This window comes from Vigna unguiculata, chromosome 4, assembly GCF_037176805.1.
Source record: "Vigna unguiculata cultivar grain cowpea cultivar isolate G323 ecotype 2 chromosome 4, ASM3717680v1, whole genome shotgun sequence".
In the NCBI taxonomy this organism is placed as follows: Eukaryota; Viridiplantae; Streptophyta; class Magnoliopsida; order Fabales; family Fabaceae; genus Vigna; species Vigna unguiculata.
The window spans coordinates 31,278,655-31,405,506 of record NC_140795.1 but is presented as its reverse complement, the minus strand read 5'-3'; the positions used below and the strand labels follow the sequence as shown (position 1 = coordinate 31,405,506).

Below are 126,852 nucleotides of genomic sequence, written 5' to 3'. Positions count from 1 at the left end.
TTTCCGAGGACTGCCGAGTACCGGGCAAAGGAACAACTCATATTAATTAACACAGACATTTGTGGACTAATTACCTCTGAATCTTTCAGTGGAAAAAGGTATTTCATTTCTTTCATAGATGATTTTTCAAGAAAAACATGGGTGTATTTTTTGAAGGAGAAATGCGAGGTGTTCCAAGTGTTTAAAAGGTTCAAAGCAATGGTTGAAAAGGAGACCGTCATGCCTATCAAATCTGTTAGGTCTGACTGAGGAGGCCAATTCATCTCATCCGAGCTCATGAAGTATTGTGAGGAGTAAGGAATAAGGGGATTTCTGACAACACCATACTCACCCCAACAGAATGGAGTAGCTGAGAGGAAAAATTGAACCATACTTGACATGGGTCGTACAATGTTGAAAAGCAAGAACGTGCCTAAGGAGTTCTGGGCGGAAGTAGTGCAATGTGCCATCTATGTGCAAAATAGATGTCCACATGCTAAGCTGAACAACAAAACACTGCAAGAAGTCTGGAGTGGAAGAACGCCGAGTGTGTCTCACCTCAAAGTGTTTGGCAGCATTGCTTATGGTCATGTTCCAGCTCAACAAAAGACCAAACTTGAAGATCAGATCAAGAAGTACGTGTTTATTGGGTACGATGAAAAAACCAAGCGTATAAGTTGTTCAACCCAATAATAAAGAAGGTGATTATGATCCGAGATGTTCAAGTTGATGAAGAAAGCGAGTGGATGTAGAACAACTCGGAGAAGGAGTCTAGAAGCTTGGAAGTAGATACACCACCAACTGTGAGAGATCATGAGACTTCTGATGAAGAAGATGAACCTCTACAGCCTAGAGCGCGAAGCTTGCAAGACATATACAACTCGACTGACGAAGTACATGTTGTATGTTTCTTGGCAGATTCGGAAGACTTGAGCTTTGAAGAGGCCGTGCAGGAGGAAAAGTGGCAAATGGCAATGAATGAAGAGATTGGCCCAAAGGAGCTCGGCCTATTGGCGTAAAGTGGGTGTTCAAGAAGAAAACAAATGCTGAAGGAGAAGTTGAGCAATATAAAGCTCGACTCGTAGTGAAGTGGTACAAGCAGAAGGAAGGAATAAACTATGATGAAGTATTCATTCCATTGACGAGGATGGAAACAATCAGGTTGCTGATATCCTTAGCAACTCAACATAGATGGACAATCTTGCAGATGGATGTGAAGTGAAAATTTTTGAATGGAGTCTTGGAGGAGGAAGTATTTGTTGAACAACCACTTGGATACATGCGAAGAGGCGAAGAGAAAAAAGTCCTGAGATTGAAAAAGGCACTTTATGGCCTAAAGCAAGCTCCACAAGCATGGAATTAAAGAATCGACACTTACTTCAAGAAGAATGGGTGTGAGTAGTGCCCTGATGAACATGCTCTTTACATAAAGAAGAAAGGAGAATATGTGATGTTCATTTCCCTCTATGTCGATGATCTTATCTTCACGGGGAATAATGCTGAGCTATTTGAAGCATTTAAAGAAGTGATGAAGAAGGAGTTCGAGATGACCGACTTAGGGCTTATGAAGTATTTCCTTGGTTTGGAAATCATTCAAGGGAAGGACGGTATTTTTGTGTTGCAGGAAAGGTATGCTGAGGATGTCTTAAAGAAGTTCAAGATGATGAGTTGCAACCTGGTTTCCACCCCTATGGAACCAGGCACAAAACTTTCTAAGTAAGCAAATACCGAAGTCTGATTGGAAGTCTCAGGTATCTTACAAATACCAGACCAGATTTAATGCTGAGTGTTGGAATATCAAGTCGGTATATGGAGGAACCAGGGTATACTCATTGGAAGGCCCTAAAGAGAATTTTAAGGTATGTGAGAGGAATTGTGTCACTTGGTCTGATGTATACTAGGACGAATGATTACCGACTAGTCGGCTACTCTAACAGTGATTAATGTGGAGATGTTGATGACCGAAAAAGCACGTCTGGATATGTATTCTTCATGGGGAGCACGACGTTCACCTGGCTTTCAAAGAAACAGCCCATTGTAACACTGTCAACATGTGAAACAGAGTACGTTGCAGCATCCTGGAGTGTTTACCATGCAGTTTGGCTCAGAAACCTTATAAGCAAACTGGAATTGAAGCAAGAAAAGGGGACTGTGATTCGAGTTGATAACAAGTCGGCCATTGAATTGGCAAAGAACCCAGTCAATCATGAGAGAAGCAAGCACATTGATGTTCAATTTCACTTCATCCGAGAACAAGTGAAAGAAGGAAATGTAGAGTTGGAGCACGTTGAAAGTCGAGCACAAGCTGCAAATATGTTTACAAAGTCGCTGCCATCCTCTCTGTTCGAGAACAATAAGATGATACTCGGAATGAAGGACAAGAAGAGCATTTAAGTTTACGGGGGGATTTTGTTAGGTAAACTTAAATGTGGGTAGTTGGAAGTTGCTATATTAATTGTCTAGGAGATTGCAAAAGGTTGAGAGTGGGTCTAGCTATGATTAAGCATGCAATAGAGTTCATTAATTGTGAGTTAGGTAGTAGTTATATTTAATGAATGTAGTTGAAGGGTCATGTCCAAAGGCCTATAAAAGGACCATGTAGTGCTTCATTTCAACACACAACAAATTTGAATACAAAGAGTGTTTATCCAGAGAGACTTGTTTGTCAACACTCTCTACATGTGGTCGTTGGCAGGAATGGCGGTCTCTAGTCTTTTATTTGCCATTCATATGCTTTTAGGTTGAGGGTATAATGATGAAGGATTATCTTGTTCCTTTTTAAGATTATTGAATATGGTGTGAGTTGATTAAGAAAGCTAAGCGAAATCCCCACTGGACATTAAGATAGCAAGCTATCTAGATGTGAAGGTTCCTTTCACAAAGCTCAAGAGAAGAAGATGATGGATTGATTCAAAATAAAAAGGAAATGGAAAGCACATAAACCATAGAAAACCAAGAACAATTAAAGGAAGAAGAAAACATAAAATGGAAAGGAAAGAAATGGTAAAAATGTGAGAAGCACGCCACTACAAGGCTAGGCTAGAAGCCATGGCAACCTTGAGGATGAGTGGATGTGTGCCGCCACTTGCTATGCAAGATAAGGCTTAAAAGTATTCACTCCCAAGGGAGGAAACTCTCACAAATGGTTGAGACACAAGAGTGTTTTTACTTCAAAATGTTCAACCCTTTTACATGTCTAGGAGCACCCCTTATATAGAAGAGTTTAGGGGCCTCTAAGAAAATAAAAGATACCTAAGGATGTCTCTACACAAACCTAACCCTAGCTTCTAGAAACTAGGTCAAATAAGGTTACAAAAATGAGAGACAAAAGAGCCAACTATGGTGTGTGCAAGGCTAATTTCGTTCTAGCACAAAAGGAGACAAAGAATGTGTCTCATATGTCTCCAAAAAGTGGCCAAAGTGTGCTAAAAACAAAGGTACATAGGTACACTTGTTTTATGCCTTTTACTTTATGCTTTATGCCTTTGCTTTACTCTCTCATCCATATCCTTTATGCTCCCCAATCACCATGCGCCACCTAGCATTGCTTTCTTACTCATAATTAACCTACAAAGCAAATAAACATAGATTAGCATGTTGGCTTAAGTCAAGTCAACTATAGTCAACAAGTCAAACCCTGTCAAAGGTCAACAAGTCAACTAAAGTTGATTCAACTAAAGTTGATTCAACTAAGTCAACTTAGGGAATAAAAAATAGCAAACACAAATGAAAGGGATGAAGGATTAGTGAACTTCCTTTCTAAACATGCTAAGTCTTCTTAAGCATTTGCCTTCATCCTTGGTTGGGGTCAATCCTTCATCATTAGGTAAAGGCTCGAAAAAAAGAAAAGGGGAAGCATTATCACATAGAGAACACAATTCTCCTTCACTATGGAATTTCTCTACCATAATTATCATCACACTCAACCCCAATCTTCATTTTCCCTCCATCTTCTCCAACGGACTACACAAGTTCATTCATGTTTTTCCTTTCTTTTTAGAATCACCACACCAACAACTCAACTTTCACCTTCATACCAATCTCTATTCTTAGCCCAAGTACCATCTTATCCACGACCTCACTAAACCAGCCAACATCACAAGGCCAATCGTGCTCCACCCATTATCCACTCATAACCACCATAACCGTCTTCTTCTTCTTCTTCTTCTTCCTCATTCCAACTTATTCATGATTACCTCCATCTCCATTTGCTTTCATCATATTCACAATCCAAGCCTCATTCTTCACCTTCACAACCCTTCAACAAACTACATTCCCCATCTCCGTTCCATAATACTAGCCTCTATTATAAACCGACCATCTTTCAATCCATCACCATCTTCGTTCTTCGATTTTTTTTCCATACTAGGCAATTCAATCTCGTTAATTAAAGAAGTGGACAAGTTTTTTTAAAATTATGGATATAAGCAAATCGTTCTGCCTCCACACGATTTCTCAAGAAGAAAACGTTCATCCCTTGCACGATTTCCTTTGAAATTGAAGTCTTATGGGCCCATGACGATTTCTAAAGAGAAATCGTGCGCATCCAACACGATTCCAACATGTAATTGATTACATAAAGAGTGTAATTGATTACATTCAAAGAATTTGTCGTTTTGGGTTTGTGTAATCGATTACAATTATGTTATAATCGATTACAAATTGCCAACTAGAGTTTCTATGATGACCCTCAGTACGACAATAAGAACAATTTTTTGGTTTGTCTGGAATTGGTTGATCCATTTCGTTATGGATCCTTGTAGTTGTTGGTCGTTCGGAAGCCTTGTTGTAAGACACGTGGAATTTAATTAATTAAATAATTAATAAATGCGGGTAGTGGAGCCTTTATAGCATTAAATATTGATTGATGTGACGTGAAAATATACTAGCATAAATGGTTGAGAGTACTTGGTTGTGTGAGAGGACTTGGGTTCAAGTGATAATATAATCATATAATTAAATTAATTATGACGAAACATGAGTTGGTTGAATGGTTGTGCATTTATTTGATATTGAGATGGTTATGGGTTCAAACCTTGGTGAGAACAAAATTAAACTTTCTCTTTGCCAAAATTTTAGTTGGCATGAATGTGAAAGGATAGAGAAAACCCTAGCTGAATCAGCAGCCAAAGAAGGTTGGAAAAACAGCCATGATGACCAATGAATAACAATTAATTTTTATGTTTAAGCATGAACTCTGTAATGTATAGCAAGAAATGTATGAATATTTTCTCTATCTATTGAGTTTTCGAGTTTCTGGAAATTTTCCAGAAATCGCCAGACAGATGATGAACTATCGTCAGGTGACTCATCCCTGTGTTGCGTGTTTTTTGGGTTCCTGGAGAGGAACTGCCTGGCGGCACATCTTTGGCAGTTATGAACACCCGCTAGGCAACGTGAGTCAATTTGACTCGACTTTTGGTGTTTTGGGGTTCTGTGATGTTTTTGAGTGGGGGAAACTGAAGTTCTAATTGTTAGAGAGTGATTAGGCTTCATATCTCGTAGGACTATATGTAATTAGAGGCTAAATTGGATGAGAATTTGTATGAACATCTTTTAGGGTTGGAATCTTTAGAATTGAATGTTACGAGATTAATTGGTGTGGAATTGCTTGGAAAATGATAATGGTTGTGTTGAGGCTGAGTATTATTATAATTATAAGCGAGGTCGTGTGAGAATTAATGGAAATTCTACAAGGGAGAGAAAACTATTAAATGTTGGATTACGGGTGCTGGAGAAAAATCTGGAAAAAGTTCCAGGTTGCATGCACCACCTGGCGGCACGAGGCCTGCCGACAGGCACCATCATAGAGAAGGAAAAAATTGCGTGGCTGTGAGGAGAATTGTTGGGTTTGGGATTTGTGGAAATCAGATAAATTGTGTATATGAGGTTGAGGAATTAACTAAACAAATGTTTATAGGAATTATATGTACATAATCTGCCGGTGTAAGTGGTGGAAAATTAACAGTGTCATAAGGAGCTTTATTAAACCAAAGCATGGCTAGAATTGGAAGTTTTAAACCATTAAGAACTAGAAGTGTTAAATGAATATGCACTAGAGGGAGATGAGATATGGGTTTATTGTAGGATAAGGAATCTTACGTGAGAATAACTTCTAGTGAAAATGGGCAATTTGTGTGGACCATACTAAGACAATTTAATGGTAGACATGAATATGGACCTTATGGTTTAAGGAAATACTTGATTTGGAGCACGGGTAGATAGCAAAATAATGTGGATCTATGGATTAACTACGAAATAATGAAGGTGGTGATGAGTCATTATTTTCCTTCACTCCACTAGCCTTTGTGTACCCATTTGACAGTTGTTCAGTGCTTAATTGTTCATCTTTAGTGTGTTTTCATCTGTTGGGCTTTATTGTGTCATTGTTCATAATTTGGGTTAATTTCACATTATTTGGCCTAATTTTCGTTTTTAATTACTTTTAGGTATTTGGGTGAAGCAATTTTGGAGCTTGGACATTAATATTTAGTTGAGGAGACTTGCCACATCATTGCCACATCATTTCCACATCATTTCCACGTCATTTCCACGTCATCTGAGTGGATGGGCCAACACTTCAAGCCTAGTAGTGGCATTTTTGTAATTCTGAGTGGCAGAATGACATTTTTGTAAATAATGCTGGCAGAGTTGATTTGACCACGAAATTAGGTCTCTTCGCACGCAACCAACCGCACTCTCTTCTTCTACACTCTTCTCCAACCTCCATTCTAGTTCTCCAAGCTTTGGTGGGTGTCTATGGAGGTGCTCGACTCGTTTTTGATGTTTTTGCACTAGTTTTTGCCATTTCTATGCACATTTGATAGCTCCCAATGAGGGTTTTACATTTTGAATTCATTTTCTAGCTTGGGCATCTTATTTCATAGAATGTATTGACTTGGAACAACACCCATTGATGGGGGTTTTCTGCTTTTATACCATAGCAATGTTTTTCATTCAATTACAACTCTAATATCCGTCTTTTGATTTCTAATGTTCTATTTCAGATTTGAAGTGCTTGATTGTTCCATTTTGATGTCTAGCTAAGCTTTTTGCAATGATCCCTTGACGAAATTGAAATGAAACCATGAGATTGTTGGTCGTTTTTGGGTTGTATTCGGAATTACATCTATTTCAGGTTAGGCTTTGATGATAAATACATTTTTGATGCATGCTTAATCTCAAATTCGTGTGTGCACATTAATGGCTCGTATTCATGCTTAATATTTATGAGTTTTGTCACAACTTGCTTTAATCTGTGGGTGTTAACTGCCTAAAATTTGTTGTGCTTAATGACAATGAATCCATGGTAATTTTCGCTTAGTTGATTACTTAGGATTCATGAGAGCAAATTTGAATAGAACAATTAATTTGGTAATCTGTGATTGGTGGACTTTCAACTATATTAAGGAATCATTGTGTTTTCATATAATTGTTAAATTTATTCACATTGTGAATTTAAGCTTGTTGTGAATCTGCCTGCAAAACCCCCCTGTGTTATTGTGTTGTGTTTGAATTTGGAAATTGAGGCTTTGGACGAAAATATTGGTCGTTGGTAGACGACTTTGTTCAACTGTCACATACTGCATTTTAAGTGTTTTAATTTAATGGGGTACGACCTCTATCAAATTTGGCGCCGTTGCTGGGACCAATAGTTTGTTCAAAGTAAAATTTTCAGTGTGTTTGTGTGTTGGTGTTTTGGTGTGTGTAGTTCAAGTGTGGTTGAGTTGGTATATGTTCATTGTGATAGTGTTTTTGTGTGTTTTTGTGTAGTGTGCGTGTTGTCTGTGTAGTAGAGTGAATAGTGTCGTGCCGCGCATGAATAGTGTCAATTCTAGTGTAATGAATAGTGTTGAATAGTGTCTGATTCCGGCATTTAACTTGTGGATTTTTGTTAAGGTAGCTACAATGCTTGTTTTGACTTGAAATTTTTTCTCCCCACTTATAAGACATTGAACTTGATGGGAAAAATGGCTGGAGCAGTTGGTATGGTCTGATTTGAAAGATTCAAAAAAAATTTGGACTGATTTTTAGTTAAACATTAGAGGATCATAACTTTTGCTCTGGTTATCAAAATCAACATCATTTTATATGAATTTGGGGTGGAATTTAATTTACTACGTTTTCTTGTACCTGCTTTGCTAGTTATCAAACTTAGATTCTCCAGAAAATGCCATTTTCTATATTTCAGCAATCTTTTTTGTGATTTTTCTTCATTTTTTGCACTTTTGAAAAACCTTTAGAAATACTTCCACTTTGAGTTTTGAGCTGATTTTTTATGTGGTATTGTTTGGGCACTCAAAGGACAATCCTACCAATTTTCAAGTCATTTGGAGTTCATTTGCGTATACTTGTAGTTATACCCTATGTTATGCCATTACCACTAGAATTAATGTATTTTGGTGCATGACTAGGGGAAGCCCAAGTGAAGTACGACCATTTGACCCTGAGATTGAAAGGATCTTCCACGGAGGACGTAGGCATCTTAGAAATCAATCTTTGCATGTTGATTATACTGTGACTTTTCATACTCCTAACACTTCTCATTTTGTGCATTCTTTGCATTCTAAGCATACTGTTTATTGTGATCGTTCTGATTTTCAAACTGATAATATGGCTCAATGATGGAGCTTGGTGGAGACATAAAGCTCCAAGTGCAGCGGAAATGATGGAGGAAGCATGGAAGAGTGGAAGGCAAGTTTGTAGGCTCTTTTTCTTTGTTCACTCAAGAGCAAGTCCAAATTGTCCTTAAAATCTTTTTCTAGTCTAGAAACTTAGCAAGATTTTGGATAAAAGCATCCCCTCTGTCAATGAAGTTTTCTATCCTAGCTTGTTGCTTTTTAGTGATCCTAAATGAAGGGGGAATGAAATGTTTCCACATGCATGCTTTTAATTTAGAAAATGTGTTAATGCATGATTTTCTCCCCTTTTTCACTCTATATTGCTTCTCTTGCTACCACTCGGACGCACATCCTATAAACCTAGAAGTAACATGCCTAAGAATGTCAAATTGACTATATCTACTAAACAATGGTTGCACCAATTTTTCTGTATCCCACATCCAATCTCTAAACGATATTGCTCCTATATCCTCCCCAAAGAATGGAATGTGACTATGAAATGTATGATGCAACTCTTGACTACAATGCTTATGCAATCTAGGACTATATATAGAATATGTACTAATGGTGATTGAATGAACTTATGCAACTTGAAAAAGTGTGGTAGAGGAAATCAATCACAAGTGGACCTCCAGGTTAGGCGAGGTGAGTCTTTAAGACTTCTTAAATACCAAGGCCAATCCTTGCGAAGATACACTTGTGAGAGGTTTCAAAAATCACACAATTGTCTAAGTGCTAAGTAAATAGAATCACTTAAGTCACTGAGCACAAAACAAGCAAACAAGACTCAAAGAAATTTAACACTAAAAATGGACCCCTAAATGGCAAAAGATTAGAGACTTTGGTCTCACACTTAAGCCTCTATGCAATGTCAAAACATGAATATAGCTATGCTGCCTAAAGTAAGGTGAGAAAGCACTTAGAACTTTCAACACACTTACTACTAAAATGCTCACTATATAGTATCATCAAAAGGTTCTACTTAGGAGATGGGATTGAACACCTTGTGGTTCCCCAAGACACCTAAGTAGGCCAAGCTTACAAGTTTAGAATGCAATAAAGTTGGTGCACTAAGAATGGCAAAGAAAGAGCAATCCCGAGAACACAAAAAATTTAGTGAACTTTAGGAGGAAAATTAGGTAACTTAGGATGCTCCAAAAATGCCAAAATAAGTGACCAAATTGAAGAGAAAGATGAAAGCTATTAGGATGCAATAATTACAAGTCACAATGGCCAATCAAAAGTCTTCAAAATGATGGTTCAATGAGCACCTTTGACCACTAGTGAAGAAAGCCTTAGTTGATGGCTTATGTGCACACACCAATTTGAACACCCTTGGACACTTTGTGGATAAGAAAATTGCAGCACCAAATAGCCAAACAGCAACAAGAAACTGCACAAAACAGCAAACACAAACAAAGAAAACTTTGCCAAATCCAAATGGTTAACATTAAACACTCTTGAAGAAAATTGGCTCAAATCTTGGATATATGTGTAGGGTGAGAAGTAATTTGCAAATGAAAGCACAACCTTTAGAGATTTACTCCTCAACCACCCCCTAAGATGCTACCTATGATAGCAACCAAATCACAATCAAACACTTAATTCATATCCATAAGCATTGGAACCAACATTACTTGCCAAATGAAAGAAGAAACACAAGAAAAGCGAATTAGAAAATGCTAAACCAAATGGAATTATAGTGACAAGACAAAATTGAAATGCCAAGAATAGACAAGCAAAAAATTAAAGGCACACAAGGAGGGAAGCACAACAAAGAGAATCCTAGAAGGGAACTAGAATGGATCTACAAAAACAAAACAGAAACTGTAGTGCTTGTAAGAAGGCCTATAGTCCATTATGCATTGATGCCAATGGGAGAGTGTACACCACTCCAAATTGAAGGCATTTGATAGTAATAAAGGAGACACACTTAGGCTAAGACATTGATGGACAAAAAGCACTGAAATTAGAGCTGAAAACACACCAAAACGCACAAACAAAGAAAGTTGGAAAAAATACTGCACCAGTAAAAACGCTGACAGCTGCCTCAACTTTGAGGATTTATCATATTTTTTTATTGCACATTTTTTGTCAAAATTTTTTGTTAAATTTTCGTCCAGATGTTCTTTAAGTCAGCAAAAATTAGCAAGTGAATTGGTGTAGTGGATCGTTCATGTTAAATCAAACAAAAACAATGTGCGTCTGGAAAACAGAGAGAAAAAAAGGCACAGCATGCCTGAAAACGTTGATGTCCTATCTTTTAGGCACAACAAACAACTAAAATTAACAGGCACTGTATCATTCAAGAGAATTAACAAACAGTAGGTGTGTGCGGAGTGAAAACTGGAAAAACATACTAGAGCAAAATTGCTCACGGAAATTGTAAGATGTTCTATGAAAATTCAAGATAAATGAACTTGATTATGATCTAAAATCAAGTATGAATCATAGAAGAACATCTTAAACACTCAAAAGCACAATCCAATCGGTGAAATGGACGAAAAACAGTGAGACCATTGCCTTACACGTCCACAAGCATCACTTGAAGTTCATAGCTCATTTTGTGTGATGTAGGACTTGGTTCTCATCAAGCAAGTGCAGAATTCAGCCATATGAACGAAAATTAAGATGTATGAAAGTGCTAAAACATGACTTGAGACAAAACACAACACAAGGAACTAAAAATTAAAAGATGCACCGATTAAAATGAAGAAAACCAGCAACGAAGAAAAGAACAAGTGTTGGAAAACGAAAATGGAACCTAAAACAGATTTGCACCAATGAAGCAAGGAGTACTACAAGATGAATCAATGGAGATTCATGTAGCTTCAATGTCAAATGGTGGAGAGCATCAAGAACATGAAAAAATAGCAAAAAAATTGAAGAAAACAGTGGAGAAGAAGAGACAAAACGAAAATTGAAGCAAGACACAAGTATGGACCAAGAACCTTACCCAAACCAGGAGGATGGATGCACCAAAGGCTTGGATGGCTCTAGATACCTCTATGATGGCGCTTGGTGGACACATGAAGCTCCAAGTGCAGCGGAAATGATGGAGGAAGCATGGAAGAGTGGAAGGCAAGTTTATAGGCTCTTGCTTGCAATGGATAGGTGAAAGGATGAATGATTTAGAGGTGGTTCTAGCCTAGGAAGGGGGCTAGAGGTAAAGAGAGTAAGCTCTCTAAAAGATGACTCTCAAGTGGCAATAGTGAGAAGTGTTCTCAACTCAAAGTCTCTATTGCACAAAAATTCAATAGTTAGTATAATACTGAAAAATTAAGGCTTTTATACTCAAGCCATTACACATGAGGAATCTTGACCCTTGGATGAGAAGGAGAAAGCATTTTGGCCTTTGATGCTAGCTTGGAGAAGAAGGCTTGATCTTGGCCATTGGATGATGCCTTGGAAAAGGAGGAAGCATTCCTAACCCTTGGATGCTTTGGATCCATGAGGTGTAGGAAGAAGTGTTGACTTCTACTTAGTCCACCTTGGCTCTTTAGATAGCTCATGGCCAAATCTCCTATTGGACTTAGTCAAGCCCAATTTTATCAATTGAACTACTCATTGTTTGACTTATTATTCTAGAAAGCAAAGCCTAAACAATGGGCCAATATTATTGTTATTCTATTGCTCTTTAAGACACCTCTTTAAATCTTCACATCTTCTTTGGCCCATGTGAAGAGTATGAGAAGCCCAATTGGATCTTTTTGAGCATGCTCCTTGTTATTGGGCCTCTTGATGGGCCTGGGCTTGAAGGTGCATGTGGGCCATGTATTGGGCCTTGAGCATGATTTGGGCCTAGGCGTTGACCCAAGCTATAAGCCTTGTTGGGATCACATCACTCAACCTCTTCCACCTCATGAGAGGACTATGAGTGAGCTCACTACAACAGAGTTCACTTATGACAGTCTATGCATTCAATATACTGAGGAGGATGTTCCGTATATGTTAAAAACTGGAATACACTTGTTGCCAAAGTTTCATGGTCTTGCAGGTGAGGACCCATGCAAACACTTGAAGCAGTTTCATGTCGTGTGTTCCACCATGAAGCCTATAGATGTCCAGGAAGACCATGTCTACTTGAAGGCCTTTCCTCATTCCTTGGAGGGCAATGCAAAATATTGGTTGTACTACCTTGCACCCAGGTCCATCACAAGTTGGGATGACCTGAAGAGATTATTCCTTGCCAAATTCTTCCCAACTACAAGGACAACAGTCATAAGAAAGGAAATTTCCGGCATCAAGCAACAATCTAGGGAGACCCTCTATGAGTACTGGGAGAGGTTCAAGAATTTTTGTTCAAGTTGCCCCCACCATCAAATCTCTGAACATATGCTTCTACAGTATTTTTATGAAGGTCTGCACCACATGGGTAGAAATAGGATTGATGCCGCAAGTGGTGGTGCGCTTGGTAACATGACCCTTGCTGCATCTAGGCAACTGATTGAGAACATGGCTTCCAATTCTCAACAATTTGGCACAAGGAGTGATGCCATAGTTGTTAGAGGAGTTCATGATGTAGGGGCAGCCAAATACACCATGAAGTTGGAGAGTAAGATTGATGCACTTCTATTGTTCACAGCTGTTGTATCTTTCCCCAGTATATCTTGTACTTCTGCTGCACCTTCCATACCTCTTCCCTTCCCTCTGAGAGTTATTCCAAGCAAGAAGATGGAAGAGGTTGATAGGGAGATCTTAGAAACATTCAGGAAGGTTGAGGTGAGCATACCTCTTTTGGATGCCATTAAACAGATTCCCAAATATGCAAAGTTCTTGAAGGAGCTATGCACACACAAGAGGAGGCTAAAGTGAAACGAGAAGATCAGCATGGGGAGAAATGTGTCAGCATTGATAGGTAAATTTGTTTCTCAAATTCCTGAGAGGTGCAAGGACCCAGGTACATTTTGTGTACCTTGCATCATAGGTAACAATAAATTTGAAAATGCAATGCTTGATCTTGGTGCTTCAATAAATGTAATGCCTCTGTCTATTTTTAAACCTCTTTCTCTTGGACCTCTACAACCTACGAGTGTGGTGATTCAGTTGACAAATAGAAGTGTTGCCCACCTCGCAGGTTTGGTTGATGATGTTTTGGTTCGTGTTGGTGAATTGATTTTCCCTGCTAATTTTTACATTCTTGATATGGAAGAGGGATTTTCACATGGTTCTACACCAATCATTTTAGGCAGACCATTTTTGAAAACTGCACGAACCAAGATTGATGTTCATGCATGTACTTTGTCCATGGAGTTTGATGATATTATTGTGTGTTTTAATATTCTGGATGCCATGAAACATCCTTCTGAGGATCACTTTATTTTTCACGTTGATATCATTGATCATGCTGTTGATGGACTTATTTCTTATGTCCACTCTTTGCATGCATTAAAATATTCATTTGTGTCTGAGTTATCTGAGTTTGCAGGCATTAATGTTCTTGATTCTGATTCTAATTCTGATGCTGAATATGATGTGGATAATGTTGAATTTGCTAAGTTTGACTCTCTGGGTGTTGTACCTATTGATTTTGATGTTATACAATCAGATTGCACTAACCATGTTACATGAAGTACATTTGCATTTGATTATTATATTGAGGTATAGGTTGTGGAACCCATTTCTCCCTCCCCTCTGGTTCCTGATATTCAGCCATCATCCAACACTCCATAATTGAAACCCTTGCCAAACAACCTCAAGTATGTATACTTGGAGGACGAGGACAAACTGCCTGTCATCATTTTCACCTCCCTCACTGTTGAACAAGAGCAGAGGTTATTACATGTTCTTAAAAAGCACAAGAAGGCAATTAGATGGACATTGGCTGACGTTCCTGGTATTAGCCCATCAACATACATGCATATGATATTGTTAGAAGCTGGAGCAAAGCCACTGAGATAGCCACAAAGGCAACTCAAACCTGTCATCTCAGATGTTGTCAAGAAGGAGGTGACAAACTTCTACAAGCTGGAATCATCTACCCCATTTCAGACAGTCAGTGGGTCAACCCCATCCATGTTGTTCCAAAAAAGGCAGGCCTCATTGTAGTCAAGATTGAGAAAAAGGAGTTGATTCCAACAAGCGTGCAAAATAGTTAGAGGGTTTGCATCGACTACAGAAGGCTAAATTAAGAAACCAGGAAAGCCCACTTCCCCTTGCCTTTTATTGATTAGATGCTTGAGCGTTTGACATGTATGTCTCAATATTGCTTTCTTGATGGGTTTTCTGGTTACTTTCAAATTCATATTGCACCTGAGGACCAAGAGAAAACCATATTCACCTGCCCCTTTGGCACTTGTGCCTATAGGAAGATGTTGTTTGACCTATGCAATGCCCCCAGCACATTCCAGCGGTGCATGCTTAGCATTTTCAGTGATTTTCTTGAAAAATGCATAGAGGTGTTTATGGAATATTTTACTGTGTATGGGTCCTCTTTTGATGAATGTTTAGATAGTTTGGACAAAGTTTTGAATAGGTGCATCCAATCTAACCTTGTTCTCAATTTTGAAAAATGTCATTTCATGGTAGAACAAGGTATAGTATTGGGGCACATAATTTCGAGTAAGGGAATTGAAGTTGACCTTGCCAAGATTTCAATTATTTCACAATTGCCTTACCCCTCTTCTGTGCGAGAGGTTCGTTCTTTTCTTGGCCATGCAGGGTTTTACACACACTTCATTCAGGATTTCAGTAAAAAGGCCCTTCCGCTGTCCAACTTACTGCAAAAGGATGTTGACTTCATCTTTGATGAAGGATGCAAAAAGGCTTTTGATTGCCTCAAGAAGGCCCTAACCACCACTCCAATCATTCAGGCGCCCAATTGGACAACCCCGTTCAAGCTGATGTGTGATGCATCCAATTGTGCATTGGGGGCTTTTCTAGCTCAAAGGATTGATAAGCAGCAGAGGGTAATCAACTACGCCTCTAGGACATTAGATGTTGCCCAAGCAAAGTACACCACAATAGAAAAGAAGCTTCTTGCGGTTGTTTTTGCACTTGAACAGTTTAGATCTTATTTGTTTGGTGCTCTTGTTGTGTTTACTGACCATGCAGCTTTTAAGTACTTGTTGAAGAAGGCAAAATCCAAGCCTGGCTGATAAGATGGATGCTCTGGCACCAAGAATTTGATTTGGAGATCCGTGATAGGAGCGAAGCATAAAACTTGGTTGCATACCACCTGAGTAGGATTGAGAGGTCTGCTGATGATGCTTGACCGATTTGGGATGACTTTCCCGATAAAAGTTTGTTGACACTCTCTGCTTCTCCCTCACCTTGGTCTGCTAACATCGTGAATTATCTTGCTGCTTTTGTTTTTCCTCCCCTAGCATCCAGAGCTCAATGTGATAAACTCAAGAGTGATGCTAGGTATTACATTTGGAATGACCCATATCTGTGGAAAATGTGTAGTGATCAAGTTACTAGAAGATGCATTCTGGACCATGAGATTGACTCGGTCCTCAAATTTTGTCATTCATCTACACCTAGTGGTCATCTTGGCACACAGAAGACAGCTCGCAAGGTGCTAGATTGCAGATTTTATTGGCACATCATCCTCAAGGATGCGTGGAGGATTTGTAGCACGTGTGAGGAATGCCAATGAGCAGGAGGAGCCATTTGTTGGAGAGAACAGATGCCTCAACAACCCATGTTGTTCTGTGAAGTCTTTGATGTCTTAGGTATATATTTCATGGGCCTTTTCCCTATTTCTTTTGGTTTCACTTACATCTTGTTGGCTGTTGATTATGTTTCAAGATGGGTGGAAGCTAAAGCCACCAGGACTAACGATGCTCGAGTTATATAGACTTTGTCAGGTCTCATATATTTTGTAGGTTTGGAATTCCTAGAGCTATTGTTAGTGACCAGGGAACCCATTTCTGCAATAGGTCCATGGGGGCTTTCCTTCAAAAGTATGAGGTTGTGCATAAGATTTCCACACCATATCACCCCTAAACTAACGGGCAAGTCGAGATCTCAAATAGGGATATTAAACGGATCTTGGAGAAGATTGTGCAGCCCAATAGGAAGGATTGGAGCAACAGATTTGAGGACGCTCCTTGGGCTCATAGGACTACTTACAAGGGACCTATAGGGATGTCTCCTTATAGGGTTGTCTTTGGTAAGCCATGCCACCTTCCAATGAAGATAGAGCACCGAGCCTATTGGGCTGTCAAGTCATGCAACTTATCGCTTGATAACGCTGGGGAGGAAAGGAAGCTGCAGTTGAGCGAGTTAGATAAGCTTCGTCTAGAGGCATATCAGAACTCTATGTTCTACAAAGAGAAGACCAAGAGATTCCATGATAGCTGCATAGCTAGAAAGGAGTTTGTTGTTGGTCAAAAAGTGTTACTGTATAACTCCAGACTTGGACTCATGGGGGATGTTGCGGTCAAAGTGGATTGGTCCTTTTGTTGTCACTAATGTTTATCCTTATGGTGTAGTTGAAATCAAAAGCCAGTCCACCGATAAGAGCTTCAAAGTGAATGGGCATCGTTTGAAGCCATTCCTCAGCAATCTTGCCTTATTGTAGAGGAGACTTCCCTGCTTGACCCCACTTGTGTTTCACCATGGTTCAGGGAGTGTTCTTTCTCCTTCCTTACTTTTATTGCACTTGTCTAGGTCTGTCTGCTGTTGTTTCCTTTTGTTTGTTTCCTTTTTGTTAATTTGTGTTAACTTATGTCATGTTTTTGTTTTCTATTTGGGACACTTACTTCACTTTTGGAGGATGAGTTGTTGGTTATTCTATGGACTGCTATCTTTGCTTTCTCCTTGCATGTCAAGTTGCTTTTGAATTGTTTTACCCTGTGTGAGAATTTGAGCCACTCTCTATTTTTTGTTGTGTGATATAAGCCTCTTGAATGCTTGCACAATGGACTTGGCTTGACTCTTTCTGATGCTTTTCTGATTCACATGCATGTTTGGATATGATTTAGGCAATTTTGTTTTGTGAGCCTACAGCCAGATGAGCCTATCTTGAACTGTTTTCGTTGATACCCTTTTTTGAGCCTGCATACTCTTTCATTGTTCTACAGCTCATTACAAGCCCTTAGCCTAAAAAACCATGATTATTCCTACCTTAAGAAATTTTGGAGCTTTGGAATTATTTTGGGAATGGGTGCTCAATTAAGTGTGGTCGCGCATAACAAGTGTGGTTATGCGTGCACTTGTTATTGGTTCTTGGAATTGCTCATTTGTATACCCAGGTGGGATTTCAGAATTGTTGTTTCTGTGCATGTTCTTTGTATAGAAATAAATAAAAGAAGAGAAAAAACAAAAGGAAAAGAAAAGAAAACAAAGAAAAGAAATAAAAGGAGTTTGGATTTGAGCATTGTGTGAGAACCGAATTTGGAAATGTTGGTGTTTGGGATTACTTTCATGCTTGATTGAGACTTATTCCCCATTACTCCTCTATTTCCTTTGTTGCTTAGCTACTTATCCATATGTTTCACACCTTGTCCTCAACCCCATTACAACCTTGAGAAGCCCTTCTGATATTGATTTGCATGTGTTTTGGTTTGGTTGTAGGTTCTAGAGGATTGCTAAGTCTGATTGATGTTTGTTTTTTAGGGGTGCTTTGAGAGTAAATAATAGTCTACAGATTTGAGTGATAAAATTTTGTGAGGTTATGTTGCTTTCAATTCTCTCTTCGAGCTGAACTGAGTACTTGACATGTTTTGAATTGCTTGGATGATGTTCATGGATACCTAGCAGCTTTGAATCCTTTTGTGTCGGATGTGTCTCCATTTTTCTGTTTTGAGTTTGTTTGTCTTATGTCTCTTTTTGTCTCTCTTGTTATGTCTATGATGTCTTTGCTTTGCTTTACTCTTTAATTTTGCCCAATAGTGCAAAAGGGTAAGTGTGGTCGATTTTGATGAGTCATTATTTTCCTTCATTCCACTAGCCTTTGTGTACCCATTTCACAGTTGTTCAGTGCTTAATTGTTCATCTTTACTGTGTTTTCATCTGTTGAGCTTATTGGGCCATTGTTCCGAATTTGGGCTAATTTCACATTATTTGGCCTAATTTTCATTTTTAATTATTTTTAGGTATTTGGGTGAAGCAATTTTTGAGATTGGACATTAATATTTAGTTGAAGAGACTTGCCACATCATTGCCACATCATTTCCACGTCATTTTCACGTCATCTGAGTGAATGGGCCAACACTAGAGGCCTAGTAGAGGCATTTTTGTAATTCTGAGTGACATAATGACATTTTTGTAAATAATGCTGGCAGAGTTGATTTGACCACGAAATTAGGTCTCTTGGCATGCAACCAACCGCACTTTCTTCTTCTCCACTCTTCTCCAACCTCCATTTTAGTTCTCCAAGCTTTGGTCGGTGTCCATGGAGGTGTTCCACTCGTTTTTGATGTTTTTGCACGAGTTTTTTTTCCATTTCTATGCACATTTGACAACTCCCAATGAGGGTTTTATGTTTTGAATTCGTTTTCTAGCTTGGACATCTCATTTCATGGAATATATTGACTTGGAACAACACCCATTGATGGGGGTTTTTTGTTTTTATACCATAACAACGTTTTTCATTCAATTACAGCTCTAATATTCGTCTTTTGATATTGAAATCGCATTGGGAGAATTCATAACTTAGGGTTTTTGATTTTTAATGTTCTGTTTCAGATTTGAAGTACTTGATTGTTCCATTTTGATGTCTAGCTAAGCTTTTTGCAATGATCCCTTAACGAAATTGAAATGAAACCATGAGATTATTGGTCGTTTTTGGGTTGTATTCGGAATTGCATCTATTTTAGGTTGGGCTTTGATGATAAATACGTTTTTGACGCATGCTTAATCTCAAATTCGTGTGTGCACATTAATGGCTCGTATTCATGCTTAATATTTATGAGTTTTGTCACAACTTGCTTCAATTTGTGGGTGTTAACTGCCTAAAATTTGTTGTGCTTAATGACAATGAATCCATGGTAATTTTCGCTTAGTTGATTACTTAGGATTCATGAGAGCAAATTTGAATAGAACAATTAATTTGGTAATCTGTGATTGGTGGACTTTTAATTGAATCCAGGAATCATTGTGTTTTCATATAACTGTTAAATTTATCTGCATTGCGAATTTAAGCTTGTTATGAATCTGCCTACCAAACCCCCATGTGTTATTGTGTTGTGTTTGAATATGGAAATTGAGGCTTTGGACGAAAATATTGGAAGTTGGGAGATGACTTGGTTTAACTATCACATACTACATTTTAAGTGTTTTAATTTGGTGGGGTACGACCTCTATCAGTGGCTATTTTGGAGATGAAGTATGATTGCCATAAGGGTCTACAATGCTTGAGAAAAACTAGTACTATGCAACTATTGGTATGTCGCCTAGCGGTGAGCTATGCTCTGCTAGGTGATAACGTCAGAACGGAGAGGACTGGGAACTCGTGGCGCTTGGCAGTTGGGATAGTTCCACCAGGCGATAGATGCAAAGTCAGATTGTGTAGAGGCACTTGGCGCCTGGTAGTATGCGTCCACCGCCAGGCGGCTTAGAAGCCTGTTGCGCCTGGCGTAAGTCACGAGGCGCCAGGCGATGTTGTTGCAACAACTTTGTGTTGTTTTGCTTTGGAGTGTGATGAGTTCAAATTTTTGCCTTCATTTAATGTTTAAATTTGGGATTTTAATAGAATTTTTGTGCTTAAGGATTGATTTAATTAGGATTTGTAATTATTGGATTTATTGAGCACGTATGGTAAAATTAGCGTAAAAATTGATTTTAGTTGCATAAAATATTATAGGATATTCTAACGTTTGTTAATGCAGTTGAAGTTTAATTTAGGTCATTAAAAGTGTGGATTTGAATATTTCAGCAAATTCTGGAAAGAAATAGTCAGGAGCTAAATGCACCCCTAGTTTTTTTTTTTTTGCACACTTCTCCTACAAGTGGACCACAAAAACTTGTTCTGCACCCCATCTTTTACTAAGTTGCACCCCTCCTACCACTTAAACTCCACTTAACCAGATTTTACCATGTGGCAATCCTCATCTTCTAAATTTGTCCAACCACATGATGACACGTGTCATAATCCTCCACTCACCAAATTGACCAATTATATATTACGTCATCATCTACCCCATCTCACACATGAAACCCTAACCCTAATTTTCTCCTCTCCCACCATCACCATGCCGACAGCCACCACTCTCGCCGTCAACGCAACAACATCGTTCGTTCTCGTGCCATCCCGCACCTGTCCGGCAGCAACGCATCCAACCATCACCACCGCGCCTGGAGCAACCACATCATAGGAGAAGAAGAAGCACCGACAACAACACTTTGCAGACACCATCACTACAGCGAACCTCCGCACACCAGATCGAAGGAGATGACCGCTGGCAGCCACGCACCTGCAACACAACCATTCGTTGCGCCTTCCATCTTCGCACATCCACCATCTCCGCGAATCCACTATCTTCGTGCACCACCACGAACAGCGAACCATCACGCTTGGATCAGGAATTTAGTCTATCACTATAGCCGCAACACTTAGCGTCATCGTGAGCCGCCATCACCACCTTCATTCGAACCAGCGTTCAACCACGAAACACTTCTCATAGAGTCTTTCAGCCACTACTGCAGCAGCCAAAGCGAACCAGATTTGAACCATTCATAGACTTGCGAGCTTCCACCGTGCCTGCACCTGCGAGACCCATCCACTACAGCAAGCCTTCACCACCGCGCCTTCGCTAGAGAAGAAAATGCAGCCACCACCACGAGCCTGAACCAGCCACAGCCGCGTAGCCAAAGAGGTCCAAGAAACCCTAACACAGCAAACCCTACTTTGTCGAGAGAAAGTGCACTCTGCCACGTGTCAGCCTGCTATTGCACAGTCAAATTGGTCAACAGGTCAACTAGTCAAATGGTCAAAGCCAACAGTCAACTCTGGTCACAATCTAGTCAAAACTGCAAAAAAGGTCAAACAAGAGGGGCAGAATTGGAAATTGGATAGAAATTAAGTTGCTAATTATTTAAATAAAGATAAAATATTTTAGCAACCGAATAGATAAAGTTCAAGTGCGATTGAAGCCTATATAAAGAGGCCTACGGGAGCAGAAGAGAGACACTTAGCAATTCTCTAGTTTTGGCAAATATCGTCATCCACCACATCTCTCATTCTTCCTTTTCATTTTATTTTCTTTCCTTCATCATATTATCATGTATTCCATCAAAGCCATGGAGGGCTAAGCTTTTAGGGTTGATTCCGCTGTAATTTCTTAACTGGATTTTGAGGTTAGATGAATTTATGTATTTGTTATTTTGATTATTGTTGTGGTTTTTGTTTATCTATGTCCTTTGCTTCTTAATTGAATAGAAAATAATGATTTTAAATCTACATGCATGCTAATCATATGAGTGAAAAGGTTTTTAAATTCAATTGAGACTTTACTTTGATTTTATTTAGAAACTTTCATTTGATTAAATAAGTTTTTGCGAATAATTGAAACTGTACTTTGATTAGAGGTAATTACTTTAACTAAAATTAGTCAACACTTTACTTTGATTAATTAAGTTTTCTATTTGGTGAGGAAACAAAGGAATAGACATGATTAGACATAGTAAAATTTAATTGAGACAATACTTTGGTTGAATTTACTATGGATAATCTAAAAATTCTCACTTTTAATTGAGACTGTACTTTGATTAAAAGTAAGAATGCCAACAAATGAATTGAGACTATACATTGATTGATTTGTAAATCAATAACAATAATTAATTTAACAATAATCTCTAGATAACTGATGAAGAATCCTATTTTGAAAAAATAGTGGAATTGACCTATTTACTATTACTGTGTTTATAATCTTTTATTTGTGTATCATTCATTCTTTGCATATCAAAACCCCATATTTTTATAGTTACTTGTTTTAATTGCATTTTTTATAAGAATCAAATATTTGAGATCAATTTCGTATTCGTTGTGAGACGACTAAGGGTTATCTTAACCCTAACTAGTTTGTTCACTACTAACTTGACAATACTAAAGTTGCTAAACCAAACTAGTTTGTTCAATTTTTACGCCATTTTTACCTTATGTGCTCAATAAATCCAATAATCACAAATCCTAATTAAATAAATCCTTAAGCACAAAAATTCTATTAAAACCCCAAATTTAAATATTAAATGAGGGTAAAAATTTGAACTCATCACACACCCACACTTATCCTTTTGCACTCATGAAAAAAATTGAACAATTTCAAAACGTAATTCTGAGGTATTTTATTCCATATCTTCACTGGATTAAAGGAATGAATACAAATGGAATTAAATCAATCTTCCAGAAATCAAGTTGTCATGCGCATACAAACGGAAAGATTCTATTTTTCACACATGAGTTAATCTTTTGAGTTTACAAGATAATCAAATATGAAAGAGAAACACTCAAGTTAAAATGTATATTTTCTTACCGAAATTCACTCAAGTGTTTTGGCTGGTGTTTCCACTCAAAATACCCATGCAAAGTGTAAACACTCTCAATTCTTAGCAAGGCTCTAATACTCACAGCTTTTAGAAAACATGCATTTAAAAAATCAAGAGGACTTTTCACAGGTTATAACGGGCCAAGGCAAAGGTAGGAAATTTTTTTAGGATTTTGGTGTTTTTGAAATAGTAAGTAGAAAGAATTATGGAGCATAGTTTTTCATAAAGAAATCATTTTTCATTTCAATACTCTGTCATCAACAATTCTTTTCCTTTTGCCATTTTATAATTTTGTGGAGGAAATACTCACCCCCACACTTTATTTTCCAACCAATCTTAACATAATCCACTAGCTCTTTCTTTCTCCCTAAGGTAAGGAAAAACATGGTCTTTTTGTTTTTAAGGTTTAGCTATATGCTCGAAACAAGAAAAAGAGGTTTAATGCTCAAAGGGTCTACCAATGGATCAATGTCATGGTTAGCTTATTTGGCCAAGTAGCTAAAAACAAGAAATGCCTCAATCATATCAAATCATGCATATTCACCTAGGATTCTCTTTGTTGTGTCTCCCTCCTTGTGTGCCTTTAATTTTTTGCTTGTCCATTCTTGGCATCTCAATCCTATCTTGTCACTATATTTCCATTTGGTTTCACATTTCCTAATTCGCTTTTCTTGTGTTTTTTCTTTCATTTGGCAAGTAATGTTGGTTCCAATGCTTATGGATATGAATTAAGTGTTTGATTTTGATTTTGTTGCTAGCATAGGTAGCATCTTAGGGGGTGGTTGAGGAGTAAATCTCTAAAGGTTGTGCTCATCTTTTTTTTACCCCTCCTTTCACCAAATTTGGATAGTTTGAGCCTTAATTTTCTTGGCATGAGTGTTGAGTACTAACACTTGCCTTGGCATAGTTTTTGTGTCTTGTTTTGTTGTATTTTTTTGCATCTATATTGTGGTCATTTGGTGCCAATTCAAAGCCATTTCAAGAGGTGTTTGCTGCCTCACAAAGTCCCCAATTGGTGCTTACCTTTGGCCATCAACTAAGGCCTCCAAATTCACAAAAATTGGAGCTCTCGGTTGCTCTCTTAGAAGCAACAATTGGAGTGCTTTGGATGCACATTATTGCATGCAAATTGTTACAACTTTGTAGTTTATTCTTTGCTTTGTAATTTGGACTACTTAGGTGTCTTGGGGAACCACAAGGTGTTCAATCCCATCTCCTAAGTAGAACCTTCATCCTCCATTAGTGAATCGTTTTTAGTTATAAGTGTGTTGAAAGTTCTAAGTGCTTTCTCACCTTACATTAGGTCGCATAGCTATATTCATGTTTTCACGTTGCATAGAGGCTTAAGTGTGAGACCAAAGTCTTTAATCATTTACCATTTAGGGGTCCATTTTTAGTGTTAAATTTCTTTGAGTCTTGTTTGCTTGTTTTGTGCTTAGTGACTCAAGTGATTTACTTAGCACTTAGACAATTATGTGATCTTTGAAACCTCTTACAAGTTTATGTTGGCAAGGATTGGCATTGGTATTTAACAAGTCTTAAAGACTCACCTCACCTAACCTGAAGGTCCACTTGTGATTGGTTTCCTCTACCACACTTTGTTCAAGTTGCATAAGTTCATTCAATCACCATGAGTACATATTCTACATATAGTCCTAGATTGAATAAGCATGGTAGTCATGAATTGCATCATACATTTCATAGTGACATTCCATTCTTTGGGGAGGATATAGGACCAATATCATTTAGAGATTGGATGTGGGATATAGAAAAATTGGTGCAACCATTGTTTAGTAAATATAGTCAATTTGACATTCTTAGGCATGTTACTTCTAGGTTTATAGGACATGCATCCGAGTGTTGGCAAAAGAGACAATCTAAAGTGCAAAATGGGAGAGAATCATGCATTAATACATTTTATTAATTAAAAACATGCATGTGAAAACATTTCATTCCCCCTTCATTTAGGATCACTAAAGAGCAACATGCTAGGATAGAAAACTTTATTGACATAGGTGATGCATGCATCCAAAATCTTGCTAAGTTTTCTAAATTGGAAAAAAAATTTCAGAACAATTTGGACTTGCTCTTGAGTGAACAAAGAAAGAGAGAGAAACATAAGAAAGAGCAAGCAAAAGTTAAAAAGCTTCGAGAGTATGAAAAGAAGAGAGAAAAAGAAGAGCTTGAGAAGCTTCGTGCTAAAAGAGAACAAGAGGAAAAAGAAAGAAAAAGTATGAGCAAAAAGAGAGAGTAAGACAAGAGGAAGAGTTAAAAAGAAAAGAGGACGGTATTAAGAGGAAAGAAGCAAAGGAACTATTGTCTAGGGCAGTAATGATACAACATCCTTGCATAAACCTCAAGATCAAGATTCAAAGGGAGTGATTTCATCTTTACACTCTACCTTATCTTCCATTAATTCTTTTGTCTTGGTTCTTTCTAAAAATGTTTTCCCACCTTCGTTCATTATTTCAAACTCCTCAAAAGATTTTTCAAAACCAAACTTTGACTTAGAGTTACCGTTTAGGTTTCAATTAAGTCAAAGTGAACATCACAATTTTTGTGAAATGGGCCGAATCTCACATTTTTCCAAACTTAGTCCCTATGGTGATGGTCCATTCAAAATAATCAAAACGATAAATGATAATGCTTATCAATTAGATCTTCCTGTCGAATATGGTGTGCATCTAACTTTTAACATTACTGACTTAGTTCCTTTTACAGGTACTATGGATGATGAGGATGACCACCAAGATTTGAGGGCAAATCCTCTTCAAATGGGAGGGGATGATGTGACCCTACCAAGCCCAATTGCGCCTTCAAGCCCAAGCTCATTAAAAGGCCGAATAACAAGAAGTATGATGAAGAAGATTCAAATGGGCCTCCCAATAGATGGACACAAATCTAATGGGCTTGTCACATTATTTTCATGGACCAAAGAAATCAACAAGACTTGAAGAAGTGCATCAAAGCCTAGTAGAATAGATGGTGTAAGACATAAAAATAGGTGTTACATGTACAAATGGGCTTAGCCCACTAAGAGTCTCCCTTAGGCCATGACTTCCTCATGGATCATGCATCCCATGGAGCGAAGTCCACACTCCACCCATGCGCCTCCTTCATCCAAGGTCCAAGAGAGTGTCTTCTTTTCCAAGTCTTCAGCCAAAGGCTAGGAAGATGCCTCCTTCTCCAAGCCACCATCCAAGGGTGATGATTAAAGCTTCTCCTCCAAGCTTGATCTAAGGGCCAAGAATTAGTCTAGCTTTTAGGCTCACATATAAAAGCCAAAAGTAGACCATTTGTATATTTTTCTCTTGAATTTTTTGTGCAATACACACTTTGAGTTGAGAACACTCCTCACTATTGCCACTTGAGAGACATCTTTTAAAGAGCTTACTCTCTTTACCTCTAGCCCCCTTCCTAGGCTAGAACCACCTCTAAATCATTCATCCTTTCACCTATCCATTGCAAGCAAGAGCCTACAAACTTGCCTTCCAGTCTTCCATGTTTCCTCCATCATTTGTGTTGCACTTGGAGCTTCATGTCTCCACCAAGCTCCATCATAGTGGTATCTAGAGCCATCTAAATCGTGGAGTAGTTCTTTGTCTTGGTTTGGTAAGGGTTCTATCCATAGCTTGTTTAGTTTTCCTTGTTTCCTTGTTGTTTCATCTCTTCTCTTCTTCTTCTTTCATTGTTCTTCATCTTTCACGGTTCATTTGTTGTGTTTATGTGTTCTATTGTGTTTATCCATTGAGTCCATGCAACTATGAGACTACAAGAGTGTTTTACACTCTATTTGTAGATTTCCATGCTTGCCATGGTTCACATCATTTACTAGCTTTCCTTTAAAGTTCAGCACCATTTACTTCATTCTATTGAGTTTCTTGCATTTTAATCGATGAATCTTGCTTGTTTTTCATTTTTCTACCGTTTAAGTTTTGTCTATTGTCTTCTTCTTCACTTTTGTTTCATTTCCACCGTTTCTTTCCTTCATTTTGTTGTTTTCCTAGCTTGAAACAATGCCACCATTTCACAACTACGCAAATGATGTTTACATTATGCGTGTGGATGGTTGGAAAGTTTTCTTGCCAAGTTTAAACCATTTTCACTGTTGGTTGTGGTACCTTAGGGTCTTGAGATGTTCATCTTTTATTCATGTATGATTTTAGTTCATAATCATGTTCCAATCCACTGGATTTTCGTTTGAACATCTCCAAAAAGTTTCAGAGAGCAATATGCTCTAGTTTCTCTGTTTTCCAGAGCGCACACCTTCTGTTTGTTAATTCTCTTGAGTGATACAATGTCTGTTAATTTTAGTTGTTTGTTGTGAATAAAAGATAAGACATTAACGAAATTTTTGCAACAAGAATCAGTCAAAACCATTGAGATATGCATTCACATTAATTCATCAAAGTCTGGCTAGCAATCAGCGTTTCAGGCTTGTTGTGCCTTTTTTCACTCTGTTTTCCAGACGCACACTGTTTTTGTTTGATTTAACTAGAACGATCCACTGCACCAATTCACTTGCTATTTTTTTAAGATTTAAAGAACATCTGGGCGAAAATTTAAAAACATATTGTGACAAAAAATATACAATACAAAAAATATGATAAATCCTCAAAGTTGAGGCAGCTGTCAGCGTTTTTACTGGTGCAGTATTTTTCCAGCTTTCTCTGTTTGTGCGTTTTGCTGTGTTTTAAGCTCTAATTTCAGTGCTTTTTGTCCATGAATGTCTTGGCATAAGTGTGTCTCCTTTATTGCTATCAAATGCCTTCAATTTGGAGTGTTGTACACCCTCCCATTGGCATCAATGCATAACGGACTATAGGCCTTCTTACAAGCACTGCAGTTTCTGTTTTGTTTTTGTAGATCCATTCTAGTTCCCTTCTAGGATTCTCTTTATTGTGCTTCCCTCCTTGTGTGCCTTTAATTTTTTGCTTGTCCATTCTTGGCATTTCAATTCTGTCTTGTCACTATATTTCCATTTGGTTTAGGATTTCCTAATTCGCTTTTCTTGTGTTTTTTCTTTCATTTGGCAAGTAATGTTCTTTCCAATGCTTATGGATATGAATTAAGTGTTTGATTTTGATTTGGTTGCTAGCATAGGTAGCATCTTAGGGGGTGGTTGAGGAGTAAATCTTTAAAGGTTGTGCTCATCTTTGTTTTTGTAACGTCCCATTTAATTAATAAACGTAATTAAAGAAACGCCGCAGACGAATGATACTATATAGCAGTCTTGGGGTCCTTAACCCAACCCCTACAAACTAGGCACACCACGATGCCAAAAGAATACAGTTGAAGAGTCTAATCCATACTGGTAGAGAAAATAAAGCATAACGTGATACATGGGACAAAGCCCTAAAGGAAAAACCAAGATCCAGCCCATGCAGATCATGCAGCGGAACCATCACCTCCCTATTGTCCACAGTTGTTCCTCGCATATGCTCACACCAACAAGTTGATGATCATCGCAAGAGAGAGTACCACACAGCATAACACACAACAACAAAAGTAGGGTAAGCTAAAGCACAAAAGATTTCATCCATCAAGTCCGATATAATTTCACAGTATCATACACTCACTTCAACCAAGCATGTTATGACTCATCAGGCAATACACTACGACTCGACTCGACTCATCCGGATACATATAACTTGGTCGGATTCAGCGGATGCTTGCACTTGTGGTGGATACCTTTGCTCACCCCCGAGCTGCTCACCCCCGAGCTATGTGTTACAATGTTACAATAAATCAATTTCCCTCACCACAAGGTTAGCCCTTAGAAGATTTCAGGCCTCCTACTACTCTCACCACAAGAGCCAGTCCGCTCTAGGTGAGACTAACTGACTCCTTAGAGTGTCAGGATGCAACCTTACCTTGAATCCTTACCTAGTTATACAGATGGGGCACTACCATGGACACCTACTAACAGGGGCCACGGAATTACGTCCCGACCACTGAAGCACAACCCCGGAGGTCTCACCTAGAGACCCCAAGGAATTACACGCTGACACAGACCAACAATCATAAATCAGTAGTATGAGAACATTAAATCATGTTTACAATTTCATACCAACCCCTGGAATTAATTCCTCATACGTATCACATTTTGAATCCACACCACTGGTCATCACCACCCCATGAGTCTAGGGCCTCATCTCATATCAATACCATGTTACTTTAATTCCAATCCACTCATTCATTTCACATGCCAAGTTCCCACAATATCCATCATTCACCATTCATGAATCATGTCACGCATACATAGCAATCCATTTGGCATATATACATACATATGTACACGTATCTCATCATAACAATCATACCCAAACAATTCTAATCATCCAAGAGTAATCACGCAACCAAACATAGCACTATCTCACCCAACCCCTCACTCAGGCTGAAGGGTCTCACTTAGGCGAGTCCCCTTCGCCTAGGCGAGTGCTCGAAAAAGCATCAAGAGAGCAACGCGGGATCTCGCTTAGGCGAGACCCCTCTCGCTTGGGCGAGATGCTCGCTCGCTCAAAATAATGAGCGGGTCGCCTGGGCGACCTCTCGCGTAATAAGGTTTGGGCGAGCCCCTGTTCATCTCGCCTAGGCAAGACTGGCTCGCTTGGGCGAGATTTGCAAGTCTCGCCACTATTTTCCTGCAACCGTGACACCTACCATTCCAAACAATAGATTTAAGTGTTCCAAACCAACATAGCATCATACCAACCACACAAAACTGAAACAACAGCCAAACAGCATGGAAAAATAGAATATATGAGAAGGGCCTTAGCTTCCCTACCTGGAAAAGGCCAACAGTTGGGTTCTTGGTGCGAAAGGAAACACAGTAGCTCCCAAGGCAGCTTAGTGAACTGGAAAACACAAGGACAGAGTGGCACGAAGTACTTAGTACGACTCTAGATAGAACTCGAAGCAAATGAGCTAAGAACAAGAAGGTGTGGGATGGGATGCAACTTACATGGAACGAACTAGCTCGAACAAACGTGACGGAGCTTCAAGGCTGAACCCTAGCGAAGTGACGACTGCGACTCTAAGCACCAAGGGAGTGGGTTCTGAAAGTGCACAATGAAACAGTTAGGGCAGACTTAGGGTGAGTTTATCCTTTGGGCCAGCCCCCCTAGGCCCAACAGCTTAAAGAAAGCCCTTATAACTTTAGGGCAGAAAATTGGGCTTTACAGTTTTACCCCTCCTTTCACCAAATTTGGAGAGTTTGAGCCTTAATTTTCTTGGCATGAGTGTTGAGTACTAACATTTTCCTTGGCATAGTTTTTGTGCACTGTTTTGTTGTATTTTTTTTGCAGCTATATTGTGGTCATTTGGTGCCAATTCAAAGCCATTTCAAGAGGTGTTTGCTGCCTCACAAAGTCCCCAATTGGTGCTTACCTTTGGCCATCAACTAAGGCCTCCAAATTCACAAAAATTGGAGCTCTCGGTTGCTCTCTTAGAAGCAACAATTGGAGTGCTTTGGATGCACATTATTGCATGCAAATTGTTACAACTTTGTAGTTTATTCTTTGCTTTGTAATTTGGACTACTTAGCTTAGGTGTCTTGGGGAACCACAAGGTGTTCAATCCCATCTCCTAAGTAGAACCTTCATCCTCCATTAGTGAATCATTTTTAGTTATAAGTGTGTTGAAAGTTCTAAGTGCTTTCTCACCTTACATTAGGCCGCATAGCTATATTCATGTTTTCACGTTGCATATAGGCTTAAGTGTGAGACCAAAGTCTCTAATCTTTTACGATTTAAGGGTCCATTTTTAGTGTTAAATTTCTTTGAGTCTTGTTTGCTTGTTTTGTGCTTAATGACTCAAGTGATTTACTTAGCACTTAGACAATTATGTGATCTTTGTCTTACAAGTGTATGTTGGCAAGGATTGGCCTTGGTATTTAACAAGTCTTGAAGACTCACCTCACCTAACCTGGAGGTCCACTTGTGATTGGTTTCCTCTACCACACTTTGTTCAAGTTGCATAAGTTAATTCAATCACCATGAGTACATATTCTACATATAGTCCTAGATTGAATAAGCATGGTAGTCATGAGTTGCATCATACATTTCATAGTGACATTCCATTCTTTGGGGAGGATATAGGACCAATATCATTTAGAGATTGGATGTGGGATACAAAAAAATTGGTGCAACCATTGTTTAGTAAATATAGTCAATTTGACATTCTTAGGCATGTTACTTCTAGGTTTATAGGACATGCATCCGAGTGGTGGCAAGAGAGACAATCTAAAGTGCAAAAAGGGAGAGAATCATGCATTAATACATTTTATGAATTAAAAACATGCATGTGAAAACATTTCATTCCCCCTTCATTTAGGATCACTAAAGAGCAACATGCTAGGATAGAAAACTTTATTGACATAGGTGATGCATTCATCCAAAATCTTGCTAAGTTTTCTAGATTGGAAAAATATTTTCAGAACAATTTGGACTTGCTCTTGAGTGAAAAAAGAAAGAGAGAGAAACATAAGAAAGAGCAAGCAAAAGTTAAAAAGCTTCGGGATTATGAAAAGAAGAGAGAAAAAGAAGAGCTTGAGAAGCTTCGTGCTAAAAAAGAACAAGAGGAAAAAGAAAGAAAGAGTGTGAGCAAAAAGAGAGAGTAAGACAAGAGGAAGAGTTAAAAAGAAAAGAGGACGATATTAAGAGGAAAGAAGCAAAGGAACTATTGTATAGGGCAGTAATGATACAACATCCTTGCATAAACCTCATGATCAAGATTCCAAAGGGAGTGATTCCATCTTTACACTCTACCTTATCTTCCATTAATTCTTTTGTCTTGGTTCTTTCCAAAAATGTTTTTCCACCTTCGTTCATTATTTCAAACTCCTCAAAAGATTTTTCAAAACCAAACTTTGACTTAGAGTTACCGTTTAGGTTTCAATTAAGTCAAAGTGAAAATCACATTTTTTGTGAAATGGGCCGAATCTCACATTTTTCCAAACTTAGTCCCCATGGTGATGGTCCATTCAAAATAATCAAAAAGATCAATGATAATACTTATCAATTAGATCTTCCTGTCGAATATGGTGTGCATCTAACTTTTAACATTACCGACTTAGTTCCTTTTACAGGTACTATGGATGATGAGGATGACCACCAGGATTTGAGGGTGAATCCTCTTCAAAGGGGAGGGGATGATGTGACCCCACCAAGCCCAATTGCGCCTTCAAGCCCAAGCCCAAGCCCATTAAAAGGCCCAATAACAAGAAGTATGATGAAGAAGATTCAAATGGGCCTCCCAATAGATGGACACAAATCTAATGGGCTTGTCACATTATTTTCATGGACCAAAGAAATCAATAAGACTTGAAGAAGTGCATCAAAGCCTAGTAGAATAGATGGTGTAAGACATAAAAATAGGTGTTACATGTACAAATGGGTTAGCCCACTAAGAGTCTCCATTAGGCCATGACTTCCTCATGGATCAGGCATCCCATGGAGCCAAGTCCACACTCGACCCATGCGCCTCCTTCATCCAACGGCTAAGAGAGTGTCTTCTTTTCCAAGTCTTCATCAAAAGGCTAGGAAGATGCCTCCTTCTCCGAGCCACCATCCAAGGGTGATGATTAAAGCTTCTCCTCCAAGCTTGATCTAAGGGCCAAGAATTAGTCTTGCTTTTAGGCTCACATATAAAAGCCAAAAGTATACCATTTGTACATTTCTACTCTTGAATTTTTTGTGCAATAGACACTGAGTTCAGAACACTCCTCACTATTGCCACTTGAGAGTCATCGTTTAGAGAGCTTACTCTCTTTACCTCTAGCCCCCTTCCTAGGCTAGAACCACCTCTAAATTATTCATTCTTTCACCTATCCATTGCAAGCAAGAGCCTACAAACTTGCCTTCCACTCTTCCATGCTTCCTCCATCATTTGCGCTGCACTTGGAGCTTCATGTATCCACCAAGCTCCATCAATTGTCCTCAATGTATTCAATATATAATTTAAAGAAAAAGTATGAAGTGTACTTACCTCCTCAAGGCAGAAGGTATGTAGGAAAAGTCAAGTTCATCCCATCCATCGTCTTATTCAGCATATCTTGATTTTCATTAAATATCCGTAGACGATGCCAATTAAATTTAAAAGTTCTTTTTGAGGATTCTTCCTTGATCTCCACTGCTCCATAAGGGAAGACTTCTGTAACAATGAATGGTCATTCCCAAGTGGAACGCAACTTACCACTCATGTGACCAAGCTTGGATTTGTATAGTAATACCTTCTGGCCTACCTTGAAATCCTTTCTAGCCACAAGCTTTTGGTCATGGAACTTCTTAGTTTTCTCTTTGTAGAACTTTGAGTTTTCATAGGCTACAAGCCAAATCTCCTCTAGTTCTTGCAACTGAAGTTTTTGCTTTTTCCCTGTTTCTTATAAATCCATGTTGCAGACTTTCACGACCCAATAGGCCCGATGTTCAATCTCCACAAGTAGATAACAAGCCTTTCCAAAAACCACCCTAAAAGGTGACATACCTATAGATGCTTTATAGGCTGTCCTGTGTGCCCAAAGTGCATCATCCAATCTTGTGGCCCAATCCTTTTGACTAGGCTTCACTACTTTCTCTAATATCTTTTTAATATCCCTCTGAGAGATATCTACTTGCCCATTAGTTTAGGGGTGATATGGTGTAGCAATGCGATGTGGCACCCCATATTTCTTCAACATGTTCTCAAGCACCTTATTACAAAAATGAGTCCCCTGGTCACTGATGATGGCTCGTAGTATCCCAAACGTACAGAAAATGTTAGACCTGATAAAAGTCATGACAACTCGAGAATCATTAGTCTTTGTAGCTATAGCTTCCATCCATTTGGAGACAAAGTCTACAACAAGGAAAATATAAGTAAACCCAAAAGAAGGAGGAAAAGGATCCATAAAATCAATATCCCAAATATCAAATACTTCATAATATAGCATGGGTTGCTAAGGCATTTCATCCCTTCTTGTAATGGATCTTGCTACCCTTTGACACTGCTCACAATTTTCATACATCCTCTGTGCATCTTTAAATATAGTAGGCCAATATAATCCACAATTCAACACTTTCCTACCTATTCTTTGTCTGCCATAATGTCCACCAAAAGGAGACGAATGACAAAACTTAAGCACATAAGGTATCTCGATATCTGGAACATACCTTCTTATGACTTGGTCACTACCAATGCGCCATAAGATTAGGTCTTCCCAGATATAGTACTTTGCCTCACTTTTTAGCTTGGTTCTTTCATACTTGGGAATGTTATCTTTTCCATTTTTAATCCTACTAAAATGGTTAGCTACTAAGTTATGTGCCCCACTTCTGTCTCAAATCTCAATGTCAAACTCTTGGAGCAATAGCATCCATCTAATCAACCTTCGCTTCAAATATCCTTTCTTCAGAAGGAATTTTAATACTGCATGATCAGTGTAAACAATTACCTTGGAACCTAGTATATACGGTCTGAATTTGTCCAAGGCAAACACAACAGCCAATAATTCCTTCTCAGTTGTGGTGTAGTTAGCCTACGCTATGTCCAATGTTCTGGAAGCATAATATATCACATGTGGTAGCTTCCCATCTCTTTGTGCAAGCATCGCTCCTACTGCAAAGTTAGATGCATCACACATCAACTTGAATGGTAATGTCCAGTCAGGTGGCTGGATGATAGGAGTGGTGGTGAGCGCCTTTTTCAAAGAATCAAAATCATCTTTGCACCTCTCTCCAAAGTCAAATGGTACACCCTTTTGCAGCAAGTTGGAGAGAGGGTTGGCTATCTTGCTGAAGTCCTTATAAACCTCCTGTAAAATCCTGCATGTCCAAGAAAAGATCGAACCTCTTTCACAAAAGAGGGGTAAGGCAATTGTGAAATAATATCAATTTTAGCAGGATCTATAGATATACTATTCTTGGAAAGAACGTGACCTAAAACTACACCTTATTCCACCATAAAATGACATTTTTCAAAATTTTAAACAAGGTTAGTTTTTTCACATCTCTCTAAGACTCTAGCAAGATTAGACAAGCAATGATCAAAAGTTGAACCATATCCACTAAAATCATCCATAAAAACCTCAATACAATGCTCCAACAAATCTGTAAAAATACTCATTATACATCCTTGAGATGTTCCAAGAGCATTGTAAAGGTCAAATGGCATCTTCCTATAAGCATATGTACTGAATGGACAAGTAAAGGTAGTCTTATGTTGATCCTCGAGGGCAATACAAATCTGAAAATACCCAGAGAATCCATCAAGAAAATAGTAATTAGACTTACCTGCCAATCAGTCTAACATCTGGTCCATGCATGGTAAAGGAAAGTGGTCCTTCTTGGTGGCTTAGTTTAATCTTCTATAATCAATACAGACTTTCCAGTTATTCTGAATATGAGTAGGAATCAACTCGTTCTTCTCATTCTTGACCACGCTGATCCCCGATTTCTTGGGGACCACATGTGCAGGACTCACCCAAGTGCTGTTAGATATAGGATATATAATACTTGCTTGTAGCAACTTGGTGACTTCCTTCTTTATAACCTCCATCAGCTGAGGATTTAGTCTCCTCTGAGGTTGCCTTACTGGCTTAGCATCCTCCTCCAAGAGTATTCTATGCATGCAGAAAGAAGGACTAATACCAGGAATATCTGCCAAAGTCCAGCCTATTGCTCTCTGGTGATCTTTGATAACCTGCAACAACTTTTGTTCTTGTTTATCAATAAGCAAGGCATATATAATAATAGGGAGTTTCCCATCCCTCTCAAGATAACCATATTTCAAATGAGATGGTAACACTAGTGCAGGGAAGAGAAATGACAGCGGTTACTTCCAGCTTTTGGCTTCGGGTCCGCAACCGCTGCATATACGACCGAGGTAAAAAACTAGTATTTTATGCCTCGATTACAACCCAAGGCATATTTAATTTTTACTGCCTCGGTTCTCGCAGAACCGAGGCCTAATGAGCATCAGAAATTCAAAAAAAAAAACACGCAGCGGCACCGGAAGAACCTCCTGTTACACACTGAAACCTTCCACCGTCCGCGGCCATGGCTGCGCTGGCCTCCGCCATTGCTTCCGCCGCCAAACCCTTCTCGTCGAAGTTTCACACACACTCCGTTCCCTTCCCCGTCTTCGTGTTTCCTCCAACGACGCTCACTTTAGCTCAAGTTTCGCAGAGTTCATCACTTCAGAGAGAGTCAAAGTGGTGTCCACGCTGGCCCTCGCCCTCGCCCTCTGCAACGCCGATCGCGTCGTCATGTCCGTGGCCATCGGAGGCGTGTTTGCGCGAACGGGATTTTCGTAGGTCGTCGTGGTTGAAGAGATCGGAAAGGGAGCTGCGGGGACGGACCTCACAGGAGCGACGGTGGGGGTCGGCAACAGCGGCGACGAAGGTGAAGGCTGGCCGGAGATGGTGAAGCTCGCAGAGAAATCAGAGAAGATGTCGCTGCACAATGAAGGAATTGGGGTTTTTTAACCCTACGAAGGGATACTGCCTCGGTTATTCGAAACTGAGGCATATTAACACTTACTACCTCGGGTAGGCGATGAACCGAGGCATATATTACACTATTGCCTCGGTTATTACAGAACCGAGGCATATTCCTTCAGTAAAAAAAATAAAAAATTCAAATTAGGGGTCAACGCAGTGGTCAAAATAATTACGTGTCTCTACTGCCTCGGTTAAGAGAGAACCGAGGCATATTGCATCAGTGAAAAAAATAAATAAATTAAATTAGTGGTCAACGCGTTGAGTCAAATTTTTTTTTTGCCATATGCCTCGGTTATTATGACAACCGAGGCATAAAAGTTGAATTTAATTACAAAACTGCCACCGCATGCTTTTATGTAGCGGGTCCGCATGAACCGAGGCATATACAGCGCTGTAAAAGCTCTAAAATGCACTAGTGTAAAGGTTTTAACTCCAAAGTGGGTGACTATTCCACAGATGGCAACATTTTACTACCTAAGGTAATTTCAGCCACCTCAGCATCACACTCGGACCCCACAGAGGTATCATATAGTGACATTGCGTCCTTAATATCACATGTTTTATAGTTTTCTTTTTCATCCAAAATCAAGCCCAAAATATTCGAAAAAGAAAAATCTGAAGAAGAAGAAAAACCAGATAAAACATCTAAAAATCCTTGATAGAGGTCGTACCCCACCAAATTAAAACAGAATAAATGCAATATATGAAAGTGAACCAAGTCGTCTCCCAACGACCAATATTTTCATTCAAAGCTTCAATTTCTAGATGAACACAACAATACAACATAGGGAGGGATTGGGCAAGATTTACGGATGCAACACACAATTGAAAACTTAAATTCAGACGTCTAAAATCAATGTAAAAACAACGTTGATTCTTTGCTTCAAATGAACATCCACCAATCACGGATTACAACTCAAAATGGTTATATTAACTCTCATGGAACCCGAATTAACTGCTAAGCGCAAATTAACCCAAACTCAAGTGCAATTAAGCAAAGCACACAACCATGAACCTGCTACAGTTCACTAGGCATGAACACACAATGATTCCACTCTGCAATTTAAGCAAAAACAAAATGGTTTCTTGATTTAAAACCAAACGCAAATTCATAATTTAGAGATTAACATAACTCCACCGAACAAACCATTAATCTCAAGGTTTCAATCCATTATCTGCAAAGAATCAACCATAAATTTTGATTCAACCATCCAAATGAGTGCAAATTGAGCCAGAAAACCTAAATTGGTGCAGGAATCGAAAATGAGCAAGGAAAGAAATGGGCAACAACGAAAACAGCAACCAAAAATGAGAATACTTTAATATAAATGTTACCCAAACAGTAGAAAACGTTAATACAAGTTCAATGTGCTATCCAAGACTCATAAAACGTGAAAAACGAATGGAAAACGTGAAAAATTAGCTTGTGCCACCATAGGTCACCTTCCAAAGCTTAAAAACAACAAAAATGGAGGTTTGAGAGAGTGGAGAAGAGAGAAGAGCGGCTGCTGCATGTTGAATGACCTAAAACTCGTGGTCACTTCACCTCTGCCACTCATATTTACAAAATTGCCACTCTACCATTCAGAATTACAAAAATGCCACTCCTGGGCCTCTAATGTTGGCCCATTCACTCAGATGATGTGGAAATGACGTGGCAATGATGTGGCGACTCTCTTCAACTGAATATTAATGTCCAAGCTCCAAAATTTGCTTCACCCAAATACCTAAAAATAATTAAAAATGAAAATTAGGCCAAAGAATGCGAAATTAACCCAAATTCGGAACAATGTTCTAATAAAGCCCAACAGATGAAAACACACTAAAGATGAATAATTAAGTACTGAACAACTGTCAAATTTTGTACACAAGGGCTAGTGGAATGAAGGAAAATAATGACTCATCAATCCTAAAGCAAAATTGTTCACTACATTACTCAATAAATCAATATAAAACAAAGAATGGTCTTCGGTCGGGTACTTCATGGCTTCTAGCACATTGAACGACACCTTTTCATCTCCTATCTCCATAGTCAAGGATCCTGCATGAACGTCTATCTTGGTACGTGCTGTCATCATGAATGGTCTTCCCAAGATAATTGTGGTTGAACTCATTCCTTCATTATCCTTCATGTCCAAGATGTAGAAATCTGGAGGAAAAATTAACTTGTCCACACAGACAAGCACATCTTCTAGCACACCTGCAAGGTTAGATGTGCTATGGTTGGCCAATTGAATGACCACACCAATAGACTTAAGAGGTCCAAGATGAAGTGAAGTAAAAACTGATAAAGGCATTACATTAATGGAAGCTCCTAAATCTAACATAGCATTGTCAAACTTAGTACTTCCTATAATGCAGGGAACGGAAAACATACCTGGATCCTTACACGTTTCTTCCCATGTTCACTACCTCTTTGTCCATAATACGCCTTTTATGTGTACATAATTCTTTGAGAAACTTGGCGTATTTAGGAATTTGTCTTACAACATCCAACAAAGGGATGTTTATCTCCACTTTCTTGAAAGTATTCAAGATTTCTTTGTCTAACTCTTCCATCTTTTTAGTTTTTGGTTTCAAACGGTTTGGATAGGGAGGAAAAGGAGAATAAGGTGAAGAATTTTCAGAGGAAGTATTAGGGGATACTAACCTGGAGTTATCACTAGATTCAGGTGTTTGAGATGTTGCTTGTGTTGCTTCATTTGATCATCCACTTTCATTATCAAGTACAACGTCATTCTCCTTATCTTCATCTTCTTGGGCATCCCCAAGGCCTTGTATTTGCTTACCCGATCTTAAAGTAATAACACTTACATTTTGTGGGTTCATTACAGTTTGTGCAGGCAAACTGCCCGAGCCTTGTTGAGACTTCATCTGGTTCAACTCATTTGCCATTTGTCCAATCTGGTTCTGCAAATTTTGATTAGTTGCTTCCATTGTCTGTTTCAACTCATTGATTTGTCCTTTCATCATGTCAGCCATCATTTTCATCATTATTTCCATGTGAGTCACCAGAGGTTGCAGCTAGTTGTGGTTGTTGCCTCTATTGAGGTGGAATATAGGCTTGTTGGTGTTGAGACTGTTGATTTCCCCATTTTTGGCTGGGATGTTCCTTCCAATCTGGGTTATACTTGTTGGAGGACAAATCATGATTATATTGCTGCCGAGGTGGTCTATTATTGCCATAGATGTTTGCAACATATGCTTGAGGTTGTTCACTGTCTAACGTCCGTGTCTATTTTAACATAAAACAAGCCTTGGTAGGATGATTAGTAGAAGCACAAATTCCACATAAGGTAGAAAGGATAGGCTTTTTCTGTAAGTCTGCCAAGGTCCTTACCATGGCCGCTAAGTCATCCAACTTCCCTTCTATTTTCTTGTGATCTCTAACATATGAAGCTTCTACTCCATGGGTTCCCTTCAATAGAGTTATAGAATTACTCGTTGTGGTAAATTGTTGATGATTCGACGCCATGTTCTCAATCAATTGTCTTGCATGTGTTGGCATTTTTTCCACCAATGCCCCTCCACTTGCAGCATTTATCATTTGTCTATCAATGATACTCAATCCCTCATAAAAGTACTGAATGAGGAGATGCTTGTTTATTTGGTGATGAGGACAGGAAGCACATAACTTTTTGAATCTTTTCCAATACTCGTGAAGATTTTCTCTTTCTTGTTGCCTTATCCCATAAATATCTTCGCGAATAGCAACAACTCAAGATGCTGGAAAAAACTTTTCCAGAAATAATATTTTCAGAGTCTCCCAAGTATTAATGGATCCTGGTGGAAGGTAGTATAACCAATTCTTAGCGGCATCTTGCAACGAAAATGGAAAAGCCTTAAGCTTAACATGTTCCTCTATCACTATTGTAGGTCTCATGGATGAACAAACAACATGAAATTCCTTCAAGTGATGGTATGGGTCTCCTCCTGCTAATCCATGGAATTTAGGTAGAAGATGGATTAACCCAGACTTAAGCTCACATTCTCCATCCGGATATTGGATGCACATGTTTTGTGTAATTGTTGCATTTGGTGAAGCCAACTCTCTTATTGTTCTTTCTTCCATTCTATCTTCTTGAATTTTTGGTTCTGGTGATGGATCGGAAGATATGTTAATCACCGGAGGTGATTCTAGCAGTACACTTTCAGTGGTAGGTTCAGATGATGATGGTGCTCCTTTAGTAGAACACCTGAGTTCAAGTCTCCTGTGTGATTTACGCAAGTTCCTTTCAAGTTCTGGATCAAGTTGATAGAATTGACCCGGGTTGGCCCGTGTCATGCACTACACAGTCCACCTGAAAGTGTTCCTCTATTTTTTTTTCTTCTGATTCTTGTTTTGGATAAAGATTTCAATAAAGAAATCTACTCTGAGGAAATAGAGGTGTGTCACAGTGGACAACTTAAATACCAAGTCTTTCCCCGGCAATGGTGCCAAATTTGATATCGTTGTCGTTAGGCGATCAAATTACCACTACTTAACTTTAACGTCTTCAGTATTGCCAAGTTAGTAGTGACAAACTAGTTAATGTTAAGATAACCATGAGTCGTCTCACAACGAATACAAAATTGATCTCAAATATTTGATTCTTATAAAAAATGCAATTAAAACTAGTAACTATAAACATATGGGGTTTTGATATGCAAAGAATGAATGATATGCAAATAAAAGATTGTAAACACAGTAATAGTAAATAGGTCAATTCCATTGCTTTTTCAAAATAGGATTCTTGATCGGTTATCTAGAGATTATTGTTAAATTAATTATTGTTGTTGATTTACAAATCAATCAATGTATGGTCTCAATTCATTTGTTGGCATTCTTACTTTTAATCAAAGTACAATTTCAATTAAAAGTGAGAATTTTTAGATTATCCATAGTAAATTCAATCAAAGTACTGTCTCAATTAAATTCACCATGATTCAGGGAGTTTTCTTTCTCCTTCCTTACTTTTATTGCACTTGTCCAAGTCTGTCTGTTGTTGTTTCCTTTTTGTTAATTTGTGTTAATTTATGTCATGTTTTTGTTTTCTGTTTGGGACACTCATTTCACTTTTGGAGAATGAGTTGTTGGTTATTCTGTGGACTGATTTCTTTAATTTCTCCTTGCATGTCAAATTGCTTTTCAATTTTTTTACCCTATGTGAGAGTTGAGCCACTCTCTATTCTTTGATGTGTGATATATGCCTCTTGAATGCTTGCACAGTGAACTTGGCTTGACTCTTTCTGATGCTTTTCTGATTAACATGCATGTTTGGATATGATTTAGGCAATTTTGTTCTGTGAGCCTATAGCCAGATGAGCCTACCTTGAACTATTTCCTTTAATAACCCCTTACCCTTTTTCATTGATTTATAGCTCATTACATGCCCTTAGCCTGAAAAACCATGATTCTTCCTACGTTAGGAAATTTTGGAGCTTTGGAATTGTTTTGGGAATGGGTGCTCAATTAAGTGTGGTCGCGCACAACAAGTGTGGTTGTGCGCGCACTTGTTATTAGTTCTTGGAATTGCTCATTTGTATACCCAGGTGGGATTTCAAAATTATTGTTTCTCTGCATGTTCTTTGTATAGAAAAAAAAGAGAAGAGAGAAAACAAAAACAAAACAAAACAAAACAAAACAAAAGAAATAAAAGGAGTTTGGATTTGAGCATTGTGTGAGAACCGAATTTGGAAGTGTTGGTGTTTGGGATTACTTTCATGCTTGATTGTGACTTATTCCCCATTGCTCCTCTTTTTCCTTTGTTGCTTAGCTACTTATCCATATGTTCCATACCTTGTCCTCAACCCTATTACAACCTTCAAAAGCCCTTCTGATCTTAACCAACATGTGTTTTGGTTTGGTTGTTGATTCTAGAGGCTTGCGAAGTCTGTTTGATGTTTGTTTTTCAGGGGTGCTTTGAGAGTAAACAGTAGCCTAGAGATTTGAGTGATACAGTGCATATTTTTTTTTATGTTATGTTGCTTTCAATTCTCTCTTTGAGCTGAACTGAGTACTTGACATGTTTTGAATTTCTTGAATGATGTTCATGGATACCTTGCAGCTTTGAATCCTTCTATGTTGGATGTGTCTCCACTTGTCTGTTTCGAGTCTGTTTTTCTTGTGTCTCTTTTTTTCTCTCTTGTTATGACTGTGATGTCCTTGCTTTGCTTTACTTTTTAATTTTGCCCAGGACTGCAAAAGGGTAAGTGTGGTCGATTTTGATGAGTCATTATTTTCCTCCATTCCACTAGCCTTTGTGTACCCATTTGATAGTTGTTCAATGCTTAATTTTTTATCTTTAGTGTGTTTTCATCTATTTGGCTTTATTGGGCCATTGTTCAGAATTTGGGTTAATTTCATATTATTTGGCCTAATTTTCATTTTTAATTATTTTTAGGTATTTGGTTGAAGCAATTTTAGAGCTTGGACATTAATATTTAGTTGAAGAGACTTGCCACATCATTGCCACATCATTTCCACGTCATTTCCACGTCATTTGAGTGAATGGGCCAACATTTGAGGCCCAATAGTGGCAAATTTTGTAAATACTAGTGGCAAGGATGATTGGACCACGCGAATTAGGTCATTTACCATGCACCCGCCGCATAGATCTTTCTCTCCAACCTCCTTTTTCATGCTCTCAAGTTTTTGTGGTGTCCATGGAGGTGCTCCACTCATTTTTTATGTTTTTACACTAGTTTTTGCCATTTCTATGCACATTTGACTGCACCCAATGTGAGATTTACGTTTTGAATGCATTTGGTTGATTGGACAACCCATTTTGTGGATTTTATTGACTTGGAACAACATCCATTGATGGGGTTTTCGGATTTATATATCACAATAGCGTTTTTCATTCCATTGAAGCTTTAAAATCTCTCTTTTGCTCTTGATTTGCGTTTAGCAATTCGTAGGTTAGGGTTTTTGATGTTCTGTTTTGTTGCATTAAGATTTGAAGTGTTTAATTGGCCCATTTCCATGTCTACCTAAGTTCGTGTATTGACTCCTTGATGAAAAATGCAATAAAGCTATGAGGTTGTGCTTATTTTGTGAAATCTACCATGTCTCTTTGTTCTGAATTCCGGGAATGTATATGATGAATCTGTGTGTGCTTAATTTATAGAGTAATTGTATATGTTTGGCTTAAGTTATGTTCATGCTTAATGTATGTGGCTTGGCTGTCACGAATTTAAGGATGTGTGCATCGCTTTTGCAAAATGAAGTTGGATTGTAATTTTCGCTTAGTGGATTATTATCTAGTGGATTGAGAGAAGACAAAGGTGTTAATTTGGTGGCCTATGGTAAGTGAAACTGTGTTTGAATTAAGGATGTCAATACATTTTTAATAACTGTTGCATTTAATTTAATCTGTTAATTAGCATACTGAATCTGCTAAACCCCCATGTGTTATATTGTAGTCTTCATCTAGAAATTGAAGTTTTGGACTGAAATATTGGTCATTGGGAGACGACTTGGTTCAACTTTCTAATACTGCATTTAACTATTTTAATTTGGTGGGGTACGACCTCTATCAGGGCATGACTCGATCTAGGTAATAGTAGACCGATTGACGAAGTGTGTGCACTTTCTACCAATTAATCAGAAGATGTCTTTAGGCAATCTGGCAGAATTGTATGTCAGAGAGGTTTTCAAGTTGCATGGAGTACCAGCAAGTATTGTGTCAGATCGAGATCCAAGATTCACATCGAGATTCTGGCAGTCGCTACAAAAAGCATTGGGCACTCAACTAAGGATGAGTTCAACTTATCACTCTCAAACCAACGATTAGTTTGAGAGAACTATACAGTCATTGAAGGACTTGCTAAGGACTTGTGTGTTGGACCACCTAGGGACTTGGAGTGATATACTGCCCTTGGTGGAGTTTACTTATAATAATAGCAATCATTCCAGCATACGAATGGCACCATACGAGGCTTTGTATGGTAGAAGATGCAGGACACCATTGTGTTGGCAGCATGATTGTGACGCAGTGGTTCTTGGACCAGAATTTTTGTAACCGATGACTGAAAAGGTGATACAGGATCGGATGCGGGCAAGTCAGAGTAGGCATAAATCTTATGCAGGTACGAGGAGGAGGCCGCTTGAGTTTGAGGCTGGTGATCACGTATTCCTCATGGTTACCCTGACGGCAGGAATTGGGAGAGCTTTAAGGTCGAGGAAGTTGACTCCTCGATTCATTGGGCCGTATCAGATCATGAGGAGGATTGGACTAGCAGCATATGAAATTTCTTTGCCACCTCATTTGGCAAACCTACACAATGTCTTTCATGTATCACAATTGAGGAAGTACATTGCAGATCCTACACATGTTATGGAGCAGGATGATATCCAAGTGCACGAGGATTTGACTATTGGAGTTGGACTAGTGAGAATTCTGGATTCTCAAGTCAAACAAATCAGGGAAGGAGATCCGAACTGTGAAGGTCCTTTGGGATGAGGCAACCCAGGAGATGACTTGGGAGATGGAGGATCTCATGAGGAAGTCTTATCCTCACCTATTTGCTGGTAAGTCCTATTTTCGAGGATGAAAACTTTTAAAGGTGGGGGAAATATAAGACCCGTGAAAATTAATTAATTAATTAATAAAGGCGGGTAGAAAGAGCCTTTATGGCATTAAAGGTTAATTGTGTGACATGGAAAAGTACTAGCTTAAATGGTTGAGAGTACTTAATTGTGTGAAAGGACTTGGGTTCGAGTCCTATGTATGTTATTTGTGTGTTGTTTGAATTATTCTTGTTTTGTTTTGGGTAATATAATTGTGACTAGTGAGTGATATTATAGTCATAAGATTATAATGGTTATCACAGAATTTGAATTTGACATAATGGTTGTGATTTGGCTTTATGAATGGAAGGTCACGGGTTCAAACCTTGGTAGACAAGAATTTACCTTTATTTTTGCCAACTTTAGCTTGGAGTGAATGTGAAAAGGTGGGGTAAACCTAGTAGAAGGGGTAGTCAGTGAGAGGTGAGAGTTTTGGGTGTGCAAGGGTTGAATTGGGAGAGAGGTGAAGCAAAGCCTGGGTGAACCAAGGAATTGTCATTCTTCTCAATTTTAATCAAGTTTCTAGGTTAGGGGAGTTGTCTTTTGTGCGTGTGAATTACATAATATGTGTATGGTTCTGTGTCATGGCTTCTCAATTGATTTCTATTTGGCATGAAATTCGTGTGTATTATGTGCAGTGATTGAGAGTTTGATTGGTTTGAGTTTGTGTGCATAACCACGTGGTGCATTATATGATTAGGGTGAGGGTTTGATATGGATGGTGTCATTGTTGATTTTATACTCGAATTTTGGTAGTCCATATGAATAGGAAGCATGATTCTGATGTTGCTTGCCATCAATTTGTGTTAGAAGTGATAGAGTGATGTTTGGCATTGGTTTTGGGTTAATTGAGTGCGTGAACAGAGAGAGGACTCTGCAAGTCTCACCCAAGCGAGTCTATCTCGTCTAAGCGAGAGTTGCAGAACCTCGTTTCTGGTTTTGGTTCGCGCTGCTTGCTCAAGCGACCTGATTCAGTGTTGAGCGACACCTAGTCTCGCTTATCCGAGAATGGCTCGCTTAGGTGAGGTCGCGGGGAAACCTGGACGTTTTGAGCGTAACTTCTCACCTAGGCGAGAAGTTTTGGAGTGTTGAGCGATAGGTACACTCGCTTAAGCGAGACTGGCTCGCCTAAGCGAGGTCGCAATTAGACTTGGGTTTTTTTTGTGGAATCTTCATCCAGGCGAGGAGCTTTGTGTGTTGAGTGACCTAAGGTCTCGCTCAGGCGAGAAGAGCTCGGCTAACCGAGATGAAGTGGTACATTCATTGTTGTATACTCGCTTAGGCGAGGCAATGTAGCCTAAGCGAGACCGACATAATAGCTTGGGCGAACTGGCATAGCTTAAGCGAGAATGGCGAGGAGTAATGTTTATATGTGTTGTTGGTACTATTTGCTGGTTATTTCCTAAAGAATAGGAATTATATGCTTGTGTTTGTGGTGTTTGGGCTTGAAGGACTAAGTCCAATAGGGGTCAGGGATGTGCTTGATGGTTGGACGCATGATGGGCATGGAACTGTGTAGTTCCCATCGGCTGCTAAGTGGCGAGGAGTCTTTAGTATGGTGATTACATGCGTCGGACGCACGATGGGCAAGGAACTGTTATGTTCCCGTCAGTTGCTATTGGGCGAGGAGTCCATAGTATGGTGATTGCATGCGTGCCATGGTCCGAGCGAGGGAGCCTTGGATGGTTTACTACAGACGAGGAGTCTGTAGGGTAGGACTATGAGCAGGATAGACTCGTAGGGTTGGACCATGAATGGGTTAGTTTCGTGGGAGCACAGTGAAATCCCAAGACCTAGTACATGCATATGACTCATGAAGGACTATGAGATCAGGGATGGGTAATTTGAAAATAATGAAATACTTTAGTGAGGTTAACTTCTTTGGGATGGATGACATATTCTTTTTATGCTTTTTGTATTTATATATTTGTGCGTAGCTCACCCTATTTGTGTGTGTGTGGCGATGATCGGATAACTTGATATCTGGGAGCAGATGATTTGACAGGTGAGCCAAGAGATGCTTAGAGGCGGAGAGCAGGGGCTACTTGGGGCTTTTGAAAGAATTTACATAGTTTAGACTTTTGATGTAATTTTAATCATGTTGAACGTTGGTGGAATTGTAATAAACAATTGCAAAATTTTGAATTATGTTATAGTTAAAGTTTTTAAATTCACGCGTTTTTGGGAATAAGCGATTATAAATGAGGTTTTATTAATATTATCGTGTTTTTATTTATTGTATTTATTCATTTATAATTACTTAAAAGTAATATTCCTTAGGGATGTTACCTTCCGCACCTACCTAAATTCTTCACCCCTCATGATTGGGCCTCGAGTAGTCCAATTTCCGTTCGCACAATTCACGCTTCTGCAAAATGGCATTCAGCACATTGTCTTCTACATTTGTTGGGGCGAGACTCATCATACAGCAGCCCAATCAAGTGTTGTCCACGCGTAGACAAACTCTTCTCCAACGTGTAAGTGGTGCTAGGGTTTCTCGCCTCATGCGTCCAATCCTTTCTTTTCAAGAGGAAGTTGGCTTTTCTCATCTCATGCCATCACCATCACGCGAACCCTACCCTGTTTTCCTTCTGTGCTAAGGGTTCACACCTTCATGCTTCTGTCACACAAACCTTAACAACCACTAGGGTATCCATCACGTTTTCAACCTTTTCTTTGTTAGGGATGTCTTCTTTCTCGTTTCTCATGCGTGCCAACATGTTAGCACCATTAGGATCTTTGTATAAGCTTTTCGACCCTTTCTTTGTCGTTAGGAAACACTCTTAGACGGCATCCCCTTCTTCCTTTTGTTTTTCGGTTGCCTCTCTTCGATAAAGGGCAAGCCATTTCGTTGTAAAGCTCAGCTTTGATGAATCATACATTCGGTTGAGATCACTCCCCCATTCATCAGCTCACCCTAAACCCTAGATTAGGTTCTTACCTCTTAGGGTTTACCAAACCAGTGAGAAACCAGAGAGATCTGTGCGTAATCTCCATATCCGAGTCTTCTGCTGCATTTTCCCTCGCCTTCTGCGAGTTTCAATCGGTAGAACACCGATTCGAGAGGCTTTCCGGCGAGTACCGCGACGAAGGAGCCTCATCAAGTGGTATTCAAAGCCACTCGTTCTTGGACTGCGCTGAGATAAGTGTTATTCTTTCTTATCTCTATTTTTCTTCTTATATGTTTGTTTCTGTCTTGCTCATACTATGATTGAGTTGATTTTCTGAGTTTTAATCGGTGATGTTGTGTTTTTCCTTGCTGAAATTGATTTAAAATTCGTTGATCTAATTTTCTGAATCAATACCGTGATGCACTGTCATAGATCTATGAATCTGCCGTTCAAATGCATGTCAATTAGGTTTAATTTTGTTTCTTACTTAGCTTTAACATTTTATAATCTTGTGTTTTGTCTTCGGTAATGTTTAGTTGCTTTATATGTCACTAAATTCCATAGCAGTTTTGCCTAAAATGTGTTCTTGTTCACTATTTTGTATTTGTTCAGTATCTGTTCTGTTTTAATAATTAGTTTCTGTGGTATGTTCAGTTCTGACTTTGTGATAACGCTGTCGTCAAGCGATCAAATTAATACTACTTATCTATAACAACTTCAATATTGTTAAGAAAGTAGCCAAAATATTAGTATGAGTTAAGTCAACCCTAAGTCGTCTCCCAACGAACACGGAATTGATTTTTAACAAGTTAGTTCTTATAAAATCTATACAAAACGGTTAGTCAAATAAAATAATAAAATTATGGGAGGATTAAGATAAAAAGATAAAATAAGATAGAAACAATAGTAAAGAAAAATACAGTCTCAATCAAATTTACTATGTCTAATCATGTCTATTCTTTTATCTTCTCACCAAATAAAAAGCTTAATTAATCAAAGTAAAGTCTCGATTAATTTTCGTTCGAGTAAATACCTTTAATCAAAGTAAAGTCTCAATTATTGGTAAAAACTCATTCAATCACATGAAAGTTTCTAAATAAAATCAAAGTAAAGTCTCAATTGAATTTAAAAACCCTTTAACTCATATGATTGGCATGTGTGTAGATTTAAAATCATTACTTTTTACGTTATTCAAAGATAAAAGACATAGATGAAGTTAAACCTCAACAATAATAAAAAGAACAAAGAAATTATTTCATTCTAACCTCAAAATCCATAATGAAATTACAATGGAATCAACCCAAGAAATTTAAAACTCCATGAATGCAAAATAAAGAGAGAAGAATAGAGAGAAGAAAGAAATTAGGCCCCCCTAAGGGTTTCTAAATTCCGAAGTGCTGAGCTTGTTTTTCTGCTTCTCCCTTGGTCTCTTTATATAGGAATTGGACTGGGCTTTTTTGTTGCTAAAATCTCTCAAATATCTTTTAAAATAAAGATAAAGATAAATATTTAAAAATATTTGGAGAGATATAGACTATTTGACAAATATAATTTGTTGATAATATCAATATCTAATATAATTTAATTAATTAATTAATTAAAGATATATGATAAATTATCACCAATTAGTATTTGTATTAATTTTCCAAATCAACCCTTTGTAATCTCCTTAAATTATCTTCTAAATAATCCAATACCTTCAAGATATATTTGTTTGTTGTGGAACTAAAATGATTCAAGAAGATCTTGTCATATTTAAAAAGATTTGGTAGTTATAATCTTTTAATATTTTATGATATAATTAAATAAGATAATTATTTAAAAATATCAAATAAAATATCTAAAGATATATTTTCCCAAATTATCTTCTATCATAAAGATAAAGAAAACCGCAAGGTCCAATTTTTCTTTCCTCTCTTCTTGGTTTCGCCAAACTTCTTCTCTTTTTCAAGCTTTTCTTGTCGTCTTCATGCACTGCTTGGCTTGGATTTTTGTACTTTTGATAATTTCTTATTCTTGGATTTATCTTTAAGGTGTCATGAAGCTTTAATCAATTTATTTTCACACCTCCATGAGCTCAACTTAGCTGCAGCTGCACTAACACACTTGAAAATATCCAAAGAACATTTATGCAACTAAAAAGCTATTTTTAACATGTTTTTGTATCTCATGCTCAATAATCCCAATAATAGGAAATCTCAATTAAATCAATCTTTAAGCACACAAATTCAATTAAATACCCAGAATTAAACATTAAATGAGGGCAAAAATACGCACTCATCACTTTACTATGAGATCATTAGCAATTGTTCTGCAGTGTATATTGATATTGTTCTTGTTTTATTTGTGCTAGTTTTCCTGTTTTCCTATTCCAATTGCATTTCGTGTTCTGTTTGCTTCTGTTACTGCTCTAGAAATTGAAGTTGTTGGCCAATGATTGTTGCTGACCAAACCAATATTCAGCTCTTATAGTATATCTGGCTTTGTTCAGATTGCTTTTGAGGTTTTGGTCATGTTCGCACCTTGTTCTTGAGTAGTTTATTTTTCTCGAATAAGTCATATCTTGTGTAGTAAACTGATTCTGCTTCCTAATCTCAATTGTGCTAAATCTATGAGTTCAGTATGCGTTAAATCCTACTGGATTATGTTGCTACCATTGTGTACTTTGATTATGGACTTCAATCAATTTGTGGTGCTATTGCTGGTCGTGTCTTTATCCTTAAGCCACCAATACTAGTTTTCAATTTTCTGTCCAACATTGATTCATGCTTGATTTGTTGACTGTCTTGAACTCTTGTAGTATCATTATCTCAGATTGTATACATCCATTGATTTCCAAAGATTCAATTTTTGTGCATCAGTTGTGATATGATACTCATATTCTGCAGTTTCTGTTTGGCCACCTACTTCGTGTGAAACTTTGCTACATCAGTTATGTTATTACACTGTCTAATACTCTTTCCCTTACTGAGTAGTGTTTGACATTGTGCTTCATGGTGTAGTTATTTTGGCCATTTTTGTTTCCTTGCATCAACATTAGTTGTTTCTATTTTCATCCAGTGTTGTTTGTGTTCCTTTGTTTTGACAACAGTTTTTGGTCGAGTGTTGTTCTTTGGTAGCATGAGCTATGCGTTACTTGTGCTTGTATGAATGTATCTAGATTCAACTATGCTGACCTTCATTACCTCATTCAGTTTACTACATTCATTCACATTCGTCCTTTTTGCCTTTTCAGTGCAGTCATAAGTCATAGTGTTATCTTGCATTCTTTTTGGCTATTCATTTGATGTTGAACATTGTCTTCTATTGACTGCTTCTAATTCAATCACATTCTGTTGCACATTGTTGTTCATGATTCTGCACTGACCGAGAGTCTCATTTTTTTCCTATGTCATTCTCAATTTTTTTTTAAGTTGAATCTTTTGTTCATTCTTCATGCGCATCTATTAATTGACATTGGAAACATGAAAATTGTTGTGAACTGTGGCCTAAACTAAAGAGTATGCTTGATCTTTGAAAGTTGAAAAGAACATCAGTGAAAAGAAAAGAAAATTCAGTGCCACGATATAACACGCCTATCTGGAAAATGCAAATTGCTACAGCAGTTCATCACTTCATCTTTACTTGTATTCCAGTTTCAATTTGTGATACATATGCACTGCTTTGGATTCAACTTACTTTGTGTCTTCTTCATTTTTTTTAGTTGTGTGATCATATTCTAGATACATATTCCTTAGGTTCCTTTTTGTGTACCTTCTTTCTTTGTGAGCTTGTTTTCTTACTTGTCTTTCTTGGCTATCCTTTGAGGTTGTCTATTAGATCCATCACTTGATGTTGTCCTTGCCTCAATTTGAGCTTTTATTGTGTTTCTGATTTGTACTCTCACGCAGCAGTTTGATTTGCACTTGGTTTTGTTTTGGATTCTTTGCATCTCACTATTTTTGGCAGCCTTGTAGGTGATAACCTTTCTAAAAGGTGCAGCTATGGTGAGGAAAAACAAATTGAGTGGCCACCAAGAGGAAAAAAGGAGTGAGTTGGGACCTTAAAAGGAGGAGTGCAAACACTTGAGAGATACACTTTGGAGGCTGGACCGAGAGGGACATAGCTTGGCATAGTTCATGTTCTTTTATTGTGCTTTTTGTTTTGTATCACGGATTTTGGGTGTATTTTTTTTAGTTTTCTGTTTCTTTTATTTCATTTGGCTTAGTTGGGAAAATGCTTTAGATCAATCCCATTCTTAGCAAGGCTTGTAATAGTTTTAACATGTTTAATGTGAGGTTCAAGGGGTTCCAAAGGCCACTTGTATCTTCACTTAGGTTTTTCATCTAGTTTATGTTTTTAGTCTTTATGTTTTATGTTTTTATGCTTTCAATGTCTAAGTTTTGTGTGATTTGTGTGTTTGTCATTTATGTGTTAGGTCACCGTGATATCTAGGTGTTATGTGTTTAACACCTAGTTGACCTTCTTTTGGTCTGTAGGTTTTATTTTGTCCACACACCTTGCAAAATTGTTTTTCACACAATCTGTTTTCTCTATAATTTTATTGAGAATTTTTTGTGAAAGTTGTTTAGAAATCTCTGGCTAGGAAAGACTTGGTTTCTAAGCTTGTCCAAGAGACTCACCTCCCTTTCCTATGAGTATTTCAAGACTATTTTCACTCCATTTTCTCTTTAGGAATTCTTAAACTTTTTTTTGGGAAAATTTTTTTGGTAAAAGTGTTTTCCAAAACTGTTTGAAAATGAGTTTTCCTTTTTCTAACCGTATGCATGTAGGTAGGCATAATAGTGTGCATTTAGGTAAGCATAATAATAATGAGTTGCATTATACCATTCATAGTAACATTCCATCCTTTGGGGAAGATATAGGACCAATATCATTTAGATGTGGGATACAAAGAAATTGGTGCAACCTTTGTTTAGTAAATATAGTCAAATAGACATTCTTAGGCATGTTATTTCTTGGTTTGTAGGTCGTGCATTTGATTGGTGGCAAGCGAGGCAGTATAGAGTGCAAAAGGGGAGAGAATCATGCATTAATACATTTTATGAATTAAAAACATGCATGTGGAAACATTTCATTCCCCTTGATGAATTCATCCAAAATCTTTCAAAGTTTTTTCTAGACTAGAAAAAGATTTTAAGCACAATTTAGACTTGCTTTTGAGTGAAAAAAGAGAAAGAGACAAACATAAGAGAGAGCAAGCAAAGCTTGAAAAGCTTCGAGAGTATGAAAAGAAGAGAGACAAAGAAGAGCTTGAAAAGCTTTATGCTAAAAGAGAACAAGAGGAAAAAGAGATAAAAGAGAAGAATAAAAGAGATGAAGAAGAAAAGGCTAAATAGGAGAATCTTGGAAAAGCCAAAGAAGAGAATGAGAGCAAAGAATTTGCAGCACGAGAAAAAATAAGACAAGAGAGTGAGTTAAGGCGCATTTCAAATGAAAAGAGGGAACTCATGGTAAGGGATTTGGTGTTCCATTCTTCACCAATTCCTTCCATTAAATCCCAATTTCCAAAGGGAGTTTTCCCATGTTTAAACTCTTCTCACTTTTTCATTAAATCTTTTGTTTTGTTTCCCTCTCTAACATTTTGTTCTCCATCTCATTTCCTTATTTCATCCTCTTCAAAATTTTGTGTGAAAACACACTTTGACTTCATAACTCATTTCAACATTCTTCTAAGTCAAAGTGTAAGACATTGTGAAGTGGGTTGGATAACATCTTTTTCAATCTTTAAAAGCCCATTTTCACACATTTCCCAAGCAATTATATTGCATGGTCATTATGATTTCATTATAATTTTATTTGATGACTATTGCAGGTTTGTTTTTGATCCTGGTGGAACCATAAATTTGGTTGTTGTGTGCCTTTGACAACCCTCTTGATTTGAGGACAAATCCTCTTCAAGAGGGAGGGGATGATGTGACCTCACTAAGCCTCATAGCTTGGGCCATTGGCTAAGCCCATTCTTTTTAATTTTCTTTTATTTTTAATTAAATAAATGTGTTCTAATTATGTTTGTTTTTGCTAAATTCAGCAATTTTCCAAGCTGCCAATTATAGAAGTGCTCGCATTGGGCCTGCGGCCCAATTCTTCTCCATGTCTTCCGCACATACCTGAATTCTTCACCCCTCCTGATTGGGCCTCGAGTAGTCCAATTTTCGTTTGCACAATTCACACTTCTGCAAAGTGGCATTCAGCACATTGTCTTCTCCATTTGTTGGGTGGAGACTCATCATACAGTAGCCCAATCAAGTGTTGTCTATGCGTAGACAAACTCTTCTCGATCGTGAAAGCGGTGCTAGGGTTTCTCACCTCACGCGTCCAATCATTTCTTCTCAAGAGGCAGCTGGCTTTTCTCATCTCATGCCATCACCATCACGCGAACCCTACTCTGTTTTGCTTCTCTGCTAAGGGTTCACACCTTCATGCTTCTATCACGCAAACCTTATCAGCCACTAGGGTATCCATCACATTTTCCACCTTTTCTCTGTTAGGGATGTCTTCTTTCTCGTTTCACATGTGTGCCAACATGTTAGCACTGTTAGGATCTTTGTATATGCTTTTCGACCCTATCTTTCCCGTTAGGAAACTCTGTTAGACGGCATCCCCTTCTTCCTTTTGTTTTCCGGTTGCCTCTCTTCTATAAAGGGCAAGCCATTTCATTGTAAAGCTCAGCTTTGATGAATGATACATTCGATTGAGATCACTCCCCCATTCATCAGCTCACCCTAAACCCCAGATTAGGTTCTTACCTCTTAGTGTTTACCAAACTAGTGAGAAACCAGAGAGATCTGTGCGTAATCTCCATATCTGAGCCTTCCACTGCGTTTTCCCTCGCCTTCTGCGAGTTTCAATCGGTAGAACACCGATTCGATAGGCTTTCCGACGAGTATCGCGACTGAGGAGCCTCATAAACCTCTGTCCCCCATCAGAAGCTTGAGACCACTTATGTAAGGGAATTTTATCTATCCAAGCTACTACTTACGGGAATTGGGACCTTATTGTTGAAAGTTTTGCTTGGACAATAACTTATTTGACTTTGTAAGCTGTGAAAAAGAAATCACATATTAAATGAAAGAATATTTAGTTGGAAAGAAAAATTGAATGGGTATGGAATATATGGGTTAGGAAAATGTAGTACCCAAGATAAGGAAATCTTTCTTTAGATCTGCATTTTTGAACCTGTTGTTGAAGTTGAAAGCCAGATGACGTATTCAGTACGCTAAGTGAAGATTCTCTGATTCCCAGTCAACTTCTTCTAAGCATAAGGTTGACAAAGTTCCCTTGCCCCTATTAGTAATGAGGCATAGATTTGGTTGAGGAGTTACATGCTCTCTTAGTAGTTGAAAGAACCAAATCAGTGTCTCCTTTTCCTCACCTTCTACTATTGCAAATACCAAAGGAAATATGTTTCTATTTCCATCTTGAGCAACTATAGTTAGTGGGGTGGCATGATATCTACCTATTAAAAATTTTCCATCTATTTGGAAAAAAGTTTTAGAACATTTCAACCCTTTAATGTATGGTCCAAATGCCTAGAAGCAACGTTCCATAATGTAGCAGGTGTCCCATCCTGACCATCAACATTAACAAGAGGACTAGAGCATTGGAAAATTGTCCACCAGGATTAGTCTACTAGACAACTTGTAACCATTTGGGAAGTTCATTATAAGATTTGTCAAAGTCGTTATACTCCATGGCAATTACTTTTTCCTTAACTATCCATGCTCTTCTGTATCTCACGGTATATAAGCACTTGAAGGACGAGTGACGTAAATAATGGAGGGAATCTCTGTTATTAACTATTCATGAACATTGCAATATGGAATTCAATGTAGATAATCTTTAAAGTCTATTATTTCTTAAACAAGCATTCGGTGATGAATGGAAGATGGCAGCTATGGGTACCTATGGGTGAGAGAGGGAGAAATGGTTGGTTTATGTGAGAGAAGGAGAAAAGGCTGCAATATCACATTTGTTGGTGGGTCTTAGTATTCAATGATGGATAACATACATTGTGTGAGAATAACTATTGAAATCATTTAAATATGCTTGGCCTTTCCACCATTGATTACAAAACATACAAGTCTTCCCCTATTTGCAGTTCTATTTCAACGTGCATCACCAACTACAAGAATGAGAAAAAGACAATTTTGATTCTCACCCATCAATTTCATAGGTACGGTGAAATTTATCAACCTATTTTCTTTATATTTTTTTATTTATTAACTTGAAATGATCTTATGTCAATGGTTTCAATTTTTGTATGATGTAGTTGATCATGGCTGAAAATAACAATCTTCAAATAAACATGTCAGTCTTGCGTCATCAAGACGACCACATTACAAACGACATATGGCAAAGGAACAAGAGAGTTCTTCAACCAAGATTACATTCAATTTTGATTTTAAAACATATTGATTAGGTTGACCCCAGGGTCAGAAATTTAATTGATCAAGCTGGTTTTGGGCATGTTTTGAAGGTCGAGAATATGAAGATAAACCATCTACTAGTAACTACACTTTGCGAAAGGTGGAGGATTGAAACTCACGCCTTCCACATGCCACTTGGAGAAACAACTTTGACCTTAGAGGATGTTTCACTTTAATTGGGTTTGCTGAACCCGTCACCAGATCTAGTTCTAGGAACCTATTAGAACTCTGCCAAGAATTATTGGGGGATATTCCACCCGAAAATTCATTCGCATGTAACCAAATTAAGTTGACCTGCCTGAATACTAGATTTAGGGAATTACCAACTTAATCGACCACGTCACAATTGCACAATATGCATGTGCCCACGTCCTCATACTAATTAGTAGTATGTTGATGTCAGATACACCAACTAGTCTCATTCATTTTATGTATTTTCCATTGTTAAGAGACTTGTTTAATTTTTCTAACCTCAGTTGGGGTTCAACAGTGTTGGCATGTTTGTATCGTGCATTAGATCACGGGTACTAAGTTCCAACACGATAACATCAGGGGATGCAAGTTACTTCTGCAGTATTGGGCCTAGGAGAGATTGACATGTATCTCTCTAGAAATTCAACAAGTCACTAACGAAGAGATTCAAGTTGGATTAGCTTTCCCCTTAAGCATAAGACGGTGTCGACTTACATGTTCTATCTTCCATGACCAAACCACTATGGTTGAGTCTTAAAAGAAATTTTATAAAATACAACCGAAACAGGTTCCCTTCTAAAGTTTTCTCCATTACATTGATGAACATATTAGCTTGGTTATTTCTTTTATTTATTATTTTTGGTAAATTGTTGCAGTTCCTATGGACACCTTATTTACAACCTATGGTGAATCGCTTAATCACCATAAATGTTTCTCCTATTATTCGGGCATTTGTTCCTCTGATATGTTTTGCTAATGTGAAATTTGACCAAGTTGACCGGGTGGTCAAACAATTTGGTTGGTGATAGAGCATACCGCCAGACCCGATTATATTTAGTGTGTAATCAATTACACAAACCCAAAATTACTAGGATTCCCTTTGTAATCGATTACCACCTATGAAGAAAATGTGTACCCCCCATATAATTTCAGCTTAAGACATGTGGATCTGTGACGACTTTGGTTCAGAAAATGTTCAGCCCCAGCACGATTTCTCTCCTTGACTGACTTCTCCTTCGAAGGGAAAACATTTAGGCGGTAAACAATTTCTTCATTGTGAAATTGTGTAAGGGCAGAACCCGTAATTTTTTAAAAATTTACCCATTACCGTAATTATTGTGGATGAATTGCCTAGTAGGGAAAAAAACCTCATTCTACTTTTTTTCTTTATTTTATCTACCAACACACAAAAACACTAACTCTCTATGGATTCACCTTCATTTAGACTCCAACACAGAACTATCACTATCTCCTTCAAAGACGCACATACCTACAAAACAACAACCCACAATAACTTCATAGATTGAATCCAAACCATTCTCACTTTTTTCTTCGTCCTCCAACACCATCCAATCCATAACAATGAGGACCCCATAATCCAAACCCCCGAAAATAGACAAATAGAGGTGGAGACCAACTTTAATTTTTATACTAAAATTCACATTTTTTTAAAATATTTTTGTTTACGGTTACAATTAGTTAAAAATTATAATGAAAATTTTAAGGATAACGTCTAATTTTAAAATTTTAGATCAATGATGTAAGTTTTCATCCTTAAAATCTTTGTTCTAATTTTAAATAAATTGTAACCATAAACCAAAAATATTTAATCAAAGAATGAATTTTAACAAAAATATCATTATAATTTTATATAAAAATTAAATTTGCTCCCAATTTCGAGAGGGGCAAAATTGCTCAATTGTAAACAAAATTAGGATTAAATTGAATAAAAACGACAAATATAAGGATTAAATTTAATATAAAACATTAACCTTGACACGTGACATGTTGTTTGGTTGAAACGTGGACATTTAAAAAAAAGAAAAAAATAAAAAATATATATAAAAATAAAAAAATCACGAAGTGAGACGTGTCGGTTACTATTCATTATTGTCAATGATTCAAATATTGTTAGTAATGAAGGACTAAATTCAATAAAATTGATGAAAATTTGGACATATTTGAATATAAAAACAAAATTAGAACTGATTTAACAAAATTTGACGAAAATTGGGGCCAAAAAGATATTTTAGTCATTTTTATTTTAGACCTATTTTACTGTTCTTCACCCAACACGCCTATGCCATTTTGTGTTATTTGTTAGTTTGTTTTATTTATTGTACACCTAGTACTTGAAAACACCAAAAAATATAAAATTTTCAAAATATGTATTTCTTAAGAGCTACGTGATCCTTGATTCTCTATTGTGAATGGCGATACGTAGGACTAAGATCAGCCCTTGTCAGGTTCACCTCCAAAAAATTAAATCTGATGAATCTGACCCAAGCCCATTACATGACCCACATTCAATCTGCCCAAGCCCATCAAAAGGCCCAATTACTCAAAGTATGATAGGAAGGATACAAGAGGGCCTAGAGCAACAAGAGCCAAATATGTTTCATGGGCTTCACATGTTATTCTCTTGGGTTAAGTAAGATATTAAAATCTAGATGAACATTTGAGTGCAAATGCATATCCGGCCAATGCCATTGGACCATACTTAGTAAATTTTGTTGCTTTGAATAATTTGATCAAGAATTCACCAAGCATTGTTTAATTGGGCTCACAGCCTCATTAAACAAACTTTTGCCGAATAAGTGCTCTTGAAAGCATGCCACATGTTAGTGAAAAACCAACACGGCAAGTTGACCGGTTGCACTTACAGATGGCAAATAAACCCGCCCCGTGGGTATTGCCTAAACCCATCCCCGTTTTGACGGGAATCCCTGCATTGACTGGGTTTGGGTATGAGTATGTGGAATTCCCGACTTTTTCAATTGGGTATAGGGATATACATATCCACGCCATAATACCCGTCCCCGTTTAAATTATTAAAATATTCACAATTAATTAAGCAACCTTATATATATAGTATGAAACTCATTCACATCTCAACTATATTTTTCATATGATCATAACCTTTATGTAATTAAGTTAAAATTATGTATGTCAATTCAAAAAAATTTTTTGTGTCACATTTGAGTATTTATATTATTTTTTAATATTTTTATTTATTGTATATTTTTCTTTCACATGAGAATTTTTAATACTCTCAATTTAAGTGTTTAATAGCACAAACCTTTCATTTACTAGGTAATATAAAAAAAATACTTATTATTACTAAGTTTTGTTTCATTTGAATAACTTTTTTGTTTCGCTAAAATAATTTTTGTTATTTCTCAACCATTGAGTATATGTGTGATATTTGAAAAGTTTTCTTAGATCTGTAAGATATTTTTCATCTCATCATACCCTTAATTATACATTTGTTTTCCTTTGTGCGATTTCTTTTTTTAATACTCTCCTAAATTGGTTCTAAACATTTGTTAATTTTTTTAATATTTTTATTTGTTGTTTATTTTCATCAAGTAGAATATTATTTCGATATATTTTATCTAATCAAATTTTATTTTTTAACTAATTATCAATCATATCGTAATTTTTTCACTATTATTGCACAAATAACTTTTATTTACCTCAATATAAAAATTTAATGTAATTTTCATGAATATTTTTTTATCACCATCCAAGTTAAATCATGCATTAAGTTCAAGAGTCTTAAGATTACTAATGAATTATGTTCTATTCCTAAATACAAGCATCCATTATGTATTCAATTTGAAATCTAGATTCTAAAGATATTTCCCAACACCTCAAAAATCATAAATTAAGCATGGGAACAATCCACATCAAGCATGAAGCGTGGAATTCAAACACTAGCTTGAACTAGAAAAACTTATATAGTTTTACACAAGAATTCATTGTTTTACATCTAATCTCAACAAATAGAATTGCTCTTCATGGTGGAGAACCTAGGGTTTTGAAAAGTTAAAGAATAGAGAAGAAATTGGAACCATAAAGTAGAAGAAATCCCTCTACCAAAGTTCTTGAAAACTACTTAATGCTTCAATTGTGCCTAACACTCACATCTTTATCTCCAATTTCGTAGCCCGTCATTCTCTCAAACCCAAAAAGGGTAAAACCTCCATGGATGAAGAAAGAGACCCAAGAAAGAGAAGGGAAAGTTTCCCAACACCCCTAGCAGCCTCCAAGGCCTTACTGAGCGAGTCAAATACTACAGTTTTGTGCTGTCATGTTTGCCCATCGAGTAACTAGCTTGCCTAGACAATCAACTTGATAAAGGCTTGATCCCTACCAAGGATGATGACCCAAGGCAAATTCTTTAGTTTGAATTCCATTAAGTTGGCTTGGTTGACTATTTTTAAGTTGACTTGTGGACCTTGACTTTGGGTTGACTTGTTGACTCAAAAGATTAGCTTAACCTAAAGCCAACATACTAAACTAGCTTTATTTGTCTTGAATGATAATCAAAGAGGTGGTGCACAAAGTAGACAAGTGGCGCATGAAGACAAGCCCGTGTGGAGGAGAGAGAGATAGAAAAGATTTCAAGAAACATCTAGAAAGCATGACCACATGTCTTTGCCATCAAGAAGTCTAGAAACATCTAGAATGAGCATCCACCTTGCCTTTTCCAAGAAGGATTCTGGAATGTGTCCATGTGCTCCTTTGTTGACATACTTTCTAGACTCTAGGTTTTGTTATTTGCATTGTAATCCTTTTTAGCTTATTTGTTTTTTGCTAAGAGGCCCCTGAACACTTCTATTTAAGGGGACCTCTAACACTTGTACAAGGGTTGAACATTTTGGAGAAATTAAACACCTTTGTGTATTAACCCTTTTGTGAGAAGCTTTCCTCCTTAGGGAGTGAATTTTCTTTCAAGCCTTATCTTGCCTTGGCAAGTGGCGGCATCCACCACTCATCTTCAAGGTTGCCATGTCTTCTAGCCTAGCCTTGTAGTGGCGCGATCCTACCATCTTCTCCATTCTTTGCTTTGCCATTTTTAAACTTCTTTCTCTTATTTTGTTTCAGTTTTCATCTTGTTGAATGCGTTTCCTTTTATTTCCAATTTGAATCAATCTACTCTTCTTTTCTCTAGAGCCTTGTGAAAGGAACCTTCACATATAGATAGCTTGCTATCTTAATGTGTAGTGGGGATTTCACTAGGCTTTCTTAATCAATCTTCACCATATTCAATAATCTTAAAAAAGAACAAGATAATCCTACATCACAACTAGCGTGCAATGGTGGTTTTTTGGCCTTCCAAGGGTGGTCTAAGGTAGTATATACCTATTGTGAGTCCTTTCTGCATGTTTGTAGTGCTGGGAACGATTTCGATGCCCCTTTGACATGGGTATTTTTCTAAGAATCAATCTTTCTTGTCAAATCACGCTTCCTTGAGTTCCAGCTTATTTTCCTCCACCAGAATTGTTTCTTGTTGACTTATTTCACACACTTATAATACAGATTAAAAGTAAGAAAAACATACAATAACTAAAATACAAAACAATGCAAAAACAACATGAACTTGAGGACTAAACAAGATAAAAGTTATGGAGAAGTTGATTTTATTCACAAAAACTTAACATCAATAAAAGGTAGAAAACAACGTTATCACCACACTTAACACATTGAGCACATGTTGAAATGTGGAAGGTGTGACTTGCCACATGGCACTTGATCCACCAAATAAGGATATCTAGATCAAGATCTAAAAAGAATTTGGCACATGTCATAAATATTGGCTAGCCAAATTATTCTTACTCCTTAGGCTATATAAAAGAGTTTTCATTCATTGTATAAAGGTTACTCTTAATTTGAATGGTAAATGTCTTGATGTTGACAACATTCCACACATTTGCCTTATTAAGATTCATGCTAGCTAGTAATATCCTTAGATCTCTTTTAGCCTCCTTCCTCTAGGATAACTTCTCCTTCCTAGAACTTCATTTCCACCACACTATTCCATTGCTCAAGGGCCTTTATCTCCTTGTCATGCCTAAAAAACCGAAAAAAAAATATTTTGTTTCATTTGTACATTCTATTCTCACTATTTTTGGTGGAAATTAACATTTTGAAAACCACACCAATTTTGCACATCTAATTAAGGTACCGACCTTGGGCGGGCACTATAGGGTACAGTGCTAACACCTTCCTTACACGTAATCGACTTCCAGACCCAAAATCTTATTTTCATATATCATGTCTTATTTTACAATTTCCATAGTTTTTCTTTAATAAATTATGGTGGCAACTCCAAAATCTCTTTTCAAGCTTGTTTCTTTTCTCGTTCGTTGTCCCGCCGCGATTTCGTTTGTGACAACCGTCAAGAAAAGCCTTTTCTACAATAATGTCACATTACATTGAAGTCGTCCCAAGCTAATATGACTATAATTAAAATTTAAAAACAAAATTACAACACACTGAAGTCATACCAATTTGGTACGATTTATTCATAATAACTCGTATCAAGTTGGTATGACTTGCCCATTTTCATAATTTGTTTAAAATTTGTTCCATCTTGATAAATTTCAAAAAAATAATTATATCATTGTTAATGACCCTATGAAAGGTCCAACATTTCCAGCAAGTATACTAGGTATGTTGCAATCTAACAAGGTCGTATCCACAAGGATTTGGTAACTAGATCTGTGGTCTATAAATTGCCTCAAAATTTGGCAATGGAACAATAGATGAATTTTGGTTTTTATATTGTTAAAGATAAATAAAACTATATTTTAGAGAGATGATGTTGATAAAAATGTTGGGAATAAACTTTGCCTCTTAACTCTATTGTATTACCCTTAATTATCTATATATTATTTGATAACACTATCGTTGACGCGATCAAATTAATACTACTTATCTATAACAACTTTAGTATTGTTAAGAAATTACACTAGAACTAACCTTTGAAGCTTAGTCATCCATTGAATGCAAAAGTAAAATAAAAATAGAAAAGAGTGTGAGGAGAGAGAGCGGAATTCGGTCCCCCTAAGGATTCCTAAACTCTGAAGTTCCGAGCTTGTTTTTTGCTTCCCCTTGGTCTCATTATATAGGACTTGGACTGAGTTTTTTTATTACTAAAATATATCAAATATCTATTAAAATGAAAATAAAGATAAATATTATTTATCTTTATAGTAATTAGGAATAATTAAAAATATTTGGAAAGCTATAGACTATTTGACAAATATAGTTGGTTGAAAATTTGATATAATTAAATAAATTAATTATTTAAAGATGTTTGATAAATTATCACTAAATAATATTCGCATTAATTTTCTAAATCAACCCTTTGTAATCATGTAGTCTAAATTTGCAGGAAAATCCAAATATATCTAAATCAATAATTGCATTTTACCTCTCTTTATTTGACCAAACTTTGACCAGACTTTAGATATTTGACCTTTTGACTATCTAGTTAGGGATTGACACGTGGCATTCCTTTCTCTCTCCCAAATTGAAGCTTCTTTTTCCTCCTTAGCATTTCACGTTGTTGTTGCATGGTTCGTTTGAGGCACAGTTTGGGATTCGTGACAAAAGATCTGGTGTGTGAGCGAAGCTCATGTTGGCGTGGGATTTTCATCTTTGACGTGGAGTGTTGTGCTTCGTTCGCATTGATTTCGCACGTGTGGATGAAGGTTTGTGGTAGTGGTTTCGTGGATGCATCGTTCTCGCATGATTTGCTCTGACGTGGCGTTGTGTGCATCACGCGTTTGATGTAGCTTTATGGCTTCTTACAGGCAAATCAGCATTGTGGTTAATGTTTCTTGTGGTAGGTTTTGCTGTTGGAGGTTTCTAATCGTGTGGTAAAGGGTGGGAGGTTAAAGATAATGAGGTGGTCACCTGTGATTGGTGCAAATGTGTGTGAAAGGATCATGGACATGTGGCAACATCTTGTTGGCCAATTTTATGAGTGGAGAATAGTGCACACATTGATGTGCGTTAGTGGACAGATTTTGAAAGTGAGGATTGCAACATGGCATTATCTGGTTGAGTAGAGTTTAAGTGATAGGAGGGCTAAAAATAGTAAATAAGGAAATGTAGGACAGATTTTGCATGGGCCATTTGAGAATGAGAGTGTATTAGTAAATTAGGGAAGCAAGACAAAATTTTCTAGAATTTACTGATTTTAACCTTATATTTCCCAAACAAAAACAATTTAATTTCACACCTTTAATGAACCAAATTTAACTTCAGTTGCATCAACAAATGTCAAAATATCCAAACATAATTTATGCAACTAAAAAGCGTTTTAAAGCCATTTTTTTCTCAAAAACAAGTAAGCCAAATTATCACAAATCTTAATTAAATCATTCTTTAAGCACAAAGATTCAATTAAATACATAAAAGTAAACATTAAATGAGGGAAAAAAATAGGCACTCATCAAATATGTTCTTTATTTCTAATGTTCATGGAAGTACACTTAACTTGTAGATCAAACCACATGTCTCTGAGAGAACCTAAGGGTGTCAAATGTAACATCCTAGGCAGATATTACTATTTAAATAAAAGAAAAATAATAATAAGTTAAAAAGTTATTAATCGCACCATAATTTTAAGTCAAAAAGTAATTCATTACAACCAAACCCATTTTCCAACACCAGTCATAAATTAAAAGTCATAAAGTCATAAATTAAAACTAGTCAAAACAGTTTCTCAAAGGAACCCTGATCGCTAGCCCCCACTCCGGCTCTAAGCATCACCAATACGATCTTCAGCAAACACACACAAAAAGGGTGAAATCAATATAATTAAACATACATGAAAAGGTATTGTTGACATGTGAAGCCAAGGTGGTGTGTCTCTTGAAGATTTGATAAAGCTTTTTGAACTACTTAGAAGCCATTACCATTGGAATCAAGCCTACATGACGTGATTCTCATTGCACAAGGGCTGACTTAAGATCTTTAGGGTTAAAACCAGTTGTGACCATGAGATATTTTTTTGTGGGCAGAATGATGGTTCAACTTATATAGGAGCTTTAACCATTAGGATTACAAAAGACCATTAATTGTCATTATATCCCACTAGTGCTAATAATAAACCAATCAAGCTAATAATTTTCCATTACCTAATGGTTGATTATAACAAAAATTGGGGCAGCCAAAAAGTCATCCAAATGTATTCACAAAGTCCTTTTAGTCTTCCAAAGGCTGGTTCTTAATATGTCAAATGAGCCCTTATTTAAATAAAAGAAATTGCATTAATCTGGCGTGTTAGTCCTCTTCCATTTGGGCCACGATGCAATTTACAACTTTTTTCTTTTCTCCTTCAAACTTGGGCTTGTACTCAAATAATATTGACAACACTTGTTGCAGAGCTTCGTTTGTTTTTCTTGTTCTAGACCTTGTTATAGGTCCTGCAAGTTCTTCAAGTGGATCCTTGTCCTTGATCATTGTCACATCTCCATCATTCTCTCCCTCTTGAGAAGGATTTGTCCTCAAATCAGATTCTCCCTCTACATCAAAAAGGGATAAGTCAGACACATTGAATGTGGAACTAACATTATACTCACTAGGCATATCAATTTTGTAAGTATTGTCATTGATTCTTTCAAGCACTTGAAATGGACCATTCCCCCTTGGTTGAAGCTTTGATTTCCTTTGTTCTGAAAACCTTTCCTTTCTCATGTGCACCAAAACCCAATCTCCAGGTTGGAAGACAACCTTCTTTCTACAATTGTTAGCTTGCCTTGCATAGCTTTCATTTTTCTTTTAAATTTGACCCCTTACTTACTCATGTAACTTCTTCACATAGCCAACTTTAGCCTGTGCTTCTTTATGCTTAAACATGGAAATGTTAGGCATAAGCAGCAAATCAAGAGAAGTTAAAGGGTTAAATCCATATACAATCTCAAAAGGTGAATAATTAGTTGTGCTATGAACAACCCTATTATAAGCAAACTCAACACGAGGCAAACATGCTTCCCAAGACTTAAGATTTTTCTTTATAACAGTCCTAAGTAATGTGCCTAAAGTTCTATTGACTACCTCAGTTTGACAATCATTTTGTGGGTGACAAGTAGTAGAAAATAACAATTTAGTACCAATCTTACCCCACAAGGTCATCCAAAAGTGACTAAGGAATTTTGTATCCCTATCACTCACAATACTCCTTGGTAGTCCATGAAGTCTTACTATTTCCTTGAAAAACAAGCAGCCACACTTGATCTTATTTTAGCACATACAAATCTTAAGAGATACTTCATACCCATAATAATATACACAACCAGCAACATCCAGTGTACCCTAAGGCATGTTCAGACAACATAATATGACCCCAACGCTCAATCAATCATCACATTCGTCAATTATATGTATATATGCATTCACAAATTGAAATCATGTCAACCTATAACATGTTCATAACGAATTCCTAAAACATGACTAAACACCGCTTACAGCTCATTCAAGGTCATAACTTACCTCAAACAGCACCTGCAACAATCCAAGTATTCCAACATCTCATACCCAATCATGTTTAGCATCATTATACAATTATTTTCTATGCATTAAACCTTCACATTACCTTGTGCTCAATTTATACTACCATCACATACTTAAACCCATAACACCCTTTAGGGACCCCCCACTCGCAACCAACACAATGAAATTACAGAGTGCACCTCTGCACTGATCGGGCGCCTAATGGCAGGTCAAGTATCGTTAGGCAGTGCAAAAAATTTTGTGCAATTCTAGATTTTTTTGCACCTATGCAAGCCAAAAACCCCAATAATCATTCCTATAAATGCAATTTCACAAAAAATTAGAGAAATTATAGTTCCAATTTTCATACAGGTTCAATTCAAATAAACAACACATCATTACCATAATTTATAACATAAAATCTACTCTCCAATCATTCCCAAGTCCCAACTTGAATCCCCATGCTTATTCACCCAACCACACATCTAATCTCATTCATCACATAATCATACCGCCAAGTTACTATATCAAAACATTTTCCAAAAGCACAAGAACCCCAACGAGTCCCTAAATTCCCAAAAAAAAACCCACGAAATAGAGGAAACAGACCAAACCTGTGCACATTGCCCAGTGACAATTCATCACTGTTAGGTGGTTCTCAACAGAAACCCAGAAATTGGGTTTATTCAACATGAGTCGCCTGGCGAGCCTTCAAAGCCGCCAGGCGGTTTCTGGAAAATTTCCAAAAACGTAACAAAACCATAATTTTTTATAGGGGAAAAGAAACACTGATGCAATCATTACATCATGAAATCACATCGAAATAAATTTCCTTGCCCCAAAAGCCCTTATAAGATTTCACTTGCCCAAGGTTTGGTCTACTATTGACCTCTAGCAATGGAAGCGCTCTTCCTAGCCATTCAGTCTCATTGTAGGCCCAAAATGATGCTTTGGAAACTCTCTTACATTGCCACACTCAACCACTTGAGCCACCATTGATCATTTCTCTTAACTCTTCACTATATTTAATTTAGGGATTCCTTCCCTCACATTTATTAAATAAATAAACATTTATTTATTTAATTTTCTCGGGTCTTACATTAGACGCATGATTTCCCAATCCACGTGGAGGAACCTTTGCTTTCGAGAACAAGATTGTTTAAACCAACTGATCCCACAAATCCATGTTTGGTATATGTCTCTACATCTAGTGTTGATTAGGTGTGATGATTAGCCAAATCACCACGAAGTTAAATACAAACCAAGTAACCAACACGTAAAACAAGAATACAATAGATACATAATCAAGTCCAATATAGAGAGAGTTTAGAAATTACATTTAATCCCAACTATAGAGGAATTAACTGCTCATGATGATGAATACAAGATGAATTTGGAGTATCATCCTTCCTTCCATAGTTATATGTTGACATGAGAAGCCAAGGTGGTATGCTTCTTGAAGATTTGATTAAGATTTAATGAAACTTTTTTGAACTATCTTGAAGCCATTACCATTGGAATGAAGCCTACATTGATGAAGGAAAGGAGATTTGATGATATCCATGTTGATCAACGCTGGAACGTCTGCTCACTACAGAGTTACATCATTTAGAAAGTGTATTTTAAGTTTGCAATTCATGTTGTAGACCTTGTAGCATTAATTAGATGTATTTAGTCTTAGGTGTGTCTTTTAATCTGTTGAATGGTTTTTCAACAAGTTAAAATGTCTCTTTTAATCTGTTGAATGGTTTTTAAACAACTTAAAAGGTTGGTTGCAGTAGTCTTATACTACAACAAATTCAATCAGTTGATTTATTTTTTAATCGATTGATTTTTGAAAGAGAGGTCTGTTGATCATTTTAGAGTGCGAATTTGTTATGGAAACTTGTGGAAACTCTCTCCTTCGTGATTATACAGTTTGTAGTAGTTGAAGATTGATCTTTGTAGGCTAGGATGTGCTACCACTGAGGTTTGATGTTTCTCAAGCTTTGTGTGTGTGACTGGTGGTTTTCCATGTCTACAAGAGGGTTCTTGTTATGCTGGTGTGATTCTTGTGTGATTCAAGAGTCTTTTGTGTGGTTTTTGCATATTTTGGAACTATAAGAGTGGATACTTTGTAAATCTTTTGAAATAGTGCAAAGTCAAGCTCAGGTTGTCTTGACAAATTGGATGTAGCTCAAGTTTGAGTGAACCAGTTAAAAATCTCATAGTGTCCTCTCTTCTCTAACCTTTCTCTCTTGCATATTCATTTTAAACTTTCAAGAACTTGTGTTTTAATCATCTTTTTCATGTTCTTGAATGTTTTCATGACATCTACAGTATTGAGCATGTTTGTATAATCATTTAGAACTGGTCTTGATCATTCTTGTGCATTGTTCCTAGTTTAAAACTTGAATTTGCATATCTGCATTTTTCCCGGTATTTTAGTCGACTATTTTCCTGTTTCAATCGGTTGATTATACCAAAACATAATATGTTTAGTAAAATCAATCGATTAACTCTGTTTTTTGCCGATTGAAAGTGTACAGTTCAGTACTGTTTGCATCCTTACTTGATGATCTAATTGATTCAATTAAAGGTGGTTTTTAGCTTTCAAAGATAGCTTAAATTTTTAACTAGCCAATGCAACCCCCCCTTCTTGGCATTTCAACAATTTCAAAACTAATAATTGGTATCTAGAGCTAGGTACTTGAAATTTGCTCAAGTAAGGTCCTAAATTTGTTTTGAACTACTTGAAATGGCTAAAAACAAGTTACCCTTTGCTGAAGGTGCCTCAATTCATAGACCCCCTATGTTTAGTGGCATTAATTACCAATTTTGGAAAATTAGGATGAAAATCTTTATTGAATCAATAGATCAAGGGATATGGGATGTAATCATAAATGGACCATATACTCCTAAGCATACTATTGAAAATGTGCAGGTTGATAAGCCATGGACTCAATGAACTGAGGAAGAAAGGAGGAGAGCTCAATATGATTGCAATGCAAAGAATATCCTCACTTCATCTCTCAATATGGATGAGTTTTTTCGTGTTTCACAATGCAAGAGTGCCAAGGAAATGTGGGAGGTTCATGAAGTGACTCATGAAGGAACCAATGATGTTAAGAGAGCAAGGAAGCATGCCTTGATTCAAGAGTATGAGCTATTCAAGATGAAACAAGTAGAATCTATAGCGGATGTGCAAAAGATATTCACTCAGATAGTTAACCATCTAATGGGTTTGGGTAAGGAATTTGACAAAGAGTTAAACATCAAGGTGCTGAAATGTCTTGATAAATCTTGGCAACCAAAGGTCACGGCTATCTCAGAAACAAGATATCTATCCACTTTGACTATAACTGCATTGTTTGGCAAGCTTAGGGAGCATGAGATTTAGATGCAAAGGCTTAATGAGCTTGAGTCAAGTGAGAAAAAGGTAAGAAACATAGCCTTGAAGACTAGCACCAAGAAGAATGAGGAACCCGAGGATTAGGGGGCTAAATCAAGTGAAAGTGAGAACTTGAATCTTCTTGTCAAAAGGTTTGGTAAGTATCTCAAAAGGAAAGGTAGCAAAGGTAATCCCAAGAGGTATACTTCCAAACACAATGAATCAAACTCTTCTAATTTTACTTGTTATAACTGTGGAAAACAAGGACATATCAAAATTGAATGTCCAAATGCTAACAAAGAAAAGGAGAAAAGTGTTGATAGGAAAAAGGAAAAAAACGAAAGTAGAGACGTGCATACATTGCATGGGAGTGAAGAAGCCAACTTGTGCCTCATGGCTAGTTATGAGTCATCCTCCTCAAGCCAAGTAAGTTCTCTAGACATAAATGACTATAATCAATTGTTGCATGATTTTGAAGAGTTGCATCATGAAGCAAACAAGATTTCTGCATTAAACAATCGATTGAAAGGCTTAAACAACTGGCTAGAAAACAGAGTTAGTCAACTGGAAAAAGAAACAGCTGATTTAAAAACTGATTTTGAGCATTTAGAAATGATTTACAGTAATTCAACCGATTGTTTTAGAAATCAACCGGGTAAAAAACCTTATAAAGACCTGTGCAAGGTTCACAAGAGGGGAAGAAAACTTAGAGGCTATTCTTGGTTCTCAAAACTGTGTGTTTAGCAAAGCTGGACTTGGTTACAATCCTTCTTTTCAAAAGAAAACCAAGAAGTTCTCTAGTTTTTTTTCAAAAAGTATGCCAAGTGACATGCCATTCATTTCATGCAACTATTGTATGCAAAAAGATCATGTTATTAAGAACTGTCATGCTAGAAAATATGATGTTCCTAAAGGGGTTATGAAATGGATCCCAAAAGGATCTAGAAAGGTGTAACCATGATGGACCCAATCTATCAAAGGGTACCAAGTAATCCCAATCTGTTTTGCAAGTCATAAAAGGTGATAAGAAAGATTTGTGGTACCTTGATAGTGGTTGTTCGAGACATATGACAGGAGATAAGACCAAATTTGCAAAGTTAGAGTTGAATGAGGAAGAGTTTGTAACCTATGGAGACAACAACAAAGGAAGAATCCTTGGAAATGGAGTCATAGGCAATGGATCCTCTTTCAACATCAAGAATGTGCTGCTGGTAGAAGGACTCAAACACAATTTGATAAGTATAACTCAACTATGTGATAAAGGATTTAAAGTCATGTTTGAACCAAATAGTTGTTTGATATATGATGCATGTGGTAGTATTGTTTTGATAGGCAAAAGGGTCAATAACATATACCTACTTGATCTGCATCATGCATCTTTTAGCATCCATTGTTTGCTTACAAAAGAGGATGACACTTGGTTATGGCATAGAAGACTTTGTCACATACACATGCAGCATTTCAATCGATTGAATAGAAAACAGTTGGTTGAAGGACTACCAAAACTCAAGTTTGAGAAGGATAAAGTGTGTGAAACATGTCAAAAGGGAAAACAGACCAAGGTCTCTTTTAAACCCAAAAATCTTGTTTCAACTAAAAGACCTTTAGAGATGCTTCACATGGGTCTATTTGGTCCATCTCGAACCATGAGCCTTGGTGGCAATCTTTATGCATTAGTCATTGTTGATGATTTCTCTAGGTACACATGGACTTTGTTCTTAGCTGCCAAATATGACACTTTTCATGCCTTTAAAAGACTTGCCAAGATGCTTGAAAATGAAAAGAGTTCCAAGATAGTGTCTATTCGAAATGACCATGGTGGGGAATTCCAAAATGAAAAGTTTGAACACTTTTGTGAAAAGCATGGCATTACCCAGAATTTTTCTGCTCCAAGAACCCCACAACAAAATGGTCTTGTTGAAAGGAAAAACATATCACTTGAGGAACTAGCTAGAACTATGTTGAATGAAAACTCACTGCCTAAGTATTGTTAGGCTGATGCAGTCAACACTGCTTGCTATGTTTTAAATAGAATGTTAATTAGGCCAATTTTGAAGAAAACCCCTTATAAGCTTTTCAAAGGGAGGAAGCCTGTTTTAAGTCACCTAAAAGTATTTGGATGTAAGTGTTTCATCTTAAATAATGGTAAAGAAGGTCTTGGCAAATTTGATGCAAAAGTGGATGAGGGTATTTTTCTAGGCTATGCTACACAAAGTCATGCATATAGAGTCTATAATAAGAGATTAATGACTATTGAAGAATCTATGCATGTTGTATTTGATGAAACTAACCCAAAGTTGCAAGATTAAGTGCCAAAGAATGCAGATGAAGAAAATCTACTGTAGGTTCATATTTTTGCTGCAAAAAAGCCCTCTACTACAAGAAATCAATCGGTTGAAAAGGAAAAACAACCAACTGAAAAAGTTGCAAACAACAACTTGCCCAAGGATTGGATCCAGCCTAAAGGTTTGTCAAAGGACAACATCATAGGTGATATCAAACAAGGAGTATCTACTAGACGTAGGATTGTATTTTGTGAACATGTTGCTTTTGTATCTCAAATTGAACCTAAAAATGTGAATGATGCTTTGAATGATAGTAATTGGATTGTTGCCATGCAAGATGAACTCAATCAATTGGATTGTTGCCATGCATGATGTGTGGTTTCTAGTAACTAAAACTGATGATATGAATATAATTGGAACTAAATGGGTTTTTAGAAAGAAAATGGATGAAGATGGTAATATTGTAAGGAACAAAGCTAGACTAGTTGCTAAAGGTTATAATCAAGAAGAAGGCATTGATTTTGATGAAACTAATGCACTTGTAGCTAGGCTAGAAGCTGTGACATTACTTTTAGCATATGCTTGCATGTGTAACTTTAAATTGCATCAAATGGATGTGAAAAGTGCATTCTTAAATGGTTTCCTAAATGAAGAAGTGTATGTATCACAACCTCCTGGATTTGAGGATCATCTTTATCCTAACCATGTTTTCAAATTGAAAAAGGCCTTATATGGTTTGAAACAAGCACCAAGACAATGATATGTAGAGATGGCAAATAAACTCGTCCCCGTGGGTATTGCCCGAACATGTCCCCGTTTTGACGGAGAATCCCCACATTGACTAGGTATGGGTATGGTTATGGGGAATCCCTAACTTTCTCAATTGGGTATGGGGATGGGCATGGGGATGTACATATGATCGCCATATTACCCGTCCCCGTTTAAATTATTAAAATATTCCTAATTAATTAAATAACCATACATACATATATATATATATATATATATTATTTTTTATTTATTCTAATTATTTGGTTTGTCATGAAACTCATTCACATTTCAATTATATTTTTCATCTTATCATAACCTTTATGTAATTATGTTAAAAATATGTATGTTAATTAAAAAATTTTATGCCTCACATTTGAATATTTCTATTATTTTTTAATATTTTTATTTAATGTATATTTTTCTTTCACATGAAATGTTTAATACTCTCAATTTAAGTATTTAATAGCACAAACATTTCGTTTACTATAAAAAAAAATCATTTACTTATTATTCTTATTATTAGTTTTTGTTTCATTTGAATAACCTTTTTTATTTCACTAAAATATTTTTTGTTATTTCCCAACCACTGAGTATATATGTTGATATTTGAAAAGTTTTCTTAGATCTCTAAGATATGTTTCAACTTATCACACCCTTAATTATACATTTGTTTTCCTTTGTGCGATTTCTTTGAATAGTCTCTCAAATTGTTTGTAAACATTTGTTAATTTTTTAATATTTTTATTTCTTGTTTTCATTATGTAGAATACTATTTCGATATATTTTATTTAATTATTTTTTATTTTTTAACTCATTATCAATCATACTGTAATTTTTTCACTATAATTGTATAAATAACTTTTATTTACTACAATATAAAAATTTAATGTAATTGTCATTAATATTTTTTTATCACCATCCAACATAATTGAAGTTTAAAAGATACAAGATCTATGTTAAAATTTTATTATTATGATTATTATTTGTTCTTTGTATCATTTTGATTAAGTAATATACTATAACTTTTATTAGTGTATAAAAAATAGATTCATTAGAATTTAAAAGATTAAAGTAAACAAACATTTAAAATATATTTTAATTTGAATATTTGTTTTCCTTTTATATGTTCTTAAAAATATTTTTAAATTTTATCAACTAGGTTTCATTAATGTTTGCAAATTTAATAAATGTGTTGGTTCTCATGAAATTTTATTATATTATAATCTAAAATGTAAAAAATTATAATTTATTTTAAAATTTTATTATGATTATTATTTGTTCTTTGTATCATTTTGATCAATTGATGTATTATAACTTTTATTAGTGTATAAAAAAGAGATTCATTAGAATTTAAAAGATTGAAGTAAACAAACATTTAAAATATATTTTAATTTGAATATTTGTTTTTCAGTTATATTTTTAAAAAAAATATTTTTAAATATTATCAACTAGGTTTCATTAATGTTTGTAAATTTAATAAATGTGTTGGTTCTCATGAAATTTTATTTGGTATTATAATCTAAAATGTAAACAATTATAATTTATTTTAAACTTTTATTATGATTATTATTTGTTCTTTGTATCATTTTGATCAAATGATGTGTTATAACTTTTATTAGTGTATAGAAAAGAGATTTATTATAATTTAAAAGATTGAAGTAAACAAACATTTAAAATATCAATTAAATATCAATTATGTTCTTTGTATCATTTTGATCAAATGATGTATTATAACTTTTATTAGTGTATAAAAAAGAGATTTATTAGAATTTAAAAGATTGAAGTAAACAAACATTTAAAATATATTTTAATTTGAATATTTGTTTTTCTTTTATAATTTTTAAAAAATATTTTTAAATTTTCAATTATGTTTCATTAATATTTGCAAATTTAATAATTGTTTTAGTTCTCATGAAATTTTATTTTGTATTATAATATAAAATGTAAACAATTATAATTTATTTTAAAGTATTTGATATCGAAGAAACAACCATCATTCTAATATTGAATATTTGATAATGTTATGTTTCCTTTATCATAATTTTTTTATTATTTTATAAAAATTAATTAAAATTAATATTGAAGTAGTAAGAAAATGGGTATGAGTACGAGATTATACCCGTTACCCGGTGGAGATGGGGATGGGTCAAAAGTTTAATACCCGTTGGGTTTGGGTATGAGAATGGGGATGAATTTTTTTTACGGGGATGGGTATGGGATAGCGAAACCTGTGTCCGCCCCGCCCCGTTGCCATCCCTAATGGTATGAAAGGATAAGCAATTTTCTCTTATCAAAAGGTTATGCTAGAGGTGTAGTGGATAAAACACTCTTCATTAGAAAACATGAAAATGATGTTATACTTGTTCAAGTGTATGTTGATGATATTATCTTTGATTCAAATAATAACACATTGTGTGAAAAGTTTGTTGCAGCTATGTAGTGAGAGTTTGAGATGTCCATGATGGGTGAGCTTACCTACTTTCTAGGGCTGCAACTCAAGAAACTCAAGCATGGAACATTTTTAAACCAACCAAAATACTGTTTTGACTTTGAAAAAGTTCAAAATGGAGGATTGCAAGCAAGTTGCCACTCCAATTGCAACAAATTGCCTTATGGATGCAGATGAGGCTGGCCAACCAGTGGATTCAACCAAATATATAGGGTTGATTGGGTCTTTGCTCTATCTTACAGCAAGTAGGCTAGATATTCAGTTTGGAGTATGCTTATGTGCTAGATTTCAAGCAAATGCAAAGGAATCACACTTTAAGGCTGCAAAAAGGATTCTAAAGTACCTTAAAGAAACAACCAATGTTGGTTTATGGTATCCATGTGATTCTAACATAAATCTTAGTGTCTTTTCATATTTGGACTATGTAGGGTGCAAATTGGATTGGAAAAGCACAAGTGGTACTTGCCATTTGCTTGGTTCAAGTCTAATCTCATGGAATAGCAAAAAGCAAGCATGTGTGGCACTCTCCACTACTGAAGCTGAGTATATTGTTGTTGGACATGTTTGTGCATAAATCATACGGTTGAAGCATCAACTTTTGGACTATGGTGTAAGGCTAAGCAAGGTACCTTTGTATTGTGATAATACTAGTTCCATCAACTTAACCAAGAATCCAATACAACATTCTAAAACCAAGCATATAGAGATTAGGCATCATTTCATTCGTGATCATGTTCAAAAGGAAGATTGTGAAATCAAATTTGTTAAAACAGAAAATCAATTGGCGAATTTGTTTACAAAACCATTGGCTAGAGATAGGTTTAATAAGCTAAGAACTGAACTAGGCATATTAGACATCAAGAATGTGGTCTGATGTGTTTGTAGCATGTTAATCTTACATACTCATGCATTAGTTTCATAAAAAATAGCTGTTGTATGCAAAAGTTGAAAACTGTCATATTCAACCTACTGATTTTTCATTTCAACGTGTTGATTTCACTTAAATCTGCCTTTGTTTGCAAAAACATGATCTGTCAACCTGTTGATTCTGTATTTCAACATGTTTATTTCACTTAAATTACCACTGAATGATGAAATATTGATCTGGTATGATTTTCAATCTGCTGTTTTCACAATTCAGTATGTTGATTTCATTAAAACTGAATCTGGAAAAATGAAGTTCAATTTTACGATTTTCAATCGATTGATTTTCAAAATCAGTCAACTAATTTCACTTAACCAAATTTTGTTTTTAATCTCTACTGCTATGATGTTGTTTCAATCGACTGATTCTATTTTTCAACATGTTGATTTTAATTAAACTGTGCACTTACTCATAAATTGAATTGTTAAGCTGACCCTATCAAAGAAAGCATCTTTTTGTCAGGTACTATCTGCTGTTAACTGCCCATTTCATCAACCATGTGTTACTTTTACTGATTTGTTTGACCAAAAAGCATGTTTAGTGTACAATTCCAATGTGCATGCAGCTCACATGATCTGAAATGATTGATTCACTCATAAAACACATTGAAAACACCATGAATGCATGAGATACTGTTTTGGATTGCATTAATCTGGTTTGGTTAGCCTAAAACAAATTAATTAGAAAAATTTTGTTCAATTATAAATACTGCACTTGTATGCTGCATTTGCATCATACTTCTTTTAGAAACAGCCATACCCACACTCATCATACCTCGTCGTCAACAAAGAGCTATCCAATATGATGATGAGCACTCTACTCCTCCTACCCCAAGGTCTCCAAATCACGAAAGTCATGGGAGAATTGAAGCATGGTTTGAGGATCATGAGGACAACATTCAAGTGTTCCTCATTGAGATGAATAGGAAGCAGATCAACATTCCTAAGGTGTTGAGATTCTCATGGTTGAGGGCGGAAGGCTTTGAGAGCCTATTTCAACAACTCAAGCATCAAAAGTTGAAGTCCTTCCTTGAACTTTCAGGGAAAATCTATCCAGACTTGGTGAAGGTGTTTTTCACCAACTTGGAGTTCAAAAATGATGTGTTGTTGTCTAGCATCAAGGGTGTTCGAATGGAGATCAACAAGAGAGCTTGGAAAGATGTGGTTGGACTCAAATCAAGGGGTGTGCAAGTGAGGAAAGGTGAAACTGGGGTTGTTCCATAATTCAACAAGATGCAATACTATGGTCAATGCTTAAGGAATCCTGCTGCTGAAATCAAGCACTTCCATGTTGGTGGTCTCAAGGTGGATCAAAGGTTGCTTGGTATGATTGTCACAAAAATCCTTGTTCCACGTGGTAGCAACCATTCAACATTGAATGAGGGGGATTTGATACTCATGTACTGCATTCAACACAACATCCAAATAGATTGGATCTATGTGTTTCGTGATCACATGCTCAAGGCTAAGAGACTCACGGATTTTAGGCTGCCATATGTGGTTTTGGTGTCAAAATTCATTGAATACTTTGGAATTGATGTAGAGGATGAGCTAGAAGAGTCAACTGGACTGTTGTACCATACCTCCAAGCAAAATCTGCACAAAATGGGCTTTTTTAAGGTGGGAAATGGATAGACAACTGCTGGTGTTGTAGTTAGTGGTGCACATGATCATGAAGCTGGCCCAAGTGGTGCAAATCAAGAGGAAGAAACAACTGTTGGACTCATGCACTTAATTCCCTACAACCCTCCAAAGGATAGAGGTTCTATGTACTCACACTTTGAGAGGATGGTGTTGAACCAGTTGCATTAGCTCAATGTGTCCCAACATGCACATCACAACTATTGCAATAAGAGGTTCAATGCATTGGATGGACAAATTCATGATATCCATGATATGCTGAACTCATTTTAGACCAAAAATGATCCTTAGCATGACTGAGTGTGTTGGTTGTTTAGGATCATGCATTGCATCCATGTGTTTGTGCTTTTTCAGTTTCAGCTATGTCAGTTTTAGTTGGTTGTTTTTCGTTTCAGTCGACTGATTATATCAGCTTTATGATTTTTCTTCTCTGTTTCAGTTTTAATTGTTGTATTATGTTCAATTGTTAATGAAATGATATGCAATGCTTGTTCTCTTTATGCATTTGTTCTGTTTGATGAATCCAAAGGGGGAGAAAAATTGGAAACTGGATAAATGATCACATTGAACTAAGTAGAAGCATTAAAATTGGAATCAATAATCAAATATGAATTTGAACCCATACTATTGATAGGGGGAGCATATGTATATGTGTGTGCTTGCTAGCTTGTGTGTATTGCTACTGTAAATGTTTTTCAGGTTCATAAGTTTCAAGCTAAGGTGTCACTTCATCAATTTAATGGTATCCAACAAATGAAAGCATTTTTGCAATGGAAGATAAAAGAAGATAGAGGTTGGCTTCATCAAATCAGGGGGAGATTGTTGACATGAGAAACCAATGTGGTATGCTTCTTGAAGATTTGATGAAGATTTAATGAAGCTCTTTTGAACTATCTTGAAGCCATTACCATTGAAATGAATCCTACATTGATGAAGGAAAGGAAATTTGATGATATCCATGTTGATCAAGGCTGGAACGTGTGCTCACTACATAGTTACATCATTTAGAAAGTGTATTTTAAGTTTGTAATTTATGTTGTAGACCTTGTAACATTAATTAGATGTATTTAGTGTTAGGTGTGTCTTTTAATCTGTTGAATGGTCTTTCGATAGGTTAAATGGTATCTTTTAATCTGTTGAATGTTTTTTTAACAGATTAAAAGGTTGGCTGCAGTAGTCTTAAACTACAACAAATTCAATCAGTTGATTTATTTTTTAATCGACTGATTTCACTTACATCAAGTGAAATCAACCAATTGATTTGGAAATCAACCTGTTGAATTTCGTAACAGTTTGACTATAAAAGCTGAGATTTTTGAAAGAGAGGTTTGTTGATCATTTTAGTGCGCGAATTTGTTTTGGAAACTTGTGAAAAATCTCTCTTTCATGATCATACAGTTTGCAGCAGTTGAAGATTGATCTTGGATCTATTCTTGGAGCTTTTGGCTTGGTTTGAAGCTTGGAGAAAGTGGTTTGTGGTAGGCTGGGTTGTGCTACCACTGATGTTTGATCTTTCTCAAGCTTTGTGTTTGCCTGGTGGTTTTCCAGGTCTGCAAGAGGTTTCTTGTTGTACTGGTGTGATTTTGTGTGATTCAAGAGTCTTTTGTGTGGTTTTTGAATATTTTGGAAGTGTAAGGGTGGATACATTGTAAATATTTTGAAATAGTGTAAAGTCAAGCTTAGGTTGTCTTGACAATCTGGATGTAGCTCAAGTTTGACTGAACCAATATAAAAATCTCGTGGTGTCCTCTCTTTTCTAACCTTTCTCTCTTGCATATTCATTTTAAAGTTTCAAGAACTTGTGTTTTAATCATCTTTTTCATGTTCTTGCATGTTTTCATGACATTTGCAGTATTGAGTATGTTTGTATAATAATTTAGAACTAGTCTTGATCATTCTTGTGCATTGTTCCTGGTTTAAAACTCGAATTTGCATTTCTACATTTTTCCCAGTATCTTAGTCGACTATTTTCCTCTTTTAATCGGTTGATTATACCAGAACAAAATTTGTTTAGTAAAATCAATCGATTAACTCTGTTTTTGACCGATTGAAAGTGTACAGTTCAATATTGTTTGCATCCTTAAAGGTGGTTTTTAGCTTTCAAAGATTGCCTAAATTTTTAACTAGCCAATTCAACCCCCCTTCTTGGCATTTTAACCATTTCAAAACTAACATTATATACTACGATACTATAATAACGAAGCTAATTTAAGAGTATCTCTCTCTAGAATAGTATACAAAACCAGCATGAAAATAACAAGGGTTATGCCCTGTATTTATAGATTTTAAGGTGTTGCTTTAGCTTCCAAATCTTGAACTTTAGCCATGAAGGTTTCCTTCCGAAGTGGGTTTCTTCTCAAGCTTGGGTATCTATCTATTGTAGGTCAACAATGGAGGTTTCCCTGCCTTAGAGGTTTCTTATTCGTGCTCAACATCAAATTTGGAACTTCAGTTTCTTTGTAGTGAAGTTTACTTAAAATGTGGCTTAAGCGCCAAATTCCACTGCTCAGTCGTTGGCTTAAAAACTTTCTCAATTCATCTTTGGCTTAAGTTGCAACTTTTGGGGCCTTGAACTAACTTTATAATTTACTTCATTTTACTTGCAAAACAACACAAAATGCATTAATTTTCACATTTTATATTTTCTCATTACCTCATTCTATAATTATGTAAAATTAGAGCAATTAATGATTTTTTTAATGATTTAGTGCAAGGTAAGTGTATAAATGATATGCAATTTAACTAATAATAGACACTTATCACCATACTAATTTTCTGTGTAGTTCTCAGCGTCTTAGCTATTGCATGGGAACAATGTCGTTGCAAGTCCCGTGTTGGAATCCAACACCTAAGAGGAAGCCATGAAGTGATCCAAAGCAAATCCTAAGCAATTGTTTAGTTTTGATTAGGCCTTTATGTTACTCACCACTGTTTCTTTGTTCTTTTCTTGAATTATTAGTGTTGGATGTCATTTTTACACATGTTGATTGAAATCGTTTTAATAACATAAACTTTGGCATCCATATTTATGATAACATTAAATATCATGAGTTGATTGTTATTAGCATAATTAAATTTGTTGTATTTATAGTAGTTTAAAAAAATGTTTACAAGTTTATCAAAATATTGTATATAAGTAAGTACAATTATGTAATAAAAGTGGTCACTATTTTATTTTTGTTACTCATTCAATGACCAAAATATAATAGTCGCTAAATGTTTCTAATTTTGTCACTGATTTAGTTATTAAAAATTATTTTAATTAAAATAAAGAAAGATACCCATTAGCGACCAAAAAGTAATAGTCATTGTATTGTCATATCTGCGACCAAATTAGTGATCATTTTTTTTAAAATTTAATAATTTTTTTCACGTTAACCATCGAAAAAAAAGTTGTAAATTTTTTTATTTTTATGACCGAATTAGCCACCGAAATTTCAGTGGCTAAATTGGTCTCCATTGAAAAAGGTGACCAATCCTTTTAGCGACAAATTAGCGATTGAAATTTTGGTAGCTATGATGATATGCCTCGACCCAAGGGACCTACAACAAGAGTCATGGCTAGGAGAATACAAGAGGAATGGGCCTTAAATGCGCAAGCAAGGCCGAAGATGAACTTCACATGGGCCAAGGAAGATGTGAAGACCTAACCTAGGACTCTTTGCTTGTAAATACTAGATTAGGATTTTATTTTGGGATTTGTATTTTGGGCCCAGTAGAATAGGGTTTTCTTTGAGCCATGTATTGGGCCTTAGAGGAAATTGGGCTTTAGAAATAATTTTGGACCAAAAAGGGGAATTGGGCCAAATGAGCCAAGAGTAGTGTGTCTACTCTAGAAAATCCTAGAAGCTTCTCAAACTTGCTCTCCAAGGATGAGAGTTAGCTTCCTATGGCAAGACAAGTGTGACTTGCTTAGATGGCAAATCACACCTCCCACATGCTGCTTTTTGGCTCCAAAATTCAACTTTCTATACTTCTTTTTCCCTCCACTTTTTGGATACTCCTTGGTCTCATTTTAGCCTATATGTAGAAGGCTTAGGAGATGTATTTTTCAGCTTGAAATTGAGTAATGAATTGCTGCCCAAATTTGTGCATAAATCTCTTTTGAGCTCACCTTAGAGTAAACTCTTCTATAGTTTACTCTAGTCTTCTTCCTTAGGAGTTGGCCTCACCTCTCTTAAGAATCCTTTCACCTACACCAAACCAAACACCTTAAGCTTCTTTCCTTCATGCTTCCGCATCCAACACCATCCATGGAGCCTTCATTCTTCGTGCAAGCTTCATTGGAGACAAGAAAAAGCCATCAAGCTATTTAGCGACCAATTTATAATTTGGTTGCTAAGTATTTTGCAACTATATATTTTCGGTCACTAAGAGTTTAGCGACTGAAGTGGGTGGTTGCTAAAATGTTTTTTTTAGTGAAATGTTATATGTTGTTCTGTTCTCGTGTGTTATGAATGGAAATATCTAAGCATTTGGTTTTTGGCATGCGTGCAACTTCCACATGACATTGGTTGGCATTGGGAATTGAGAAAAATGTAAAAATAGTTTGGGTAATTCTACTTTTAAATTTTGTTTCTTGAATTGATTTTAGTTTATTAATGTAGTATCTGAGTTGGTTACATAGTTTGTTCTACATCTTTTTTGGTTGGCTTTGTGAATGTTGAAAATGTTGCTATAATTTCATTATCTAGTTATAGAATATGCTAACTTGGCCCTTAATAATATTTTTATAAACTATAAGTTAATATGGTTACTAATATTAACTACCAAAATTTTAGTCGAAAAAAATTAGTTTCATTAGTAACCAAATTTAAATGCAAATTTATGTGAATTCATTAACAACAGTGATAGATTGCATATCTTTTCGGTTGGTTTTGCGAAAGTTGAAAAGGTTGTCATAATTGCATTATCTAATTATAGCATATGCTAAGTTGGCCTTTAATAATATTTTTGTAGACTTTAACTTAATCTTTGAAGTATTTCTAAGCTTCTAACCTGTTTTTTCACGTGTTCATGAATCCTAAAAATCATTTTTCAATTTAGGTATAAAAGTTACACAAGGAAGTATTATATATGTTGGAGATTAGTTTGGTTAATTATTTTTTTTATGTACCAATCAAAATCAAGTTGTTTTATGCTTATATAGAGTGATGATAGAATCTATTTTACTCACCAAAGCAAAACTTTTAGATCAATTATTTTTAATTGATAATTTTTAAAAAGATAATTATAAGCTGAGTATAATTTGTCAGATAATATTACAGAAATTCAAGAAATATATCAATAATACATGAAAGAATAAGCCTTTAGCTTATTGTGTGGACACCTTATTAACTAGTAAAGCTTTGATATAATCCTTCGTTACTCCGCCTGAATTTGTATAATTATCTTGTTCTTTGTAAAGCACGTCCATCACTCGTGCAAGGTTGAGAACACGTATTAGAAACATCATTGGTACTTGAGTAGGATTAAGGCATTCTTTATTAATATCCTTCCAAGCACTCTCCACCAACTTATGTAGTTCTTTAAGTGCATTTTGCCTTGAGCTATTATATTGTTTCATATAGCAATCGACGCTTGAGACAACTTGTCCTCTTTCATGCTCAAACTGCATAAATATTGGATAACAAATTTAACATGAATGCAACTAATGAAATATAAAGAAATTGGGAATTAAATTGAGTTTTTATTTTTAACAAATTGTTGAAAACCTTATCTTACAAGTCAGTTTTATATGGATGAGTTACGCTTAAAGTTCTTGAACCTTCCTAACATGGTATTAGAGTCATTGTTAAAATATATTCTAACAAGGTATGTTGAGCATATAGTTACACCTGCCATCCGGCCACTACCGGACCACTCATTAATGTCAAGTCTCACGCTTAAAAGATGTTTATATTTCAACAAGAGGAGATGTGTTGAAAGTTCCACATTGATTAGAGATAAAGTCAATTTAGAGTATACAAGTGAATGCAAAACTCAGGTTTTATAGAAATGAATTTGGCTCAAAATCCACTTCTTAACACCAATAAACTTTTCTTCACTTTTCAATTCCTAATAATTTCTTTTTCCCAATATTATTATCTAAAACACTATGTTTCATTATTTAAAATGCTATATAAAAAATTTTTTAAGACCAAAAATAAAATAAATTATTGGAGCCAAAAAATAATTTCTTCTAAGGAAACAAAATCTAATAATTAATCTGAGACCAAAAAGCATATTTAAGAAAAAATATTATTTAATCATGTTCTCCTACTTATATAAATCAGTGAACCTATATGTTTACTTAATGGTTTTCCGTCCAGGTTTTAAAACAATGTGTTGAGTTACATAACCTAGTAACATTGAGTATATGAGTAAGAACAATTTATTTTTTAAAGATCAAATATGTACAGTCATTGAAATTTGACGCGAATTTGAAATTCGTGCATATTCAAAATTTTGACACATTTGTATTCTTAAATTTTAAAAGTGAATTAATATAGTTTTTTAATCCAATTAAGTTTCATTGTTTTTATGTATGAAACACATTTTTCAGTTGAGATTGAAATCAGAGTATATTAATTATGTAAGCAACACAAATGCTATCGTGAAACATGTTTGACATGTAAAAAAAGTTTAACATAATTGAGTTAAAATGACTACATTCATTCATTATCAAAGTTTGAGAACTAAAATGCAAAATTTTGGACAAAAACAAATTCTAATTTTGTGTCAATGTTCAAGGACTAAAAACATAATCAACTCAGCATTTAAACGTACTTTTTGCGAGATTCCCATAAAAATATTTAGCCTTATGCACTCATTTTTTAGTGAATCCATATAACGCACCGAATAGAAATGGCAATGGGTGTTTAAATGTACCTCAGTTCCAACAATGTCATCCATGAGCCTAGAAATAACTGAAGCAGCTTCAATAATTTTTGGATGACTTGTTACCCATATGAGGACCTCTTCTGTTGTGTCTTCCATGCCCAAGAAAGATACAGTTGTCAACAAAGAATAAGTGCTTGTAATAGTTGCAACTTCCATATACTCTTCTACTGTTGGTGTGTGGTTGGAATGAAACCATCTTGACTCACTAAGGTATGCTTGGGCTAATCTTTTCATCTATAATTAGCAATACAAATTTATGAAAAGAAGTTTGTGTGGTACTTTTTGTTGCTTATAATAATCTTTTGCTACATTATTAGCTAGGGATCAAAATATTGGTTACCCAATTTATACAACATTACAAGAAAAATCGAAATTTTCCCATGGTCAAAATTCATGAAAAACACTCAAAATACGTGGGTAATAATCACTGTACGATTTTCACAAAATTTTCCCATGGTCAAATTTCATCAATCACTGTAACATGATATGCTGCAAGCCCAAGAATCTTTATACAGAGAGATAATGCACCATTTTGATCAATAACGTTGGTAATAGAAGAGAAACATATTCTTATAAACCTTTTAATTCTACATAATGAAAGACTCGTTTTTTAAGTCTTCCATCCGTTCAAAACTATCACTAGAAGAAAATTTTTTATTAACGGTCAATTTTAGTGACTAAAACTATTTAGTTATTAGTTATTAGGATGATTAATTTGGATACCAATTTACAAAATAAAAAAGATTTAGTTATAAAAATAGTCTTTATTTATTGTGAATAAAAAATTATAATTTGTCACTAAATTGATTATAAATTAAATAAAGATTAATTTAGAAACCAACTCTTTTCGGTAGCCAAAAGCTTAGTAACTAATGATTAGTGACCAATTTCCTTTGGCAACTAAAATCTTGGTAGCTAAATTATAGAAACAAATTTAGAGACCAATTATAATTTTTCATTCATAGTGACTAATTTAGGAACCAATGATTATTTATTTTATAAATTGGTATCGAAATTAGTCATTATAATAAATAACAACTTTTAACTACTAAATATGATTGTTAATAAGATATTTTCTTATAATGTATTAGATAGATAATAAAAAAGTACTTAAGATCTTTCAAATGCAAAATTATTATGTCCAAATATCTAACTAATATACAACACAAATTTTTTAATTTCTATTTAATTTTTTAAAAGGAACAGTTTAACAAAATAAAAAACACTTATCCATACTTCACTTTTAGAATACTTGACGAAGTATTCTTTTCCTTGCTTTTTCAACTCCTGCTCTGTTTCTTCAAAAATATCCAAAAGTGCCTTATAACATAATTTCATATATTCTGGGAGATCAACCAATGAGGAGATATCCCACCTGTACTCATTAGAAAGTTTACTTTAATTTTTTTTTTAAAAAGAATAAGATTAAAAATATACTAAATTGAAGAATATGATAGAGAAGATACTATAGTATAAAAGCAATTTTTGACCTTTCTATTGCATTGGTGAAAATCTCTAGCTCATCAATGGTGCCATAGGCATCATACACATCATCAATTATAGATAACATGGCAGTTAATTTGGTCAATATCCTTCGAGCAAGGTAGTATTGTGGCTCATAATAGACTCCAATAATCCAAAAGCAAATTTCCACAATCCTATCTCGTACAAATGGAAAATTTGCTGAGACATTCAAATCTTTAACCCACCACCTGAACAAAATAAAATCCCAATTAATTTCTCAAAGTCTTGCACTTGGATTTATTTATTAAATTTTCATTTAATAATAAAATGTAAATTTTGAAGAAAAATATTACTTGGTCACATTCCTGACTTCTTTTTGATGGAGCTTCTGCAACGTATTAAAATCTAGTTTTGCAAAGGTTAACAAACGTTGATTATGTGAGGGATCTTGTTGGTAGAAAGATATATAATATCTTGCCTCCAACCTAGGCATTCCCTTGCGAAGTGCTTGTCCTATGCTACGGTGCACTAACCCAGAGAGAAAGGGGCTTAATTTGGTGGTTAAGGACTTAGTTAACTCAGTGAGAGTGAAACTATATGTCTCTTCAAGTATATCTTCCCCATGGAATCTTAATTGGGATGCATCATACAAGCTCAACATTCCTTGTACATCATTCAAAATGCTTTCCTTAAAGTTTCCTGCTTTGTCCTTCAATTGGCAAAATACATCTGTTTCGCAAGTAAATAACGTGTTAAATTTCAAGATATATGTGTATGTTTCAAATCAACTTAATTGTGATGAAGTAATTTTTGTTAAACTTTTGCACTACAAATTTCTAATTTTAAATTTAATAAAAACTTACAAATTGGTTTGGATAAACTTAACTAGCTAAATGTAGGAATGATAATGGATCGGGTTAGATACGGATAATGCCTACCTACTACCCGATCCGTAAAAAATGAATTCACTCACTACCCATCTATTTACACGCTAGGTACCTGTTTAAAAAATATCTGCAAGTTCTTTTAAAACTATAGGTATCTATGGGTACCTGCTTACCCACAAATATAATATATATATATATATATATATAATAATTTTTTTAAATAAAATCTAAATAAAATTATTAAACATAATATAAATTAAATTTAAATTTTAAATTTAAATTTAAATTTTTGTGAGTAATGGATATCTGGGAGTGTGAGTAGTATGGTACTCGCATCCGATCCATTTATAAACAAGTATTTTAATACTCGTTACCCATTATCTACGTGTACTATGCGGATTTTATCCAAAGATACATGTAAGCACTAATATTTTTGTCATTCCTAACTATATGACTCTTCTGGACAGAAATGAGTTCATCGTATGGTACAAATAAGGAATAGATGATCAAATGAGAAATATTAATTTGGTGTAATAGTGGCAAAGTCATACCCGATGAAATAGGATATCCTTGTTGTCTAAGCAACCGGAAGAGTAAAGCGAGATGATGAAGATCATCATTGTAACTTATTATATTGTTGTCCTTTGTTGAAATCTCATAAATTTGATGCAATGCTTCATCAATTTCATGTTCAAAATGATAAGAAACACCCAAACGTTGGACTGAGTTGATGATGTTTAATTTAAAGAGGATATTGTTACCAACAGGAGAGACAATCATCTCCCTCACATATTCTTTTAGTACTGGAACTTGCTTCATGTCGCTATCATCTTCCTGCATGTGGTTATGAAAACTCCAGCGTAAGAAAATTTGTTGATTTTGGCAAAAAGTAAATAACTGTTCTTATGAATATATTTCTTTTATGAAATTTGATGTGAATATGTTAACATGAAGTACTATAACTAATATTTAATACACTACTAAAATTATTCCAAACAAATAAACATAATTAAGTAAAACTGACATTGAGTAAATGAAACTAAACTTAAAAAGTAAGATTAGACATGAATGGGTTATGCACGTACATGAAAACTGGAATCATAGGAAAGGAAATAATCTCCCCAAATGGAAGGATGAAAAGTTGCGGTGTGTCGAGGGACGTTTGAGTTGGGTTTGGCATCATAAGGGAAAACAGGAATTGATGATGATACTGTAGACATGCTTGGTTTTCGAGTATTCTAAGGAAGATAGGATGAGTTTTGCTTTGAATATTCAAGAACCCAAACTCCATTAATTTATAGGAAAAGCAGAGAAGATGGCACAGTCACCAACCAAGCTTTTATGTAGGCCCAGAGAGAATTTGAAAAATATCTTTGAGGGTGTGGTTTTATTTACATTTTATATTTTGAATTCAGGACTGTAAATACTTTTTATTGATTCTTTTAATTAATCTTATTTGATATGTACTCTGAAACATACTACTTTAAAAGGTTGTTGTGGTCTCAAATAGGAGTTTTGTTTCGTAACAATCATGACAACCGGGTACGTACGGAGCTACCACCACACCCTTGTACGCATAGCATTGCCATTTTATATATACTTAAACAAACCATTCAATTCAAATGAATATTTTAAAAGAATATTTTAATTTTACAAGAATTTGGGAATTAAAATATTATAATATGGGGAATATTTTAATAAAATATTAGTTTTATAATATATTATTTTTTATCTCATAATGTTTTAATTTTAAAAGAATTTGGGAATTAAATATTATAATATTGGGAATATGTTAATAAAATCAAACTCTTCTGTCACCTATAGTAATAGAAGTTTCAAAATGCTCTGTTTTAAGATGTGATGTTGGAAAGTTTCAGAAACCAATTTGATAATGTAGTCCTCCAAACTAGTAACATGAGAGAGTGACTTTAATATAAATCCTAAACCTTCAAACATATCAATGAAATGTTATTTGTAAACTATCACACCAGTCACACCACACAAACATTTTAGTAGAAAAAGCCAAAAGTCCAATGCAGTATGTGTGCCCTGAAACACTAAGGTGGCAAACCATTGAACATGTGGAATCACGTTATCCATAATACTTATCATCTCATCAACAATATTTCCCTACACGATAAACATATTGTTTTATCTACTTGGAACATTGAATCACACCTCTACACGCCACCTAACACATTTATTATGAAGAATGGTGATATTACCGAGGGGAACGTGAGTGAGGCGAGAAAATAGAGGAACAACGAGACGCGATTGTGGTGTGATTGCAGCGACGGCGAGACGCAAGTGTGGTGCGATACTGTTTCAGTGACGGTGACACTAGCGAGACCACCAACGGTGAGGCTAACGATGGCGAGACCAACGCAAAGGAAGGGAGAGCGACTGCATTGTAAAGGAGAAGAAGAATGTTGAAGCGCTCGCTTCACTTTTTTATCGATTACAGGTCTAATTGAGATATTAAGTCTTCAAATTATTTACAAAAATGCAACCACTTGTTATATCAATTTTGAGGCTAATCGTTCTAAAATGTTTTTCACTTATTTAAATATTTATCACAGTGTCATTTATTATTATGTTAAGTGAATTATAATCTCCATAAAAAGTCGTCATAAAAAAATAATTTTGGTACTAGTGATAAAAGATTGATGTGAATGTCATAGACGTAGAAAATCAAGATATTTTATGTTGAATTTTTGTGTGACAAAGAAAAACAATACTTACGTTGGATTGAAATACAAAGAAAAAAAACTTAAAATATATTGTTATTTGTACATTGGACAAATGCTACTTGATGTATATGGTCTTTATTTAAGTTTGTATAGAAAGTTAATATTTTCGTCGGATTAGTAAAATAGATGTAAAATAATCATTATTTATGCAACTTATATTAATAATTGATGTAAATAGTCACTAGTACAAAAATAGATTTCTATGACAACTTATTATGTCGGTTATAATCCATTTCACATTATAAGTAATGCGGTGACAAATTTGCAAATATAAGATTTTTTATGTCGTTTATCACTAAAACTAGCATAAAAAGTGAACATAGTGGCCATTTTGTAATATAGTATATTACTTTTATGTCGGTTATGCATAGAATCGACATAAAATGTGGGAGCAGTGACAATTTCGTAATAAAGTAGAATATTTTTTATATCGATTATACCTAGAACCAACATAGAAAGTGGATTCAAATATTATTTTACACTTAAAAAAAAGATACGGTGTCGGTTTTTCACTATAACCGGCCTAAAATCTTTAATTTTATTTTTCTCCCTTCTCCCTCTCGTGCTGCATTTTACTATTATGCTCACATGTTTCCTCCTTCGCACTACTCTCTTCCTTTCACTGACGGTTGTCTTTTGCCTTTTGTTGGTGGTTGTCGTGTTCTCCCTCTCAATGGCCACTTTCGTTCACGCAAAGGTCACTCTTGCTGGTGTCGCTCTCGCTCTTGCTCTCGTCTTCTTCTTCTTCCTAGTGCTCTCCCAATCTCTCTTGTAGACATTGGGTTTAGCGTTTGGGTATCTCGAAAGCACTCCGTAGGCTTGGTCCCTTGCTCCGTCTTTGTCGTAGTGGTCTCGTTATTATCCTTCGTTATTGTCTTTTCTCTCTCCTTTATTTTGTTTTGCTTCTTCTGATTTCTAGGTTAGGAATTCTAATTTGAAGGTTATATGATAAGCATTTCTAATTGAAATTAGTTGTACGCCTTCTATTGATTTATGAAATTATTTATCTAATAGCATATGGGTACTTGTTTGTTTTTATGCTATTGATATATGAGATCATTTGGAAAACACAACAAAGATTTTTGGATATAAATATAATTATGCAATGTCAATATGCAAAGTCAGAACTTCTGTTAGGGATATAGTTCTCTAATGTCACAAGATATCATTGAGTTGAAAATCCTAGAGGGGGTCGTCTTTAATGAACATTAAAGATAAGGGACTTAGTAGACTCCACAACGGTAGATCAACTAGATCAACATAAGTCACATAATCCTATTAATCCCCTAAAATCACTTTGAGATGACCATCTCAATTCCACATGAACAATTTCTAGTGCACTTTTGAAGGCATTACCCTCACTCCATGGATCCATTCCATTCCAAATAGAACATTGATGTTTAGTTGAGATTGGACCACTACGAAAACAATCGCTCTCATGTAACTTCACATTGTTACATTCAATGTGATCATCCCCATCGAATTTGAAGATCTCCCACTAAAATCGATTATGATGATGTTGTTCTTCACTAGGTCTTCCCCATTGAACTTAAACCTTTGCATCATAGTTTTAGGTAGATGTTGACGGTCTCTACCCCATAAATTAAATATTTATCAAACATCTGACCTTCGATGTCAATTTGCAACATTAAAGGTTTTAAGTGAAACTTCTTATCTCATAAGGTTGTTCTTTGTAAACAGTATCTCGATGCGACCTCCTACATACCAACTCTTGAATCCATATCATCTTCGGTTCTTCCAATGGCACATAATGATCCTCTCTACAAATATCATTTAGTGTCGAATACATCTTAAGAACCCCTACATTAAAACCCTTATAATTGTAGTTCATGCTCTCATCCTGAGTGATCAAAGAGTTGACAAAAATTTGGCTTTGTTGACTCCGAGCCTTCCTAAAAAACTCGTTTCACTCGCTTCCAGAACAATTTGGTCCTTTTGTTCCTAGTTGTCCTTTGATTGAAGTTCTTCTGGAATTTACATTCTTCATTTATAAGGTTGAATAACAATCGATCGAACTCATTTCTACCCTTTTATACTCTCTGATTTCTAAGGTAGTGAAATGAACACCCTTTTACCCATTGGTTAAGCAATGCCTTTGCATATGGCACAAAAGTCCCTATAGGTATGTGACTTGCTTCTGATTAAGCTTTCTATTTTTTTTATACAACTTTCTTTTTCTTCTATGTTTCAAAGGTTTTGACAGCCAATCAATCGAATACAACATTGCATCTCGGGCAAAACACCATATCTTCATCATTCTCCTTCTTGTGAGTCAAATGTTCCACAAATGACTCACCAACTTTTGGATATACAACTTCTTCAAGTTCAAATTTTTCAAGCTCAAATTTGAAGTTATCTTCACACCTACTCACCTTTATATGTCTTGGGTTAATATCCTTATAAATATCAACCATCATAACATTCACTCTTCCATTCACACCAATACCATCAATAGTGTTGAATATTTGTCAACATGATTCTTGAATGGATCAACATCCACTTTCATTAATTTCTCTTCAAACTTCAGTTGACCTTGATCGATTGCATCATGTATAATATTCCAGAAAAGTAGAAATTGTCAGTCATATGCCCAAAAGTGTTATGAAACTTTCAATATTTTGTTCTAAAGAACGTAATTTATGATCATCATTCAACTTTATCTGTTTATCTTTTCACAAGACATCGAATATCTAATATGCTTTCAATATCATTTACCTCACCTTTTTGTGGTAACTTACAAGTATAAGATGGTCATATTTTTAACTCCGCTAAATTAACTTCCTTACTTTCACTCATGCTATCCTCATCGATTTTTGATTTTTCTAGAAAAACCCATATATAAGATATTTGTTTCTTTCTTAGGTGTTTTCTCAAACTTTTGATATCTTTGATTGAGGTCGTACCCGACCAAGAAATAGTGTAAATGTAGTACTCTCATGAACTCCTAAAGTAATCAACTAAGTGAAAATTAAAATCAAGTTCAATATGCAATTAAGCAAAGCACACATTCATTATTTGTAATAGCATCATTAAGCATGATAATAACCCCAAATCACAATGACCCACTCTGCAAAATAAGCATAAACAAAATGGTCCATCCATTAAGCACAAAAACAAAACTTGAATGAAGAGTAAGATAGAACCTAACCAAACGAAACATTAACCTCAAATTTTCAATTCATTCTCTACAAGGAATCAACATATAGAATTGGTTATCCATGGATTTCGAGCAAATGTTCAATCCTAAACGAAATACAATCATTCGAATGACAAGAAAATGGTGTAGAAAATGTAAAATGGTGCAGAAAATGTAAAACAATAACAACGCAAAAGATGAAACCATGAATAGAAGATGAAAACGTGAACTCAACAAGGTCCCAATGCTAAAACGAAACTGTCGAAGCTTCCAAATGTGTAGAAAACATAAAACCCAACAATGGGTGTTGTAAGTAATGAATAAAACATGAATAAATAGTGTTAAAACATGAAAACTAGGTGGCCACCTCCATGAGTCACCATACAAAGCTAAAAACGTGAAAATGGAGTATGAGGAAGAAGAAGGGGCTACCACAAAAAAATGAGACCTAAATTTCGTGGCCACATCACCATCGATCCACATATTTACAAAAATGTTATTTTGGTCGCAAATACAAAAATGTCATTTTGGTCCGTAGATACAAAAATGCCATTATGGCCCAAAATGTTGTCCTAGTGACGTGGACAAGTGAATTGGAATGGCGCAGACGTGACAATAATGTGGGAATGACATGACAACTCTTTCTCTTCATCTTAAGATTAGTGTCTAAGCTCCAAAATTGCTTCACAAAAATTCCTTAAAAAATAATTAGAAACGAAAATTAGATCAATTAATGCCAAATTAATCAAAATTCAGAATAATGGCCCAATGAAGCCCAATAGATGGAAACACACTAACAATAAACAATTAAGCACTAAACAGCCATTAAGATGGGCATAAAAAGGCAATGGAATAAGGGAAAATGACTCACCAATCTCTCTTTTTCATATTTGATTTGCCCAATTCTCTTTACCATATCTACGAAATGAGCCATTTATTTCAAATGTACATTTACTATTTTTTTCTCATATAAAAAACTCCAAACATGATAAAGTCGTCCTTATCAACTTATGTTTTCGTATTTGAGTAATACATCTCGAATTTATTTGTCGAGATCAATTCAAATAATCATCTATAACAAGTCTTTATGTAGTAGATGAATACCCACAGAGGAATGAAGATTATAATTATGGTACACTAGAAAGACCCAACAAGTTTTTCTGTATTTTGGATATCAAAATGAGATAGAACAACTTTTGATCTGAATAGAAAGATAAACAAGTGTGATGGAGATGTAAGGGAAAAAAGATTTGTTCCAAATCAACTACCACGAAGGTGTCAACATTAGAGGAATTAAGCGCCTCTCTAATCATCTTCTCGACATCAGAGGAGTGAAGTTACATAAGCGAGGAATGGGGTACCAATCAGGTGGAAGGAGTGTCACAACTTACCTTTTTCTACATGTTCTAGACAATTATGGAGAATTTGATATGTGGAAGATCTTTCAAAGGTGGGGCAAGGTGAAAGAGGTCTTTATTGTGAGGAAGTTGAATAGGTGGGGTAATAGATTTGGGTTTGTTAGATTCCTTGATGTTAAGAATGTGGGGCTACTTTAAAAGAGTTGGATACAATACGGATAGGTACTATGAAACTGTTCGTTAATGCCCAAGATATAGTAGGAAAGAAGAGAAACGAACCAATCAAGGATGGGATAAAAGAGAGTCAAAAAACAAAGTGAAAAATAAGGTCTATTGGAGGGAGAGAATGAATCACCAAACATATGCTCAGGTCATAGAAAATACTACTATCAATGCAATGGTTAAGGAGGGATGGAAAGGAATTGAGTTCGAAACCAAGGAAACTTATATGAAGTGGTTGAGTGAGAGCTTTATTGGAAGGTTGAAAGATTATATTACCATGGAAACCTTTAAGGAGGAAATGCTCAAGGGTGGGATGGGATTTCTAAGAATAAGATCCCTAGGGGATAACATGGTGTTAACCATAGGTGAGCGCGCTGAAGAGGTAGGCAAAATTATTGTAGAAAATAGAGGTTGGTTTGAAAAATTATTTGAATCAATAGTTCCTTGTCTAAAACTAATATCATAGGGAATAAGCTAATATGGGTCATATGTAGAGGGTTACCTTTGTCTCTCTAGAATGAACAATGTTCTAGTAAAGTAGTTGCGCAAATTGGCACGATGGTGTCTCTAATGTTAATTGATGAGCATACACTATCTTGGGAGCAAGTAGAATATGCGAGAATCAAAGTATGACTACTTATTGGATGTCAAGTGCAGTTGAATGAGGAAATGAAGATAAACGGACATGTATATCATATAACATTGGAGGAAGAGGTGCATACAAGATGGCACACAATATGTTCATGTAGATGTTGTGATTATATTTTATCCAACAACAGTTCATCGATTGAATCTATGCTGAAAGAAAGTTCAGAGGCAAACAACTTAGAAATGAAGTTATTTGATGAAGAAATGCATGCTCTATGCGTGGAGGATGAACCAACGATAAAATCACCAGAGAACAAAGAGGAAGAAACAATTCGATCGTCGACGACGAAGGAAGCGGGATACGTGGGGAGTAAAATGGAACTTTGTAAGGACATTACCTGTAAGACCCGTGAAATTTAATTAATTAATAAATACGGGTAGTGGGAGCCTTTATGGCATTGTTTAAGAGTACTTAATTGTTTGAGAGGACTTGGGTTCAAGTCCTATGTATGTCATTTATGTGCTATTTAATTTATAATCATTTTTATAATTATGCTTGACAATGTGGGGTGGTAATATAATTATTGAATTATAAGAATTATCACGAAACATGAATTGGTTGAATGGTTGTACATTGATTTGACATTGGCATGGTTATGGGTTTGAACCTTGGTGAACCCAAACTAAACTTTCTTTTTGCCAAAATTACTTTGGCATTAATATGAAAAGCCAAAAACCCTAACAGCCAAGGGAAGGCTGGAAAACCATCATAAGACAACCATTGAATGGCAATTAGCCTTAGATTAATTATAGTTTCGTTTTGCATCATTTAACCCACATTAAGACACCATTTAGTGGCCAATTAAGGGAAAAAGAGAGAGGTTTTGTGGCTGGCATTGTTGGATAGGCAGAGGAATACGAAAATTAGAGTGTGTTGTGAAGATTGAGGGAAGTAAGGAGTTGCATTGAGATAGAAGCAGAGAAAGGTCATTAGTGATCAAGAAGGAACTCACAAAAAGCCTAAATTAAGCTAAGGAAACCAGGTTAGGGTAGTTTTACTCGTTATTGTTTATATGCGTGAAAAATTACATGGTATATAGTATGAAATGCATGAAGATTCTCCGTTTTTGCTTGAATTGTTGTGTTTATGCATAGACCGCTAGGTGACTCATCTTGTTTTGGTGTTTCTGGGTTCCTGCGAGGAACCGCCTGGCGATGAAGCCCTGTACCGCCAGGCGACGCAAGCTTGTAACCCATTTCTAGGTTTTTTTGATGAACTGCCTGGCGGTGATGAACACTTGCCAGGCGACGCGAGTTGAATTGACTTTATTTGTATGTTTTTCGTGTTCTAGAAGGTTTCTGATCGGAGAGAAATCATGTTCTAATTGTTTATGAATGGTTATACATCATAAAATCTTGAAATCCATGTGATTGGGAGCTAATTGGATGAAAAATTCGTGAATAGGATGTTAGGGTTTGAGGATTTTGGGATTTTACGTATTGGTTAAATTATGTAAGTAAAAATAAGGAAATTTTGTGTATTTGGAGGTTTAACATAGGATTATCAATCATAAGTTTACGATGAAAGCGAATTGAGTGGAAAATTGATGAATCGGGAGGGGTTTATTGGAGTTAGAACTCACGTAGAGTGCGAGACCAGTTCTGGAATTACCAGAAAAGATGCACCACCTGGCGGCTTGAGGATTGCCGCCATGCGATAATACTGCTAGTGGTTTTTGGTGATTGGTGTAGTGTGGTTCGAGTAATAGGGTACACTTGGGAGTTCAAGTAAAATAGAATAAAGGTAAAATATGTTAAATTTGAAATACTGTAATGAGGATGCTTTAAGATGTAAGGGTAAGGCATGAGATGGGTTGAAGGTTGAGGGAATACAACTTTTAGGGTATAGCTTGAAAGTAAAGCAAATTGTATAGGTTGTCTTAAGAAAGCATGCAGTATGAATGAGTTAAATGAATTGCGTGTTGAGGAGTATGGTACAATATGAGTTAGAGTTCCCAATGGAGTATGGAATAAGTATAATTAAGGTATATCACAGTTTATGAGAATGTTAAATTTGTGAGGTAGTGTATTATACGTGTGAGGGCAGTGTATTACTCAATAAATAGTGATAATGAGCAATAATTGGAATGGTCTGTGTGACAAGGGTGAGGCAATGCAAGGGTATAAAAGGATTTATGCTAACTAGAACTATTCTAGCCTATAAGTATTTAAATTGAGGGTAAGTTGTATAAGTTGCAAATGGAGTGCGCTAGTGTGCCTCAACCAGAGTTAAAAACCAGTACTACACAACTACTGGTGTGGCGCCTAGTGGTGGCGTAGGACCCGCTAAGCGATAGCTACGATAACAGAAGATTACTGGAACGCATGCGCCTTGCGGTGGGGTGGTCTCGCCAGGCAGTGTCTGCAAGTGTTGGTAGTTTTGAGGTGCTACGCGCCTGGCGGTACGTGTTCCCTGCCACGTGATCTGGAAGAGGCAACGCTTGGCGCCACATGAGCATCGCCAAGCGATCTGGTTGCAGCAGAATGGTATTTTTGCTGGCATTACTTGCATGATCTACAATGCTTCTAGGATATCTTAAAGGCCGACTTGCTGGTGTTCCTTGAGTTGTGGTTCCGAACGTATTGTAAGACCCGGGAAAATTAAATAGTTATTTAATTAATTATTTAAATAGGACGGGTAATGAGAACATTTAAAGTAATAAATGTGGGGAGCTATGACGTGGTAAAGTACTAGCTCAAATGGTTGAGAGTACTTTGGTTGTGTGAAAGGACTTGAGTTCGAGTCCTATGTATATCGATTATGTGTTATTTTAATTATGCATTTTTGTTACATATTGAATGCGTGACGTGATGGTAAACTTGATAACTCTGTAGGGATTAACAATTGTGAATTGGTTGAATTGGTTGTGCACTTGAGCTGCTAATTCATGGGTTGTGGGTTCAAGTCTTGTTAAGAATCAAATTAAACTTCTTTTTAAGGCACTTTTATTTTTGCATGGAATTTGAAAGGGGCAGCTTAACCTAGTTGTCTAAGGGGCTGAAAAATCAGATGGATGGTCCACTCAATAGGTATTAAACCCCACTTAAAGTAATTTTCGTTTTTGGAAGTGAATGAGTGAATAGATTACTCATAAGCCAAAAAGAGAGAGTAAATTAGTGAAAGGAGAGGTGTTGTGGTACGTGGGAGACTTGGACAGAAGGTTTTGGTGAATTGAGACTAAAAGAAGAGGGAAGGTGAGGAGAAGAAACTAGCGTGGGAGTGTGAGCAAGGGCAAGGAGATTTTGATTGGAGCACATTCACACTAACTCGAAATTTGAAGCAAATTCCAAGTAAGGGGAGTTATCCTTGATGTTTTAGATATATGTATATTGCGTTGTGCCTAGTTTAATTGAAACTACAACCTTTGCCATCTGTTTCTGCACTATTTGATCGAATTTCTGGAATTTTCCCCAAAAACCGCCTGGCGGTTCAAATTGAACCGCCAGGCGGCTCACAGTGGCGTGTGATTGTTCTTGTTTTGGTTGAATCGCCTGGCGGCGATGGGTCTCTGCCAGGCGACGCGACGCTGTTTGCGCTTGTTTTTGTTGGGGGTGTGTTGATGCTGTTGTGTGGAGATTATTATGGGTTCTGAAATTATTGTATGTAGATTGCGTTAGATGCATTGTTGATATGAAACTAACCTGTAGTTGGGGTATGACCAAGTTAGATCGCATTGGGTATAAAAAGTTGTGATTTTATGTTCAAGCACGAGAGGGAATGTGAGTGTGGTTAAATTGTGGAAGATAAAAGCTAGGTAAGAAATTAAGAGTTTGATAGAGAATAGGAAGTCTAGTTATCATAGAGGTATTACTGGAATTTGATGTGCTGGGCAACAAGGATGAATTCGTTAGAGGCATGAAGCCATTCGCGGGTGTGGAGGATTTTGGAAATCGGTAGGCACTGTTGTGCCGCCTAGCGGCGAGCCTAGAGCCGCCAGGCGATAGCGAGCCAAGGGTTGTGTTCTGAGATTCTGGAGGCCATGTTCAGAACTGTCGGGAAGGCCTGCGAGTCTGTTTGGAGAGAAAGGATCTGTGGATGAATTATGGTGGAATTTGGTATGAGGTGATCATCATAATAGGAACCTTAGAGTGATTGCGCTATTAAATTGGATGTGGTAAGAACAGGTCGGAGGCAGTAGCAATTAACTAAGAGGTTAACAATCAATTAGCAAGGATTTAGTGTAAATTTTTGAGTCCTTGGAGAGGCTGTGATATATTTGAAGGCGGGATAAAAGGTAATTGTAATGCTAGCAATCTCATAGGATGGATGAAGTTGTGATTTTATGTTAAAGCCCTTGTTAAAATTTGAGGAGAACTTCAATGAGTGGATTGATCGGGGTGAAGTACATATATTTGTTTACATATTACAGTTGTAGATTCGCCTATGCGAGGGTTTGAGATTGGGGTTTTTATGCGATCTATGTAAGGGTGTTAAATGGTAAACTAGATTAACTAGAGTGTCATAAACCAGAAAAGTGATGTTCTGGTATGGCACCTGGCGGTCTACTGATAACCGCTAGGCGATAGGCTTAGCGTGAGGGAACACTGCACCGAGGGGCGCCTGGCGACACGATGTGCTTCGCCAGGCGGTGACGAGAAAACAGTGACTCAGGAATGACACTGGCGTCGGGCGGTCAGTGGTTACCGCCAGGCGGTCTGGAACAGTTACGCCTAGCAGCGTGTGGGCCGAGCCAGGCGGAAATGCTGTTGTTCATTGCTTTCTGGTGTGTTGTTTTAATTGATAATGATGCTTTGCTTGGATCGGGAGATGCTGTGCCATGAGCGGGTAGGTTCATGGATGGTGCTTGACATGTGATGATATGAACGGGGAAGTTCATATCTAGTTACTCTCACGTGGGGATACGAGCGAGGTAGGTTCGTATGTTCCGTGCTCACGTTGTGAGATGCCACGTGCGGGGAGGTACGGGGGCTGGTGGATCACATGTGTTGGACTACGGGCGGGTAGGTCCGTAGAGCAGGACTACGAGCGGGGAGGTTCGTAGAGGCAGGACCACGAGCGGGCAGGTTCGTGTGAGCATCATGTTCCCGAGTCCAAGGCTAACCAATTGTATGATTTAAAGACTGATAAGTCTTGGGGTTAAAGTCTTGGCCAAGAATTATATATAATGAATAAGATGGGTATACGATTTATCTTGTGTTTTATACGCTTGTTATTTTATTTTCTCAGCTCACCCTTTCTGTTTGTGTGTGGCGATGATCGTGTAATTCGTTACACGGGAGCAGATGTTGATACAGGTGGTGCTGAGGATGTTCAGATGGTGGAGTGAGGGCTAGCATGGGATTAGAGCTAGGATTTTCTCTTACATGTATTACTTTACGTTTTTAATATGAACACGAATAATGGGAACTGGTAACAATTGACTAATTATGTCATAAGTTTCGGCGCGTGCTTTCATGAAATTAAATTTTCCCGCGTTGGGATTTTATCGAGACGACTATTAATATGATTATTTTCTTTTATTATTTACTTTTAAGTAATATTCCCTTGGGATGTTACACGTATCCCTTGAGTTGTGGCTCGGGATAGGGGTTAAGCACGTGGATTCCTTGAGTTGTGGCTCGGAATAGTATCCCTTGAGTTGTGACTCGGGATGGCGGATGAATACGAGGAACTCTTGAGTTATGGCTCGGGTTGGCGAGTGTTGTTATATATGTAAATATTTTGTATAGATGTTTATTTTGTTAGCTCACCTTATCTGCTTATGTGTGACGATGATCGTATACTTGGTATATGTGAGCATATGATATTGTAGGTGGATCTGGTGAGGCATAGAGCCGGAGCGGAGGCTAGACTTGGGATAAAGATTTTTATCAGAGATTTTCTATTTTATGATTTTGAATAAATTGTAATCAGTTACATTACCAAACTTTTGGATGATTATAATGGTATTTATAATTATGGATTTTTGAACTATTGCTGGTGTAATAAAAGTTTCAAATATCCCGTATTTTTGGGAAATGACATTATAATAAATGAAATTTATCACTTATTTATTTATTTTATTATTTTAAAACCGTAATATCTGGTAGGGATGTTACGTTACCAAAAATGGTAATTTTGTGGAAGAGAAGTCTAGTGCATGGAGAAAGTCAAACCTAATCACTAATAAGGAAATGCATGATGTGTCTCATAGTACAATCTCAAAGGATATATCAAATGTAAAAGATTAACTCTTCACTCTCTCACACAAGGGGTCTAGGCTGAATAACAATCTAGTAAGTATGTTCGAAATGAGGGCCAAGGGGTGCAAAAGAGAATGGGCACAAAAAATATAACCCTCAACCTGCATCCAAAAGTTTCTTAAACAAAAATAGTGAAGACCGAAAACTGCTAAACAAAATAACACAAACGTTAGGGCTAGAAAAATAGGCGTCAATGCGTTAACCCCAATCACATAGGAATAAGAAAAGTTTGGAAAAGGCAAATTCAATTGATGAGGCAAACAAAACCATTGATTGGAACATTCCTCAACAAAAAATGATGGAAGGGGATAATGATGTTGGAATAGAAAAAATAAAAATACAAAGTAAGGATACCAAAGAGAGTGAGATTACAGGAAAGTGCAAGAAGGATCGGTATGGTAAAGGAATGATTCTAATTAAGGAGACTCACATGGAACCAGCATCATTTTCAGAATGAAGGAAGTTTTGGGTGGGAAAATCCATCAAACAAATAGAGAACACTAAGAAAGCACAAAGGAGACAAAAGAGGTTAGCCATTCAATCTATATGTAATTATGGTTGAAAAATGGTAAAACTGAAATTGTTACCTAATGCGAATTAGCAAAAGAAATAGGGGAAACATTTTCTCGGGGCGGAGGAAGAAGTATTGAGGAAATTTGATAAGATAGAGGAAAGAGATAGAAACATTAAAAAAGAGTGAGAAGGTGGGAGGAAGAATTGTAATCAATGAAAATTGTTTGTATAAATATCAGGGGACTAGGGGAGAGATAAAACGCAAATATATAAAGGAACTCATATCTCAGGAAAGGCCTGACATGATATGCATACAAGAAACGAAATTAGGCAAGTTGAATATTGAAAGATGTTATAGTCTTTGGGGGGGATAACAATATACAATGGATCCACAAGGAGGCTAAAAATAGACCAGGGGGAATCATGACTATGTGGCATAAAGATAGTTTTAATTATGAAGGGCATATTACGGGGAAAGGGTATGTTGTGGTAATAGGTATAGCTATTGTAGGAGTGATAACCATAATAAACTGACAATTGTTGTAATGAATGTATATTCATCTTGCAATATCAATGATAAAATTGAAATGTGGGATGAAATAATTAAGATAAAATTGGCAAAAGATTGTAAACAGTGGTGTATACTTGGTGATTTTAACGATGTAAGAAAACCTAATGAGAGGAAAGGGGATAAACTTAGGGGGTAGTAGTAGACTAGAGGTGAAAGGGTTCAATGAATTTATAGAAAAAAAATGAATTATTTGAGGTAGTGGGAGGGAAATACACATGGTATAGATCTAAAGGCAGAACAAATAGTAGGTTTGACAGAATCTTTGTATCTTCCGAGTGGATGGAACAAGGGTCAGATTGTAAACAATATATCAAGGTTAAACAAGTTTCAGACCATTGTGCACTGGTTTTAAAAACATCATCAGTAGACTGGGGACCGAAACCATTCAGGTCACTCGAGGTATGGAATACAACTTCTGGTTTCACAGATATGGTAAGAGAGAGGTGGTCTAAGTATACTAGATCTGAAAACAGTTTGGTAATTATGAGGGAAAATTTTTAAAAGTTGAAATATGATCTTAAGGTATGTATTAAAGAAGTCTTTTGGTATACAAAGACTAATAAACAAAACAAAATGTAATAATGTAGATAGGGAAGTTGGGTGATTTGGATAATGGAAGTAACTTATATGAAGTTATAAGGCTAGAAAATATGAAGTTCCTTCATGAACTAAAATTGGTTTGTAACAAAGAAAATGCAATATTGTATCAAGTCTAAATACTTTCATTCTATGATTAGATGGAGGAGAATTAAGAATGAACTAAAAGGGGTTTATCTATATGGAAATTGGTGTGAGGAGCCAAGTAAGGTGAGAGATGTAGTGAGAGAATTTTTTGAAAACAGATTTAAGGCAACAAAGTCCAACAGCATTAGCCTAGGTAACATTCTATTCCCATCCCTAATTGATGAAGAGAAAGCAATTAATCAGTGTGGGAGTACAAAAAGCCCTAGGCCTGATGGCTTTAATTTTTACTTTATAAAAAATGGCTTAAATACCTTTTTGGTCCTCATTTCCGTAGTGTTTGTTGCGGATGATCCTCATTTTGACAGAATATTTAAAATGGTTCTCATTTTTACCGAATGTTTAAAATGATCCTCATTTTTGCAATTCGTGTTTTATTTGGTCCTTTTCTGTAGCACCGCTTAAATCATTAACGGAGCATTGTACAGATTGCACAATTTGTATTAGGGTGTGTTATGTATACTGTACAGGTGTGGTACAATGCTCCGTTAATGATTTAAATGGCGTTACAGGAAAGGACCAAATAAAACACGAATTGCGAAAATGAGGACCATTTTAAACATTATGTCGAAATAAGGACCATCCGCAACAAACAGTACGAAAATGAGGACCAAAAAGGTATTTAAGCCATAAAAAATAATTGGGAAACAATAAAGAGTGATGTAATTCATGTTGTGAAATCTTTTCAATAAGAGGGGAATATACCGAGGGGATGTAATGCTTCCTTCATAACCCTAATTCCTCAAAAGAAAAATCCAATAATATTAAATGATTTCATATCTATATCCCTAGTCGGGTGTGTGTATAAGATCATCTCTAAAGTTTTGGAAAATAGGCTAAAAAGAGTGCTTCCAAAAATAATAGATGTTTAACAATCAGCGTGGCAATAGTTAAGGCGGACTATGAAAAAACATGACTCAGTTAGTTGGGACTTCATGTACTACATGATGTGTAGATTAGGATTTTGCAATAAATGGATTGATTGGATAAGAGCATGTATGGAATCATCAACAATCTTTGTACTAGTTAATGGTAGCCCGACTTGGGAAATTAGGCCTACAAGAGGGTTGACACAAGGCTATCCAATGACCACATTCTTATTTTTAATTGTTTAGAGGGATTAGCAGGGATGGTAAGACAAGAAACTTATAATAATATGTTCGGAGGTGTGACAATTGGAAATAAAGGAACCATGGTTAACCTGCCATATTTTGCTGATGAGACATTATTTGTATGTGAGGCTAAGGTCAAGAATATCATTATTATAAAAAGTATGTTGAAATGCTTTGAATTGATGTCAAGTTTAAAATTTAACTTCCACAAGAGTAGAATTGGTGGTGGTACGGGATTACGATGGATGTATTGGAAAACTTATCCACAATATTAAATTGTGGTCATATGGAAATCCCCTTCCAGTACTTAGGAATGTCGATAGGGGGAACCCAAGGAAACCATAATTTTGGCAAGAAGTAGTGAATAAAATAAGGAACAGGTTGACTAGATGGAAAGGAAGAACACCGTCTTTTGCTTGTCGTTGATGAGTTCATATTTATGTCCTCATTTAACGTTTAATTCTGGTTATTTAATTGAATTTATGTGTTTAAAAAATGATTTAATTTACGGTTCTGATAATTAGACTAGTTGAGCTTATGTGATAAAAATGTCTTAAAAAGTGATATTTAGTTGCATAATTATTTTTGGATATTTTAACGTTTGTTGATGCAGCTGAAGTTAAGATTAAGCTCATTTTATGGTGGAAAAATAAATTGATTAAAGTTACAAAACACCTTTAAATAAGGCTAAAATCAACAAGTTTTGGAAAAATCACTTTTGCACCCCATTGATTACTTATACACTCTCCTTTTTCGAAATGGATCTCATGAAGCCTACTTCTACACTCCAACCTTTGTCTATTTTCAACCCTTTTTTCACCCAAATACTAGATGCACTTAGATGCTGTCATGTGGCAATCCTCGACTTTTAAATCTATCCAATTAAAACATTTCACGTGCACCAATCAGGATCCGACACATCATCATCTCCTTCTCTTCTCCACACAGTAGTACCTGCACGCATCACAGATCTGCACCATCATGAACCTACAACCTTCATGTTACCATGTGCGGCCACCTAAAAGCGCGAGCCACCGAGTCGCACACCGTCGGTAACAATACCCATGGAAGCAGCATGGATTCCAGTATTGTACCAGCAGAAACCCTAATGCAGCAATCCCTAATTCTAGAGAGTGTTGTGTGCAACGTGGCAGTCTCTCAATGGACACTAAAATGGTCAATGAGTCAAATATGGTCAAGCATTCCAAGGCTGGTCAAACATTGCAGATTTGGTCAAAGTTGGTCAAATAGTCAAACAAGAGGGACAAAATTGGAAATTAGATAGAAAATAAGTTGCTAAATAATTAATTAAAGATTTTTAATTAATTATATTTGGTATATCTGAAATTATCAACAGAGGAAATCTTCCAAATATTTTAGAAATTGATAAAATCTATTACTTATTTGAGAAATATTATATCAAGAGATAAAAAATTTTACCAACAGAAGAGATAAAGCCTAACTCTAATCAATGCCTATCTAAAGAGACCAAAGGGAAGCAGAAAAACAAGCTCTAACATCTAAAGAAGATAAATTTGAGGTTAATTAACTCATTCTAATTAATAGGTAATTCAGTCAATTACCAAAGTCCAACCAGGTAAGCCTATGAACCTAGTAACATTTGTGTAGTCCAATGTATGCTAAAACTAAGAGTTAAAAGTAACATATGTGTAGTCCAATGTATGCTAAAACTAAAAGTGTTGTAAGTATTAAAACTAAAATAGTTAAAAGATAACAAAAGAATTATAACATTTGTTGTGTAAAATCTAGAGGTTCTTCAATCAATCATTCTTCCATTTGCTCTACGGTATTTTCTTGAGGTTCTTGATCAACCTAAAAAAAATAAACAAAAATTGATCAAGCTTTTCAAAATATGATCTAATATGTAAATGAAATAAGATAAATACAAAGTACCCAAATTATAACATTGAATGCAAATTGTTAGCATGCTGTTATACCTGGTCAAAACAAGGAACATGAGTGGAAGCAGATGAACGTGGAGCAATGACACTATTTTCTTTCCCAAAAGCTAATGACATCGTATGTTCTATATCGTCCTCATTCAAATCAGGGTTTTGTTGCTTAAGTATGAGTGTCATCATTGTTTCCAAACCTTCAATCCTTTTTGCCATCCCATCTATTTTCATATAATATCCTTTTAAATAATGATGGGGTCACAGTCCTTCCATAACAATGAACCTGACTAGGCTTTTCTTTTCCAAACATTGATTCAAAAGTCTTTTTCACATGCAGTTGATGAGTTTTGCATAGATCCTTCAAGCTTAGACTGAAACATATGTATATGTATATACATCAAAGTTCATGATTAAGAAAATGAACCACTCAAACATATATCATAAATTAAAATAAACTTACAATAGTATCTTATGTTTCTTTGTCCACTACTTTTCCTTTCCTACAAGGACGACCTTGGCGAGTTTTTATAAACATTTCAACTCTACTGACTTCTTCTCCATCCTTTTTCCTAGCACTCTATATGAATTTAAAATTAAAGCCTTCAACTAATGAGAATCTCATTCTAACAGGCAATATAACAAAATTCTCAAAGTCTCATTATAAATGACAATGCATCCATCATACAAAAAGCAATCGTTTAAGTATTTTCTCAAATATCAATATTGGTGACAATATATCTTACATTATATAGAGAAGATGAGAGAGAAATAAGAAATATTATACCAATTCAGCTCGAACTCTTCCAAAGTTTATTGGCCCCATTGGGTGCATATACTTTTGCTTTCTCCTACTTATTGTATTTTTTTCACTAATGCTCTATATTTTGATATCAAAATCAGTGGTAGTTGTAGTGACATCAATATATTAAAATCACTTGTAGTTGGAGTGACATGAATATATTAAAATCAATGACAATTGTAGTAGCATCAATTTCTTAAAATCAGTCGCAGTTGCACTAACATCAATATATTAAAATCAGTGACAATTACAGTAGCATCAATATATTAAAATTAGTGGGAGTTGCAGTGACATCAATATATTAAAATCAGTGGCAACAATATACTAAAATCATTAATACTATGCTTACAAAAGTGGCCTTCCACATTACAACCTAGATCAATTCTCTTGGTTAGCATTATCCATTCATTATCTGAATTAATCAATAAATTCAATAAACCAAATTAGTCAATAGTCTTATACCTGGATCGTAGTATTTTTCCAATAAACAATCAATTGCTTAAAATGGTCTTCAGGAATGTGCACTAAACGATTTTTCAATCGCTCTTTCATCGTGGAATATCTTACAAAATTGTGACTCTTGATATAACATTTGTATCGCCTCCAAGCATCATTTATGCGACCAAATATTGTTTTCTCTTCATAGTGAGAAATATTGATTTTTTCCCGAGGAATTATTAGACAAAAGAAAAACATGAAGGGATTAATATGTCATATGTATTAAATCATTAGACATGAGTTTATTTAAATACCATGACATATTTCCATATGCGATCTTTGTGATCTTTGACCAAGGCTTTGAAGTTTGTATAAATCAATGGACAAAAGTTTGAATTCCTAGCTATGGTTCGAAGAAAATAGCTCAAGTTAGACAGAACTTTGTCATTAGGACCAATAGGCTCTCCATCTTCATCCAAGATAACTTCAGGTCGGTCTTCAATCTTTCTCGAATGAATTTTTAAGCATTGAGTTGGTCTTCGAGTTCTTTTCTTACTTGTGGCTATTGTAACAATAAAATTCTTTAAGTATATGTATAGTGATTGAATACATAAATAAATAATAAGCAATAAAATTTGCAAGAATGCAATATTACCTTCTTCTGTGGTTATTTCATTGTCTTCTCTTTCATTCAAACTTTCTTCTTCATTAATTATCTCATTCTCTTCTCTTTCATTGAAACTTGCTTCTTTAAGTCCTTCATCTTCTATTTCATTTTGAAATTCATCATCTTGGTGGTCATTTTCTTCTTCAACCACTAGTTCAACTTTTTCTCCCTTTTGATAAAGAAATTCACCAATCATGATTGATCTATATAATTGGGTTGGTTGTTTCTTAACATCGAATTCATTCCCAACAATGGATTGATAACCTTTTGTTAATGACCTTTTCTTTTTCTCATTTCCCTTTGATGTATCACGTTCCACTTCTACCCTCTTAACAGATTTTTGATTTTCTTTGGTTTTGTCAACTATATTCACCCATTCTCGAACGACATTTTGAATCCTCTTAGAAGTCACATCTCTTGATATTCCTAATTTAGGTGGTTGTTTATTTGAATTGCCAACTTCACGTAAGGTAGCTTCAAGTAATTGTAGCCTTGATTTACTTTTTTTCTCCTTGTGTTATTACCTTCCTTGCATTCTTGTGATGAAATATGTCAATTGTACTCATCCATTCCCCAACGAAATTTTGAGTCCTCTTAGAACTCACATCTCCTGATTTTCCCTTTTTAGGGGGTTACTATTTAGCATTTGAATTCCCAACTTCTTGTAAGCTAGCTTTAATCAATTAAGGATTTGACTTACTTTTTTCACCTAGTGTGTTTACCTTGTTTTTTGCATTCTTCTTGGCTTGAACTACAATCAAAGATCTTGAAATGGCCCTTATCTTTACTCTTGACTCATTAATGGTTTGTATTGTTTCTTTATTGCTTAGAAATGGTCCTTTCCTTTTATCTTTCACAGCTTCAATTGTCACTATATTTTGACTAGGTTCTATAGGTGGTTCCACACTAGAACTAAGAGTGTTCTTATTCTGGCATCTAACTTCAAAATTGGACAAATTAAATTGTCCATTAGACACAATCAAAAGTGCCTTAGTTGCCACAACAATGCTTCCTTTTTCACGTTTGACTTGGAGCCTCCTAAGCAATTCTTTGCTTGATTTAACTTCAGGTATATCCAAATAATGATTATTCTTTTCACCCTTTACTGCCAATTTCATTTTATTTTTCGAGGTTGCTTCCTTTTCCATTATCTAAAAAACCAAACCAAAACATTGATTAAATTATGATTCCATAAAACATGGTCATATAGGTAAAATAAGCCCATAAATAATAACTTTGAATATCTATTTCTTGATCATGTTTTGTTTGGATAAAATAATTTAAATTTACTGAATTTTAATTTATGATTTAAATAGAGTATTATAATTATTATCAAATAAAAATATATATAGTTAACAATAAGGCAAAATAGGGCAAAATAGTACTAGGAATCAGTAACCTTTACTACTACTACGATTTACGTGTTTAGTTATTTCTCCTTTTTGGTAATAATAAGTTACCACTAAATCATTTCAATTTTGCTTCAACCACTAAATCAATTTAAGGACATGGTTTGTACCTTTACTACTACTATGTTGTAGGAATAGTAGGCCTTATGTTGTCTAATTTGGTGTAGTTGTTGATGGTTGTAGTGCCAAAAGAGGGACTATAAATCTGCCACAAGACCAAGGATATACAGAAAAGAGATTGTGATTGTAATAAAAACTGAAATTTATACTAAAGTGATGCTAGAAAGTAAAACATAGGGTAAGATATAAAAGTCACCAAATTTTCTGCTACTTTTACTTCAGCAACTTCATGGCAAATAATCATATCTAAGGGTTGTTCATGAAAATACCCCAAAACTTAATTACTAATTTCCTTAAATTCCAAGTGGGGAGAAAAGATAGAATATAAGTAACCATCAGTTATTCATTATTATTCATTACCTCAATAAGAGATAACATGATGTCAAGTCCTTGAGTTCTATGCTCTAGGTTCTACCAATTCCAAATCCCACCTTTGAAAAGTATACAAGTTTCACTATTCATTTGAAATTAAAAACTAACACAACAGAAAATAATGTTAAAAAATTACTCCATCACCTAGTAATCTAGAGACAAAATGACCTCTGTATAATAAACAACTAAAATAATCTACTTGTCTCCAAAACTAAAAACTGCCAGAACAAAACTTAAGGTTAAAATCAATCACAATTTCTCCAAATTTATTTGAACAAAAATTTGAGAATAAATACAGATTTCTCTACATTGCAACATTCTATTTAATCAACAGAAAGAATAGTAGGTCTTACTACAAAAGGTAATTCCTTTCTTTTTAGTCCATAAAGTCAAATAAAGTTTCATCAAAATCATCTTCATTACAGGCAATTTCCTCCCATGCACTAGAAGGCTTCTGACTTACTGTCACAGCCATGTCTCTCCTAGCCCAATTAAGTTCACTATCATTTATTGTAGTATTTAGCTTAACACCATTTGATTTGTCAGATTGGTCACCCATGTTAAATAAATCTCTTGGAACCTTTTTCATAACATAACGTCTATTTATGTGTAAAGGGTCTTGGATATAGAAGCATTGTTGGACTTGAGAAGCTAGCACAAAAGGATCACTTTCATACACTTTTTTGTTGAAATATACACAAGTAAATCCATATTTCTCTTCTTCAACTTCATACCAATCACATTTGAACATCACAAACGTGAAATTACTGTAATAATCTAACTCAAATATATCTTTGATAGCTCCATAATACATTATGAATTCAAGTTTTGGATTATCATCCTTTGTACTTGCAAAACTTGAAGTTAATGAAACCAATGTCACACCAGAATTTTGAGTTTTGTGTTTGGCAATCTTGCTTCATAGTATGAAATTTATATCCATTAATGAGGTAACCTGAAAACCTCTTTGCCACATTATTTGGCCCTCTAGAGAACTCTCTTATTTGACATGATACATCATCTTTCAAAGCTCGATTTTTAAACCATTCACTAAATTATTGACTTTGAGTTTTTGCCTTTGCCCACTTTTTTCTTTTAGTTCGCATATTAACACTCTCATCTACAAAAACGACAATAAATATATTATTAGTTAGAACTAAAAATGTATATGATGATATGTAAAAAGACAATGAATTGTTATCATACCTAATGTAAATGTCAATTTCATCACAATTGAGTAAGAGGTATCGATGAGCTTGAGCTTTTGATGTCAAATCTATAGAAAAAGGTTTACCGTTACTTTTCCCCCTATAGGGCAGCCTAAACTTGAGAAATAATCAATTTCATATACTTTACATAAATCATTGTGGTCATAATTGCAACCTTCTCTATTTATCCTTGTTTGTACACCTCCATGCAAATATCTTGAGCAAAAAGTTAAAGCTTCTTCTGCCAAATACCCTTCAGCAATAGAACCTTCTAGATAAGCTTCATTACGAACATAACTTTTCAATCTACATAAATATCTTTCAATGGGATACATCCAGCGAAATTGAACAAGTCCATCCAATCTCACTTCATTTGGCAAATGAATAGGTAGGTGAACCATTATGTCAAAAAAACTAGGTGGAAAAATCATCTCTAACTAACAAAGTATTTGTAATACTTCTGCTTCCAAGTAATCCATATCTTGCAACTATATAGCGAAAGAATGACCCAAATCGAATTAGAGGTTCAGCCACTATATTAGACATAGTGCTTTTTGTTGCCACAGGTAATAAGTAATGCAACATGAAATGTGCATCATGACTCTTATAACCAGAGATTTTCCTATTATTAACATGCACACATTTCGAAATATTTGATGCACTTCCATCTAGTAATTTGGCAGTCTTAAAAACACCACAAAAGGTAGATTTCTCATGAGCATTCATCGTAAAATAGGCTGGTGAGTACTCCAACTAACCTTTACCAATCTCTCTTCGATGAAGATCATTTCTTATTCCCATATTCTACAAATCATAACGTGCATTTACATGATCTTTTGTCTTTCCTTGAATATCCAAAAGGGTCCCCAAAATACTATCACATATGTTTTTCTCAATGTGCATCACATCAAAATTATGACGTAATTTATTTGTTGCCCAGTAAGGCAACTCAAAAAAGATTGATCTCTTTTTCCATGGACCATTACTTGACTTTTTTCCGTTCTTTCCAAATTCATTGACAAAATCTTTTAATATATGTCGAATGTTTGTCCCTTCTAGCATGTATGGTGTAGACCTTAATTCTTTTTTTCCATTAAAAGACTTCTTATTAAATCTCCAAGGATGGTTCATTGGAAAAAAGACACGATGATCCATATAGCACATCTTATGGCTACATTTTAGGTAGGATGAATTAGTGTCATAATTGCAATATGCACAAGTTAATCTTCCTTTTGTGCTCTAACTAGACAACATAGAATATATGGGGTAATCACTGATTGTCCATAGAAAAGCTGCACGCATTTGAAATGTCTCATTTTTTGAAGCATCATAGGTTTGTACTCCCAACTCCTATAACTCATTCAGCTCCTGGATCAGCGGTTGAAGGTACACATCAATATCATTTCCTATTGATTATGGTCTAGGAATCAACAATGATAACATTGTATATTCAGGTTTCATGGACAACCAATGTGGAAGGTTGTACATGTCCTTGAGGTCTTCCTCTTGTGTAAGCAAAATCAAGAAATGATTCAACACCCTTTATATACTCATTACTAATCCTTGGAAATTTACTCCACTCCTTACCCATCATCTTTAATGTAATACATAAGAAATTATAGTTTCATTAAGAAATTAATAATTGAAAATAGTATTACATGAATTAAAATTATAGTATTATTAAGTAATTAATAATCTATAAAATAGAAGTTAAACAATGGTTCACTTATGACTTAAAACAAAATTAAGCTAAAACGTTTCTAGCCCATAAACATTCACTAAAACTGCAACAAAAAATAACTAAATTGGAAAAGCATAAACTAAAACAAAGTTTTGGCTCCTTTTCTTATCCAAGAGATAATAAGACTCGAGGTAATATATTTATACACGTAATTTTGAAAAATAAAACTTTATTAGTAAGATTCAATTTAATCACTTCTAAAAAAGTTGTTAAGTATCATTTTCATTTTTCTAAATAGACTGGATAGATGATAAATAAATGGATTGTTCCCTACTCTTCACCCCTCTTTAAAGAAAAAAAAAGAATAGAAGCAATAGTGAAAATGATGAAGTCGACTGAGGGTCTGCAAGCCTCCATCGCCAACCTTTCACTCTCACCTACCTTTTCCTCATACTTATCCCCTTTGCACTGTAAAAAAAAATGTCAACCTCATTTCCTCTACCCTGCTAATGTTTATTTAGTAAATGACAAAAAATCTCCTATGGATATTCATTTTTATCTAACCTTATGCTTACATAGGTCTTTAATTCACAACCTTTTCTTTTATTTCTACTATGGTTTTCCAGGTCACCTTATATCATCTTATATTTCAAAATAATGACATTCTTTACTATATCTGAATCCACTTTCACTTTCAAGATTGATGTAGAGTGCCACAAAAAAAATATGCATTACAAGCCAAAGCATGTTAAAGAGAGAACACCTAGATATTAAAAGTTATTGTGACATACACTTGAAAATATCACCAGGAACGTCCTTGAATTGGACCTGTATCTCAGCCTTTCTAGAATTTAGGGCCTTCCCTGCTTTTAGTATATAAGATCAATTTAATAGAGTCTTTAATCAACAAAGACAAGTTAAGCTATGTTATGTATGCATTCAAATATTGGAGGAATGAAAACATCACTAGTAGCTAATGAAGAATTATATGGCTTACGTGTGTCACTTAAGGAACTTTTGTAACATCCCGACCGAATATTACGTATTTAAATAATAAAATAAAGAAAAGTAATTAAGCCGCAATTAACAAAACCTCATTTCCCAAAATGTGGGAAATTTAAAACTTTATTAAACTATAAAAAGTCCAATATTCCATAATTTATAAACGCAAAGTATAATAAATATCCACAGTGTTTACAAATTATTATTCAAAATACAAATCATCAAAACTCCCAATCTAGCCCACGCTCCGAGCTTAAGCCTCACCAGCTCCTCCTGCAATATCATCTGCTCACATGTACTGCATACACGATCATCGCCAAACACAAGCAGATAGGGTGAGCTAAAAAGATAACACATAAATATACACCAATCATATATATATATATATATGTATAATAAAATACATCAAAATAAAATCTCTTCTTTTATCCCGCCTGGCCACAACCATGCATGATATCATTTCACCACCAAGGAACCTCCTTCTCTATCACATGGCCACAACCATGTAATATCAATGTACATCAAGGGAGACTCTTTCCAGCTGTACCATGTGGCCACAACCATATAATATCAGTATACATCAAGGAGACTCTTTCCAGCTCTTCCACACGACCACAACCATGTTAGTAGTGTTCTACATCTTCTAATGAGTATCCCAAGGCGCCTTGTTGCCACACCTATCGACCACAATCGATAGAGCACGTGCGGGAAACCATTGCTACGGATCATACACCGTAACGCCAGATGGAGTTCCCAAATGCGAAATAGTTTGCAACGTCCCAAGACTACCAAACTCGTCAGCTAACTACTGAGGAGGGCAATCTATCTGGACCCATCCGTACTGGCCACTACCAGCACACTCACACCGGCAACACTCGCCAACCCGAGCCACAACTTAAGAGTTCCTCGTGTTCATCCGCTATCCCGAGCCACAACTCGAGGGATGCCATTCTGAGCGACAACTCAAGGAATGCCACGTGTTAACCCCTATCCTGGGCCACAACCCAAGGAACACCAGCAAGCCCACCATTGAGGTATCTTAGAAGCCTTATAGACCACGCCTTACAAATTCCATCTCATCCCATTAATACAGCAGTAACACTTACCTTGAACGCACAACAACACCCTCGCTCGCTTAAGCTAAAAGCCTTTGTTCAAATTGTCCAGTCTATCTTGCTTAAGCTAGGTTACCTCGCCTAAGTGAGTGTAAGACTCGTGAAAATTAATTAATTAATTAATAAATGCGGGTAGAAAGAGCCTTTATGGAATTAAATGTTAAATTATGTGACGTGGAAAAGTATTAGCTCAAATGGTTGAGAGTACTTGATTGTGTGAGATGACTTGGGTTCGAGTCCTATGTATGCCATTTGTGTGTTGTTTGAATTATTCTTGTTTTGTTTTGGGTAATATAATTGTGACTAGTGAGTGATGTTATAGTCATACGATTATAATGGTTATCACAAAATTTGAATTGGCATAATGGTTGTGCTTTGGCCTTATAGGTGAAGGGTCTCGGGTTCAAACCTTGAGGGACATAAAGTTGACTTTATTTTTTGTTAAACCTAGGGTTGACTTGAATGTGAAAGGGCAGCGGGAACTCTAGCAGAAGGGGCACCAAAAGGGGGGGGGGCCTTAAAAACCATAATTAACATTGAATAGGAATTTAAAAACATAATTAAGCCCATTTTCGTTTAAGTTTTTAAACTCATTTTTAAGGCGCCTACAAAAGCCAAATTTTAGGAGAGCAGGAGGGTTTCTAGAGTTGTTGATTTGACTTTTGGAGAGGAGCATGAATTGAGAGAGGGAGAGGAGAGTTTGGGTGTGCAAAGGGCTGAAGCAAAGTATTGGAATAAGGAATCATCTTCTTCCTAATTTCATTCCAGAATCACAGGTTAGAGGAGTTGTCTTTGGTGTGTGTAAATTACATGATATGTATTATGGTTTTGTGTCATTGCCTTTTCAATTGGAAAATGAGTGTGGTGAATTCGTGTATGTGTGATCAAAGTAATGAATTGGCTGGGTGGTTTTACGTTGCAAAACCCTTTTATGCATTATATGTTTTGGGAATGAGGGTTTTTGGTATTGAATGGTTATGGACGCTTAAATCTTGTGTTTTGGTAGTTTAATTGGAAATAAGGCATGATTCTGAGGTTTGCTTGCCCTTACATTGTATTGGTAATGATTGAGTGGTGTTTTGGCATTGGTTTTGGGTGAATTGAGTGCGAGAACAGAGAGGGGACTCTGCAAGTCTCGCCCAAGCGAGTCCATCTTGTCTAAGCGAGAGTTGCAGAACCTCGTTTCTGGTTTTGGTTCGCGCTTCTCGCTCAGGCTACCTGATTCAGTGTTGAGCGACACCTAGTTTCGCTTAGGCGCGAATGGCTCGCTTAGGCAAAGTTGCGAGGAAACCTGGACGTTTTAAGCGCGACTTCTCGCCTAGGCGGGAAGTTTCGAAGTGTAGAGCGATAGGTACACTCGCTTATGCGAGAATGGCTCGCCTAAGCGAGGTCGCGATGACACTTGGTGTTTTTTTGTGGAATCTTCGTCCAAGCGAGGAGCTTTGTGTGTTGAACGACCTAAGGTCTCGCTCAGGCGAGAAGAGCTCGCCTAAGCGAGATGAAGTGATACATCCACTGTTGCATACTCGCTTAGGCGAGGTAGTGTAGCCTAAGCGAGACCGACGTACTAGCTTGGGTGAAACGACATAGCTTAAGCAAGAATGGCGAGGAGTATTGTTTTATACGTGTTGTTTGTATTGTTGCTTGTATTTCCTAAAGTATAGGAATTATATGCTTGTGTTTGTGGTGTTTGGGCTTGAAGGACTATGTCCAATAGGGGTCTGGGATGTGCTTGATGGTTGGACCCATGATGGGCATGGAACTGTGTAGTTCCCGTCGGCTACTAAGTAGCGAGGAGTCCTTAGCATGGTGATTACATGCGTCGGGCACACGATGGGCAAGGAACTGTTATGTTCTCGTCATGGTCCGAGCGAGGGAGGCTTTGATGTTTTACTATAGACGAGAAGTCTATAGGGCAGGACTATGAGCAAGATAGGCTCATAAGGTTGGACCACGAATGGGTTAGTTTCGTGGGAGCACATGAAGTCCCAAGACCTAGTACATGCATATGACTCATGAAGGACTATGAGATCAGGGATGGGTAATTTGAAAATAATGAAATACTTTAGTGAGGTTAACTTCTTTGGGATGGATGACATATTCATTCTATGTATTATGTATTTATATATCTGTGCATAGCTCACCCTATCTGTGTGTGTGGCGATGATCGGATAACTTGTTATTCGGGAGCAAATGATTTGACAAGTGAGCCAGGAGATGCTTAGAGGCGGAGAGCAGGGACTACCTGGGGCTTTTGAAAGAATTTACATATTTTAGGCTTTTGATGTAATTTTAATCATGTTGAACGTTGGTGGAATTGTAATAATGCAAATTGCGAAATTTTTGAATTATGTTACAGTTGAAGTTTTTAAATTTCTGCGTTTTTGGAAATATGCGAATATAAATGAGGTTTTATTAATATTATCATACTTTTATTTATTGTATCTATTCATTTATAATTACTTAAAAGTAATATTCCTTAGGGATGTTACAGCGAGCACCACGCACAGAACCAGCCTCGAACTCTCGCATAGGCGAGTCACACTCGCCTGGACGAGATCACATTTCGCCCAAGAATCAAATCTCTCGCCTAAGCTGCGAGTTAAGCCAACATCAGAACATTCTTCGAATTCTCGCTTAGGCGAGAGACTCTCGCTTGAGCGAGACACTCTTTCGCTCAAAAAATGGAATCCCCGCCTGAGCGGGATACCCAAGCCAATTCACCCAACCCTCTCGTGTTCTCGCTTAGGCGAGACTCACTCGCCTAAGCGAGATGACCTTTCGCCCAACCTAAAAACCCTATGCCTGAGCGATAGCCTCGAGCAGAAAAGGGGTATGAGTCCCTGCATATCTCACCTAGGCGAGCCTGGCTCGCTTGAGCGAGACATGCAGACTTTGGCACTGTTTCACGCACACAAACAACAACAACATACCCAAATTCACACTCCAATTAATGCCAAACAATCCAGAACAATGCACCAAACATGTACACATAATTCAGACCCAAAATACTACCCAAAATTCAAGTTTAAAGCATAAATTGCGATTTCAGTACCCAAACCCTCATTATTCCCATACAATTGCATAAAGAGTTTGATCAAAAGCCCCCAAACAACCAATACAACATCCCATCAGTTCAGGCACGAAAATTTGGGTACACATACAACACAATTATGTAAAGCAATATCATTAAACCATGATTTCGAGTTCAGCTCCCCTAACATGAAAGTCCTTTGCTTAACTTCTAAAATTGAGAAATTCCTTTGATCACCAAGGGCTTGCCTTATCACAACTTCAATTACCCCTCTCTAATTCCCTCACAATTCTCTATTTTACCTTGGATTCGTGCACCTCACAGTGCTCTCTGAAAACAGCCTCTCAAAACCCTTCTTCTCTCTCAAATTTTGCCTTTTAAGGACCCTAATGCTAGGTTAAGGCAAAAAAACAAAATTGGGTTTTATGATGGAGTTAATTGCTATTCAAGTCCATTATTATTTTTTTTTCAGCCCCTCTTAGCTGCCCCTTCTGCTAGGATCTTCTATACCCTTTCATATTCAAGTTACAAACAATTATTAGCAAAAAGAGAGTCAAATTTGGGTTCACCAAGGTTTGACCTATGACCATACCAATACCCAATTCAATACACAACCACTCAACCATATCATGTTTCATGACAATTCACATAATTATATAACTACGTTATCACCCAACATGATCATACATTTTATTAAAATTAATAAAATCAAACAACACAAAATGGCATACATAGGACTCGAACCCAAGTCCTCTCACACAACCAAGTACTCTCAACCACTTGAGCTAGTACTTTTCCACACCACACCAAACAATATTTAATGTCATAAAGGCTCCCACTACCTGCATTTATTAATTAATTATTTATTTAACTAATTAATTTTCACGGGTCCTACGTCCCCCCCACCTTGAAAAGTTTTCGTCCTCGAAAAATAGGACATACCAGGAAACAGGTGAGGATAAGACTTCCTCATGAGATCCTCCATCTCCCAAGTCATCTCCTGGGTTGCCTCGTCCCAGAGAACCTTCACAGTCTGGATCTCCTTCCCTTTGAGTTGCTTGACTTGGGAATCCAAGAATCTCACCGGTCCGGCTCCCATAGTCAAGTCCTCTCGTACCTGAACATCATCCTGCTCCAGCACATGAGTAGGATCTGCCACGTACTTCCTCAGTTGTGATACATGGAAGACGTTGTGTAGGTTTGCCAAGTGAGGTGGCAAAGCAATCTCGTACGCCACTGGTCCAATTCGCCTCGTAATTTGATACGGACCGATGAATCGAGGGGTCACCTTCCTCAACTTCCATTCTCTCCCAATACCTACTATAGGCGTAACCCTAAGGAACACATGGTCACCAGCTTCAAACTCGAATGGCCTCCTCCTCTTATCTGCGTAGGATTTCTACCGACTTTGAGTTGCACATATCTGATCATGTATCACCCTTACTTTCTCAATAGTCTGTTGTAGGAACTCTGGCCTGAGCACCACTGACTCTCCGTCCTGCTGCCAACACAACGGAGTCCTGCATCTCCTACCATACAATGCCTCGTATTATGCCATCTTGATGCTAGAATGGTAGCTATTATTGTACGTGAACTCTACCAATGGCAACATGTCACTCCACGTACCCAGGTGATCTAATACACAAGTCCATAGCAAGTCTTCCAGCGATTGTATGGTTCTTTCAGACTGCCCATCCGTCTAAGGGTGATAAGCTGAGCTCATTCTCAATTGTGTGCCCAGTGCTTCCTGTAGAGATTGCCAGAACCTCGATGTAAATCTCGGATCTCTATCTGATATGATACTCGTAGGCACAATATGTAACCTAACTATCTCCCTGACATACAACTCTGCCAGTTTGTCCAGGGACATCTTCTGATTTATAGGAAGGAAGTGTGCACACTTCGTTAGCCTGTCCACAATAACCCAGATTGAGTCATGTCCCTTAACAGACCTCGGCAGATGTGTAATGAAGTCCATGGAAATGATGTCCCATTTCCACTGAGGAATATCAAGAGGCTCCAGCGTACCACCCGACCTCTGATGCTCGATCTTCGCTTTTTGGCACACTAAGCAGGATGCTACATAATCTACCATATCAATTTTCATGCCAGTCCACCAGAAGGTCGCCTTCAGGTCTTTATACATATTAGTCATACCTGGATGTATGCTAAGACGACTCTTATGCCCTTCATCCAAGAGCATCTTCCTCAAAACCTGACTGCGGGGTACACACACCCTCTCTTTGAATCGCAGGATACCATCTCTGCCCATCCTGAAATCCTTTCTCTTCTCTGTGCCCAACTCACTAATGATCTGCTGCAGTTCCTAATCCTTACCTTGTTCCACCTTGACCTCATCTAAGAACTCATTAGTGATCTGCAACATGCTGCACTGTATATGATCAGCACCTTTGTAGACTCAAGTTCATATCCCACAGTTTCTCGATAAGCTCGAACTCCTTCATCATCATAGTAGATATGTGAACTTTCTTCCTACTCAAGGCGTCACCAACGACATTGGCTTTACCAGAATGGTATAGAAGCTCAAAATCATAGTCTTTCAAATACTCCATCCAACGCCTCTATCTCATATTCAGCTCTTTCTGATCAAATAAGTACTTTAAACTTTTATGATCGCTGAACACTTGGAACTATGACCCATACAAGTAGTGTCTGCAAGTCTTAAGGGCAAAAACTACCACAGCTAACTCCAAATCATGTGTAGGGTAGTTCTTCTCATGCACCTTCATCTAACGAGATGCATAAGCAACATGCTGTTTCTCTTGCATTAACACACAACCTAAGCCTTGGTATGAAGCATCACAGTACACCTCAAACGTCTTGGTTGTGTCAGGAATAGCTAGTATAGGTGCAGTGGTCAATCTCCTCTTCATGTCCTCAAAACAGATTTCACACTCGTCGGTCCAAGAGAAAGGCTAGTCCTTCCTAGTGAGTTGAGTCAATGGACTCACCATCTTGGAGAACCCTTCCACAAAGAGCCTATAATAACCTGCCAGGCCCAGGAAGCTTCTCACCTGAGTTATTGTCTGTGGTCTGTCCCACTTCACCACTGTTTCAATCTTCGCTGGGTCCACTGCTATTCCTTGGGCTGAGATTACATGGCCCAAGAATTGTACCTCATCCATCCAAAACTCACACTTCGACAACTTCCCATACAGTTTATGCTCTTTGAGAACCTCCAAAACCACTCGCATATGCTCTGTGTGTTCTTCTCGACTCTCAGAATATATCAGTATGTCGTCAATGAATACAACGAAAAACTGATCCAGATAAGGCCAGAATATCTTGTTCATGTAGTCCATGAATATAGCAGGAGCATTCGTCACCCCAAATGGCATCACCACGTACTCATAGTGTCGGTAGCGAGACCTGAATGTTGTTTGTTGCACATCCTCTGGTTTGACTAAGATTTGATGATATCTAGAGCTCAAGTCAATCTTAGAGAACACAACTGCTCCCCTCAATTGATCCAGCAAATCGTCGATTCTGGGCAACAGGTACTTATTCTTTATAGTCAGCTTATTCAACTGACGATAATCGACACACAAGTGCTTCTTTTTCACTAGCAGCACCAGTGCTCCCCATGGTGATGCACTTGGTCTGATGAACTTCTTCTCAAGCAAATCCTCAACATGCTTCTTCAACTCAGCCAATTCTCTTGGCGCCATCTGATACGGTGCCATGGACACTGGGCCAACTCTAGGGATGAGATCAATAGTGAAATCCATATCCCTGCTCGGCGGCAACTTAGGTATCTCATATGGAAATACATCCCCATATTCATCGACCACTAGAACCATACTAATATGTTCCTCTATGCTCTTCTTTTCTGCCTGAGCCACTATCACAAAACAAGTTGCCCCAGCTTCAATTTCGCTCACAGCCTGGTTGGAAGATATAAATTTCAGCCCCTCTTCATCTGGAAATACCACCTTGCGCTGTCCACAATCGATCATAACGTGGTTACTGGCTAACCAATCCTTGCCCAGAATCACGTCCAACCCTTCCATTGGCAAGCAGATGAGATTAACCTTGTACCTGCGGCCTACTACCTCCATAGGACATCCCATGCACATAAAAGCGGTGGATAACTGACCAAAAGCTGGAGTCGCAACTACCAGCTCTCGCATCACAAGATCGAGACTCCTCACGCATTCATTAGACACGAATGAATGGGTGGCTCCTGAATCAAACAACACCACAACCTCATGATTAAACAAGGCTTAAATATACATTTGGTCCCTATTTCTGTTGTTTTTATTCAATTTGGTCCCTATTTTCGTCTTGTATTCAATTAGGTCCTTATTTTCGTCAAATTGTGGTCAATTAGGTCCTTTTTACTAACGGTGTTTAAATAGCTAACGTTTTTGAACAGTACATGCCACGTGTCAGCTCCTGATTTTCTTATCTTTTATTTTATTTTAATTGTTTTTAATTTCAAAAAAATTATCCACGTGTCAAGTCACAATTGTGCCACGTGTCAACGCTAGTGCCACATGTCAGTTTAGGGTAGTATTATTATTTTTGTTGAATTTATTCCCTATATTCGTTATTTTTGTTCAATTTAATCCCAATTTTATTAAAATAAATCAATTTTGTCCCTTTCAATTGACACTAAATTAATATCTTTTATACAAATTATATTAATATTTTTTCTAAAATTGATATTTGAATTTATTATTTTTTAAATTCAATTATAAGTTGAATAAAATTCTTAAATTTAATTGCTAAATAAAATATAATTATTTAAAATATTATAAGAATATAATTATTAATTCTTTTTCTAATATTTATATTGTAAAATACTTTTAAAACTGATACATAAAAATATTTTGAATATTCAAAATATTTTAGAAAAGTGAACTAATATTTGTAAATTAATATTTAAATATAAAATATTTTAGATTTTAATATCTAAAATGGAATAAAAATATTAAATATTTTAAATTTAAATGTGAATTTTACAAATGTTAATATATATTTTTATAATTTTAATAATTATATTTTAATAATATTTAAATAATTATATTATATTTAACGATTGAATCTAAGAATTATATTCGATTTATAATTAAATATTATAATTTATAATTGAATTTAAAAAATAATTAATAATAATATTAATTTTAAAAATTAAATGGTTCTATTTTAACAAAATTTGGGACTAAATTAAACAAAAATAACGAATATAGGGACTGAATTGAACAAAAATAACAAATATCGGGACTAAATTGAACAAAAAGAAATAATACAACTGTACCACACTTAGCCGGTTCCGCTAGCATATCAACGCACATCACCCTTGACCGACACCTATATCGGTCAAGGCTGGGGGATTGGTGTACCACACCAAGCCAACTTAACAAAATAATAATAAAACGATCACCATACTTATATACCAAAGCATTCAAGTAACCGACCTAGGCTGGGCTGACCTAAGCCTAGCCGGCCTAAACCGGTAACATAAACATGTAGAGGAATAACCTGCCTAAGACAGCACGTGGGCAACACAAACCCCCAAGGGAAGTAGTCGATTTAGGCCGACAACCTCAATACATTAAGCAAAATCAAAGCTCCCCTAATATTCAATGAGTCCATAATAATCTACCCAAAGGCCTGGGTTAGGGCCCCGACCCACTTATAGCCCAAACTAGGGCCCAAGCTAGGGCCCGACCCATGGCATAACAAGACATAATTAATACTCTATAAATACACATGGACCCTAGTAATTAAGGGTACACATTCATTACTCCATTAATCACCTGATTTGACTTTTTGAGAGCTTTAGTTGACTTGAGCTTCGGAGTCCCTTCTGTAGGTAACCCCTCCTGGGTCCAAGCAGACATGTACCAACCGGGAAGAGGCCAATTGAGAAGATAGCGGACTGCATAGGTAAGGTGACGCTCGTGCGTAACTTATCTTGTTTGTTCTCTGTAGGAACAATTGGCGCCCACCGTGGGGCACGAGACAACACCTTAGTACCCGTTCTTCTCCGAAGATGGTTTCAACCCGCAGTAGAGCTGGAGTTAACAAGCAGGCAGATGCTGGTCCCTTAGGACCTGCTAACATCACCCCTGACCTAGCCACCATCCTAGACGGCCAGGCCAAAATGCAACAAGAGCTGGCAGATCTGAAGAAACGCAGCGTAGAAGAGATGGAGGCGCTACGACAAGAGAATTCTCGCCTCAGGCGAAAGATCGAAGTCGATCCCACCCTGAAAGGAAAAGCCAAGGAGGCGTCTGAGGCTGCAAGGTCCCCGACCTTCCAGCCCAAAGAAGAAGAAAGCGAATACAACCCCACCCCTCACACCTTCACCACCACCCAACAAACACCCATTCCCTCCACCCATCCCACTCACTTCCCCTCCACCCAACCGGGGCACACCGCAGCCCCTACCCCTGCTGCTACCCTCCCCGCCACCTAGGTCCCCTACATCATACCCACCACTCTACACACTACCCATGTCCCACCTTACAACCCACATTACCTTCCGGCAACCCACATCCCCCTCACAACTTCACCTCCACCTTTCCCACTCTTGTTCATCATCTCATCCCCCCATCCGCTACCACCCCAACAACCCAAACGTCGCCACCCCTTCACTGACTTTATCGCCAACACCCTCCTTCCCACCTAGTGGGAACCCTTCACACTGGACCGCTACACCGGTGAAACCGAACCTGACGAACATCTTAAAGTCTACATCACCCATGTCGCCCTTTACACGTCCCAAGACGTAGTCTTTTGCAAAGCCTTCCCCACCACCCTCAAGGGCCTCGCTCTAGAATGGTTCACAACCCTTCCACCCTACTCCATCAACAGCTTCAACGCTCTCTCCCATATGTTCTCAACCCATTTCGCTGGCAACCGACCACATCAAACCACTACAATCTCCCTCCTAGGCATCAGGCAAGAACAAGGTGAACCACTCAGAGCATTCATCGATCGTTTCAGCAAAGCAGCCCTTCGTACCCCGAACTTGAACCAAGAAATGATCCTCCAATGTATGACACTCACCCTACAACCCGACCCCTTCGTCAACAATGTCTACCTCCACCCACCTGCCTCTATGGACGAGCTCAAGTTGCATGCGATCGACTATGTTCGCATGGAGGAAATGCAGATCCCCTACACCAAATTTTGCAATGACTATGCCACCACCTCCGCCAACCCCACCCCACAACCCCCTCGCCCCGACACCCGCCCACGCGAGCCCTGCCAACCCCGTTTTACCATATATGCTCCCCTTACTGTAGTCCGATCCCGCCTCCTTGATGAGGCCCTACAAGTTGCCTCATTCTGCCGCTACGAAAGACAACCACACCCTCTAATGCTGATATGACCAAATATTGCCGCTACCACCGCAACCATGGCCACACTACAGAAGACTGCAAAGCACTCCAGGATAAAATAGAAGAACTGGTCTGTGCTGGTCACTTTCGCCGCTTCATTCGCATAGATGATCATCCCTCTCGATCCCGTCACCCCCCTCGATCCGACCACAGGCGCCCTCCACACGACTCTCGCCACGACAGATGCCCTGCCCAACCCGCTAACCAGGATCCCAAACCGGCTCGCACCGACTTCACCCCTGCTAATCCTCCCTTTTGTGGCACTATCAACACCATCTCTGGTGGCTTCACTAGTAGAGGATCCACTTCTTCTGCCAGAAAGAAACACCTCTGCCATATTCAATGCATCAACCATATTACCCACTCCCATCACAAACGCCGCATGCCACCAACAAGACGACCCCATGGTCATCACTGTTGAAATCAAAAACTACGCCATTAAGAAAGTCCTTGTTGACCAGGGCAACTCTATCGATATCCTCTACTGGGCCACATATCAAAAACTCCAGCTCCCAGACACTGCCACGGTTCCATATGACGAATCAATCTATGGCTTCTCTGGCGAACAAGTTTCCACCCGCGGCTACATTGACCTTCACACCGTGTTTCGCGATGGAACCCAAACTAAAACCATTCCCATCCGCTTCCTTATCGTTGACGCACCCACATCCTACAATGTCCTCCTTGGCCGTCCTTCGCTCAACACCCTCGGTGCTGTCGTCTCCACCCCTCATCTGGCCATGAAGTTCCTTTCCCCTTCCGGCGACATCCTCACCGTTCATTGCGACCAACGCCTGGCACGCGAATGCTACATGGCCAGCCTACGCCCACAACTCCCCCTCCAGCAAACCAACCACATTGAGTGACCACCTAGCTCCGACATCACTCTATCGGGCGAAGATCCAG

General features: G+C 36.5%; 4 protein-coding genes, 1 non-coding gene and 1 pseudogene across 5 annotated transcripts; 2 read left to right on the top strand and 4 right to left on the bottom strand.

The window, feature by feature from the left end:
- The first annotated feature begins 12,473 nt into the window (after positions 1-12,473).
- On the top strand, positions 12,474-13,415 carry LOC146887026 (uncharacterized). The gene has a single exon (XM_085671986.1). It carries the CDS (start codon positions 12,474-12,476, stop codon positions 13,413-13,415), a length of 942 nt encoding a protein of 313 aa, XP_085528112.1.
- LOC114182804 (small nucleolar RNA R71) lies at positions 12,819-12,925 on the bottom strand. The gene has a single exon (XR_003604240.2). It is a non-coding gene; the product is annotated as a small nucleolar RNA R71 (small nucleolar RNA).
- A 31,101-nt stretch (positions 13,416-44,516) lies between the features above and the next one.
- On the top strand, positions 44,517-44,954 carry LOC146887025 (uncharacterized). Its single transcript, XM_085671985.1, has one exon. The coding sequence runs from the start codon at positions 44,517-44,519 to the stop codon at positions 44,952-44,954; it is 438 nt and encodes a 145-aa protein (XP_085528111.1).
- A 38,536-nt stretch (positions 44,955-83,490) lies between these two features.
- Positions 83,491-88,844, bottom strand: LOC114181668 ((-)-germacrene D synthase-like). The gene is made up of 7 exons (XM_028068178.2): positions 88,622-88,844; positions 88,088-88,370; positions 87,003-87,378; positions 86,676-86,897; positions 86,422-86,560; positions 85,174-85,419; positions 83,491-83,914 (listed from the first exon to the last, which is right to left on the bottom strand). The coding sequence occupies exons 1-7, from the start codon at positions 88,754-88,756 to the stop codon at positions 83,618-83,620; spliced, it is 1,698 nt and encodes a 565-aa protein (XP_027923979.2). The 5' UTR covers positions 88,757-88,844; the 3' UTR covers positions 83,491-83,617.
- A 22,065-nt stretch (positions 88,845-110,909) lies between these two features.
- On the bottom strand, positions 110,910-112,644 carry LOC146887024 (uncharacterized; annotated as a pseudogene).
- A 5,659-nt stretch (positions 112,645-118,303) lies between these two features.
- LOC146887023 (uncharacterized) lies at positions 118,304-120,099 on the bottom strand. The gene is made up of 3 exons (XM_085671984.1): positions 120,057-120,099; positions 119,516-119,959; positions 118,304-118,440 (listed from the first exon to the last, which is right to left on the bottom strand). The coding sequence occupies exons 1-3, from the start codon at positions 120,097-120,099 to the stop codon at positions 118,304-118,306; spliced, it is 624 nt and encodes a 207-aa protein (XP_085528110.1).
- Between the last annotated feature and the right edge of the window lie 6,753 nt (positions 120,100-126,852).

Excerpts from the sequence above, each read along its gene's own strand:
- LOC146887025 (XM_085671985.1), top strand. The coding sequence starts at position 44,517 with ATGACTGAAAAGGTGATACAGGATCGGATGCGGGCAAGTCAGAGTAGG.
- LOC146887023 (XM_085671984.1), bottom strand. The coding sequence starts at position 120,099 with ATGCAGGACTCCGTTGTGTTGGCAGCAGGACGGAGAGTCAGTG. Across the intron at positions 119,960-120,056 it reads AGCAGGACGGAGAGTCAGTG|ATAAGAGGAGGAGGCCATTC; the intron begins GTGCTCAGGCCA and ends AATCCTACGCAG. Across the intron at positions 118,441-119,515 it reads TTATCCTCACCTGTTTCCTG|TGCCAAAGTCTGCATGTCTC; the intron begins GTATGTCCTATT and ends TGCGTGAAACAG.
- LOC114181668 (XM_028068178.2), bottom strand. The coding sequence starts at position 88,756 with ATGTCTACAGTATCATCATCAATTCCTGTTTTCCCTTATGATGCCAAA. Across the intron at positions 85,420-86,421 it reads TCAAGTATTCTAAAAGTGAA|ATGAAAAGATTAGCCCAAGC; the intron begins GTATGGATAAGT and ends TGCTAATTATAG. Across the intron at positions 83,915-85,173 it reads ATGACATTGTTGGAACTGAG|TTTGAGCATGAAAGAGGACA; the intron begins GTACATTTAAAC and ends ATATTTATGCAG.
- LOC146887026 (XM_085671986.1), top strand. The coding sequence starts at position 12,474 with ATGAGTGAGCTCACTACAACAGAGTTCACTTATGACAGTCTATGCATT.